This window comes from Pinus tabuliformis, chromosome 6 (genome assembly GCF_031772625.1).
Source record: "Pinus tabuliformis cultivar Carrire ecotype Pingquan chromosome 6, CPIR1, whole genome shotgun sequence".
Taxonomy (NCBI): domain Eukaryota; kingdom Viridiplantae; phylum Streptophyta; class Pinopsida; order Pinales; family Pinaceae; genus Pinus; species Pinus tabuliformis.
Genome location: NC_142292.1, coordinates 989,829,543 through 989,973,721, shown reverse-complemented (window position 1 = coordinate 989,973,721; position 144,179 = coordinate 989,829,543).

Genomic DNA, 144,179 nt, shown 5'->3' with positions numbered 1-144,179 from the left:
ATATGTAAAGTCTGGAACAAGGTTTTTATTGCCTTCAAGATGGTCTAGATCAAGACTTGTTGACAGCTGATTTCTAATTTCATGGAAGTTGTCTCTAATGAACTGACATGAATCAAAACAAAAAGGCAAAGATCCTTCACTTACTTCAAACTTTGCTGCACTTTCCTCGTCACTGTCATAGCTGATATGTGATGACTGAACATTGTATTCAAGCTGCTGAAAATGAACTTCCTCCTCCCACAAACTAGCTGCTGATTTGTCTGCAAGATTAGCTTCTGTTTGGAGAACATAATCATCATCATACTGATCAAAACGAGGCAAATCATCACTATAAAACACATCATCAAGCATGCAGGTCATATCAACAGATCTCTCTTCTTCACAATGATCTATAAAACAATCACTATGACAACTGGGATCATAAACAAAATGTTTTGGGTCAGCAACTTGTTCTTCTTCAATCAGCGAGCCATAAGTTTGAACATCATAATCATTCCTTGCGTTGATCTTGTCCATCATCTTTTCCACTGTACTTACCAAAATGTCAAGTTTCACCTCTAAAGATGTTGATTCGGCCGGATCTATGTTTTTCATCTCTTCTTCCTTCATTCTTGCCCTTCGGATCAACAAATGAGCCTCTACATCTACTGCATTGTTCTGCATCTCGTGAAGTGTTGCAATATTCTTTTCTCTCAGCTGAAACTCCATCTCTGGATAAAAGGCACCCGGATAGTGCAAGAGAGCAGATCTAGGAGAAGGTCTTATATCAACTGGCATCGAATAATAAACTTGATTAAATCTGGCCGAAAACTGTTGTACTGTCTCACCTGGCAGTCTTTTCAGCTGGTTATACTCTTCTACAATCAAGAGAAGGTTCTGTCCTATCATCCACCTGTCGAGAAAAACTTTGACAAACTGCTGGAAATCTGAAATGCTTGCATCAGGCAGGGCTTTGAACCAACTCTTCACTTTGGCTTGCAAAGAAAGAGCAAAAAGCCTAATACTAACATCTTCATCATCAACTTCAAAAAGATCTAGAAAATTCTCAAAATTCTGCACATGTTGCTCAGCGTTGACATTCTTACTTTCACCATCAAACATCGGCAAGTATAGATCATAGTTTTTGGGAAAAGCATGAAGAACAGAAGGTAAAACAAGAGGTTTATACCGATCTGGAATTTTACAAGGTATAGGGGTATGTACAGCAGGTATAGAATTAGTTTTGGTCACTTGAGGTTCATCAACTTGAAGATAGCCATCCCAAAATTCGGAAAAAGGATCTTGATCAAGCTCAAAGGCATGCAAATTTTTGGTATTCACAATCTTCAAAGGGAAAGAATCAACTGCGGGCCGAGGATCTCTTCTCAAATACAATATAATTTGCAAAGCCTTCTTGACATTCTTGGGAAAAGAGAAGAAATAATTTATGACAAAGAACAAAATGTCTTGGATGAAATTCCAACTTGAGTACCTGATCTGCCCATGTTGTCCTTTCATGTTTTTGCTGGTCGGGATCATCCTCCAGTGGAGTCTTTGGATCTGATCTCAAAACTGATTTAGAGTCGCCAAGTGAATGATTTCAGCCTTTCAAGTGTCTGATCGTTGTTCACCATCAACAATCAGATCTGAACTTGATACATGTACTGGGGTGAAGTGTCAATGAAGCGCTACGTTCACAAGCTCACGGAGATTGACTGAAGCAGCGTTTATCTACTAACGCTGATGTAAAACAAGAGCATTTTCGAAGGCTACCTGACGTAACTTCAGGCTCCGTCTAAGACTTATGAAATAACACGTCAATGAGCAAACGATCAGATGTTCTCCCCAGTATGGTCGCCAGTATGTTAGCGCTTGAAATTTCACCTCAGGCTGAGAAAGGTAAACCTCAAGGCTACATCAAACCATTTAGCCTCGTAGCTAGCCCTACGGGGCAGGAGAAGGCTCTCTCCGGTCAATCTCGGTAGATCTTCAATGGGATGAGATGACCAACAAGGTAACACTGATATTAGGCTAGTAAACTGATTAAAAAGGTTGATTTGGGGTTTTTGGTGGCAAATTGAGGAGCTGCAATTTCGGGTGCGGGGATTGAGCTCAGGTTTTGCAGGTGGGTCTTTGGGGCAAGGTAGGAGTTTGTGCTGATGCCTTTAGCTGAGATGGATGATCAAGGAAGAAAAAAGAGAAGCTAAAGAGGGCAAACAATGACTTTGAATCCTCTCTAGACAGTGGAAAACATAAACATTAAACAAATTTGAAAGCTGAGCATGGCAAGCATGAATTCAAACTTTATCACTTCATTTGTTTAATAAGCTGCAGTAAATAAAGAGATGGAACACATAAACACACTTACAATTACAATAAGAGAACACACCATCAACACAAGAGTCCACAAGAATCCCAATGATGTCTGCAAAACCCTGGTCTTCCTTTTCCTCAAATTGCAAAGATACAAGTAAAATATACAATAGGAGCTTCTCCCTCAAGAGTCCAACCATGAAAATGAGCATGAAAGTACATAATATAGATGATCTAACCTCTTCCCCACCTCTAGGGGTCGAGCTCACCATCCTAGGAGCTGTTTGAACAACTCCTAAACTAAGCACTACAAAATAGGCAGTCAAAACCACTTGCCTCTAAAAACTTGGAAACCAGTTCATACAGTCAATTTTTACTCTTTTACATGAGGAAAACTTCTAGAAGAGTAAAACAATAGTAAAAGTATCTAAAAAGTGCCACAAGTACAATCAAAAGGACCACCATCGACCTCAGCAAGTCAAACTGGAGCTGAACTGTAAATTCTGGGCTGAACTGGTCAAATCTGGCAAAAATTTCCCAAGGGGTCGCGCACATCCAGCTGAAGGGGTCGTGCACTTTGAAGCCCTGTTTGGAGGCCTTTCTGGTGTTAGAATGAGGTGAAGGATAGCTCGTTGGAAAGGTATCTGAGTCTACTTTCCAACCCAACTAGAATTTTTGGATTTGGAGGTCATTTTCCCAGTCAAAAGTCAATTCTCCCAAGACTACTTCTGCAGCTCAAAAAAGGGGCAGAAAGTCAAAATTTAGCTGTATTTTGACCTTTTGGAGACTCAAAACACCATGAAAACTCAAGATAATCCATAGGCATGTGTAACTTTGCATGAAAAATCCATCAATGCTGAGTTTTCACAAAACGGAGCTACGAGGACAAAGGGCCTCACCGGGGGTGAGACCCCTTGAGAAGCCAAAACCTGTAAATTTCCCAAAAATGCCAAAAATGAGCCAAAACTTCCAAAATTTTTTGTGCTTGGTGCTGTGATGAGGCTAATGAGTGTCATGATGGGTGAGAGAAGCCTTAGCCAAGAGGCGGAGTGGGTTGGCCTTCTTCTTCCTCCCAAGAGCCTCGGTCAACCTTATTTGGACTATTTTCAACTTTGCTTTACAAACATGCATCCTTGCCCAATAACCTATGATGACCGTCCTTTCCACCCTTATGAGGCCTCCTCTGTACCTCAACCTCTGTAGATGACGAATGGTCATCACTTTGCTCATAAGTTTCGGTTTCTGACATGGTTTAGGAGCAAAGTGGACAAATTGAACTACTGCCTCTGCCTGCAAAAGCACTGAACTCTATGCTGTTTCTAGTGGAAAAAACATGAGGGGAATGTTAGGGGAGGGAATTTCTTAACAAGGAATGGGAATATATGAAAATAATAGGGAATTTCAAGGGAAACTTTACAAATTGTCATGCAAATAGGAACACATTTTAACATTGGGAAATCATTTGCAAAGAACATCTCATATGGGACAAAAACATGTATGATAGTGAACATGGAAGGGGCATACATGTATCAATAGAGACATAGGGAAACCATATACAAAATTGCTGATATATTCACCAATATTTGCCACTGTTTTCACATGAATCTTTTCTTTGTTTTTTACATGTATATGGTAGAGGGGAATTAGGGTTTGGTAGAGGGGAATTAGGGTTTCACTTTGTTTTGTTTTTTATACCTTGGGAGAGGGATAGGGTTTGTAGTTTTAGTGATTTAAGGATGGGAAGGGGATCATTTATAAAATCATGGGAAAGGAAATGTGTATATGAGTGTGGGCAAAAGGAATGGGAAAGGAAATCAACCAAGGGAAAAAACAACTTGAAACATCATAAACCCTAACACCAATTCGGCATGAACATTGCAGCCATATCAATCCATTCATTTGTCAATTTTGAGGATGAAATCATAGCATGAAGACTTGTATCCATCACCAATATCAAAAACCATGCATTAAGAGGCTACCTCGACCGATTGAGAAGATTTGAAGGGAGATGAAGAAGTTTGTTTGAATTTTGATTGCAAACAGCTGAACGGGTCGCGCAGGCTCCCCAACGGGTCGCGCACCGCCCAACGGGTCGCGCCCGTTGAAATTTTGAACTGCTGGAGTGCCCTGGACGGGTCGCGCACCACCCAACAGGTCGCGCACCTGGCTCAACGGGTCAAATTTTGCAGGAGGCTTTTGGAGGCCTTCCCGGTGTCGGAATTGGGCGCAGGATGGCTCGTTGGAAAGGTCTTTGAGTCTACTTTCCAACCCAAGTATAAGTTTTCAATTTGGAGTTGATTTGACCTGTCAAAAATTAAATCTCCCAAGACTGGTCAAAAAGTGCCAAATGAGGCTGGCTGAAAGAAGAGTGCTGTTGCAGTCAACTTTTGAATGCCTTCCTCAACCCAAAATTGAGCTCATGATAGCTCATTGGAAATATATTTGTGTCTAGTTATCATTTTACCCATCAAGCAAATCATTTGGCCAACCCAGCTAGGAGAAAACTTGATTTTCCCAAGGTCACTTTAGAAGTGTCTTTGATTCTCCTGAGGCAACGGTATTCTTGACATTTCTCTCAAACAATGACACCTGTGCAAAAAGTGAAGGATTTTTTTCTTCCTTGGCATGTTGTGGACAAAAATCTCTCTCAGTTTTCCAAAATTCATCTTTGATTGCTCTGGAACATCATTTGAGTGCGACTTGTCCCGATGTGTGAAACAAGGAATTTTGTCGAAATGAAGCGAAATGAAGGGGATAGGGGGCTTCTAAATTCTTGGGGAAATTTGTGGGAGTGAGGAGGGATGTTAGGAAGCAGGGGAAAGTGGAATCTCAGATATTGAGTGAGGGGAAGGGGTCCAAAAGGGCAAAACACAGGCCCAACCTAGAAAATTGCCAGGTTGTAGCTAGAAACTAGGGTTTCTGGAAAAATGAGGAATTTGGCGGATCTAAGGGATGGGAAGTGTTTTATAAGGTACTTTAAGGATAGGGGAAGGTGTATGAACATCAGGATATGAGTTTTTCTGATTATTTAGCCGCCCAAGAGAAATTGCCTTCAAAACCCTAGGAGAGGGAAATGACCTTGCCTAGGCACAACTGAAGCATGAATAAGTTGTAAAAAGACTCATTAGACACTGAAATGATAATGAAAACCCTCTGAATGATGATAGGCTCAGCTGAATGATGACATGGACTGACATGTGGGCAAAGCCTAGACCTAATGCCTAGTGACCAAATTTTGCTTGAAGACTCACTGAAATGACAAAATTTGACCTTGACACTCTGAGACCACTTTGTAAGAGCACATTTGATCACTGGAGGGAGGCTGGAAAGACTGACACTAACAGGAGGAACTAGCAGGAGGTCAAACAGTGGGGTGCTGCTTCATGTGTTCAACCAGTTAATTGATGATTCACTCATAAATAGCTCATGCATATAAGATATGAGAGTTACCCAATTGATATTGGAGTTCAAGGGTAGTGTACTATCAGTTGTATAATCATCCAAATTATATGGGTGGTGCATGCAGTCAAAGGAAGGCCTATGAGTATTGCACAATCCATATTGAGGAACTTACCTAATTAATAGCGGGCTAATTCCCAAGGAAATAGGGACTTTGGAAAGCCAAAATTTGGTTAAGTATTGGCCTGGGCTTGTTTAGGAAGTTGTGAGACAGATAGAAATAGTGCAGAGGTTTCTCGGGCTTGAGCGAAGCATTGTAATATTCTCATATTTTCTGACTAATGCAATATACAAATAGCAAGGGTTCTTAGCTGTGTCTTTCCCCAATAAATAATTATGTAATGTTTCGATTGAATTCTTTCTCTTGTATTCTCCGTGATTTCACAATCATTTAGTTGTTTCCACTGATGAGTAGAGTAGATTCAAGTCTATTGTTTTAGTAAATTACAATTAGCAGTTTGAATCTACAAGGAATTTCTACATGTATGTTTATCTATTTTCTGAAGCCTAGGTAGTAGGATATGTTTCTTTTTCCTCATCATTATATTAAGTGCGAAGGGCATTATGGTTCAATTTTCATCTAGCATATCCATCTCCTTATGCTGTTTTTTGGCCATGAATTAAATCTCCCATATTTTCTACATAAAAGCTTGGCCAAAATGGCCAAGGCTTACCAAGCCCAACAAAAGAACCTTGATAGGTCCTTATTTCACTATGGCTTCATTCGTATTTCAATCAAGCATTACCTAGTTAAGTGTGAGGATGAATGGAATTTGTTTCTTCTGTGAGATGAGTTTCAAAAACTGCAGGTTCTGAAAAAATAGAGATTCTTTAGTTAAAGTTTCGCTTAATCCTTCGATTGTTGACCCCATGTTGTCTGATTCTCATAGTGAGGATAATCCTCAAGGGTCATTACATGCAGAATGAGTAGATGACTCTGATGGTAATGAGTTGGTAAAACCTGAGGTTACACCAATCAGTGCTACTCGGAGTATGGAAAAAAATGTTAAATTCTAACATGAGGAATTAAAACTAGAATTCAAAGAAAAACATGAGTCAAAACGCTCGCCTTGCAACCCTCAATCCATACCTGCAAAGTAAGAACTAGTTAGTTATCCAAAGCGTAATTTACTATCTAACGTTAAAGTGAAAAAAATGGAAAGAAATATTTCTAGAGATCAGCAAAATAGACCCACTCGAGCCTTCACCGAAGAAGACTAAACCTCAGTCTGAAGACTATTCTAACCATGGTAAACTTGAGCCCGATGATACTAGTAACACATAGAAGACTCCAAAAATCCATTATATTTCTCACCCTGCTTGACCTTTATTGTCATCAACAATTCTTAGTCACAGTGCCTCGCTTGAATCGTCGTATCAACCATTTGTTATAGAAAATGAACAACTCAAAGCCCTAAACTAGTTAAGAGAAATTCAAAATAAAGATAAACCTAATGAAACTGAAGCTAAAATTAAATCCATAGATACTCATGATTATTAAATCTTCAAACCCGAAGGTTACTATTTCTCCATATTTGAATCCTACTTAATTTGGCTTGTGTTTGTTTAAGTTTTAGAAGATATCTTTAGGTATGTTTTGGTTTGATTTTCGTTTACTAAATTTGAAACAACTGCTACAAAATCTTGATTCTGTAGCAATCTATGGTTTATTATTTTCATAATTCATTAATCCTATTTTCTTTGTTGGTTGACAGGTTGTTCAGTGATATCCATTTCAACAAAGTTGTTGCTATGGATGTATTTCGACTATGCATAGATCACTTGTCAGTTATATTATGTTATTTATTTCTATCAATTAGGGTATGACCAACTAGTCAAATAGACAATATGATGCAATTTTGTAAAAAATGTATATGTGTATTTTCCAAATTTAGTTTTGAACAAGAAATAGGCCCTCAAGCCTGTATATAAACTCTGGAATCTAAACAAGGAGGGGGGGTGGGGTTGGAGAAAGAAAATGTTGCTTAATTTTGTGACTATGGAATACCATTAATTTTGATCATAAGTTTATGGAATTCATTAAATTCAATTGCATATACTTATACTTTTTATATCTTCCATCGTCATTTCCATTGTCTTCTTCATCTTGTGTAATTTGACGTCTCAACGTTCAGAAGATAGAAGGTTGTTGTTCTGTGATTTGATTCCATAAAAAGCTAACAATGTTTATTGCATTTGTTTTTTTATTTACATTAATTCAATTTGTATGTGTTCACATTCGACGAGTACTGCTCTCTAGTGACTTGTGTCTTGAGATCGATAGTTGATCTCGACATTGATCTGATCTAAATTGTCGTGATTTTGTTTGAGAGATTTAGGTTGAGAAATGTCATTTTTTGTATATGATTTGAATTAATGTTTATGTTATAAAAATTTCTTATATGTATCATGACTTTGGTTATTGGTTTGATTCATAAATGAATGATTGAAAAATTGTTTAGTTCACAAATATTGTTGCAGTTACCCTTTATGTATACATCGGTTAGGAAAATAAGAACTAGAATGCATTAGTTTGTTTTTCTGCATTTATTCTTGATGCTAATTAAAAAAAACAAACGTAGTTTGATCTGTGCTCATTCATTTAAAAGGATAAGGAACTTGCATTTATGTCGTTACCAGCCTTTTATTTATTGACATTGAGAATTAGTTTTAATTTTATTTTATAAACAAATGAGAATACCATAACTTAATGTAGTTGGTTCAAATGATGGACTATAATTATCTCTACAAAAATATTATGAAATAAAATTTGATTTTAATTTATAATTACATATATAAATTAAAATTAGATTTTATTTCATAATATGTTTGTAGAGATAATTATCCATACTTTGAACCAACTACTTTAAATTCTAGTCTTCTCATTTGTTGTATTATAGTTTTGATATTGCTTCTACAAAATTCATTGTAGTTTTTTTACTAAAAATAATTTGATTTATTATTATATATTAGATTCATTATATGGATTATATTAGTTAACCTGTAGATTGCATTTTATGATTTATTAAGCAATAGTTTTAGATATATTAATAATAGTTTAGATTTTACATAGATAGTATATATTAGAATTAGTTTTCCCTTGGTTTTGTTCTTTGTAAGAGGAGGAATCCAAAGGCTAATGGAGCCTTAAAACCCATCGAGAGTGACCACACCAAACAACTAGGGCTATTTAAATATTTCTATTCTAGGTCACTTCTCCCTGGTTGACTAATATCATAACACCCTTGTCAACAAAATGGTGCTAGGAAGGAATACTTGACTTTAAATGCCAAAGGGAAACCATAAGACTCAAACCATTAGGTTCCCCATTACACAAGAAGTCACACAAACCCTCCACCTGCTGAGACTTCTTCTAGTTTTTAGCCTCAACCTGAATAGACAAACAATGATCCCATGACTCCAACACAATCATATATCTGACATGAGATTGCAAAGTTATTCAAAGATCTCGCGAACTTATTACCAGAACCCAGGAGAAATTGGAACCAATTAGGTCTCTCGAAATAATATTATCTCAACACCTAGTTACTCCTTTGGATCTTCAATTACAATATCCCATAGTACTGGATCCCTATGTGGACATCCCTTGGACTACCACTACCTTCAATGATAGATTGCACGATATCTTGGCCAGTAGGATCATTTATCTTAATCAATCTATATCTGAGTTACCCATTAGTGAATCTAGCCAAACTAACCTTTCTGGAGGTTCCGGTTCTCCTCCTTCCCCACTTATCTTGCTATCTTTCCTAGTGAATAATAATCTTATAAGTCATCAGAATCTGAGGGATCTCCAAGAATGGCTAACAACCAAGGTAACCCTAGAAATAACCAAGGTAACGAACAAAACAATCATGCATCTTCATGGCTTGATCAAGATGTTGTTGTCATTCCTAGCATACAACATCTTTTGCCCAAAAACCCTCATAGATTTTTCCCCAAATTTGACCTTGATTCTAAGCAGCTAGTCGAGAACCATATTAAAGCCTTTATGTTGGATATTAGACAAAAAAATTGTTTTACATGAAGACATAATTTGTAGGTTGTTCCCTTATACATTTGAGTTGAAGGCTACTACTTGGTACTTCACTCGGCCCCCACAAAGTATTATTTCATGGGCATATTTTCAAACCGCATTTTTAGAGAAATTTGGAGATGATAAACCCCGAGAGGTTTTAGTTACAGAATTATCAAACATGAAAATGGAAATAAAAAAAAAGGTAAAAAATTTTAATGTAAGATTCATTTCATTTAAAAATAGATCCCCCTTAAATCTATACCTACATAGAATTTGATCATTCCCTACTATGTAAAATCCTTGCCTACCAAAATTTTCATGTGGGTGAAGAGAGATTAGAAAACTAATTTACAAGTAACTTTTAAGGAAGCCTTATCCATAGAAAAAGATATCCTTAGCTTAAAACCCAATTACAATAAAAAAAGTTCCACGACCTCTTTTTCTAAAGAAAAAGGAAATATCAAAACAACCCTCCAAAAATAAAGAATCATCTTGTTTTGATCTGGAAAGTCTACAAAAGGCTCTTAGCTAACTGTCAAATCTGGAAAAAGGTTTAGCAAAAAGTACTTCAAATAGAGCAAATTTAAAAAATCCTTATAGGAAACCATTTCACAACAAACCTTTGCCACCAAATGAAGGCCTTACTAGTAAAGGTCTCTTAGATACTATACAGGTAATTATTTATTATTCTATCTATGATGAAAATGATGCATAAGGGGTTGAAATCATTATTGAAGAAGATAATGTTCAGCGACCACCTACTATAGGCCATTGTTCAGACATGTTGTTTGAAGAATATTTTAATCTAATTGTTACCAACCAACACCAATACAATACACATAGTGAAAGTTTGGCAGAAAACAAGATTATCTTCTTGTTGATAAAGCAAAGAACACCAAAAAACAACCACCAAATGTTCATAAAAATGATGTTATAAACATAGAATACAATCTAATTGAGGACTTGATAAAACATAAAGATAACATTTCATTGTTTGAGCTGCTGAAAATACCCTTAATATAGCAGAAAGTTTAGCAACATTTTTCTGAAAAAAAATTGCTAAAAATAAATTTGTTACAAATGGAAATATAGCTAGTTTTGAAAAACCTTTAACTGATCATGCAAAAATTTTAAAACATCCATAAGAAAATCCTACTACACAGAAGAGAGAAACACTTCCATTCTTTCTTACTTATGATATATTTAACCACAACGTTCATAATTGCATGATAGATTCGAGGGCCTCCTCGAATGTCATGCCTCTTTTTGTATGCAAGAAACTCAATGCCCAAATGCAACCTTCTATAGAAAAAAATGTAAACTTCATAGAACGAATGTAAAAGTAGTATGGGAGCTTACTAATGTACTTATTAGACTCTCTTTAGATCATAAAGTTAACCAAACCATTGACATCATTATTGCAGACCTTTCCAAAGCATACAATGTATTCCTAAGCTGGGACTGGATGCTACATCTAATGGGACACATGGATACATACTTAACTCATTTATGGCTACACTGGAAAGGGGAACCCAACAAAATTAGAGTCAATAGAGAAAAATGTATGAGGAATGTTGTTACTACCATTGATGGTTCGAACGAACCAAGCATGTTTAATGACTCTTTTAATATTGATTTGTTCTTTGGAAACTTTGCGGCTGATATCTCTCCTTTTGATGACAATGAGTAGCAATCTAAATTTTTGAGTCTTACTAATTTAGTAACAATAGACAAAAAATTTCTTAAAGACTAATCAATTATCGTAAATGTGAACTTTTGTCTTTATATTTTGATGGAACAAAATCAGAAGAAGGTGCAGGTGCGGGTTGCCTCCTCTTAGATGCTATAGGTAATAAAGTTTTTATTGCTTCTAAATTAGATTTTGAGTGCACTGACAATGTCAGAAGTATGAGGCACTCATACAAGGACTTAAGAAGGCTCTAGACCTCACAATTAAGTGCTTAAAAGTTTAAGGTGATTATGAAGTAATCATTAAGTAGATAAACGTTGACATTATGACACAAGTTTGGCACTATGACACAGATGTTGTCCTTGATGGCAACTCACTCAGATGACAGATCTCAGTTCAGGCTCTCAGAATGAAGGAAACAGATATATACGTAGGTTCCCTTTCACCGAGGCACGTATACATGTGGGTTAGATGACCAAAAGGTGCGTATACGTATACATGCACTTTCACGCAAGAAAAAGCGCGTACAAGTTGGAAAATTTGGTTTTGGTCCGTGGCATTTTGTCTGAAGTGTTGATCCCAGGTATTTGGTCCAAGGTATTGCTTCTAAGTGGTTTTGGACCATGGTATTGAGTAAGGCCTAAGACTATAAAAGGAGGAGGAGATCGTTAGGCAAAGGCACTTAAGTATTGAATATCTAATGAAGAGAAATATCTAGACTACTGGTCATTGAGTTATGGTACATAGCTGGATCTGAATCAAGGAGGAACCTGAGCGCTTGAAGAAGGATAAGTTCTATTGATGGGTCAAGATATTTAGGCTTGATGAGAAGTATCTTTGTGTGGTTTTGATCTTTTATTGGCGCATGTCGTAATCTGTAAATCTGATGATCTGGGTATAACTAATGCTTGAATAGTTGTAAAGGTTAAATCATCTTTTACATATCTGTACGCAAGTTCAGTATAGCAAAGGCGCGTATACACGCTGGTTCATCATTCCAAAACAGCATATACGCAGGTTGGCCTTGGGAAGAATGCGTATGCACGCAGGTTTGTCACATTGAAGTAGTGTACATCTCATAGAATATGCTTTAGCTACTTCTGTTTTGCTACTGTAGTATTTTGGGTTCTGGCTTGGGTTCTGGTTACTAGTACAGTATTCTGGTTACAGCTTTCAAAGAAGAGATTGGTTGATTCAGTTTGGTTGGTACAAGGAGATTGGTGGATGCAGATGTTTGATTGATGTTATTGATGGATCTAGTATGAAAATTTATGAAACGTGGTCCCTAGAAGAAAAGTGAAGGTTGTAGCCTTCTGTAGGTCAACACCTACGTACTAGTAAACACATTAGCTAGTACAAGAGCTAAGGGGGTTGAGGCTTCCTTCTAGGAGAAACTGGAGAACGAGAGAAGGTTGTAGCCTTCTGTAGATAGAAGCCTGTGTACTGGTATAAGACTGCACCAGTACATAAACATTGTAAAAGAAAGTTTCTTATTAAAAGAAGATAGAGACGAATTGCACCAGGTGGTTTTCACCCACATTGGGTTTCCACCTTATATCTTGTGTTCTTATGTGTGATTGTCTGCTCTATTTTTACTGTACCTGGTTACTATTTATATGGTTCTGATGCACAGATTAATAATCAACATTTGAAGAATTAACTAAATTATAAGTCTGCAGGGTATACGCTAGTTTCCTTAACTACAGTTGCATATATACGCAGGTTTCACTAACTGAAGTAGCGTAACAAATCTGATTGTGAAATGAAAAATAATTGACTTGCTAATACTGATTCACCTCCCTCTCATTATTATTTCCAACAATTGGAATCAGAGCAGGTCCTTCAGAAGAAGCTTGATCGCTTGAAGGAAGATCCATCATCATGAGTAACCAACAAAAAGAAGGATCTATCAGACCTCCAATCTTTGATGGGAGCAACTTCGTCTATTGGAAGTTAAGAACCACAACATATCTTCAGTCTGAAGGAACAGATGTCTGGGAGATCGTAGAAGGAGGATATACCTTTCCCTCAGCTATTCCTACAGATGCAGTAGGTAAAAAGCAATATGAAACCAATGCTAAGGCTGTCAATATATTATTGGGGAGTCTATCACAATCAGAATTTGTCAAAGTTATGTAACTCAAATCCGCCAAGGAAATATGGGACAAGCTTGTTCTAAGCTATGAAGGAGATTCTCAGGTAAAATGTGCAAAACTATAAATTCTCAGAATACAATATGAAACTCTGAAAATGCACAATGATGAAAGTATAGCTAATTACTTCTTACGAGTAGATGAGATTGTTAGTTGCATGAAGAATTTGGGTGAAGAGATAAAAGAAGTTACTTTAGTTGAAAAGATTTTAAGATCCTTGTCTACTAAGTTGAATCAAAAGTGTCTGCCATAGAAGAAAAGCAGGATCTTCAGACTATTTCTATGACACAGCTGCACAGAATATTAACTGCTTTCGAAATGAGAAAAGGAGGCCCATCAGATATGAGAGACGCTGCATTCAAAGCTACAGGAAGAGAATAATCACGGCATATTTCAGAAGGAGAGGAAGAAGTAAACTTCGTCAAAAACCTTCAACGGGGTTCCGAAATATTCAGAGGTAAACTACCTTTCAAATGTTTTGCTTGTGGAAGAGTCGGTCATTATGCTGCCAAATGTACTCATAAAGACAAGTTTGATAAAGGTAAAGAACCAGCAAAATGGAATAGAAAACAAAGTGTAAGTAAGAAAAGTTACTATACGCATGAAGATAGCGACGGTCTATCAAATAGTGATGAAGATGAAAATAGTGATAACTATTGACTTCTGATGGATTTTGAAGATGATGATTTCTTGGATGCTTTAGATGAAGATGGTCTTTATGAAGAAATTTCTAAACTTAAAGTTTGTTTAGAAGAAAAGAATATGATTATAGATACTCTGACATTACAACTTGCTGAAAGGGAAAAACACAATGAAAAATTAGAATGTGAAATTGTGGGTCTAAGAAAAGATATTGAGAAAACAAAAGCTTTCAATCTCATATTTGTGAAAGGATCAAAAACTTTAGATGAAATTATCAAAGGACAATGTTCTCCTCAGATAAAAACAGGTCTTGGATATACTGAAGAAGCATCTCAAGCACCAAAGCCGTCAATCTCCAAAAGCTATCTTGATGCAACAAAGAAAAGTGAACAGTTCAACAATCATTAGCAAAGGCATAAAGCAGATCACCAGGTAAATCGGGTCCAACCTACTTCAAGGATGAAAAAAAGCTACAACCAACCTTAGGTAAATCATACTCAATTTGCTTCAAGAATGAATGCCAATGGAAACTACAATCACCAGGTCAGTAGAGTCGATAATTGCAGGAATTTCTTTAATGGCCAATGTTTCTCATGTCATAAATTTGGACACAATGCTGCTCAATGTGTTTCTTACAAGACCATCATGAAAAGAGAAGCACGAAATCAAAGGAATGTGACTGGGATCATGAAAAGGACCTACAATAACTTCTCTGCTCTTGACAATGAAATAGAATGATCTATCTGTAACAACTTTGGTCATGAAGAATCTGAATGCAGGAGTAATTTTTGGCAAACATCTCAGAAGGAGCAGATTTCATTTGGTCCCAAAACATGGAAAAGAAAGAACCGCAAACAGAAAGATGTGGTATAGCTCTATATGCTGAAGGACAAGAAAATCAATGGTACATCGACAGTGGATGTTCGAAACAAATGACAGGTGATAAAGAAAAACTTCAATCCTATAATGCCTTAGAGAAAGAAAAGAAGGTCTCATTTGGCAATGACACTCCTACTGTCATAAAAGGTAAAGGCTTTGTTCTCTTAAAAGAAAAGGTTAAAGTTGGAAATTTTATGTATGTTGATGTCTAAAGCATAACCTTTTGAGTGTAAGTAAAATGTGTGATCAAGGAAATGAAGTAGTATTTCGATCAAATGGATGTGTTGTTCATTAGCTTGATACAGGTGAAACCGTGATCAAAGGTATAAGAACTCCAAATAACTTATACATACTCAAGGGAGGACAACAAAAATGCTATATAAGCAAAAATGATGAACATTGGCTATGGTACAGAAGATTGGGGCATTTAAGCTTCCCTCAAATAAGGAAAGCATGCAAATATCAAGTTGTTCATGATCTTCCTGATATCTACATTGTAGATAATACAATATGCAAATCATGTCAATTTGGTAAGCAAACCAGGGCACATTTCCCTGAAAAGGAAGGATCAACTAGTAAGCCTCTTGAACTTGTTCATACTGATTTATGTGGTCCTTCAAGAAAAAAGTCACCTCGTGGAGAAGAGTACTTTATATTCTTCATTGATGATTTTTCCAGAATGTGTTGGATAGGACTTCTGAAGCATAAAGATGAAGCATCTAAAAAATTCAATCCTTCAAAGCTTTGGTTGAGAATGAATTAGATTGTAAAATCAAATGTCTCAGATTTGATCGAGGAGGGGAATTTACCTCAGATGAATTCTTTGACTTTTGTGAAGAACATGGAATAAGAAGGGAATTATCCACTGCAAGGACTCCTTAGCAAAATGGAGTGGTAGAAAGAATGAAGAGAACGGTTCAACAAATGGCTTGTGCTATGCTAGATGAATTTGGAACTCCTGCAACCTTCTGGGGTGAAGCTGCATTCATTTTTTTCACTATCCTCAACAAAACAAACGTTTGGGTAAACAACACTCAAACTCCTCATGAACTTTGGTATGGTAAGACTCCTACTGTAAAATATTTCAAAAATTTTGGAAGCAAATGTTATATCAAAAGGACTGATGAAAAACTTGGCAAGTGTGAACCTAGAGCAGATGAAGGCATTCTCCTTGGCTACTCTTCCCGAAGTAAAGGATATAAGTGCTATAATAAAAGACTTGGGAAAATTGTTGAAAGCATTGATGTTGTGGTTGATGAAGTAGGCAAAAATCCAAAGCAGGTAAAAACCGAAGAGCATGAAGAAGATGAGGACTATCCTGAAGAAGAAACCAATGAAGCACTAGAAGAACAAAGAATAGAAGAAGAAAAGACTCCATCCAGGTACGTTCAGAAGAATCATCCAGAGACTCAAATTTTGGGGCAGAAAGAGGCAGGTGTGCAGACAAGAAGAACTATTACAGAAGCTTCAAGCTATCTAGCATTGCTTTCCTCCATCGAACCATAAAATGTACATGAAGCATGCAAAGATGAATGTTGGGTCAAGGCCATGAATGAAGAGCTTGAGCAAATTGAAAAGAATAATACTTGGGAATTAGTTCCTAGACCTCATGATAAGAATATCATTGGAACCAAATGGATATTCAAAAACAAGTTGAATGAGAATGGAGAAGTTATTAGAAACAAGGCTAGACTTGTTTGTAAAGGATATGCTCAACAAGAAGGTATAAATTTTGAAGAAACTTTTGCACCTGTTGCTAGACTTGAAGCCATAAGAATGTTTCTTGCTCTTTCTACCTTTCAAAACTTCAAAGTATATCAAATGGATGTAAAATTTGCCTTTCTTAATGGAGATTTAGAAGAAGAAGTATATATTGAGCAACCAGATGGATTCATCCTTGGAAATGATCCAAAACTTGTATGCAGACTCAGAAAAGCTCTCTATGGTCTAAAACAAGCTCCAAGGGCTTGGTATTATCGTCTTGACAAATACCTTCATCAACAAGGTTTTTCAAAAGGATCAATTGATAGAAATCTATATATGAAAATTGACAATGATAAATTGCTAATACTTATTGTATATGTTGATGATATTATTTTTGGTAGCAATGAAGAAGCCATGAGTCAAAACTTTTCCTTGGTAATGCAGAAAGAATTTGAAATGTCCCTGCTTGGTGAACTCACATATTTTCTTGCTTTACAAGTTCAACAACATAAAGATGGTATTTTTCTATCACAAACCAAGTATCTCAAGCAGATCTTGAAAAAATATAGCATGGAAGACTCTAAACCAGTATGTACCTCTATGGTAATAGGATGCAGCCTCAGCGCAAATGATGAATCAACAGCAGTACATCAACCAACCTACAGATCCATGATTGGTAGTCTACTCTATCTAATAGGTACCTGACTAGACATCATGCAAGCAGTAGGAATAGTTGGAAGATTTCAAGCAAATCCAAAGGAATCACACCTTCAGGCAGTCAAAAGGATCTTCAAATATCTTCAAGGAACTCAGAACTTTTGGTTATGGTATCCTAAGGATACAGATCTTACCCTTCATGCATATACAGATGCAAATTGGGCAGGAAACGTGGATGACAGAAAGAGCACTAGTGGTGTTGTATTCTATATGGGTTCCATATTAGTATCTTGGTTCAGCAAGAAACAAAGTTCAATTGCATTATCTACAGCTGAAGCAGAAAATGTGGCTGTTGCATCTCGCTTCACACAACTTCTTTGGATAATGCAAACTTTGCAAGACATTCAGATCACATGTACTTCACCCATCTCCATTCTATGTGATAATACAAGTGCAATCAGTATTTCAAAGAACCCAGTCATGCATTCAAAGACCAAGCACATACCTATCAAATATCATTTTCTCTGGGAACAAGTACTTGAAAAAAAGGTCAATTGGAGTATGTTCCATCCAAAGAACAAGTTGCTGATATATTCACCAAACAACTGCATAGAGAGACATTTGAATACCTCAGACAGGAGCTAGGAGTAGTTGATGCATCATCTTTCTATTGAAATTTGTCTGTTTTAGAAAAAAGTGGTTGTATGCGAGTTTCATGAAGCGTATCTGCGTACATACGCTGATTTCTATGGGTACAGTCATGCATTTTTTGGCTTGAAGAAAATAAGTGGGCCAGACTTAGGATGAACAAAGTCTGATATAGGTATGTCGGAGACCATCTGGCACAGGTTCAAGGGGAGCATATACTTCTAAATACATTGTTGGCATTATCTTAGAAGATGTTAGGTCCCTATAATACTAGTGATTACCCCATTACCATTGTAGGTGTATCCCTTATTAATATTGTTGTGTCTCTACTGACCCCATATTGTTATTACTGTGCCCCATAGAATCCCTCTATTGTTATTTTTGTGGTTTTATATTATTATTGATAGGTCGGCTGGGTTATATTGTGACTCCTTAGACTCCTATATATAGAAAGGAGGTTTTTTCATTTGAATCATCAAGGAATCATTCATTTGTGTAATGTAAAGGAGGTTTCCCCCTTGAAGAGCCTGAATTCGAAGGTGTTGATCTATCTTTTCTATCTTTTTGTGGGCTGGTTTCATAACATTTGGTATCAGAGCTTTGGATTCTAGGGTTTCGCTGCTCCAAACAGGTCATCGTGGAATTTTTGCTATAAATTTTGTTCTGTGACGTTTCAGAAGCTAAAAAAAAACCCATTTGAAACGAGATCACACTGAAGCTCAGGTCCGAATTTCAGAACTTTTTGCGCTATAGTTGCGGAGATATGATATGAGGAAGTTGGTCTTTTTGCAGACTCCTGAATTACATTCCAAACAGTTGACCTGGGAAAATCGTCATAACTTTCTCTCTGGGCATCAGATTGAAAATTAGTAAGAAGGTACAGAAAGAGGACAGATTTTAGTTTCTTGTATATGTTTTTCAGAGCCAAAGGTCGAAATAGGGACATGTGGCACGTCGTACAAGTTCGCTCTATTGAACTAGTCTATAATCAGGTCACTGTGGGAGATTTGGCATAACTCTTCTTTGGAGAATCCAATTGGGATCAGACTGGTGGCATTGGAAAGAGGACATAGAGGGCTACTACAGGTTGCAATTTCAGAACTGGATGATCTGAAATTACAGAGATACATTAGAGGCAATATCGAGCTCCTACAAAGTGAAAAAAAGTGTGTAGATTTTTTTAAATTTTTGCTTAAGCTTGGTTTGAAAAATTATTTTGAAGGAATTCAAAGGGCATAATAGAGCATTATTATCAGCAACTGATGCCCCGAGGAAAGAAAATGCAAACACCTAGTAAGCAACCTGAAAGCTCTAGCATGACTCATGAAGAAGAGGAAGAAACGCTACTTGACATATCAAAATTACAAGACCAAGTGCAACAAATTTCACTCTCACAAAAGATAACAGAAGCTAAGATAAATGGCGTGGAATCTAAGATAAAGGGTGTGGAAGCTAAGATTGACGATTTGAAGATAGATTTGAAGGCAGATTTGACAAATTTTCTACAAGAAATACTTACTAATGGTGAAAGGATAGTAAAGGAAACTCATGATGCGAACAAAAGAAATGTTAATCATGATTTCATAGACTCTAATGTTGGATTGAAGACCCACCATATTCCAAAAATCGATCTGAGGAATTTTGATGGCAAGGAACCCACGACATGGATATTACAGATGGAGCAATTTTTTGATCTCAATAATGTGCAAAACACACAAAAGGTACGTATTGCAACTTTATATTTGGAACCAAATCAGTTTGTATGGTATCAATGGCTTTGCTCTCGTAAACAAATTATCACTTGGGGAATTTTTATGGAAGAATTGACAGCACATTATGAGGATACAAAAAGCAACACTTTTTTTAGCCAATTGATAAGTCTCAAACAAAAGGGTTCAATAATGGAGCACATTGAGGAGTTCCAAAAATTGAACATAAGGGTAAAAAATATTCCAGAGGAGGATAGGATTGATGTGTTCATAGGGACTTTAAAGGATAATATCCAACATGATGTTCGCCTTTGGGAACCTGATTCATTAGAGAAGGCATTCAGGTTAGCAAGAAAAATGGAAAGAAAAATTATGGCAACCAGGAAGCATACCACTCACAACTATAAAGATGGAAGTGTTGTTGCCCCTAGTCTTCCACAACCTATAAGGTTGACACCACAACAATTGGAAGAAAAAAGATCAAAAGGGCTTTGTTATAGTTGTGATAGCAAATACACTAAAGGTCATAAGTGTGCTGAGAAGAAATTATTCTACATAGATTGTGAAGAGGAAGAAGAAAAGGAGCAAGAAAGGTCAAAAGAAGAGGATATACTCCAGGAACAAAGTCTAGATAAAGAAGAAATGAATCCGACCATATCTTGTAATGCATTGGCTGGAATTACCACTCCTCAAACCATCAAGATAGAAGGACAAATCAAGAAGAAAAAGGTAATAGTGTTGATTGATTCAGGAAGTACCCACAATTTTATTCATTGTAAGGTAGCAAAAGAATTGAATTGCTTCCTATATCTAGCACCAGAGTGTCAAGTGATGGTTGCAAATGGAGGAACAATAAATTGCTTTGGAAAGTGCCATAATATCAAGCTATCCATGGGAGAATATGTATTGACTAGCCCAATGCTTTCCATTCCAATGGGAGGTGCTGATGTTGTACTAGGAGTCCAATGGCTACAATCCTTGGGTACAATAGCTTTTAATTTTCAAGAACTTTTCATGAAATTTTATGCGAAAGTAAAGGAAGTTGAATTAAGGGGTATTGCAGGGAAACCGAGAATGATAATAAGCTCTAACAGTATGACAAAGCTTCTAAAAAAGGAACAAAGAGGTGTAATTGCACAATTATGTTCGCTAGATTTTTCCACATCGAAATCATCTATTTCTCCAGATCTCCAAAAAGTCTTGGACAATCATTCCAAGGTATTTGAGACTCCCAAAGGTCTCCCACCTATTCGTGATCATGATCATGCTATTCATCTGATTCCAGGAAGTGTTCCTCCAAACATCAGGCCGTATAGATATCCCTATGCCCAAAAGAGTGAAATTGAACGTATGGTTGCAGAAATGCTAGAGGCTGGTATAATTCAACCTAGTCAAAGTTCTTTCTCTGCTCTAGTAGTATTGGTGCACAAGAAGGATGGATCATGGCGCATGTGTCCAGATTATAGGGAGCTCAACAAGCTCACTATTAAAGATAAGTTTCCCATTCCTGTCATTGATGAATTACTAGATGAATTGCATGGATCAATTTACTTCACCAAGTTGGATCTTCGTTCAGGATATCATCAAATCAGAATGAAGATTGAAGACATTCCGAAAACATCATTTAGAACTCATGAGGGTCATTATGAATTTTTGGTCATGCCTTTTGGCCTTACCAATGCACCTTCTACATTTCAAGGTTTGATGAATTCCATTTTCAAACCCTTTCTTAGAAAATTTGTGTTAGTATTTTTTGATGATATACTAATCTACAGCAAGTCGTGGAAGGATCATGTTGAACATGTTGACAGGGTACTACAACTATTGGAGGAGAAACAATTATATGCAAAAAGATCCAAATGTTTCTTTGGAGTACAAGAGGTGGAATATCTGGGTCATATTGTATCTCATGAAGGAGTTAAGGTAGACCCTAGCAAAATTAAAGCCATTAAGGAATGGAAAATCCCCATATCCATAAAGCATCTGCGAGGATTTCTCGGGTTGACAGGGTATTATCGCAAGTTTGTTAAGAATTATGGGAGAATAGCAGCACCTCTAACAACATTATTGAAGAAAGATGCATTTTCATGGACTCCAGAAGCAACAAAGGCCTTTGAACATCTTAAAGAGGCAATGTGCCAAGCACTAGTCTTAGCTACACCAGGCTTCACAAAAACCTTTATTGTGGAATGTGATGCTTCAGGAAATGGAATTGGTGCTGTTTTAATGCAAGATGAAAGACCCATTTCTTTTGAAAGTCGTCCAATCAAGGGAAAGTTTTTACACAAAGCTATTTATGAGAAAGAAATGTTGGCAATACTACATGCACTTAAGAAATGGCGACCCTACCTAATGGGAAGACACTTCAAGGTAAAAACGGATCATGATAGCCTTAAATACTTTTTAGAACAAAGATTATCATCTGAAGAGCAACAAAAGTGGGTCACAAAGATGTTGGGTTATGACTTTGAAATCATCTACAAAAAAGGGAAGCAAAATGTGGTGGCAGATGCACTCTCAAGGAAGGATGAGGATGTGGAAGCATTGTTGTGCGCCATTTCTATTATCCAACCAGATTGGATAAAAGAAGCAAGGGAGGAATGGAAGAATGATGAAGAAGTGTGGGCACTTATTCAAAAGTTACAACAAGATTCTAGTACATCTGATACATTTAGCTGGCAAAATGATTCGTTATGGTACAAAGATCGCTTATACCTCTATAAGAATTCCCAACTCAAACAAAATATTCTTATGGAATTGCACACTTCTCCCTTAGGAGGGCACTCAGGATTTTTAAAAACTTACCACAGGGTTAAGAAGGAATTTTTTTGGGATGGCCTTAAATCAAATATTCAAAAGTTTGTGGCAGAATGTTTAATTTTCCAACAAAATAAAGTTGAAACAATTAAGACCCGGGTCTATTACAACCTTTATCCATTCCAAGCCAACGTTGGGAGGAGGTTTCAATGGATTTTATCACAGGTTTACCCAAGTCTGAGGGAAAGAGTGTCATCATGGTGGTAGTTGACAGACTTACCAAGTATGCACACTTTTGTGCATTATCACATCCATTTAAAGCCAGTACAATTTCTACTGCATTTATGGAAACAATTCAAAAGCTACATGGAAACCCAAAGATTATTGTAAGTGACAGAGATCCCATTTTCACTGGAAATTTTTGGACAGAATTATTTTCTTGTCTTGGTACTCAGTTAGCTCATAGCTCATCTTATCATCCTCAATCTGATGGGAAAACTGAGATAGTAAACAAATGTTTTGAAGGATATCTTCGTTGCTTTGTATATGATAAACAGACACAATGGGTCAAATGGTTTCCTTTGGCTGAATGGTGGTATAACAGTTCCTTCCATATAGCAACAAAAATGACCCCATTTATGGCACTTTATGGATATCAGCCACCATCCATCACATCATATTTAAGAGAAATTTCTAAGGTTCAAGCAGTGGAAAATCACATCGAGCATCAACAACAAGTCCTCCAACTCTTAAAGGATAACCTCGTGTTGGTGCAGAATAGAATGAAACAACAGGTAGATCAACATCGCAGTGAAAGAAGTTTTGATGTAGGTGATTGGGTATTCCTACGGCTACAACCATATAAACAAATGTCCCTCAAGCAAGCTAAGAAGGATAATAAATTATCACCAAAGTATTATGGTCCGTACAAGGTGTTGCAAAAGATTGGTATGATAGCATACAAATTGGAGCTTCCTGCAGCTTCTCGAGTGCACCCAGTTTTCCATGTTTCATGTTTAAAGAAGGTTATAGGCGACAAGCTCCCAGTTCAAACAATATTGCCAGAACTTGATGAGGAAGGAAAAATTATATTGGAACCGGAAGCAGTCACAGAAACAAGAACTCGACAGCTACGAAATCGATCAATTTCAAAGTATCTCATCAAGTGGAAGAACTTATCCGCTGAAGATTCCACATGGGAGGATGAGAATTTTATACAGAAGCATCCAAAACTACTCAAGCGTTGAGGACAACACCTTTTTGAAGGAGAGGGGCATGTTAGGTCCCTATAATACTAGTGATTACCCCATTACCATTGTAGTTGTATCCCTTATTAATATTGTTGTGCCCCTATTGCCCTCATATTGTTATTACTGTGCCCCATAGAATCCCTCTATTGTTTTTGTGGCTTTATATTATTATTGATAGGTCGGTTGGGTTATATTGTGACTCATATATATAGAAAGGAGGTTTTTTCATTTGAATAATCAAGGAATCATTCATTTGTGTAATGTAAAGGAGGTTTCCCCCTCGAAGAGGCTGAATTCTAAAGCGTTGATCTATCTTTTCTATCTTTTTGTGAGCTAGTTTCATAATAGAAGATCTTGGTACAATTTCACAGTTGTTTTGATTCAGGTGGAACAGGTGCAGATGGAGATCATGGTTAATGGTGACTAACAGATGCTGCAGATGATAGTTGCTTATGACTATCATAATCTTGTTTTAGATATTTCGTCTCTATGTCATGAATATATTTTATTATCAGGTCATGCAATGGTCTATTTTGGTTTCCCCACTATGCCTGGGATGAATGATGTAATGTTCTTGTTTTGACATATATGAACTTTTGGTATATCCCCACTTGGTTGGGTGGATGAGACAATCTTGGTATATCCCCACTTGGTTGGGAGATGGATGTATGTATGAATATTTGGTCTTGTTCTTCTTGTAAGAACATCTTTTTGCAGATCTTGCTTACAGACAGGGGAAGCATGGACAACACTCTTTAGCAGATCAGAGAATTCAGCATGTACTCAGGGGGAGCATAACCCTTTGCCCTTGATGACAAAGGGGGAGAGTGACTTGGGGTTGCCATCAAGTCCAAAGGGGGAGATTGTTGGAATTATGACACAGGTTTGGCACTATGACATAGGTTTTGTCCTTGATGGCAACTCACTCAGATGATAGATCTTATTTCAGGCTCTCAGAATGAAGGAAACAGAGATATATGTAGGTTTCCTTTGGATGAGGTGCGTATACACGCAGGTTAGACAACCAAAAGGCACGTATACATATACACGCACTTTAACACAAGAAAAAGTGCGTACAAGTTGGAAAACTTGGTTTTGGTCCATGGTATTTTGACCCATGGTATTGGTCCAAGGTATTTTGTTCAAAGTGTTGACCCCAAGTATTTGGTCCAAGGTATTGCTTCTAAGTGGTTTTGGACCATGGTATTGAGTAAGGCCTAAGACTATAAAAGGAGGAGGAGATCATTAGGCAAAGGTGCTTAAGTATTGAATATCTAATGAAGAGCAAGATCTAGAGTATTGGTCATTGGGTTATGGTGCATAGCTGGATCTGAATCAAGGAGGAACCTGAGCGCTTGAAGAAGGATAAGTTCTATTGATGGGTTAAGATCTTTAGGCTTGATGAGAAGTACCTTTGTGTGGTTTTTATCTTTTATTGGTGCATGTCATAATTTGTAAATCTGATGATCTAGGTGTAGCTGATGTCTGAATATTTGTAAAGGTTAAATCATCTTTTACAGATCTGTACACAGGATCAGTATAACAAAGGCACGTATAAACGTTGGTTCAACATTCCAAAATAGCGTATACGTAGGTTGGCCTTGGGAAGAATGCGTATGAATGCAGGTTTGTCACATTGAAGTAGCATACATCTCATAGAATATGCTTTAGCTACTTCTATTTTGCTACTGCAGTATTTTGGGTTCTGGCTTGGGTTCTGGTTACTGGTACAATATTCTGGTTACAGCTTTCAGAGAAGAGATTGGTTGATTCAGTTTGGTTGGTACAAGGAGATTGGTTGATGCAGATGTTTGATTGATGTTATTGATGGATCCAGTCTGAAAATTTATGAAACATGGTCCCTAGAAGAAAAGAGAAGGTTGTAGCCTTCTGTAGGTCAGCACCTACGTACTAGTAAACACATCAACTAGTACAAGAGCTAAGGGGGTTGAGGCTCCCTTCCAGGAGAAACTGGAGAATGAGAGAAGGTTGTAGCCTTCTGCAGGTAGAAGCCTGCATACTAGAATAAGACTGCACCAGTACAGAAACATTGTAAAAAGAAGTTTCTTATTAAAAGAAGATAGAGACGAATTGCAACAGGTGGTTTTCACCCATATTGGGTTTCCACCTTATATCTTGTGTTCTTGTGTGTGATTATCTGCTCTATTTTTACTGTACCTAGTTACTGTTTATATGGTTATGATGCATAGATTAGTGATCAACATCTGAAGAATTAACTAAATTATAAGTTTGCAGGGTATATGCTAGTTTCCTTAACTACAGTTGCGTATATACGCAGGTTTCACTAACTGAAGTAGCGTATACAAATCTGATTGTGAAATGAAAAATAATTGACTTGCTAATATTGATTCACCCCCCTCTTAGTATTATTTCCAACAGTAAATAATGCCATACATTGCATTTTAGCTCACCTGAAAATTTATCAAATAGAGGTAGGAGATCTAATCTCAATTTTTTCTACATTAATATTGTTTCTATACCTAGATCTCTTAATTAGGAAGTTGATTTGGTAGAAAATGTAGCATCTAGATTAAATTTTACTAAGGGATTTGAGTATGATTCTTTTTTTGTTGAGTCGATGTTTATACCATCAATGCCTAAAAAAGTTACTAATTGATGTGTATTTAATCATGATCAATAGATACTTGTGTTCCTCCATTCAAAAGACAGTTTTCATGATACTTTGATCGACAAAATGACACATGAGGAGAACCTTTGTGACTTCTCTCAAATTCAAAAAATCAATGGTTAGTGCATAAATCAACTAATCTTGTAAACCCTATCCCTTGACATATTATTAGGCTTGAAATTTTTTATGCCTTGCAAGACAAATTTAAGAAGATTGTTAATTGTAAGACTAACAGTTCAACCATGTAGTACAAAGTCATAAATTTAGGAAATAAAGACAAACATCAAAATATAAATTTGGGGGTTAATTGTACCCTTCAATAAAAAAGAAATTTATTTGTTTATTCAAAGAGTATAAATACATATTTGCTTGGGAATGATGAGGATCTTAAAACATTTGATCCCAATACCATACAACATATTATTCCCATTAAACTTCACACCAAGCCTTTCCAACAAAAGTTGAGGAAAATACTTCCCAAGTTAGACCCAACTGTCAAGAGTGAATTGAACAAAATCTTAGTAGCCAAAATTATCTTCCTTGCCCATCATACCCAATGGGTTGTGAATTTAGTCCCAGTGAGAACTAAGTAGAAGAAATTTGTATCTGTGTTGACTTCATAAATCTGAATAAATCCTCCTACAAAGATAACAACCCAGTACCTCCCATGGAGAAAATCCTACAAGAGGTTTCAAGCTATGAGATGTTGTCCCTCTTGAACGATTTCTCAAGCTATAACCAATTTATGGTGGCTCCTTTTGATCAACTTAAAACAACCTTTAGAACTCCATGGGGAACATTTTCGTATAGAAATATGCACTTTGGACTAATTAATGATGGGGCAAATTTTCAATGGGAAATGGATATTTCCTTTCTAGGGTTGATTAACAAATCTGTATTCATTTACTTTGATGATGTCACCATTTATTTTAAACAAAGATCAGATCATATTTCCCATCTTAGAAATGTGTTTGAGCATTGTAGGAATTTTGGCATTTCATTTAACCCCAAAAACTCTATCTTTGTTGTTATAGAAGGAAATTTGTTAGGGTGTATCATGTCCAAAGAGGGTATAATGATTGACTCGAAAATAATGCAAAACATTGATAATTTACTACTTCCTAACTCCAAAAAGGCCATGTAGTCCTTCCTTGGTAAAATCAATTTTGTTAGATGATTCATCCCAAGCTTTTCCGAAATAGTTAATCCACTTCAAGATATTGTAAAAAAGAATGCTACCTATAAGTGGAAAAACTTGGAAAACATGTTTTTGGTACTATAAAACAGGCCATTTCTGAACCTCCTTCCCTGATGAACCCTAATTTTTCTAAGGATTTTATACTCTATACATTTGCTTTTGATTATGCCTACATTATTGTCCTTACAAAGAAAACAAAGCCTAACAGTGAAATTCCTATTGCATTCATGAGCTCTACTTTTAAGGGGGCTAAGCTAAATTACCTAACAATGGATGAACATGCCTTTATTGTCTTTAAGATAGTAAAGCATTTTAGATATTATTTGTTGAAATCTAAAACTAAGGTTATAGTTCCCTATACAACAGTAAGAAATTTACTTGTGCAGAAATAATTAGGTGAATAAAGGGCCCACTGGACAACAACTCTCGAAGAATATGACTTGGAGATTAAGTTTTCTCAAACAATGAAAGGTCAAGGTCTCTGTAAATTTGTTGTTGAGTCTGTAAACCTCCCCAATCGAGATCCTTGTTCTGACAATGAAATATCTATGCTACAAAATGAAGCTTTTTTTGTTCCATACTATCTTAATTATTGGTATTATGACTTTAGGCTTTATTTGCAAAATGGAACAACACCATCACATCTTGAGGCCAAAAAGAAAAGAGTGTTAAGTCTCAAGTATGCCCCTTAACATTTGATTAATAATGTTCTATTTCGAAAAAATTATGACAATGTATTGCTTCATTATCTAGTGATGAGCCCCATTAATATGTATTAAAAGTCCCATTTTTCTATCCTCTGGCCTATAATTTCTTCTTTTCTCACATTAATTAACATATTTTGGGGTTATAATGTGCTTAATAGGAAGACTAAAGGATGTATCTCATACTTCATGACCTAATGTGGTTAATGTGCAGGAAAATGGCACTTTTGAGTGAATTTACTATGCAGAGGCATGTTGGAGGCAGCTAGAGAGGATGTAGGAGGCTTGTCCCTTGCATTTACTCTCCTTCAACTCAACTTTATCCCTAAAATCAATCATCTACAACTCGAAGTCTACTAAAAGTCAATGCACTCAAGTAACTGAGAGGATCTAAGGGAGCTAGATCCAACTTTTTCGAGATTTTGGAGGGAAGCAGTCCTCTTTCCAAGGAGGCTACCTGTCAGTCATTTTTGTATAAACAAACAAGCTTAACGGCTCAATAGGATTCAAATTTTTGAGCAAGGGAAGAGCTACAAGAACTAAGAGCTTGAGACTGTCAGTTTCATTTTCCTTTGCATGATGTACTTGAATTTTATTTTATGTCATGAAAGGCTTGATGTTGTCTCACATCTTAGCTTGTTTCAGAGGGTTGAGTCCCCTTGGGTTAGGGCCCAACCTAGAGGCTCCAGCGTCTCTTTGTGTATCTTATTTATGCATTACTTTTAGTAGAAGCATCTCTTTCTTTCTTAGTACAAGTTTACTTGCAAAAATTATTGTTGCGGGTATCATTACCACCTCTCTTGGGGGAAGTGTGGTTGAAGGGTATGCAATAGCAAGCCAAAAAAATGTGCTTATATTCCTTTGCAGATTGTTAGACCTTAGGCCAATGCTCTTTAACATACTCTATTTTTTCATATTTAGGAGTTAAATTACATTCTTATTTAAGCTTTCATGGATGTATGTCATATGCATGCTGCAAGATAGATTGAATTTTTATGAAATAAAATTCAAATCATCCTTTTGTGTTATTTGGTTTCATAAAATTCAACTCATCCTTTCTTGTTTAGTTCATTTTGCTACAATTTGATCATTAGTTTGGCATTCTTTTCAAGTGAAAAAAGGGATTGTTTTTTGGTATGTAGGTACTACCAGTGGCTTGCAGGGTTGGCACACTCATCCTACATTCCTCTTGTCATCATCAACCTCTTCCTTTTCATCTCACATTTCCCTCAAAACTATGCTACCGAAACTATATTTCTAGGTCATTGAAGGACACCGTGTGCATTTGATTTTGTGCAATATGGGCCTCTAAGAGGTGCTAGGATTGGAAAAATACTCAACAACCTTCATATACCTTCATCTACCCTTTCCCACCTTTAAGATACATTTTCCACTCTAAGGATGCTCATGGATCCAATCCGGTAGCAAAACAGGGAAATCCTATAGCATTGTGTAGCAATCCTATAACGATCCTTTAACATCTTGTAGCACCATGTAAACTTGACTAGATTTACTCCAAAATATTGATTTTTTTCTCTTAGGCTTGAATAATGACCCCTAGGCGTTGAACCCATGATTGAGGAGGACTAATGACCACATTAAACTTGCCTTTTCTTCACTGCAACACAATTATGCAATCAGGGTTAGAGGACAAATTTCCAAATTTGAATAGTAATAATGATTTTCTTATGAAATGCACGTGTTACAATATCATTTAGCACTCTTGTAGACTTGATGCTCTTATATGTCCTTGGGAAGCCTTTTCCCATGTAGACGTGATCTTATACTAAAGAAAAGCAATATTTCAAATTCCATACACAACTCTACCCACATTAAATCGCGTACATATGTAGTTCCTATAACTCTATACCTGCATATACCTTTTAAAATATGAAAAAATAAAATAAAATGCTATTTTCGGGCGGGGTTCATAGGTTTTACCAAGAGTACACATACAGGAGCTCATAGCACAATTGAATTAACCAATTTTGAGTGGTATATATACACCCCTTGGGTAGGCCTAAAAGGCATAAGAAAAGGGTTATCGACATTATACCCATTTTTCTCTTAGATCAAGTTTGAATTTCTCATGCCTCTTACACTCCCAATATTTATGGAAACCTTGGTTTCCTTTGCATGGATGTTCATCATAGTTATAGCATCTCCTTGCACTTGTTAGAGAGATTGTCTTCATGGCTTGGGCTGGACAGATCCAAAGGAAGGCTTCATCGGTGCTTTGGCTTGGATCAGGTTGTACCTTTCCTATACCTATTGATGTTAATCAATAAATAATCTCATGTCTTGTTCCTGCTATGTTATTGCCTCATGAGTATTTATATGCTTATAAATGATGATCTAACATATCTTTTATGTATGCACATTGAATTATCTGTCATGTATATTCTCCTATGAATTGACTTGTAGGCATGCTCATTCTAGAGGAAGCAGAGGGTTTGGACCCTATGAGAACATCATCAAACATATTACCTCTAGATATGTTTCCAAAACCACATTTAGTAATTCACATGTTTTTCATACTTGCTTGAATGATCTTTGTTGATTATCTTGCTCTGCTCTGTTGAGGTCTTCAACCCTTACCTTGGGGAACTTTTCCCGCCAACAACATGGACTTTGTCACTAAAGCTAAGTTTCTTTGAACATGGTGATTAAAAGGGTGGTTTATTAATGAAAAATAGATTAGGTTGGCTTTATTGAGTTCATGTTCCTTTAGGATTTCGATTAGAAGCATTGATATTTCATAAGTTCATTTCCTTTTTCAAAGTAACTTTTCACCTTCTGCAATTAGACCAATGTTCACATTCTTGTAAGTAGCATAGAGTTTACATTCTGCAAGTAGATTAGTATTTCCATTTCTGCAAATAAAACAGTCTTTACAAGCTTACAACTAGGGTTAGCATTTATATTTGGATAAATAGCATTTTCATTGTTGCAAGTAGAATAATGTTTCCATTCTTGTAACTAGAATAGAACTCTCTCTTTTCATGCAATTTCATTCCTTGAGATAGCTGAAAAAGTGGTCTTTTTCTGCCTTAATCTGGTCCATTTCTTGAAAGTGGCATCAGTATAACTTAACCTAATATGCATATAGCATTGTCACCTCTTAATTTTGTATGAACCCCGAGTTGATAATTAAAGTTGGTAGCCTTGGGAGTCTCAACATTCTTGTTGTGATACTGAGGTTCATCATCTAGAACAAGGAGATTCCCATAAAGTTCTCCATGAACTCCATTCAATTCTTTCTACTAGTCACTTTGGCATAGACACCACTGTTCACAAAATATTAAGGGTGTTGATCAGTGGTTGTCATTGATGTCAACCCAAGCAGCACCAGGGGCTACCCTGACCTTGCATGGGAATTTTGACTTGACAACTTCCTCTATTATGAGGCAAATATATTCTAAATGGATTCTACTCATCAATATGTTTCTGTTGATATCGGCACGCCAAGTAATTCTTCACGGTTTGAGAGATATTCATGTTTAAAGTTAGTAACCCCAGTTAGTGGGCTAAAACCCTATGAGGTTGTGGCATGGCACTCATAATTGGTTGTGGCCATTGAATAGTCAATAATTAATAATAATAGGAAATTTCTCGTAAAATTCCTCCAACATTCACTTGTTGAGGACCCTCTCAACCCAAGACATTCATATAAATAATGACCCTCATATCCTCCTCTAGTAGGGATTTTGTGGCTTCAAACAGGTCAGCGTGGCATTTTTGCTATAATGTTTTTTCTGCAAAGATTCAGAAGCTTAAATTAAAAATCATTTGGTCCAAAATCTTGATGAACCTTGTGACCAAATTTCAGATCTTGGTTTGATATATTCTAGGAGATATGATTTGAGGAATTTAGGGTTTTTGCAGGGTCCTGAATTCCATGTCAAAAAGGTGACGTTGGGAAAATAGTCATAACTTTCTCTCTGAGCATTGGATTCAAATTTTGTAAATAGTCACAGAAAGAGGATAGACTTTAGTTTGTTGAGTAGTGTTTTCAGGACCAAAGGTCGCAACAGTCACACGTAGAACTTCGTACAATTCGCTCTACTGAACTAGTCTATAATCAGGTCATCGTGGGAGATTGGGAATAACTCTTTATTGAGGAATCCAATCTTGATCAGACCTATGGGGTTTGAAAGAGCACTCAGAGGGATACGACAGGATGAAATTTCATACCCTAGATATCTGAAATCACATAGATACAACAGATCCAATATTGAGCTCCTAGAAGGAAAGAAAAACCATGCATTCAAGGATCAATGCAGTAAGGACCACACATCAATAGTCAAGGGTAAGTCTCCTACATCAAGGTATGTATGATTAGTGTTTACATTTGAAATATGAGTATCATCTCTGTCATATGTTTTTTTAAGACAACATAAGTAAATACAGGGTCTCGTTTATATCTATATGTCTCTATATGTCATAGTTAGTTTTGATACTACATTTCGGATGTCTTATTCTTGATACTACACATTTGATGCTACATATTCTTGATGCTACACCAAGTTTGCTAAATCTATATGATGTTGTAAGTTCATGTTACTTGTCTTGTCATAGTTGATGGAATGGTCTCTGTTGTTGTAGTTAGAACTTGGTCCATCACAAGTCTAGGGTTCGTCATCAATTTCTATTGTATAGATCTTTAGGTCAGTTTTGGATATAGTCTTGCATAGAGTCCAGGCCTATATCAAGAGTGGGAATCTTTGTCTACTACTGCAACAAGTCAACAAAAAAAGTGACAAGCACACTTCAGGTACACATTGTAATTTTAATTTGTATTTATTCATTATTATGCACACATGTGTTTTGCAGGCATAGGTAACTTGAAGGGTATTTTGTTTTGTTTTGGGATTGGTTTCACCAAGAAAATTTTGCATGGAGGTAAAAGAAGATTCAAGTACAACTTCAAGCAAGAATTCAAGAGAAAAAGTATCAAATCAAAGGAAGAATTGCAGTGGGACATTCTTTGAAGACATGACAACCATCCATATATTGTGAATAAGTGTCAAGGCCAAGAGTCATCATTGTAAAGTTGTAAAAAAGTCATTTGTAAAAGTGTCATCATTGGAAGAGTCATTATTGTAAAAGAGTCAACCTGCATATAGTCGAAAAGGAATTATTGGGAGGTATAAGAGTCTCTGTTGGGATGATGTCATGGTTGGGTTGCAGGTCATAGTGTGTTGGGTGTTGGGTCAAAATCATTGTAAATCATATTTTATCATGGATCGTTGTCCCTGGTAAGGGAATCCACACTCTTGTCTCATTTTAGTCATTATAAGGTGGCAGGGAGGTGCTAGGTTGGTGCATGAATTCACCTACAGGTTGGGGCCCGTGAACACTTCAGGGTGGTAGGGTGCTGCTAGGGCGAATTGTGGCTCGCTAGGGTGTTGGGGCATCCATTCAGTTGATTACCGAAGAAACCAGGGCGTTGGGGCGTCCTTCTAGTGGGAGTTGGAGAAGAATGATTTTCTAGAATTCTAGAGAGTTGTTGCTTTCATTTCAGTTGGGGATGAAGATTAAATAATTTATTAAAAAAGTGTTCAATGGTTTTTGACCCAGAGTGGGTTTTCCACCTAAAGTTCTTGTGCCTACTGTGCTATTTTATTTACTATTATTACTACATAAACATTAATAATAATTGAAGATTAACCAATGCTCTGAAAAGATTTAAAAGTGATAATTGCTAAGGAATATTGATTCACCCCCCCTCTCAGTATTTCCAACAAAGGAATGGGTATTATTGTCCCACCTTGTTTAAGGATGTTCATGCCCTAGTATGAAAATGTGACCCTTTCCAAAAAACTGTTGGTAGGGTTAAAAACCAACTTTCACCCTTCAACCTATTATTGTTGAAGCCCCTTTCAATAGTGGGGCCTAGACATTGTTGGTTCCATGAACCCTCTATTCTCGCAAAACATAAATATATTTTGACAACTACAAATTATTTTATGAGATGGGTGGAGGTAGTATCTTTATGAGTAGTCAATGCCAAATATGTGATTGCATTTTTAGATACTAAAATTGTTTCTCACTTTGGAGTTTTAGAATCATTAGTGTTTGGCTATTCCTCTTATTTTTATTTTCAAGAATTGGATACTTATGCCTCTGGTAAAGGGATTAAAATTAAATACTCAGCAAAATAATACCCTCAGGGGAATGATATTTGATTCATCAAATAAAAATTTCATTAAAATCCTTAAAAGAATAGTTTCTGAGCATCATAAAATTTGGCATAATTCCCTTTTCAATGCATTATGGGCTGATTGGGTTACCCCTAAAGTTGCTACTGGGAATTCCCCAATTTTCTTTTTTTATGGCAGAGGATCCATCTTACCTCATAATATTTACCTCCCTTCTCTACAATTATCCCAACAAGTGCAGGAAGTCAAGTCCTCTTCCATGCAAAATATGATAGTTGCCTTGCTAAAATTGGAAGAAGAGAGAGAACAATCAAAACACAAATTGCATCAACACCAGGGGATTGTGAAACAATGGTTTGGTAGCAGGTCTTCTTTTGACCGAAATATTGAGGTAGGAGACTTGGTTCTAAAATGGGATAAGGCCCCTAAGGATAAATGGGAACATTCCAAGTTTCACAATTTATGGATAGTGTTAGCACTTCGTAGTTTCTCTAGGTTGAAAGGAGAAAACTCAGAGGTAACCACAAACCTCTTTTGGTTGATAGATTTGTCTTATTCAACTTGAGGAGGCTCCCTCATTAAGAAAACTCATAGATAAAACTTTTGAATATGATATTTGACAAAGACCAGTTCTGAAAATGTTTAATTTTTGGTATGGCAGTGTTAGAGGGTTCTAGGAAAAACTATTGATGTGATCATGACCTCCCTGGTCCAACATGTTGATGTATTTCCAACAAATTTCATGTATAGAGGCTCAATTAGTCAAACAACAAATTGTAGTATAGTGAATATGGGGTTATCAAGACATTCATAAAAAATAGTAGAATAGATAGCAATTCATTAAGAAAACACAAAATTGTCAAAGGTATACATATTCCATTTGCAAACTGAAATATTTGTTACAGCTAGACATGATCATATGAAATGAATTCAAGTGCAACAGTTCCATACACTTTCAAATCAGTTTAAGAAGATAAAACAATAGGATAGCATATAAACTAAGAATAAACTTTTTCTGAAACATCCATACCATAAGTATCTCTGTAGCTCCATTAGAATTTCTTCAACATTTAGGCAAATGCATTAATGCAAATCACAAGAATAAACTGCAATGGTTTTCTTGACAATAGTGAAACCAACAACAACATTTTCCATATCCATTAATCAACTTAAATAGACCATACATAAGATATCATAATGTCTAAATTCAATGCATTTGTGATCCAACAGAGGATTGATCCAAAAAATTAAAAGGAGGAAAACTGTTGTTTTTCAAAGTCCTTTTCCTCAAAACCAAAAACATAAAAGTGTTTTTATCTTTAAAACTAAACTTTTTCTAAAAAAGGAAACAATATTATCTTTGACAATGATCACGATGAAGTGAAAATAGAAAAAAGAACCAAGGTTGATTCCTGAGTGTGGAAAAAGTTGTGTAGCAGTTGCATAATGACCGATACTTTGTGATTTAGAAACTGGCGTGTGGAGGACTACCAAGGAGGTGAGTTGGCTGCCACATGTGCTCCATGTCAACCCCTTGAAAACATGACAGGTGGATTCCCTCCAGCATGCGTGTAATAGTGTGGGCATGGCCTGCACAACAGTTGTGCATTGACTGCGTAGAGCCTACATATCAAATTTTCAGCGGGCCATATTTCACAAACAATAATAACTATGTAAAAAATGAAGGAGGTTATTGTATATGATAGTTTTTTGAAGATAAAACTCTCTTTGTTTCTCTAAATTCTTTCCCAGCTTCCCAAAAAATACTCTGCAAAACAATGACTTAAAACAGAGTACTTGTGTTGTCTGAAAAATAGGCTTTGAATATGCAATCAAATATCCCGACCCGTGACACCTGGGAAAAATATAGAAGAGGTTATTATGGTCTAGTATGTTTTTAAGAAAACCCACTTTTTTTTTCCCAAAATTCTCCTCCATGTAGTTAGAAACCATTTTGCAAAATGGTGGCTAAAACATTCAATTTCAGAGGAAATTGCATTGTAGAGTGTAGAAGCCCTCCATGCCTAGCATGAGTGTAGGGAGTATGGAAAATGATTAGGTTGTATGGGATATGTGAGTGTAGGGAGTATGTGAAGTATGTTCACTTATCATGGAAATTATGCTAAAGGAATTTATTCCTAGGGTAAAACGAGACTTAAACTTAGGATAAAAGGGAATTTAGGCCTAAAATAGGAATAAAGGATAACATGAATATTTGGGGATAGGGAAATTTTGAAAGAATAAGGGGATGAGAAGGAGGGAATAAGGAGATGAGAATAGAGAGGAAATATTGGCATATTAATGACTATATTGCTTCATTCCTTTGATTGTAGACACATGAACAAGTAGACATCCTAACCAACTCTCAGTACCCTAACTTAACAGTTGTCATAACAACTCTCAATACTAAGACACCCCTTCCCATGGTTGGAATTTAATGATCAAAGTGATTACTAAGCTCAAAATGACTTTCTAGACTGTGCAAGGTCAAACTTATAACAATGATAATGTTTATGAATTCGACCTCCTCTAAGACAACAAACTAATATTTCGAAGACCTTCGAATAATAAATTAACCTACTCTATCATTGGCTCCATTAGGGATGGAAGCCTCCCTGTGAGGTGCCAAGAATGACACCGCAGACCAGAAGCCTATCCATTGGGCAACAGAAACAATGTACAAAGCTAATAAAAATACTAACAAGCTGGAAAAATTTATTGACTGAACTAACTGAAGATGACTAATGACTCACTGAACCTAATTAACTAATTGACTTAAATATGGCAACATATCACTGGAATCTCAGGGCCTTCTCCTCGGGCTTCAAACTCCGATGATAGCTGCCCACACCTACTATATCTCTTGCTTAACTAATCCACAAGTGACTTGATTCAAACAACCAGTGCAACCATGCAAGCACCTTATTGATTGGTTGAATTCTCTGCATGTGCTTTCTCCCAATTGAAAAAGGAAAACTAATGAATGACCACTCCCATAAAAACTCACAAACAATTTCAACTAAGATGAGATTAAAGAACATGAGTCCACTAGCTGACTTCAACAATTCTGCAAAAGGATCGTCATAGGAATGCACACTAAATTTTAGCTCCACTGGTAGATTGCAATTCTGTTATGATAAATCTTGATCTGCAACGTTACTTCCCTGCAACCTCAACTTATGTTTGTCCTGACAGGGCTGCAAATTTTTTCTGTGAGATTTGTAATGAATATGATGGAGCCGCTACATCATGTATAATGGTAGTGCCAAGATTTAGCCCTTCACGTACATTAACAAGAGTGTCATATCGGCCTTTAAAAAATTCTGAAAATTTCAAATCAAGAAGTGTATAATCATGAATAGATTTTGCACTATCCAAGGAATCTAAAACAATCTTCTCTTCATTATCCTCTTGTAAATGTGGAATGCTTCCAACATGAACTAGTTCACTACTTTCCTCTTGATCACATAACAACTGACAAACTGGTTGCAAATCTTCACCTATCTCAGGAGAAAGGACATGAACATCTACATCAAGTTCTTGATTGATTTCATCTTCAGCTAAAAGAGAAATTGTTGTCTGCTGTAAATATTCTTGAATGTGATGGAAACTAGTTTCAATTATTCCATCCCGATGAAAGGATAAATCAAACAAAGATTCTTCAATTTCACTATACATTAAATCCTGATCATAAATGTCAACTCCCATATGATGAATAAGATCATCAAACTTTCCACAAAATCTTTCTATAAACACTCTAGAAGGGTAATTTTTCTTATAATTTTTACAAAATTCTGCATAAAATCCTTAAGTGAACATAAAATAGCAGTAGTCAATCCTTCATACCATGATCTTGCGCTATTCTCAAAAGTAGCCATGAACATTTTCATTAGGAAATCCTCATGAAAATCAAACCAAATTCTACATATATGCATGTGGAATTTGATAAGATGTAAAGCAACATCATCACCATTATCATCTCTAAACTTTGGCAAATATGATTGCCAATCTATATAGGGCATGTGATTTGGAAATCTTGGAATATTAGATCTATCCATAGGAGCATACCTGCATTCCATTCTTTAACTCATATTGAAAATGTGGAGACATCAATGGAAGTCAAAAAGTTGGTTTTTGCTTGATTGGATTCACCAGGTGAATGGTTCAGCCTTCCTAATTCTGACTAATGTTCACCATCAATAGTGAAATCTAAAACTTTGAAAAAAAATAATCTTGGGGAAGATGAAACTATTCGGTCCCCGACATCGGTGCCAATATGTTAGCACTCCGTAGTTTTCTCTAGGATGAAAGGAGAAAACACAGAGGTAACCACAGACCTCCTTTGGTTGATAGATTGGTCTTCTTCGACCTGAGGGGGCTCCCGCACTGAGAACACTCAGAGATAAACCTTTTGAATATGATCTTTAACAGAAACCAATAGAAGAATAGATAACAGCTCAATACTGCAACTTAGATAAATGGCTATCAAGAAGAAAGCACCAAATTGTCAAAGGTATACATATTCCATTTGCAAACTGAAATATTTGGTACAACTAGACATGAACATATGAAATGAATTCAAGTGAAACTGTTCCATACACCTTCAAATCCGTTTAAGAATATAACACAACAGGATAACATATAAACTAAGAAGAAATGTTTTCCGAAACATCCATACCATAAGTATCTCTACAACTCCATTGTAATCTCTTCACATTCAGGCAAATGCATTAATATATATCACAAGAATAAATTGCAATGGTTTTCCTGACAATAGTGAAACCAACAACAACCTTTTCCATATCCATTAATCAACTTATATAGACCATACATGTGATATAATAATGTCTAAATTCAATGAATCTTTGATCCAACAGAGGGTCGATCCCAAAATTCAAAAGGAGGAAAATTGTTCTTTTTCAAAGTCCTTTTCTTCAAAAACAAAAACATAAAAGTGTTTTTATCTTTAACACTAAACTTTTTCTAAAAAGGAACAATATTGTCTTCGACAATGATCAACATGAAGTGAAAATAGAAAAAAGCACAAAGGTTAATTGCTGAGTGTGCAAAAGGTTGCTCAGCAACCGATACTTTGTTCTTTCGAAATTGGAATGTGGTGGACTACTAAGGAGGTGAGATGGCTGCCACACGTGCTCCATGTCAACCCCTTGAAAACCCAATAGGTGGCTTCCCTCCAGCATGTGTGTAATAGTGTGGGCATGGCCTAGGCAACAGTTGCGCAACGATTGCGTAGCAAATTTTCAGTGGGACATATCTCCCAAACAGTAATACCTGTGTAAAACATAAAAGAGGTTATTGTAGATGATAGTTTTGTGAAGATAAACCTCTATCAATTTCTCTAAATTCTTTCCCATCTTCCCATAAAATACTCCGCAAAACAATGACTTAAAACAGAGTATTTGTGTAGTCCGAAAAATAGGCTTTGAAAATGCAATCAAATTACCCGATCCGTAACACATGGGAAAAATATGGAAGAGGTTATTGTGCTCTGTTTTTTTCTTAAGAAAAATTCCTTTCCATTTTCCAAAATTCTCCTCCATGTGGTCAGAAACCATTCTGCAAAATGGTGACTAAAACAGTCAATTTTAGAGAAAATTGCATTGCAGAGTGAAGAAGCCTTCCATGCCTGGCATGAGTGTAGGGATTATGGGAAATGATTAGGGTGTAGGGGATATGTGAATTATGTTCACTTATCATGGAAATTATGCTAAATGAATTTATGCCTAGGGTAAGAGGGGACTTAAACTTATGATAAAAGGGAATTTAGGCCTAAAATAGGAATAAGGGATAACATGAATATTTGGGGATAGGGAAATTTTGAAAGAATAAGGGGATGAGAATAGAGGGAAAATATTGGGATATTAATTACTATATTGATTTAACACCATTCCTTTGACTATATACACATGACCAAGTAGACAACCTAACTAACTCTTAATACCCTGACTCAACAGTTGCCATAACAACTCTCAATACTTAGACACCCCTTCCCATGGTTGGACTTTAATGATCAAGGTGATGACCAGGCTCAAAATGACTTTCTAGCCAATACAAGGTCAAACTTATCACAATGATGATGTTTATGAATTTGACCCCCTACAAGATCAGAGTACAATGATAATTTTTCTTTAACAAGTTATTTAGAAAGTAAATATTGAAAATAAACACTAGTGCATGCTCAACATATTACAGATCAACAACTAAAAGAAACAAGAACAAACACACCACATGACACCATTATTTTTGGACCAATGTCCCTTGAAAAACCCAATGTGGGAAAACCGATGCAGCTATCCGAGGGTTTTCTTATTAAGCAATATTAGAGTACAATCTGGGTGTCGAAACTGGCCTACCCAACAGAGGATTTCCTTAGCAGCTATACCTTACAGTTTGAGAGAAATATCCTGGTTGAAACCTCGGAAAACCCTTTCGACAGCTCCTCAGCACAAAACTGCTCTGCAACCCCAGTGTCTACCTAAACTAGACTGCGTCAACCCATCTCCATCTCACGTTGGCCTTGCGTCAGCCTTTCTAGGCCCGCGTCAGCCCCAGGAGGCCCTGCATCATCTTTGGGAGCTTCTGTGTCAGCTGCGCTGGCCCCTCTGGTGCTCTATGCAGCACTTGGCTGCCTCTACATGGCCCTGCGTGAGCCCTTGCTGGCTCTGCGTCACCCTCCTTGGCTGTTGCATTGCTCTCCCAACACAATCTCCGCCTTCTCTGTTTCTTTGTACTCAATGCCCCTCAGCTGCTCTCTCGATCACTGATTCTATCTCTCTTAGCAAACCCTACTCTAGAGAAAAGAATGACTGATCATCTGTTGTACTCTCCAAGTGACCCTCAAGCCTCCTCTTATACTTTTCCTATTGACATCTCAATGGCTGAGATTAAGTCCCTAATCAACAACTAATATTAGATATGGCTTGATCCATGTTTTTTGGACCATTCTAACACAAATTCATATTAATACACAGTAATATTTTATTTTCCCTAAGTTTAGACTTAGGGACTCCATTAAAAATATTAATTATTTTAATATCTCCTGGTCTGTTTAGAATCTTTCCAAACCCTTTCAGGGTATTGGAGATCTCATGTGCCCCAATCTCTCCACAAAATTTTGTGGCTAGAGCACATCTAATGCTACCCCAAATAACCACTCCCTCTTAGAGAGGATTGTGCTCTAACAATACTCCTCACTGAGTATTACTTTGATCATCCAACATCAGTACCTGTGTTAATGCTAGGCCTTCCTCCCCAACATCCTCTGCACTATTGCCTCCTGTACTACTGCCCATGGTTCTGCCACTGCCACTATTGCATCTGTACGATAGCTCCCTCTGCATCAATGTTGTTGCTGGTCCTTCCTCCCAGCACTACATCTGCATTGCACCTCCTCTCATCATGTTGCATCGTGTTGCCCACTGTTGCACTTTAACTCAGTTACTGAGAAGTAAGTAACTGATCTCCCAACTGACCTCCTTGTTGGGTTAGAAACACCCACTAATGTTGAAGCTCCCTCTGTCGCTGACAAGTGCTCCCTCTCTGACCTCTGCGCTACTACAACAACTCTCCTGCATCTCGCACCGTTGCACACCTCTCTATGTCGTCCTACACTGGTGCAACACTCCTGTGCCTCTCACACTCCTGCAGCCTGCTAGCTCTGCGTTGTCTCGGGACTCTTGCATTGTAGCTCTCTCTGTCGCTCGATCCACATCCATCTCTACCCACTCAGCTAGTCCTTCTACTCCTTGTCGGGGCTCCCACAACAAGGTCTAATCCAAGAGGCTAGGTACCTCAAGGATCCTGCCCCTCATCGCCTATAATCTGCCTGACTACAACTTGATGTCTCCCCACTTCTTCTCAAGTGGTATGTGTGCACTCATGGCACAATCATTGTTTGTCAAAACTTCCTTCTCTGCCCGTGCTCACGCTGCCTTAGTCTTGGAAGACTCTCCCTTACTCTTCTTCCTTGGGTAGCGTGTCACATAATGACCCATCTCCCCACATTGGAAGCACTTGATCTTGGAGAGATCTTTCTTCTTCCGCTTCTCCTGCTTTCCCTCAGATGCTAGGGCCACATCCTCCTCCTCCTTCTTGACCTTGATCCCTTTATTGTTGCTACCTGTCTTCGACTGTTGTCTTATATCTTCCTGGTGAAGAGCTGCCCACATCTTGTTCCAAGGTAGGAGAGTCCCTCTGCCCAGGATACTCTAGAAAAACACTTCCCAATCTTCTGATACAACATTTATGGTTGTCCTCACCATAAGCTCTTGATTCGGTGTTGGTCCTATAGCAGTCAACTGGTCTCAGATCTCATTCAGTCCTCCGAGGAAGGTTCCAATCAATTGACCCTTCTTCATCTGATATGACCTCATATGGTTCTTAAGTAGCATTCTTCTCTGCACAGAAGTATGTTGGTACAAGTTCTTGAGAGCCTCCTACATCTCAACTTCCGTTTTCTTATCAGCTATATGTGGTACCACATGATCCTTGATCCCATCAAGGATAATGCACTTGGCCCTCGCCATCGCCTCTTCGTACTTATCATTATCATTTGGGTCGACTAGGATAGCTATCATCTTCAAGGCAAATTTATTGACATGATTCCTGTCAAGAACTAATAAGATTCTGACCTTCTAGACTGTGAAGTTTGATTCTCTGTCTAGTATATCCTGGTCCCTTACCCTGTGTAGTGCCATGACGCTCCTCTACTTCCCTCCTGGAAGTTCTCTGTTCGACTCCTCTGAGTCTCTACTTCCCTTTTGGAAGTTCTCTTCTGGAATCCCTCTGAGTCCCGATTTCCCTCCTGGAAATCCTTCTGCCGCTTGTCAAGATGCCCCCTATTCTGATCATCTTGTGTAAATGCACTGTTGATCCAGGTTCCTCGGCTAGAAACCATCGGTAACAAATCCTCTAGCCCTACTCTGTCAGGTATTGTTCAGATTACAGTACCTCACCAGCTCCACTTTGCAATATTTCTGCAGCCTTCTAAACTCCAGCAACTACCTCTTTGTGAACTGCGTCATCCCCTCTCTGCCTCACGCTGGCTCTGCATCACCCCATATGGGTCTACGTCAGCCTTCTGTCCCTCTACGTCAGCAATGCTAGCCTCTCTGAGGCTCTGCATAGCTCTCGGCTTCTTCTGCGTGGCTCTAGTTGGCTTTGCGTCACACTTCTTGGCTTCCGCGCTGCTAAAAACAACTTCTATCACCTCGGGACAACTTTTTTCTGTTGCTATTTCTCCACTCGGCTGATGTCTTTTAGTCCTGCTATGATCTGCAATCACGCTTTGATACCATGTTGAAGTTTCTAAGTTTACTTAGTTTAGAAACCCTTCATGCACTTTTTCTGATTTATTCCTACCTACTTGTTATTGTTCTCTAACAAGTTATTTACAAAGTAAATATTGAAAATAAACACCAGTGCATGCTCAACATATTACAGATTAGTAACTAAAAGAAACAAGAACAAACACACCACATGACACCATTATTTTTGGACCAATGTCCCTGGAAGAACCCAATGTGGGAAAACCGATGCAACTATCTTAGGGTTTTCTTATTAAGTAATATTAGAGTAAAATCTAGGTGCCGAAACTAGCCTACCCAACAGAGAATTTCCTTAGCAGCTATACCTCACAGTTTGAGAGAAATCTCCTAGCTAAAACCCCAAAAAACCCTTCCGGCAGCTCCTCAGAACAAAACTGCTCTGCAACCCCAGTGTCTTCCCAAACTGGACTACTTCAGCCCCTCTTTGTCTCACGCTGGCCCTGCATCAGAATTTCTAGGTCTGCTTGATCCCCAGGAGGCCCTACATCAACTTTGGGAGCCTCTGCATCAGCTGTGCTGGCCCCATTGGTGCTCTGCGCAGCACTTGGTTGCCTCTGTGTGGCCCTGCGTGAGCCCTTGTAGGCTTTGCATCACCATCCTTGGCTGTTGCGTTGCTCTCCTAGCACAATCTATGCCTTCTCTGTTTCTCTATACTCAATGTCCCTCAGCTACTCTCCCGATCACTGATTCTATCTCTCTTAGCAAACCCTGCTCTAGTGAATAGAAGAACTGATCATCTGGTGTACTCTCCAAGTGACCCTCAATCCTCCTCTTATACTTTTCCTGTTGACATCTCAACGACCGAGATTAAGTCCCTAATCAATAGCTAAGATTAGATCTGGCTTGATCCATGTCTTTTGGACCATTCTAACACAGATTCATATTAATACACATTAATATTTTATTTTCCCTAAGTTTAGAATTAGGGACTCCATTAAAAATATTAATTATTTTAATATCTCCTGATTTGTTTAGAATCTTCCCAAACCCTTTCTGGGTATTTGAGATCTCATATGCCCCAACCTCTCCCCCAAATTTCAGGGCTAGAGCACATCCGATGCTACTCAAAATCAACAGTAAGTGCCAACCAAGCCAAGAAATTGACCAGTTCCAACAAGAAGTATGTTTTATTATTTTTAAGAGAAATTCATCCTATAGAAGAGTCAGTAAGAGGAAAGGAATCCATGGAGGGGTGTACCAAGAAACATAAACAATAACTGGAAGAGTTGCTACAGGAATACATGGATGTGTTTTGAGAACCTAGAGGGTTACCACCTAAGAGGGAAGTGGAGCACGAGATCTTGCTATTGTTGGACTCCCCATTGCCAAACATTGGTCTATACATGAATTATGTTATAGAATCAAGTGAGGTGAAGAAACAATTGCACAAGTTGTAGTAACAAAGTGTCATTCGACAGAATACATACCATGTGGGTCACCCATCATCATTGTGCCAAAGGAGGATGGGACTTGGCGGATGTTTATAGATTACAATGCATTGAACAAAATCATGCTCAAGAATAGATACCCCTGCCCAAGATAGATGATCTGTTGGATCAGCTGCAGCAAGCCAAATACTTCACCAAGATGGACTTAAAGTATGGATATCACTAGGTTCGAGTCAAAGAAGAAGATACATGGAAGACCGCCTTAAAAACCAAGCAAGGTTTGTGTGAGTTGTTAGTCATGTCATTTGGCCTATGTAATGCATCAGCTACATTTATGAGATTAACGAATAATGTATTGCGCCCTTTTATAGATTCATTTGTTATTGTCTATTTGGTTGATATACTAGTATAGAGTGCTCCCTGGGAGGAGCAGATCTCTCATTTGATGTAGGTGCCGGAGATAATAAAGAAGTGCCAACTACTATCAAATCTCAAGAAGTGTGAGATTTCACGACAACCTTTGATGTATCTAGGGTATGTGATAGGTGCAAGAGAGCTAAAGATAAATCTTTCCAAGATGGAGGCCATCATGAAATGGTTGGTGCCTATTAATGTCTTTAAGGTTAGGAGTTTCATTGGGGTTACACACTACTTGAGTAAATTCATAGCCTCGTTTTCAGTTGTAGTAGCACTACTCCATGCCATAATAGAAAGTGGAAAGAGTTTATAGTGGGGAAAGGGTCAATAGAGGAATTTTGAGGAGTTAAAGAAGAATATCAATCAAGCACCAATTCTAGCATTACCAAAATTGCAACGTCCCTTTGAAGTGGAGAGAGATGTGAGTGGGTATGTTATGGGAGCAGTCTTGATGCAAGGAGGAAAACATGTATACTACTATTCTGAGGTATTTCATGAGGTAGTTCTTAACTAATCTACCTACAACAAGGAGCTCTATACCCAGGTGCAAGCTATGAAGAAGTGGAAGCACTATCTGATGGGAAAGGTGACAGTAATCCACACAGAACACCAACCAGTATAGTACTTACAAGGCTAGAGTAACCTACAATAGAATAGGTATTACAAGTGGATGGGGTTTCTACAACAATTTCATTTAGTGATCAAGTACAAGAAGGGAAACACAAAAAAGTTGGTCAACATTCTTTCAGGGCCACCCACATCAAATATCACAACTTTGGGAGATTTTATGCACATGAATCCATTTACCCATGATGCATATAGAGAAGCATATTCACAAGATGAGGACTCCAAGGACGTGTTTCAATAGTTGCAAAGTCAGAGTCATGTGCACGATGGCGAAAACACTATTGACTACCATCTCCAGGATGGGTTACTTTGTTGGATGGATAAGCTATGTGTTCCTAAAGGTGATAGATTGCAGCTGATCAGAGAGGCTCACACCTCCTAATTTGGATCAAAGAGGCTCACACCTCCTAAGTTGCGGGGTACTTTGGTGAAGGGAAGACCATAACCAACTTGCATAGGTATGTGTATTAGCCCAAGATGCAAGAACATGTCAATAGGTTTATAAGATGATGCATGTTTTGTTGTACTAACAAGCCTAGCAATAGGAAATATGGTCTATATCATCCCTTACATGTACCCAATCATGCTTGGGAAAGCATTTCCATGGAATTTGTGGGAGGTTTACCAACAACCTAGAAGGGACATGACTACTTGTTCATGGTAGTTGACAGGTTTAGCAATATGTGTGCTTTGATGCCTTGTAAAAATACCATCAATGGACAAGAAGTAGCAAAACTGTTCTTTGGGCAGTTCTGGGTGCACTTTGAGATACCAAGGAGCATCATTTAGACAAGGATACAATATTTCTCAGTGAATTTTGGACTACATTGAGGGAGAATATGGACACAAAATTGAAGAGATCTACAGCATTCCATCCCTAGGTAGATGGACAGACAAAAGTAGTCAACAAGACTTTGGTGCAACTTCTGAGGGGAAACAATGAGAAGCATCCAATGACCTAGTATGAAAATATGGTATACATACAACATTCTTACAATAGACCAATCCACACTTCTATAGGAGAGTCCCCTTTTGAAATCTGTTTTGGATATTTATCGCCTTCACTATTGGACATTACATATGGGTAACAAGGAGGGGTGAGGGAAGATATTAGAAGAGATGCCTTGAGGGCTGAAAATTTTATCGAAAATATTAGGCAAATCCATATACAGGTATAAGAGACATAGAAGGAGTCGCAGGAGAAATATAATGCCAGTCATGATCAACATGGAATAGAGAAATCGTTCAAGGTGGGAGACAAAATATGGCTATAGTTGAATAAGAAGAGGGTACAAGGGCCTGGTAAGAAAATCAAGGCTCTGAGGTATGGTCCCTTTGATATATTGGAAAAGGTGGGTGATAATTCCTATCGACTTGGTTTACCACCATATATGCACATTTACTTAGTTGTGAATGTAGAGAATTTGAAACTCTATGAGCCTTCCATGCTAGTTTAGGTAGAGGAATAAGTCCTACCTTCTGTGGAGGACTTGGCACTAGATTCTCTAGTAGAGTTGAAAGAAGATATAGTTTTATAGAAGAGGTCCAAAACCACAAGACAGGTGCAACATGACCTTTGGCAAATTGGGTTGAAATGAAAACTTCTAGGAAAAGCTAAATGGTACACTAGAGAGAAGGTGGAGGAAAATTTCCCCACCTTATTCAGTAGAATATTTTGGGGACCAAAATCCTCCCAAAATGGAGAGGTGTGATCCAAATTCGATCATTATATTTTTTTTCATCCATATCGATGCTTTCAGAGTGGAAAATGTTGAGGAACTAACTCACAGGACCATTTTTACTGGCAGGGCCTAGTTTGGAAAAACAGGGTCTGAAACATTCCGAGATCATTTTTATGCATCAAACGACATTTTTTGGGGGGTAAAACTTTTCCATTATCAAGTGCACCTTTCCATTCTATTCTACACATAAAGACCTTTCGAACGGTGCAAAAATTGTGTCAATCAGAGTTCGTATGTGAAATTTATGCAACTTAGAATTTGGCCTTCCTTTTTTCACCACCATAATTTGAGAGGATGCCACGTCAACCTCCATTATTCATGGAAAAGGGCTAGCCACATGATTATGATGTAAAATACTCTATAAGATTCTATATTTTAAATGTGGTTAAGAGTTGAAGTAGTCAAACCAAACCACTAGTAGGCTATTGGGTTGTGTTATAACTAGGCCACTAGGAGGAAAAGGGTTTCCATTCTTTTGAGTGCATTTGTTTCATAGTTGAGCAAAAATAGTTGAGAGGGATATGAGGTAGAGAAAATAGAGAGGATCTACGCACTATAGCAGCCCACGGGCCACAAGCCATACTTTTTTGTACTTGCAACCATATCTATAGATCGAGAAAGAGAGTGGAGTGATCTCATCTTCCAGGTGGGTTTTTCTCTTGAAAGGGTTTCCCAGAGAAAATATTATTTCATATGTTTGTATGATATTTTTATTTTCCATTCTCATTTTCTGCATATTTTTCATTCATATGCATGTACTATTAATAATAAATTTACAGATCTAGAAATCTAATAAAACTATAATGGAGTAGAATTTCATATTTTTATTATAATTCTATTAGATTTATTGTGACAAACTATCCAGTGGAATATCCATGGAAGTTTACTAATCAATTGATTACAGGGAGTTGAACAAAAAAACCGCTTAAAAATAGGCACTCCCTTCCTAGGATAGACTATTTATTAGATCAGTTGCAACAAGCGAAGTACTTCACCAAGTTGGACTTAAAAGTTTGGATATCACCGAGTTTGAGTCAAAGAAGAAGATACATAGAAAACTACCTTCAAAACCAACCAAGTTTTGTATAAGTGGTTACTAATGCCAATCGGCCTATTTAATGCACTAACTACATTTATGAGGTTAATGAATGATATATATAGCCCATTTATATATTCATTTGTTATTGTGTATTTGGATTATATACTAGTATACAATGCTACCTAGGAGGAGAACAACTCACATTTGATGTGGGTATTAAAGTGATTAAAGAAGCACTAACTACTAGAAAATATCAAGAAGTGTGAGTTTACATGACATTATTTGGTGTATATGGGGTATGTGATAGGTGGATGAGAGTTGAAGATAGATCCAATATGGAGGCCATCAAAAAATGGTTGGTGCCTACTAATATTTTTGAGGTTAGGAGTTTCATTGAGGCAACACAATACCTGAGGAATTTCATAAGCTCATTTTCAGAATTACAAGCACTACTCCATGCCATAAAATCAAATGGAAAGATTTTCCAGTGGGGAAAGGGTCAGAAGAGGCCCTTTGAGGCATTAAAGAAGAATCTTAGTCAAGAAGATTATGGCATTATCAAACTTGCAACATCCTTTCGAAGTGGAGATAGATGTGAGTGGGTATGTTATGGGAGCAGTATTGATGTAGGGATGAAGGCATTTATGCTACCTGTTGTCGCACATATTGCCTAAACACCACAACAACGCTCAGATTGGGGGTTGTCACCCTGATCCCCGATCTCTCCATTTAAGCCATCTCCCTATAGCAGGCTAAGGGGGGTAGACCCTATGGGATAAAGGACACCCAGCTGGGAATCAGCTGGTTTGGGAGACACAACGAGGCAATTGAAGACTTGGTTAAAGCTTAGCAAGACTTAAGATTTAATTAGATTTTAAATGATAAATACTAGTGCCTTGATTATCAACTGTTGCTTTATGAAGATGCGATCTATTTGCAATAAAAATCTTTAACAATTACTTGAAAAATGTCTATCATGTAATGACTATTAAGTAATCCAAGCAATGATGATAGATTTTCTATAGATGCACAATGCCCTAGCAATTAAATTTCAAGAGATGCAAATATTTAATCAACCACAAAATTTAAGAGCTAAGCAACTTAGATCCTAGAATTTAAATGATTATACTTAATGTCGGAAATCTAGGAAATTCACCACATTCAAATAGTTAATCCTCAAATATTGAAATTTAAGCACATTTAACTATAGTAAAAAGGAAATGTTGATACCATAAAATTTTTCTTTCAAATTTTAACCTTAGCACAAGAATTTTTTTTAAATTTGACAACGGAATTTATTTTAAATGTGTTAGGCTTAAGAATTATTATTATTATTATTATTAGGTAAATAAAATCAAAATCAAAATCGAAACTCTAAAATAAAATAAAAAACGAAATAAAGGTTATAAAACCTAACACATGAAAATATACAAAACAAAATGAAATCAAATGCATAAGGAAAACTTAACACAAAAATCGAAGTGCTAACCATATATCACAAATATAACGCTAAAAGAAAATCGAATTTGTTTTGTTGTCGTTCTGCAGGTTTGTGGAGGGGCTCAACAACGGTAGGAGAGAGAGGGAGGATAAAACTTGGTTTGTGACTGTGTGGAAGACGTGGAATGAACGTAACATGCAGGGATGGATAGCAACATATTGGTTTTGCAGGTGTGCTAATGAGGGACGGAGCAAGGAGCCACAATGCAGGTGGAATGGTACGATGTTGGTTCGACGAGTTGCTGATAGGTAATGAAAGAAGAGTTGGTGGGGCTCTATGGGAGAAAAACGTAGATTTGGAACTGCAGCAAAGGGAGCCACGAGGGATACTTAGAGGAGGAGTGATGAGAATGAGGGCAGATCAGATGGACCAGCGTGATGAGGGTTTCGATGTCTTCGAGTTTTCTTGTGCAGGTGGATGCAGAGGAGTAACGATGAAAGGGAGCCGTGATTTCCCTGTAGATGGATGCTGGGTAGTGAAGAGCTGCGTGAAGGATTTGGATATGCAAGCAGCAAAATGGAGGGACGCAGAGTTAGCACGTGAGGCGGCGATCTAGCGAGTTGATGAGTGCAAGAACAACGTATAAGGAATGGCAATGGCAGCGTTGAAGGTTGAGTGGAGCTGGCAGTAGATGAAGGAGGCTACGTAGGAAGAAAGGGGCAATAATGCAGTTGATGGTAGAAGGATGTGTTTAAAAAAAAAATCGAAAAATTTTCAGTAAAATGAAACCCTAGGCAGCAGCAGACAGGTGGCTCAGGAAACCCTTAAAACTCTCCAGAAATCTTAATAAAAATTTTAAATTGCCCTGCTTCAGATTTGCCTGATGAAAACCTGCAAAAATTCTCCATATTTGAGATAAATACCCCTGCAAGAGTTGATTTTAAGGCCAGATCTTACCCTCCAGGGCCTACATTTGGCTTCAAACAAGAACCCCCTTTAGATCCGCAGCCTGCAATGACAAGAACAAAATGACCAGAAATAATATATACAATGATGGAACTAGAAACCCCAAAAAAGGCTAAATAATTAAAGTAATCACAAGCTAAAGGCTCTAAGCAGCCAGATCTATCATTATGCCACACATATTTTAAAATTTTAAATTTAAGGTGAGGTTCTTTAGAAAAAAACCCTTCATGCATCGACAATAAAACTTCTAATGATAAGCCCGGGATTCAATCAAGTTGGGCTCTTCAGAAAATGAAAATCGGGAGTTTGCTGGTCCAACTGAAAACTTCCCCGAACGCCCGATGATCCCAAAATCAAGAAATTTCCTGCACAACTCAATTCAACCATTAACACAGAGAGAGAAAACGACAATAAAATTCAGATTTAATGAAGATACCTGCCATTATATTCAGAATTTAAATTACCATTCAAACCCTAGTGATCAAGCAAGATACCTATGCTTAAACCACTCTTTAAAAAAACTATCATCAATGGCTGAAAATGAATCTATGCATGAAAATAAAACATCTTACAACATTCCCATGAAGAGTAACACCAGCAGAGATTAACCCCAAAGTCTTTCTTTATTGCACATGAAAAATGATTACAAGAGAGCTTTCACTTAGGACACGACTCCAATATCAAATGATCTCAACTGAAAACTGACCTCCTATTTAAAGACAAATCTTCCAACGACTAATTCAAGTGATCCTTATCAAAGTGATCTCGACTGTTGATGAGGATCAAAATTTCTTTTAATCTTATCTGTCAAAATTTTAAATTACTGAGGAAATTCGAAATTATTAATTAAATGTATTTTAATTAATTCAAAAATTAAATTTTTGAACTAATTTCCTCAAAATTTTAACTTTGACTTAACCCTAGGGACCAAAGGCATAAAATTTAGAAAAATAATCATTTAACCTTAGTCCCTGGACCTTTTAAAATTTAATTTTTTAAAGGACCCTCGAATTTAACCTTTGGAAAATTTAAATTTCCCTAGGACCTAGGACTTATGAGGGGATAAATTATTTTTCTAACCCTCAAGACATTTTACATCATGATTTTTACATTTTTACATCTCAAGGGGGAAACCCATTTGATATAGAGCCTCATAGACTACCTAGTTCTGTGACACAAACATAATCTAGCAGATCAAGCATTTTGTAATAAAATAACCTAACCAAATAGTTAGGATTATTCCCAAATCACTTTTACATAGACTCAATCTAACACACTAGGACTCCCCTAAGATTCTGATGACAAAATCCATTCTGGCTTTGGGGTAAGGCTGAAGGAAAACTCTTCTAATCATGAATAGATGAGACAAAAAACCTTCTGGAATGTAGATCATCACCAGAAAATTAGGTTTACCTAGGCAATTACATACATGACACAGATCTGCTGAGATTATTTACAATTTACACATGTAGACTGGTTTGCAATATAACATGATCAAGCTGATGATGATAGTCGAACGACATGGACACATTGATCAAGCGCTATCCCTTTTGCGAAAAAAAGGGGGTGTACTGCTATGGGTCGTTGACACGTAGTGGTCAACATCTGGCTCTACTTGGGGACACGTTGCTGCATTGTAGGAATGTGAGAATCTAGAATCTGCATCCATGCAACACACAACAAAACATAAGTAGCGTCCATCCAAAAATCATTATATAACATTAAGCACAGGAAATATATAAGCTCTTCATTTATTAACTATCTAGTAACATGAAAACAGAAATGAAATGCTGAAAGGACAAGGAGTAGGGTTAGAAATACAATACAAAGGATGCCCCATGGCATCATATGTCATCTTCGAAGAATAGCTTGAGCATTTGGCCATTTGCAGGTAAGTCAAGTGGTTCGCCATCCAATCTGCTCAAGTGGAATGAGTTTGGTCCAACAATGTCCCGGATAATATATGGTCCCAGCCACAAACTATCAAATTTCTTGTGTTTTCCTAGTTTTTCATTCTTGCGATCCCAAAGGAGCACCATATATCCAAACTGTAAAGATCTAGACCGAGATGATTTAGCAAAGCTTTTATTAATGTTAGATTGACTTTTACATATATTATCAAAAGCTTTCCTTCGAGCTTCATCCAACTCCACAATTTGATCAATTCTATTTTTAACAACATCTTTATTAGTGGAAAAATGCTGAAGGAGTTTGATAAGATGGAAATTTCAGGTGCATAGGTAGGATTACATCCAAGCCATAAACTAATTCAAAGGGAATTTTACCAGTAGCTTTCTTTTTAGTAATCCTATCTGCCCATAAAGCATACTTGATTTTGTTATCCCAAGATATTTTATTATATCCTACTATCTTCTTGATAATGGTTATGAGATTTTTATTACTTGATTCAGCAAGACCATTACCCTGAGGATACTAATTTGATGAATGAGATAAGACAATGCCATAATTGAAACAAAAAGATGAAAATTCTGAAGAACTAAAGGCCTTGGCATTATCAGTAGTGATATTAGCAGGGACACCAAATCTAGTATTGATATTATTTTCAATGAAATCCATTATGACCTTTTCAATGGCATTCTTAGCAGGGATGGCTTCAACCCATTTAGTGAAATAATTGGTAGCAGTCAAAATCCATGAGTAGCCATTGCTAGAATTTTCATGAAACTTCCCAATGAAGTCCAGACCCCAATGCTGAAAAGGTGCCTCCACAACGACAGGTTGTAAGGGTAGGGCAGCAAGCTTCTGTTTCCTAGTGAATAGTTAGTAGACTTGACAACTTCTAACAAACTTATGCACATCAGAAAAAATCGAAGGCCAATAATAACCAACTCTCAGAATTTTGTGGGCAGTAGTTCTAGCAGCATAATGACCACCACAAAATCATGAATGAAACTCAGAAACTAACTTCTTGGACTCAATTTCATCAACATACCTAAGTACAATGCCCTTAGGATTTCTCCATCCAAGGCCATCCTTCATGAGGCAATACTTAGTGGCATTTAATCTAAGAACCCTTCTCTTATGAGCGACTAAATGGTTAGAACATGTAAGATTTATTAGGTAATAGACAATGTCCTTGTACCACTCGTGCTCTCCTAATCTTTGCAACTCAGGCGAAGATGAATCGTTAAGACAAATCAAACCAAGAGCTTTTTCATTACCTTCTGCCATCATTTGAGCCAAGCCTTGGCCTTTGACTAACTTGGTGGGTCTAATCTCTAAATCATATTCTTGTATTTTAGTAACCCACCTAGCACGAGTCCCTAAGAAATCAGTTTGAGTTAATATATCTTTAACCGCAGAATGTGCGACAAAAGAAATGATTTTGGAATAACCCACATAAGTATTGAAATGCTTAAGAGATTTGACTAAGGCATAGGCTTGCTTTTCCATGGTAATGTATTTTAATTCATAATTTTGAAGCGCTCTACTCATGAAAGCAATAGGTTGCTCGTGACCATCCTTATTTTTCTGTAATAAGACACCATCAATGGTATCTTCAGAAGGGAAAGAGAAAATCATGAAATCCTTAGAGTAATCAGGACTAACTAAAACAGGGGCTCTTGTAATAGCGCCTTTGATTTCATGAAAAGCCCTTTTGTCGTCTTCTTGCTAAACAAATTTTACATCTTTCTTCAGAAGACTTTGAATAGGCTTAGCTACTTCTACGTAATTTGGAATAAATCTTCTAAGAAAGTTTGTTTTCCAAGAAAAGACTGAAGGGATTTAAGATTATGGGGCAGAGGAATCTTTTGGATTGCCTCAACTATTTGAGGATCAATCTTGATTCCATATTTAGAAATGATGTGACCAACTAATTTCCCTTCAGTTACTCTAAAAACAGACTTAGCTGGATTTAAATAAATCTCGTACTCTCTACATCTATTAAAAACTTGCCTAAGATGGCTTATATGACTAATACCATCCTTAGAAAAAACAGTAAGATCATCTTGATAAATTTCGATAAATTTCCCAATTAAACCCTTGAAGGCATAATCCATAGCCCTTTGAAACATAGCCCCAACATTGGTTAATCCAAACGGCATTCTAATATATTCAAAAGTACCCCATGATGTGGTGAATGTAGTTTTGTGACGATCCTCCTTCTTAACCCATACTTGATTATATCCAGAAAAACCATCTAGCAATGACATCATTCCAGAACCAATTACTCTTTGCAACATAGTCTCCATGTTCGGCAAAGGGTAATTATCTTTCTTACATGCTAGATTAAGGTTTCGAAAATCGACACAAAGTCTTATTATACCATTCTTTTTCCTAACAATCACTAGGTTGGAACACCATGTTGAATGCCTCGTCTGAGCAATAATCCCTACTGCAAGCATCTTTGAAAGCTCCTTTTGAACTAGAGGGGCTAACTTAGGATTTATCTGCCTAAGCTTTTGACGAAAAGGTTTAGCATTTTCATCTTTCAAGGGGATAGTGTGTTCCATGATATCTTCGCTATAACCATTCAATTCATCATAAGAAAATGCTAAAACATCCCGATATTCACAAAGTAAATTAGTTAAGTTTTTTCTTTCTTCCACATTAGTACCCTTACCAATTTTAACAATCTTTGGATCCCTAAAAGTACCAATGTTTACCTTGACGTATTCGCCTAGATCCATTTTATTTTCCTCTCTCAACTTTGTGGCATCATGCCAATCAAAGTGCTGCTCTAAAGAAACCGCATTCCTAGGAGTAGGATTTATGATATCCTCATGATCATCAAATCCATCCTCCTTAGAATCTATCTGAAAATTTTCAAACTCATCCAAACTGTCAAGAAAACGGATCACCTGTTTCTCATCATCAAAAACTTGCCAATTCTCTGAGTTATCTGGAACAGAAGGTCTAAATATAACTTCCATTTTTATCTTATCCTTAATCAGCCCATCAGATAACTGCAAAGTAGAAGCAGCTACAACAAGCTCATCCGCCGAACTATTATGCTCTCTTGGGATTGCCTCAAGGTCAAGGGCATCAAAGTATTCCATAGTATCCCATACAGCATTTCGATAGTTCTTTAACCTTTGATTTTTGCATGTAACTTTTTTTTTAATTTGCATGATAATTAAGTCAGAATCCCCCTTGATGCTAAGCAACTTAACTCTTAAAGCCTTTGCCAACTCAAGACCCAACAACAAAGCTTCATATTCAGCAACGTTGTTGGTTGCTTCGAATTCCAATCGATAGGCAAACTTGAAAATATGACCAAGGGGAGATTTTAATACTATTTCTGCACCTTTACCATGCCTAGAATATGCGCCATCGAAATACATGTACCAAACTTTATCATTGAGATCCCTAATCTTTTTATCAACCTTATCATCGGGAAGAACTATGAAATTAGACATGATAACATGATTCCCAATGTTAGATTGTTCTTTAATTATCTCATTATGAGGTCTCTTAGGGTCTTCAACATGGAATCTTCTCTCGGGCTCTCTATTACGTCTCACAAATCCATCACCTCTAGAAGAAGGAATCATAGCATATGGCCAATTCATTTGAATACTCCCTCCTAAATCAGAGGCCCATTTTCTAGATAAAAGCATACCCCAAGCATCAGGCACATCAACAACAACAATGTCCATAACAATCATGATGTCCGGGTAAACTGATAAATGAACTTGTAAATCCTTGTTCAGACTGTGAACTTCAATCTTCTTAGAATCCATGGCACATATATTGTAGTAAAGCCTAGAAAATCTTAAATTAAGTTGTTCCATGACCGTCTTGGTCATGACACAAGCTGACGCACCAGAATCCAGCATGCAATTATTCAATTTATATCCATTGACCATCAAAGTAATAAAGAATGGCTGATGATCCTTGTTATCTGAATATAAACTTTGCAAATATATAGGAGCATCCTGATAATCAACCTCCGGGGCTTTCTGTTGAGAAACATTTACTTGAGGACCTTCAATAGCTTTTAGTAACTTAGCTCTTTGGGAAGGAATTTTCACAATCTCGGAGATAGGAAACTAGATTTTTGCATTATTAAACAAGCTTCCCAAATCAACATCTAATCCAGAGTTTGAACCTGGGTTAAAAATTCAAGGGGGAATTTCATTCCAGCTTTGATCTTTATCCCTTCTTTGATAAGTTGAATCCTTATCTTTAGAAATTTCCATGATTTTCTCTGGAGAAGGTTTTTCATCACATAATTTAACCATGATATCATCTTCATTCTCAAAATTATTTATACTAAAAGTTGATGCGGGACGCATAACATCTTGGCTGTTTCCCTTAACTTCCATCCAATCTTTCATAGACAAAGGAAACTCTTTACCCACCACATTTATTTGATTACCTACCCCAAACATTCCATTATCCAAAATTCTTCTAACAATGGAGCAAGTAGTCTCCTCATGAAGAGCATCCCAAGCCCGGCAGTAAGGCGGAGCATCATCAACCAAATTAGTATGTTCAAGCGGATTAGGTAGTCTCTGCTCACTAGATTGACCCTTCTTCTACCAATTATTATTCCGATTATTATTATTATTTCTAGGCTGGAAATTTTGTGTTTGAGTTCTTTCCATTTGGACCAACCTATTCTGCAAAGTTACTATTTCCTTATCATGGTTAGAGGTTAATTACGCTTGGTTAATCTCCATGCTTTCAATCTTTTGCAAAAATTTCTGAAAAAGGTCGTTATCAGGTTCTTGAACCTCTTTTCCTTTAGGTTCTTTCAATTTTGTTGAAGCCCTATCAAAACCTGGGATTTCAGACTTCCTAGATGTTGCCTTGTTTTTTTCAAGATCTACTGCTAAATCTTGACAATCCCTATAATCAGGAAGTTTAGCACATCTTAGCTTGTAAGAGGGCTCAGGGTTAAAGGCATCAATATAAAAGTCTCCAAGAGATTTGTCTGTAGGTTTATAATCCTGAGGTAATTCCTTAATAATATCATTAAACCTCTTGCTAAATTCTTCTACGGTCTCATTCTCTCTCTTTTTAATGATACTAATAGCTTTTACGAGATGTCTTCCTTCTCTCTTATCTCCATACTTTTCCTTAAAGGCATTAACAATTGATTGCAAAGAATCAAATGAATTTTGAGGCTTTTCTGTAAACCAATCTAAAGCATCCCTCTCCAGGGTAAGAACTAAAATGGTCATTTTTACGTCTTCATGATTAAAATCAGCAACCCTTGCATACTTACCAAGCCATGAACTAAAAGATTTCAGATGAGAGTTAGCACTAATTGCATTATTTCCCTAAAATATAGGAAACTTATCCATCCCATGCTTTGGAATATCATTGGGATAACCTTGAATATTAGAAAAATCACAAGGGGCGAATATGTCCATGATGTCATGCTCGACCGGGCTAGTAAAAAGCAAGCAGATATCAGAGAGGGCGTCTTGTCTGAGATTAACAAGAAGTGCACGTGAAGAGAGTTTGTGTAATCGTACTCTGAGATCCCTTTCAGGATCAGGAGCAGGATTAACCAAACCGCTTGGGTGTCTTCTAGTATACACTCTTGCAGAGGATAGATGAAGTGGAGTCGCCACCCGGACAAAAAGTGTAGCTCAAAAAAACTCCAAAGGAAGGGGCCAAGGACAAGAAACTTATCCTGGAAAAAGATTAAAGGATGGGAAGAAAGGAATGAGATGAATGTTGAGGAAACCAAGGACAGGAAAAACTCTATCCCCGGCAGCGACACTAAAAAATGTTGTCGCACAGATTGCCTAAACACCGCGACAACGCTTAGATCGGGGGCTGTCACCCTGATCCCTGATCTCTCCGTTTAAGTCGTCTCCCTATAGTAGGCTAAGGGGGGTAGCCCCTATGGGATGAAGGAGACCCAATTGGGAATCAGCCGATTCGGGAGACACAACGAGGCAATCAAAGACTTGGTTAAAGCTTAGCAAGACTTAAGATTTAATTAGATTTTAAATGATAAATACCAGTGCCTTGATTATCAACTGCTGCTTTAGGAAGATGTGATATATTTGCAATAAAAATCTTTAACAATTACTTGAAAAATTTCTATCATGTAATGAGCATTAAGTAATCTAAGCAATGACAATAGATTTTCTATAGATGCACAATGCCCTCGCAAGTAAATTTCAAGAGATGCAAATATTTAATCAACCACAAAATTTAAGAGCTAAGCAGCTTAGATCCTAGAATTTAAATGATTATACTTAATGTCGGAAATCTAGGAAATTCACCACATTCAAATAGTTAATCCTCAAATATTGAAATTTAAGAATATTTAACTATAGTAAAAAGGAAATGCTGATACCATAAAAATTTTCTTCCAAATTTTAACCTTAGCACAAGAATTTTTTTTAAATTTGACAACGAAATTTCTTTTAAATGTGCTAGGCTTAAGAATTACTATTATTATTACTTTTTTTAGGTAAATAAAACAAAATCAAAATAGAAACTCTAAAATAAAACAAAACTAAATAAAGGTTATAAAACCTAACACATGAATATATACAAAACAAAATGAAATCAAACGCATAAGGAAAAATTAACACAAAAATCGAAGTGCTAACCATATATCACAAATATAACCCTAAAATAAAATCGAATTCGTTTTGTTGTCTTCTGCAGGTTTGTGGAGGGGCTCGACGACGGCAGAGAGCGAGGGAGGATAGATCTTGGTTTGTGACTACGTGGAAGACGTGGAATGAAGGTAACATGCAGGGATGGATATCAGCAGATTCGTTTTGTAGGTGTGCTGATGGGGGACGGAGCAAGGAGCCACGATGGAGGTGGAATGGTGCGATGTCAGTTTGGCGAGTTGTTGACAGGTAGCGATAGAAGAGTTGGCAGGGTTCTATGGGAGTAAAACGCAGATTTGGAACTGCAACAAAGGGAGCTACGAGGGATACTTAGAGGAGGCGTGATGAGAATGAGGGCGGATCAATGGAGCAACGTGATAAGGGTTTCAATGTCTTTGAGTTTGCTTGTGCAGGTGGACGTAGAGGAGCAACGATGAAAGGGAGCCATGATTTCCTTGCAGATGGATGCTGGGCAGCGAAGAGCTACGTGAAGGATTTGGATATGCAGGCAGTAGAATGGAGGGACGCAGAGTTAGCACGTGAGGCTGCGATCTTGTGAGTTGATGAGTGCGAGAACAATGTATAAAGAATGGCAATGGCAGCGTTGAAGGCTACGTGGAGCTGGCAGTGGATGAAGGAGGCTACGTAGGCAGAAAGGGGCAACAATGCAGCTGAGGGTAGAAGGATGTGTTTTAAAAAAAATTGAAAATTTTTCAGTAAAATGAAACCCCAGGTAGCAGCAGACAGGTGGCCCTAGAAACCCTTAAAACTCTCTAGAAATCTTAATAAAAATTTTAAATTGCCCTGCTTCAGATTTGCCTGATGAAAACCTGCAAAAATTCCCCAGATCTGAAATAAATACCCCTGCAAGAGCTGATTCTGAGGCCAGATCTTACCATCCAAGGCCTAGATCTGGCTTTAAACAAGAATCCCCCTTCAGATCTGCAGCCTGCAATGGCAAAAATGAAACGACCAAAAATAATATATACAAGGATGGAACCAGAAACCCCAAAAAGGATAAATAATTACAATAATCACAAGCTAAAGGCTTTAAGCAACTAGATCTATCATTATGCCACACATATTTTAAAATTTTAAATTTAAGGTGAGGTGCTTCAAAAAAAACCCTTCATGCATCGACAATAAAACTTCTAATGATAAGCCCGGGATTCAATCACGTTTGGCTCTTCAGAAAATTCAAATCGGGAGTTGGCTAGTCCAACTGAAAACTTCCCCGAATGCCCGATGATCCCAAAATCAAGAAATTTCCTGCACAACTAGATTCAAACATTAACGCAGAGAGAGAAAACGAAAATAAAATTCAGATTTAATGAAGATACTTGCCATTATATTCAGAATTTAAATTACCATTCAAACCCTAGTGATCAAGCAAGATACCTATGCTTAAACCACTCTTTTAAAAAGATATCATCAATGGCTGAAAATGAATCTATGCATGAAAATAAAACATCTTACAACATTCCCATGAAGAGTAACACGAGCAGAGATTAACCCCAAAGTCTTTCTTTATTGCACATGAAAAATGATTACAAGAGAGCTTTCACTTAGCATATGACTCCAAGATCGAATGATCACAACTGAAAACTGGCCTCCTATTTAAAGACCAATCTTCCAACCGCTAGTTCAAGTGATCCTTGTCAAAGTGATCTCAACCGTTGATGAGGATCAATTTTTTTTTAATCTCATCCGTCAAAATTTGAAATTATTGAGGAAATTCGGAATTATCAATTAAATGTATTTTAATTAATTCAAAAATTAAATTTTGGAAATAATTTCCTCAAAATTTTGGCTTTGACTTAACCCTAGGGACCAAGGGCATAAAATTTAGAAAAATAATTAATTAACCTTAGTCCCTGGACCTTTTAAAATTTAATTTTTTAAAGGACTCTCAAATTTAGCCTTTGGAAAATTTAAATTTACCTAGGACCGAGGACTTATGAGGGGATAAATTATTTTTCTAACCCTCAAGACATTTTCAATCATGATTTTTACATTTTTACATCTTAAGGGGGAAAACCCATTTGATATAGACCCTAATAGACTACCCAGTTTTGTGACAAAAACATAATCTAGCAGATCAAGCAATTTTTTTTTTGTAAGTCAGATATCTATATATATATATATATATATATTATAGAACAAAATATGTTACAAAAAAGTCTGCCGAAGCAGAACGAAACCTTAGAAAGACCATTTTACCAGAGCTGACAGCAAGCCCTGAACTTTCAAAACCAGGATGCTCACCACGCAGGGCGGCCTATTCTTAAAGCTGTTACATATTGCCACGACACTATCAAAACTTGGACAAAAACAGAGTGACATAATGATCTAGCATAAGGTCGAAGCCTTGACAGGAGACAGAAGAAAAACAGAAGGAAAATACTAAGGAAAACTGCCAATTCGACTGACGGTATCCAAGCCCACGTCCAGAACATGCTTGTCAACTTTGGCCTGCATGGCTTGCATGGATTGGTATTCCTGTGCTTCCTTCATCTTGTTCTGCTGCATCAGGGGATCCGGGCTCAGAGTTTTCCGAAGAAGCCTGATGAGCAGAGTCAATTTCTTGTTGACAATTTCCACTACTTCATGCACTATGGTAATTCTTCGATCCAGCGATTCATGGATGTCATGTATTTTTTCTAATTGATCCTTCGATGGGAAGTTCCCCTTCCCAGATTGCTGCTTCCCTTCGTCCTTTGAGTCCAGGGCTCTCGCTAGGAGGGTTTTGATTCTCCAGCTCTCTGCTTTAGTCCAAACATATTGAGTGGCTCTTTTAGAAGGAGTGCCCGGGTCATGTAACCAGTCGACCTCCCCCGCAATGTTCTCCTCGGTTCGCTGCGTCTCTTCCTCTTTCACAGAAGCTTCCAGTTCCGCGATAGCAGATCAAGCAATTGTAATAAAATAACCTAACCAAATAGTTAGGATTATTCCCAAATCACTTTTACATAAACTCGATCTAACACACTAGGACTCCCCTAAGATTCTGATGACAAAATCCATTCCGGCTTTGGGGTAAGGTCGAAGGAAAACTCTGCCGATCATGGATCGGTGAGACGAAAAGCCTTCCAGAATGTAGATCCTCACCAGAAAATTAGGTTTACTTAGGCAATTACATACATGACACAGATCTGCTGAGATGATTTACAATTTACACATGCAGACTGGGTTTACAATATAACATGATCAGGCTGATGATGATAGCCGAACGACACGGACACATTGATCAAGCACTATCCCTTTTGCGAAAAAAGGGGGGTGTACTGCTATGGCTCATTGACACGTAGCGGTCAACACTACCATTCTAAGGTATTTCATGGGGCAATTCTTAACTACCCTACCTATGATAAGGACATCTATGCCCTAGTGCAATTCGTATGGAAGTGGAAGCACTATCTGATGGGAAAGGATACAGTGAGTCGCATAGATCACCAACCGCTATAGTACCTGTAGGCCCAGAGTAAGCTACAAAAAACCAAGCATTACAAGTGGATGGAGTAGTTTCATTAGTGATTAAGTACAACAAGGGAAACACAAACAAGCTGGAAAACATGCTTTCAAGGCCACCCACATCAAAGATCATAGCTTTGGGAACTCTGATGCACATGGATTCATTCACACATGATGCATAAAGAGAGGCATATTCAGAGGATGAGTACTTTAAGGAAGTATTTCAGCAGCTGTAGAGTCAGAGTCATGTGCAAAATGGTGACGATATCATTAACTACCATCTTCAAAATGGGCTACTCTACAAGTTGGATAAGCTATGTGTTTCTAAAGATAATCGATTGCAGTTGATTAGAGAGGCACACATCTCCAAGGTTGTAGGGCACTTTAGTGTAGGGAAGACAATGACCAACTTGCATAGTTATGTGTATAGGCCCAAGATGAAAGCACAACTAGTTAGGTTCACAAGAGGATGCATGCTTTGTTGTACTAGCAAGCCTAGCAATAGGAAACATGGTCTATATCATCCCTTACCTATAACCACTCATTCTTGGGAAAAAAATTCCATGGAATTTGTGGGAGGATACCAATAACCAAGAAGGGACATGACTACCTATTCATGGTAGTTAACAGGTTCAACAAGATGTGTGTTTTGATACCCTGTAAAAATACCATCAATGGGAAAGAAGCAACAAACTTGTTCTTTGGACAAGTCTAGGTACACTTTGGGATACAAAGGAGCATCATTTCAAACAAGGACTTGAGATTGTGCATTTTGGATTATATTGTGGGAGAATATGTACACCAAGTTGAATAGATCTACAACATTCCATCCAGATACATATGGGTAGACAAAAGTAGTCAACGGGATTTTGGTGCAACTTTTGAGGGGTTATAATCAGAAGCATCCAAAGACTTGAGATGACAGCCTAGTATATATATGACACTCAACAAAGCAGTATACACTTCTACTAGTAAGTCCCTATTTGAAACTTGTTTTGGATATTTTACACCTTCACCTTTGGATATTGCATATGGGTAGTAAGGAGTGAGGGAGGATCTTACAAGGGATGCCTTGAGGGCTAAAAAAATTGTAGAGAATATCATGCATATCCAAATACAAGTACAAGAGACATTACAAAATTCACAGGAAAAATATAAGGCCAAGCATGATCAGTATAGAACAAATAAATTTTTTAAGTTAGGAGACAAAGCATGGGTACAATTGAATAAGGACATGCTACAAGGTCCTGGTAATAAAATCAATGCTCTGTGGTATGGTCCCTTTAAGATACTGGATAATGTGGGTGATAATTCCTATCACCTCAGTCTACCACCATATATGCACATTTACTCAATTGTGGATGTAGAGAATCTGAAAACTCTATGAGCCTTCCATTCTAGATCAAGAAAAGGAATAGGTCCTACCTTTTGTGGAGGATTTGGCACCAGATGCTCAGGCAAAGTTGACAGATGATACAGTTTTGCAAAATAGGTCAAGAACTATGAGATAGGGGCAACATGACCTTTGGTAGATTGGGTTGAAAGGATAACTTCCAGGAAAATATAAATGGTACACCCGAGAGGTGGAGGAAATATTTCTTCACCTCATTTAGTAGAAGCTTTTGGGGATTAAAAGCTTCCCAAAATGGGTACACGTGATCCAGATTGGATCATTATAGTTTTTTTCATCCATCCCGATTCTTTCATAGTAGAAAAAGTGGAGGAATCAAACTCACATGACCATTTTTACCAGTGGGACCCAATTTGGCAAATTGGGGTATGGAATCTTCTGCAAGAATTTTGAGGCATCACATGATGTTTCTTTTGGGTAAAAAGTTTACACTTTAACACAACTTATTTTTTTCATATTCTACACATAGATACCTTTCCAATGGCGCAAGAATCACATCAATCATATGTAAAATTACACCACTTAGAAATTAACCTTCCTATTTTCACCACCATAATTTGAGGCAATTCCACGTCAGCCCCTATTATTCAATGAAAAAGGGCTAGCCATGTGATTATGATGAAGAATACTCTAGAAGAGTCCATATTGTAACTCTAGTTAAGAGTTGAGGTAGTCAAACCTAACTACTAGTACGTTATCAGGCTATGTTATAATCAGGCCATTAGAAGGAAAATGGGTTCCATTCTTTCGAGGGAATTTATTCCATAAGTGAGAAAAACCCCCAATAGGGCTAGGAGATAGAGCACACAATGAGGATTTGTGCTTCTAGTATCTCATGGGCCACAGACCATACTTCTTTGTACTCGCAACCATTTTCCGTTCAGAGAAAGAGAAAGAGAGCAAAGCAGCCTCACCTTCCAGTTGGGTTTTCTCTTGAAAGGGTTTCCCAAGTCATATCTTGTGTCAAATCATGGTTTGTGAGTTTTTATTTCAGTGTTCTCTATGTTTTGCATAATTTTTAATTTGCATGCATACATAATTAACAATAATTTACAGATCCATAAATCTAAAGAGAAATAAAACCATAATAGTGTAGATTTTAGATTTTTAAATATAGTTTTATCAGATTCGTTGGGACAAACTATCCAGTGGAATATCCACAATAGTATACAAATTATGAGGTTTGTTGTATAATTCATTATCTTGACTTTGGTTACTTCATGTTGATTCATAAATGATAAATATTCTAAGTAATATCTTAACTCAAAAATTAATGGAAGTTTTAGGTCTTGATGGTTAAAACCCCTCACAAAATACTTCCAAGGTCAACTTTAAAACTCCTCTAAAAAAAACTTAAAAAATTAGCTTCAAAATCATTGAAAGAAAGAAAAACTTTAAATAAAGAAAATTCAAATGTCCCAATCGGAGAGAAGCTAGCACAAGTAATCCTGGGAAAGACCTCCATTAATTGATGTTGTGACTACCCTCAAATGCAATTGTTATGCCCAAAATCTCAGCGCACACACGCACGCATACACACATATATATTATCCATTAAATTTTTAACCCAAAATTTATACATCAATCCAATATTTTATTGGACTATAAACTTAAAAAGACATTATTATTATTATCATCATATATTCAAGTTTCAATTACGCCTCATTATTATGAATGCAATAATTAATTTTCTTCATATTTACACACTCCAAACTTGAAGTTGTAATGTACTCTGCAAGATTTAAATTGCAATATATTGATATCTTACATTATGATATGTTGTTTTGCATATCTTTTGAGTAATTAATGTGTTGAAATCTAATGTTAGGTTATGATTTGTTTTTTTAGGTTTGAAAATGTAGTTATTATGGATAAGCTACTTTCATTGATCCCTTTTTGTATTGAAAGTCCATGGATAGATCATAAGTCTAATAACTTGTATATTAAAGTCACATGTTTCTTATCATTTCAATATGGTAAATATACATATTTTGTTTGTGTTTGAGATAGGAATTAAAATTAAAAATGTGGGTAGAAGAAAATTCAAAAATATCATGTCTATTATTAATGGGAAAATGTGTAATTCTTATCTTAGTTCGAGGGTTATAGATCACTTTTACTAGTATCAAGGTCAGGGATTATATAATACATTTATTAGTAAGAAGGTAGGGTATAAAGAAAAATGGATAATTTGATGACTTATCCTAATTATGAGATATTGTATGAATCTAGGTAGCGCAATGAACTGAGTGAGCATAGTGGGAGTGAGATCATTGGTGTTTATAATGTTTTTAATTAAAACTAACCAAATATGTATAATCAAATTATTTTTTATTATAATCAACAACATTCTATTTATTTAGTGAATATTTTATTTTTATTTAAAAAAAGACACATGTCAACTCTAGGTTGATCACAAAAAGAATTACACCATGCATACTTAAGTGGATCAAAGACCACCCCCATGTCCTGCAATTTTAAAATCTCAAAGGAGGATTGAATGGTGGAAAGCAAGGAGGCATTGTAAGAGGTCCAATTCCCACGACTGTCTATCGTGAATCCATGAGGCACCTTGAAGTAGTGGTCGATTGTGTGGTTGGACCCTGATAGAGGGTATTAAATGAACTCATGACACATACACACATAAGTGGATTACATCTCGCCTTTATGTCCTTCAATCTAAAAGTTGGGCTAGAGGGGTTAGATCTAATAGAGGAAATTGAGGAATTTTTCACCTTTGGGAAATGTTCAATTCCCATAAGGGACCAATCTAAAAACGATGTGGACAACCTTGAGGTAGTGTTGAATGTGTGGTTGCATCCAAGGAGACTATATAAAAATGGTGTTGTGACTCGTGCGCACATAAGTTGATCAAATCCCAGCCCCGTGCCATTTTGACAACCCTTGAGGTGGCAATAAGTGTATAGTTAAGTTCATATAAATTAAATGGTTGGTAAGATAAACATGTATTCACATTAACATCAAAACACTTCCTTCATTATACATCTCAAATTGATAAAAAATTAAAAATCATAAAAACTAATTAAATTATAGCTTTATTTTAAATTATTATTAATTGTCCTAAAAAAACCAAAATGTGTAAAAATTAAATATAATATAAAAAATATTATATGTTAATATTTCTAATATCCCCTCTATTATAACTAAATAATAAAAAAAACCCGTACAAATTAACATTTTTAAACATTATTATAACTAGCTAATAAAAAACCAATACAAATTAACATTTTTAAACATTATCTATCCCATTTGCTTTAAACCCACCCTACAAAAATAAATAACCAACTTGTTGTCACTTCGAACTCAACGCTAAAATGATTTTTCAATTTGTCGATATTAATAAATTGAAATTTTATCGACTATCTTCTTCCCCTTATTGTGTTTGGGGTGGCGGCCAGGAAACGAAAGCCAATTTATCCTCAAGTGTTTTTGGAGAGGGAATGCAGGTTTCAGGTAGAAAAGTTGCTGAAAGCCTGGATCCTTCCGAATTCATTCCATGCACACAAGCAATAGCAGTAGTCGCCGCACTTAAGGTTAAAAATAAAATGTCACAACTCGTGCCTTGGTGTTTCAGCGCCACAACATGTCCATAAGTGTCACTCATCAGCCGGTGAATGGCTTCAGGGGTCACATTTGGCGAGAGATTAGATACACGAATCATTCTAGTTGGTCTGAAGTCCAGGTAATTGAAGTTTAGCCTGTGATAGATATTGTACTCCACGTCTCTTGAAGCCCCGGGCTGGCAGTCCAGCAACCGAAATAGGCGATCACTGGCCTGTTTGCTATCCGGCCCAATGGAATTTTTCTTATCCGAGATCATCGTATGAGACCAGTGCCCGAATAAATAAAATTTCTGCACAAACCAATACTAACTCAATCTCTCAAATTAATGGGGCATCACTATTCTATATCAAATTTTGGGAATATCCTACAATCTAAAGCCGTTAGGGTAAAATCTACAATAAACATAAATTCAGCATTACATACAATCTACAATTTCCTTCTCATTGTAAAAAAAAAAAACCAAAAGAAGTTGAGTGCCATCAGATAAATTTACATTTAAAAAGTGGGCAGCTCTCCGTGCATGCATGTGTCTTTCCATTTCTACAAGACTATTCAATATACTGACTTGGCGATTATCACGCGTCTGTATCGCAAAAAACTTGATCTTCACAACATGGCCGTATAACGAGAAAATATTGTACACCATTTCCGGTGTCACGGTGGTGCTGGAGCTGGGATTGATGTAGTTAAGGTTTTTTACTAGTAAAACTGGGCTGCCTTCTTCTGCGTCACCTGCGTTAATAATTCCCTCCTGCTGCAGTCGAGAAACTAAACATTAAACCTTGTTCTGTGTCATATTATTAACTGGACAAATTTGCAGGCTTTCTCATTTCAATCCTGGAATATTTAAGAAATTTGAGAATATAAATGAAATAAAAAAATTACGGTGAAGAATTCAACTTTATATGTGATTTACAACAAAAAAGAATTTATTGTATGTCATAACAAAAAATTCATTGAATTACATTAGTGTTCAGGTGTGAAATAGGATTAGTGTTCATGTGTGAAATAGGATTGTTGAAAAGGCCAAAAAAAACTTGGGAATTATGTACATTTTTCATAGGAAAAATATTTCATTTCTAATGTGATGCTTTTAAAGACAATAGGGAAAGTTATGAAAATATATTAGCATAGGATTCTCCGCATTGTTTTCAAAAAAAAATTCTAGAAATGTTAACCCAACTCATCATCAATTTAAATAATAAAAAAATTGAATTGCAAAAAGCTAAAAGCAAAAACAAATTATCTATAATAATTATTAAAATATCATTTCATTTCATATTTCCAAAATATTTCAAAATCCATAATATCCATTATATTATTAATTTAACAAAATATTTATTATTTGAATCCTGAAATATTCAGGAGAAGAATAAAATAAAATAATTGACTCACTTCCCTTCTCTCCTGTTTATTTCATTAATATTTTCAGAATATTTCAAAATCCACAATCAAGATAAGATGGTGAAATTTATTATGATTCAATTAAAACAATTTACCTGTGGCTGTTGTTTGACGGTTTGCGGCCTACCGGCCTTCCAGCAGACATGAAGGTCATTTAAGCTACAATAGTCAATTGAATTCATCACAGACCGGACAATATTATCAACGAGAGAGTTCGCCATTACAACAGGATCCCATTCTTTATAAATGTAAGTAAGAAATTAAGCCTTACTCTGTCAAGTCTATGTCTAGTTGACAACCCAGCTCCTGCATATATTTTCCCTGCCATCAACCACACAAAATAATGTTACTAGCGTAATTCATCTGGTTCGAATGACGAACTAAAATGACTGGCCGATCAAATAGAAAGGAAAAATCGGCATTCATTGAATTCCTCAATCATGAAATACCAATGATTTCGAAGTTTCCAAAATGTGACCAAACAGAACCAGTGAAGGTAAAGAAATATATCACATTCAGAGAGGATCCATACATCGAGTTTGTTAAATGCTTGAAATGCATCCTCACTCTTGCTGTACTGAACCAAAAATTGAAGCACTTCATGTTTCTTATCTGCAGTCATTGTTTTTTCCCTTAATACCAGAATATATAAGTGCCCTGGAATGATTTAAATTTCACATCTTCAAGTTTTAAAAATAGGGATTTTTATTAAGGAGATCATCTCACCGAAGGGCTTCGGTCCTGTTATGGCGACCACCTCAACTTTACCGAAAGTCTCAAATATTCGTTGAATTGAACGTGCTGTAACACGCAGCTTCACGTCCGAGACATGAACTTTCAGAACTCTTCCTTTGGGCTTGAACTGATCATACAGACCAAAATATTAAAAAATGTTACCACTGTTTCACAAACCATTCTCAAAATATCAGAAAAGAATGAGGCCTCCAGACAAATCTTGAAAAGTCTAGTAAGCATAACCACAAAACCTGGCCAGATTGCTGGGAGGTATCAGTACACAATAAATGAAACAGAAAATTCTTCAGCTCCTTACGCTGGATTTGTGCCTCTGTAACTATCATTGTCACGATCCTTTCACTAAAATTTTCAATCAATCAAAGGTCATTTTCAAACAGTAATATCTTACAAGGACATTGATAAAGTGGTATCATATAATTTTTTAAAGAGGTTTTGAGGGTTTACGGCTGTAAATTGTTTTGGTTTTGATTGCTTTGAATGAAATTATCGGCACCATAGCGTTCCATCTCAACCAGAGCCTAAGAAACATTAAAAACCTCAGACTCATTCTGACCATAAATTATCTCTTAGACTTTAGTTCTTTAAAAATTGGGCGTTAACATACCTCGCGCTCAGTGGGTAGCCATATGTAGCTCGTCACATGACCATAATTCTCGCAATAATTTAAAAACCCCTCCTGCGCGTGACCCAGGAGAGTTTTAGTAAATTTCAGACAGATCAAGATCAAGATCAATAAATAATAATTTAATTAAATCGATCTTCCATACCTCCTGCAAATTCTCATAAATATTCCTAATTTGTAAAAGCTTAAAGTTCTCCGGATTTGCAGCCATCGTGAAATCGCTGGGCCAAAAGCGTCCCACTATGAATTTGGAATCTGTGCGTAGTGTACTTGGATTATCGCCATTTATATGATCATTCGCGAACAGTAATTTCGTTTCATAGCTCATTTGCACCCCTTTGAATCACATCATCCTGCGTCCCAATTAATTGATTGATTAAACTATAAAAATAAATCAATATGCAATCGTAACGATGGCGAGAGGTAATAACTTCATATGCATAGTTTTTAACCAAAAAGAATAAAGGGAATAGAAAAACTCCTTTACTCAATCCCCTGGTACTCTGTACCAAACCTTGCACCTTCCTGGTGTTATTCAATCATAGACTCAAGAGAAATGCAACCAACAAAGAATATTTTTCATACTATAAAATGGAAAGCTCGGTATGAATTTCTTCTCAAGGACCATTATCCAGGGCCATCCACCCTAAGAGAGGAGGTCGAAGTGTGAAGAGCTATCAGGTTTCAGGGTTCTCCTCGATCTCTGATCATCCAGTCTCATTGAAAAAGGAATTTGTAAGAGAAGAGGGTTCCAGTTAAAAATTGGGAGAAGCATGGGGAAGAAAGAAGAAAGACACGGTTCTATTTGAGGTGGAGTAAAACTTTGGGAGAAAGAACCAGCCGTAGAAGTGGTTTGCAGAGCAAAGAGGAGACAAGAATACTTGCAGCTAGATTGGACTTGAATTGCCCACAAACGACAAGGACCCATAATTCCAATGTTTGTAAATTAATGTAAGCCCAGAGGAGACGCAGACCGACAAGCGCCTGCAAGAGGAGGGGCTTGGCTTTGTTTTCTCTTTGTAAATATTGTAATTGGTTTAGCCTCAAGAGGCTGCATAAAGATGTATTTGAGAAAACTTTGGTGTTGTATTTGCTTCTTCTTTTTCGTTTCCATTTACAACACGATGGAAAACACTTTGGTGGTGTTTCTGCTTCTTGATCATGTTGTATGAGTTTCTAAATCATTTCCATTGTTTTGGGTCGGTATTGAGATTCACTGGTTTATTCTTGGTTTCTTTGAGTAGAAGTTTTATTTCTAACTGCATGTGTCAAGAAATGTTCTTGCTATATTCATAACTCTATTGAGAAAGACAACCGAGTAGATGTTGTTTTAAAGGACAACTTTAGTACTGCTGGATAGAGTTGTAGAGATAAAGAAGGAAGAGAGCATCTTCAACCAACTAATTAACGATTTGAGGATGATGTAGAGGAATTGAAAGTGCATAATGTGAAGTGAAAAGCAAGTTGTGACCAACTTTTGTATGTGTTGCTTGTAAAGGGCTTGTGAGCCTCTCTTCCTCAAGTAGAGAAGAATCCATTAGGGTTTGGAGATTGAAGAACAATTTTGAAATATGTGAATTGTGGAAGGTAATTCTTATAAACAAATTGTTGGGTAGAGTTGTCAAAAAAATGAGAAGAAAATTGAAATTGAAATTGAAAAAGAGAACATTGTGCATTGCAAGTGAGGAGATGATATTTAGAAGATATGCAAAGGTTTGGAGCACCAACAGAGGAAGGTCCTATGAGGAGGAGACCCTGGTTAAGGTAAGGAAGTTAGCTACTTGGGTGAATGCATGAAGATGGGTTATATTTTTGGGCCAAATGTGGTGATGAAATTTCAAGTTTTTCCTTTTTTTATCAAATTGAATCCGGCAAAATTCGTACAAGCACTATGAATTTTGATTTGGAGTAAAATGAAAAATTGTGGAGAATTATGTTGTTGTCCTAATGATATTCTTAGCAAAAATATTTAGTGTCATGTAATATGCCAATTTTCCATTAAATTAAATGTGTGTACTTGCAAATTTTCACACATGTTAAGAGGAATGTGTGTTTCCATGTAGCATAACTTAGTCCAAAATGTGTAATTTTAAAAATATAATAATGAGCTACACACATAGAGTTAAGTTTTTCATATTAAAAAATTATTTTTTTATGTAAAATTATATTTTTTGTTATTTTTTGAAGTTGGCTAAGTAATATTTCAATTTCATTTTGCAAACACATGTTCACTTAAGGTTTTTTTTAACTATTTAAATAAATTGAAAAACCAAGAGTACCCTTTTGAAGAGGATGGTAAAGGAAGATAGTGGTGTTTTTTGAAATTTTTTAGTTGTGTATATTTTATGACATTGATTTTTTATTCAACTTCTTTAAAATTGTTCAAAAAAAATTCGAACATTATGTTTAAAAGAAATTAGATGAAAAATATAATATGAATTCAAATATGTCAAATTCACATGTCATTGGATAGAGGATTCCTTCATGAATCCAACATGATCAACTCACATAAGCATAAATTTTTCCCTATGTCCGCTAGGGTACAAAATGGTGTTGCGGGAAAAGGCTCCATCGAGTGCTTAAAGTGTTTGATTATCGGAGCTCCAAGGGCGTAAGGCTGTCTGTGGTGAATAAAGCGGCTGTGTAGTTGCTGCCTGAGTGGTCGGCTTCAGAACCTGCGTGTGGAGACCAGCGGCTGTACCACTGTGTCAAGCGTGAAGAGCCAGAAGAGCGGCTGTGTAGTTGCTGCCTATGTGGTCGGCTTCAGAACCTGCGTGTGGAGACCAGAACGTTTCCTGTTTTCAGCCTGTCTGAGGTTTGCCAGAATCTGCGCTGTTTGCCAGAATTTGTCTGCGTGTTGGTGTTGGCTGCCAGAATTAAATCTTCTGCTCTGCGTGCCGCTGCCCAGGACCGCTGCCTCTATTCTGCGTGTTGGCTGCCAGAATTAAATCTTCTGCAAATCCGGGTATTTTTTAAAGAAATTTGTCTCAGAAAGTATCTTTTTTCAAAAAGATGTGAAAATAAAATTTGTGCAATTTGAAGATAATTCTGGAAATAAAAGGGGAGGTTTTTTTTATATAAATATTGGTGGAGAAGAAAGGGGAAAGGGTTCAGGAATTTTTTTGGCTGTTTTGAAACCAGAAAAACAAAAGGGTTTGCAAGAATGTTTTGAAACCAGAAAAACAAAAGGGTTTGCAAGAAAGAAAGAATTTGTAAATAATAAAAAAAAATTATTTATTTTTTAAGAAAAATATAAACCCTAGTTTAAAGGCTAAGGTTGTTTTTTAAGGAGAAAGTCTGAAACCCTAGGAAGGAGGAAAAATGGCCAAGATGTCAAATGCAAGATTCGAGGTGGAGAAATTCAAGATGTCAAATGCATTGGATGGGGTAACTAAGAAACCTACAACCATGACTACTTCAGACTGGGAGGACTTGGATGCCCGAGCTCTCAGTACCATCCAGTTATGTCTAGCGGATGAAGTTCTCTTCAACATCGTTGAAGAGACTACGGCGTCAGGTTTGTGGGAAAAACTTGAAAACCTTTATATGACAAAATTATTAACCAACAGAATTTATCTGAAACGACAGTTATACAGTCTTCAAATGAAAGAAGGTTCAAGCGTTGCAGAACATTTGAATGTTTTTAATACACTAATTTGTCAATTAACAGACATGGAAGTCAAAATACAGGAAGAAGATAAAGCCATAACCTTGCTGTGTTCTCTGCTTGAATCATGGGATCACTTCGTAACCTCAATCAGCTTCAGCTCTACTGATTCTTTGAAGTTTGAATCAGTCGTGGGAGCTCTTCTGTCTGAAGAAGTACGAAGGAAATCCAGCACTGATACAACTGCATCAGAAGCCATGGTCGCTAGAGGACGCTCAAAGGAAAGAGGAGACAAACCAAGGGGGTCTTCCAGATCGAAATCGAAGGGCAAGAAGTGTAAGTCAAAATGTTGGAACTGCGGTAAAGTTGGACACTTGAAGAAGGACTGTTGGAAACGGAAGGAATCCGAAAACCTGAAGAACGAAGCGAATCAGGCTGATTCAGGTATGGTAGACGAAGTTTTATCTGCTGAAGAATTGTGTGTGATAGATGAAACTTCACCTGAATGTAATGTCTCTCAGAGTTTTGATAGCTGGCTGTTAGACTCTGGTGCTTCGCATCATATGTGCCCACATAGAAATTGGTTTACTTCGTATGAAAATTTAAACGGTAGTTCCGTGTTTATGGGTAATAATATGTCATGTCAGACTGTTGGGATGGGAGATATCAAGATTAAGATGTATGATAACACAGTTAGAACATTAACTAGTGTTAGACATGTACCTGATTTGAAGAAAAAATTAATCTCTTTGGGAGTGTTGGATTCAGATGGTTATAAGTTTACAGGTCAGGATGGCGTCTTGAAAGTCTTCAAAGGTGCCCTTGTGATTATGAAGGCAGAAAAGGTCGGAAATATTTACAGGTTAAAAGGAAGTACTCAGGTCGGTGAAGCAGCGGTTGCGTCAGAAAAGGAAGAAGCAGGTACTCGTCTGTGGCATCAGCGTTTGGGTCATATGAGCGAGAAAGGTCTTCACATACTGATGAAACGTAAATCTCTTCCCGGTCTGAAATCCTTGAATTTAGATTTCTGTAAACATTGTGTGTATGGAAAACAGTGTAAACAGAGATTTAAAGTTGGCAATCATAATAGTAAAGATGTTTTAGACTACATTCATTCTGATCTGTGGGGGCCTTCCCCTGTTATGTCATATGGAGGTGCATTGTATTTTTTAACGTTCATTGATGATTACTCTTGTAGAGTTTGGGTCTATATGCTAAAAGGGAAAGCTGATGTATTCAATGTCTTTAAACAATTTAAAGTAATGGTAGAGAAAAGAACAGGCAAATCTATTAAATTTCTAAGAACTGACAATGGTGGTGAGTTCACTTCTGTTGAATTTGAACAATACTGTAAGGATGAGGGCATTTTTAGACACAAAACTGCTGTCTATACTCCTCAGCAAAATGGTGTTGCTGAGCGTATGAATCAGACTCTTATGGAAAGAGCCAGAAGCATGATCTCCAATGCTAACTTGCAAAAGGAGTTGTGGGCAGAAGCAGTATCTACTGCTTGTTATTTAGTTAACAGATCACCTTCAGTAGCAATTGATTGTAAAATTCCTGAAGAAGTTTGGACAGGTCAGTCTTGTGACTATTCTCATTTGAGAATATTTGGCTGTGATGCTTATTCTCTTATTCCGAAAAATCAACGTTCAAAATTAGATCCAAAGTCAAAATGTTATGTCTTTGTTGGGTATGACTATGCAGTGAAAGGATATAGGTTGTGGGATCCTACATTGCGGAAGATAGTCATTAGTAGAGATGTAACATTTGATGAATCCTCTTTGTTAAAATAAAATGTTGAAAGAATTGAACAGGAACAGGTATCGCCGAGTCAACGAGTTCAGTTGGAGGCTAGATCTTTCGGTGATAGTCGAAAGGAAGGAGAGACTTCTGGAGACAAAGGTGTTGAAGACACAAAGGAAGCCGTTGAAGCTTCTGAACCAGTGCAAGTTTCTAAACCAGTTCAGCAACCAGTCGCTCTGAGAAGGTCTACAAGGGAAAGGAAAACTCCCAAAACGTATGAAGATTCTGCTTCATCTGTTGCTTTGGTTACTGAAGATGAGGAACCTTCTTGTTATTAGGAAGTAGTAGATGATATAGATAGCGAGAAATGGAAAATGGCTATGGAAGAAGAAATGGATTCCTTAGCCAAGAACAATACCTGGGATCTTGTAGAGCTTCCTGAAGGGAGAAGTGTTGTTGGATGTAAATGGGTCTTGAAGCTGAAACGGAAAGTTGATGGTAGTATTGAAAGGTATAAGGCGCGACTAGTAGCGAAAGGGTATTCTCAGGTTGAAGGTATAGACTTTCATGAGATTTTTTCTCCAGTTGTAAAACTTGTTTCTATACGTACTGTGTTGGCACTAACTGCGTTGCTTAATCTTGATTTAGAACAGTTAGATGTTAAAACAGCTTTTCTACATGGTGATTTGAACGAAGAGATATATATGGAACAACCAGAAGGTTTTGTACGAGGTCGCAGCAGAAGATTAGTTTGCAAGCTCAAGAAATCATTGTATGGTCTGAGGCAGTCTCCCAGACAATGGTACAAGAAGTTTGATTCCTTCATGGTGATCCAGGACTTTATAAGAAGTGAGTATGATCATTGTGTGTACTTCAAAAGTTTCAATGACATGTTCATTATCTTAGCTTTGTATGTTGACGATATGCTTATTGCAAGCAAAAGCATGGAAGAGATCAACAGGTTAAAGGCTCAACTCTCTAGGACGTTTGATATGAAGGATCTTGGAGTAGTAAAACATATCTTGGGCATGGAGATACATAGAGACAGGAAAAATGGTAAGCTTTGGTTGTCACAGTAGAAGTACGTGGAGAAGGTACTTGAAAAGTTATCTATGAATAATGTGAAACCTGTTAATGTTCCTTTAGCTTCCCATTTTAAGCTTTCTTCGGTTTTGAGTCCTAGAGCTGATGAAGAAAAGCAGTATATGTCTCATGTACCATATGAAAACGCTATAGGCAACTTAATGTATGCGATGGTATCTACAAGACCTGACATTTCACATGCAGTTGGAGTTGTCAGCAGGTTCATGGCAAATCCATGTAAAGAACATTGGCAAGCAGTGAAATGGGTGCTTCGATATCTAAGAGGCACAAGTGACCATTGCATCGTCTTTAATGGTAGTGAAGGATCAGTTTGCGGATATGTAGATGCTGACTATGCAGGTGATTTGGACAAAAGAAGATCTACTACAGGTTATGTCTTTACTCTTGCAGGTGGAGCAATTAGTTGGATGTCAAAGCTTCAAGAAACAGTTGCGTTGTCCACTACCGAAGCTGAATATATAGCTGCTTCAGATGCGAGTAAAGAAGCAATCTGGTTAAAGGGTTTGCTCGATGAGATTGGAAGGATGCAAGCGAAAGTGAATGTACTTTGTGACAGTCAAAGCGCTATTCACTTGGCTACAAACCCTGCCTATCATAGCAGAACCAAGCACATTGATGTAAGGTATCATTTTCTGAGACATGTGATCGATGGCGGAAAAGTAGCTCTTAAAAAGGTCCATAGACGAGAAAATTGTGCAGACATATTCACAAATCCAGTTACAGTAGAGAAGCTGCGATGGTGTTTAGCTTCTCTTGGCTTGCAGGAAAAATGATGAATGGGAAAATTGTTGTCAAGGTAAGTGTTTAAATTTCAAATTCAAATAGCTGGATCTAGGGTTTTGTAAACACATTAGCAATGGTTAAGAGAGCTTGATCCAACCCTATATCAAAAAAATTGAATCCCATAATTTAGATTTTAGAATAAAAAAAATCTAAAATTTAAGTTTTTACTACATTTTAAAATTCCAAATTTTATTATAGTTTTTGTTATTATGTCAAGTAGAAACTTTATTAAATTTAATATTAATATTAAAAAAAATATATTATTAATAAATTAAATTATGAAATTTGATATTAATATAAAAAAATAATATTAATGTATTTTAATGTTAATATTAAATCTATTAAGATGAATGGAGCGATGGCGACGAGTTTTGGAGCTAGGGTTTCAGGAGGTTCCCTTTGCGTCGCCGTGAACACAACAGACCTGTTTCGCTATGGCTTTACCAGTCGGCAGGCTACGGGAGGCTTTGGAATTGACGGCCCCTTAGGATCCCGGTTCGGATCTGTAGCGGGAAATGTCTTCAGCGCATCAAAACTCAGGAAAAAACGACGGTATCGCTCTCCCTCTCACAGGGGGCAGGAAATTCTTCTCACGGCGGCAATAGAAGGTGTTTCAACCGAGATCGTATTGCAGAGAGGAAAAATTGTCTGCGATTTGGAAGGAGAGAGGTGTATACCGCTGCCGCTGCCTCTTTCCAGTGAGTCGTGGGTTGGATCGGCCGTCCCAGGGCGAATTTTAAAAGGGAAAGTTGTAGATCTAGATGAAACCCCTATTCCCTCAGCAGGGCAACAAATTTTCATTAAATCAACAGAAGGCAGACATTTGTGTCTGCAGATCTGGGAAAGCATGAGGGTTCTGGAGCTTAAACAAAAAATCCAGGACAAACTGGGAATCCCAGTTGCATTTCAAAGTTTAATATCTTCTGGGAAATGCATGCAGGAACATCACACCCTCCAGCACTACAGGATTGCAAAAGATTCAACTGTTATTCTCAATCTCAGGCTGCGAGGTGGATCAAAGGGATCTACATCAAAATCTACAGGATCCTACAGAGATGCAGCAAAGGGGACAGAAAATCAAAAGGGGAAAGAACATGCAAATGCAAATACCCCTCCAGGGCAGTATATCATAGATGAAGCACCAGAGAGTCCCTCCATCCTGTTGGACATCCCAGAGGTAAAGGGCATTTTCACAGATCTACAAACAAATGCAGTCATCTGCAGATTTAACGGCTTCTGGCCTAGATCGGATGCTTTGTACCAATGGATACACATGACATGGACAAAACACTGCCGGATCCATCTATGCTCGAAAGGATTCTTCATAGTAGTCTTTCGAGGTGAAGAAGAGAGGGATAAAGCTCTTACCGAAGGACCATGGTTCTGGGGCAGTGCGGGATTATTTGTCACCCCCTGGTTCCCGGAGTTTGATCCAAACACCATGGTGGTATCAAAAATGCCGGTATGGGTAAGGCTACACAATCTTCCGATGCATTTTTGGCACTTTTCATCCTTAGCAGTCATAGGAAATAATCTCGGAAGAATGTTAAAGATTGATACAGAGAGACATCTAAAAGGGATCTTTACCTTTGCTAGAATTTGCGTCGAGGTAGATCTCAGCCAGGGGTTACCAGAAAGCATCATCCTGAACTTCAACAATACTCAATGGAAACAATCTTTGGACTATGAGAACACAGCATTTAGATGCAGGGGATGTCAACAAACAGGTCATCTGTACAATGCATGCAAAAGCCACAACAAGAACAAGCCACAACAAAGGAAGCACAAAGGATGGCAGAACATAGACAATGTCATAAAGAAGAGAACCGAGGAAAAGAAAGTCCCCACAGTATCAGAAGATGCAGAAACAGAAGCAGAGGAGGACGATACAAACATAGAGGAGGCTGATCTAGAGACTCAAAAGGAAAATACAGCAGTCAACAAGGAGTTACAGCCAAATTCTTTCCAGGCAGAGACCCAGCAACAGATGACAAGCGTGGATCAAAGCATGGGAGGCATCAAACGGCAGCATCATTCAGATACATCAGATTCAGATAAAGAAATAGGAAAACAAAATGAAACAACCGAGTTAGTCATTGCCTCGACCGAGCCCATTGTGGGAGAGTGGCGCAAGGTTGAAAAGAAAAAGGGGCGAAAAACCTGAGAAGACAGGTTTTTTCCTTTTTTCGTTCTTTTTCTCTCCTCCTTCTTATTCTTTGTGCACGTTAGTTCACTAACGCTGCGAGCCCAGGTGGCAAAATATTGAATGCTTCATTGCATATGACAGTGTAACTTTTCATTAAATTTTTAATAAAAGGTTACCGTTTTTTCCTTGAAAAAAAAAATATTAAATCTATTAATTTTGAATTAATATAATATTATTAACTTTAATATAATATAAAATTTGTTATATTATAATATATGCTAGCACAACCGTATTAATAAATGTGGTTGATATACAAAAGAGTCATTAACACAAAAAGAGCCATTTTCAATTGGAAGACATGAAGCACTATTTATCTTTGATGGAGGTAGCTAGAACATTAATATTTTGGAAAATTTTAGATAATATTTGCATAGAAAATTATCATTTTCCCTCCAGATGAATGTACAACACACATTTTAAATCATGCATTTTAAATATGCATTATATAAAAAACTAAATTGTTATACAACATTAAAATAAATAAATAAATAAATATATATATATATATATATATATATATATATATATATATATATATATATATATATAATAATTTAATTGTCAAAGTATTTTAAAAATTTTGAGATATAGAGGAGAGAGAGTGGGAGAGAAGGGTAAGAGAGAGAGGGGGACACACAGATAGAGAGAGGGAGAAGAGGAGAGATTCTCCGAGAAAGAGAGGGAGCTCGAGAGATGGAGTTAGAGGAAAATATAGGGAAGAAATAAGTTCAAGACATATAGAGAGAGAAAGGTGGAGAGAAAGGGGGAGTGACAAGACAGAGATGGAGAGAGTGTGTGTATGCTTGGGGGTGAGATAAAAAGACAAAGAAGCATTGATGGAGAGAAGGGGGAGAGAGAATGAGAGAGGGAGGGAGATAGTCAACATAGTTGTAGGATGAAACTCAAGAGAGAGATATATATAAAGAGAGAGTGAGTGAGCGAGTGACGATGGGAGGAGACAGAGGGAGGTGGGAGAGAAAGGAATAGAGAGAGGACTTAAGAGGGAGGGAGAGAGAGAGAGAGGGAGGTACGAAGAAAGACAAAGGGAGAGAGAGAAAGTTGGAGAGAGGGAGAGAAGAGAGTGGGAGGGAAGAGAAGAGAATGGGAGGGAAGAGAGATAGAAGGGGAGAGAGAGAGATAGAGAGAGAGAGAGAGAGGGAGATATAGATAGATATGGAGAAACAATGTGTATGTTTGTGGGGTGATATAGAGAAATGAAGAGGGAGAGACAGATGGTGATAGAGATATCGATGGAAGGTGGGGAGAGGGAAGAAGATAGAGATAGAGGGAGGGAGGGAGAGATAGATAGATATGAAGAGAGAGAGCATGCGTGTCTAGGAGGGTGAGATAAAGAGACAAATAAAGAGAGATGGAGGAAGATATCAATATAGATGGAGGGGGGAGAGAGAGGGAAGAAAATTATTTGCACTAGATGCATTGATTTTAGTGTACAGATACTAATTTCTAATCCTATTTGATTTCTTGCATTAGACACATTGATTTCTATGTAGATGTTGATTTTTAATTATATTTCATTACTTCCATTAGATGCATTAATTTCATTAAAAAAAATAATTTCTAATCTTGTTTGATTGAGCTTGCATTAGATGCATTGATTTCAGTGTAGATGTTGATTCCTAATCCTATTTGATTGCTAGTTCTAGATGCAATGATTTAAGTGTGTAGATGTTGATTTCTAATCATATTTGATTACCTATGACATTAATTGCATCAATTTCAGTGTAGATATTGATTTCTAATCCTATTTGATTGATTGTATTAGGTGCATTGATTTTAGTGTGGATGTTGATTTCTCATCCTATTTGATCGCTTGCATCAGATGCATTGATTTCAGTGTAGATGTTGATTTTTTATTTGATGTAACTAGATGTATGGTGTACATTAATTTCAAGTTAATTAGTTTAACATTGTGCATTTATTTCAGTGTAAGCACAAAAAAATTATTGATGACATGCATTATGACTAAGATTTTGTAGATAACCTCAAATAAAATAAAATCGAATAAAACTTGTATTTGTAACTTTTACATCTCCACATATTTTAAAATTGAATATAACTTATTTCAATCATAAGGAATTGATTGAAATACTTGGATAACTACTTGTAAATTTAGGAAAGTTGATAACATTATATAAAATTATAGAAATGTTGTCATATATTGTTTTTTTACCTATATATTAAATTTCAATATGATTGACTTATATCATGTTATGACTAATCTCTTGTAGATAATCTCAAAATAAATCATGCTAAATAAAACTTATTTGTTGTTTACATGACATATTTTAAAATTGAATAAAACTCCTACTTTTTTTTAATTGAACCTTGAGATAAGAAATTGATTGAAATACTTAAAAAAATTATCCATGCAATGGTATATGGGTGGTTCACAAAAAATTTAATATATATATATATGTGTGTGTGTGTGTGTGTGTGTGTGTGTGTGTGTGTGTGTGTGTGTATATATGCATATATATTTTGAATTATAATGTCACACACACACACACACACACACACACACACACACACATATATATATATATATATATATATGTGGATGACATTATAATTCAAATAGTTTATTTTAAAAATTGAATTCTAATAACATGCACACTGCTTGCACTAAAAGACACTTTCTATAAGCCAATATGAAGCATGATTGAAATTATTTCCATGTTCAATATTAAATTGATACATGATATATTTTAGTTCATCTTAAGTATCAAAATGACTTGCATCATAACTTAAGATTGTATTTATTTTCTTAGTCTATGAAATTGGAAATCAAAATTGTTATATTTTACTAATAAAAGTTATAGTATATAGAAAAAATGTAAATTAGCAAAATAAAGTTTAACATATCCATAAACTTAAAAAAATTAATGAGCATCCATAAACAAGATTCATACAAATCCATAAACTGAAATCGTGAATACATGTATCAATAAACTATCCATATGGAAATGTATATAAATTACAAATATGACATAAACTGAAATAAACTAAAATAATAAGCATCCATAAACTAAAATCATGTCTGTGATGTACATCCATAAAATTTCCATGTATGAAAATATAAAAATTGTGTATCACATGTGAATGTGCCCTATGAAATGAGCCTGAAAATATACAAACTATGACACTCTAAGTACCACTAGAATTCCTATGTGAGTTATGTCGTGCAAAGTGTACATATGACAATACTACAATATAACACATTAAGATTCAAACAAATTAGATCATTGATTGTACAAAATAAACAATAGGTCAATAAATGATTTTGAACCACATTTTTACCTACATATACATGAATCTACTAACCTCAATCGAGTCCAAATGCAAGTCAGATAGGATGGGGGTCTAATGAATCTAGGTTTGGTGCTCCCCTGCCTGTGGCTCAATGATTAGGGCATGCATCGATGGACCCGCATCATCAGTGCCTCTAAACCCAACATCCTATTCATGTCTCCACATAACAACAACATCAATGACACTCTACATATGGGCATGTGTACAAAATGCCAAGGACAAATTATAATTAGTCTACAAATTAATTAGCATATATGTGTAACTTAAAAAAATAAAATGTTGAAATCTTAGGAATGATTTTTTTTACCTAAATTGTTGGTCCATGTAGTTGTACATAGTGACTCTCCACATTAGTGAACATATGAGGTGGTGGTGGAGGTGGAGGAGAATCCAAGGAAACATGCTCTGGTTGAGGATGGTTTGGCTGATCAATTGCCCCCTTGGATGACCCCCTCGGATGACTTCATAAACTCATCCATCTAGATGGGTTGTGTCTACATGTTATCATGAAATTATTAATATAAATGCAATATAATTCAAACTATAAATTAATATAAATAATTATGCATAATTTGAAAATAAGAGTCAAAAGTTTCATATATATATATATATATATATATCTATATATATATATATATATATATATATATATATATATATATATATGTATGTATGTATGTATATATGTATATATATATGTATATATATATGTATGTATATATGTACATACATATATATATATATATATATATATATATATATATATATATATATATATATATATATATATATATATATAAACCTGGTTTGTGTCACATAGGTTGTGCACCCTCCAAGTCTCACGAATGACATCACGATACATACATGCATATGTCAAAAGCTAATAAAAGTGTAAACTCGCGAGAAATGCATCATCATATAAGGGAAATGGTGGGTCACGAGGCAATGATGGTGGTCTCCTAATCTCCATCCAATGAAACACGCGCACTGGCCAATGATGTCCACATGTTGTCTACAATAGTCTCCCTGGTCTCACCACTGAGTTGCGATAACTCCTCTAGCTCTGTCGGTATTACCAGGCTCTGAGACGGTAGTGGAAATAATCTCAGAGGTGGTGGTACCTGCCCAGGGTCCCTATGAGCCCCATTGTGCTCATAGGTAAATCCCAAGTCGGGTCCATAATAACGAGATCTGGTATTAGTGTATTTTGGCCTCATATGTAACACGGACTCTACATATAAATGCTTGGAAAAATAAATGGTGACCTAGTTATGGTGGGGGAATTGGCCCCAAGCTCTAATGAATCTATCATACACAAAAGGGGATGCATCAACATTCCTAAAAAATTTCATTGGAGCTCTCAAATTACTTGTGGTCTATGCAAATGGCGTGTGTAGACCAAGGGTGGTGCATTTAATAAAAAAAATGGCTCGATTGAGGGTTTGTTTTTAATCCTTGATAGAGATACTTTTTTAGCACCCAAGGAGCTCGATCAAGCACTTAAAAGAGGCTCAATCAAGCAATTAAATGACTCAATTGAGCCATCAATTTTTCTACCTAAATGCGCCCTCTCTTGCCAAAAAGTGTAACCCAGCTCCATGCTTTCACCCACTTCGAATACAATTCAAGGAGCCATTTAAGAGGAAAAACCAAAGGATTTGGCTAAACAAAAGACTTTTAGCTAGGGAAAGACTTCAAAAGACTTCTATGGGGAATAAACGTCTTCTTGATGAATATGAGGTTATAATGACATTGTAGTGGACACTAATGTGAATGAATCCCTTGGACATAGCCCAAGGGAAATATAAGAAAACTTTATGGAAGAAAATCCTTGTGGAGGAATGGGTAAAGAGTTTCAATAGAGGATGTGAAATAACTCATAGATGTTGGATGAATGTTGTAAGCACAACAACATATTGAAGAAGTATCTTATGGAGAGGAGGTTAAATGCAATTTCTAAACAATGGAGATAATAGAAAATGAAGGAAAATGGGTCTTCAAGTGTTTGCCAACATGATTTTAAAGAAGATAATGATGTATTAGTCGTTAAATGTGCATTGGGTGATGGAGATTATTTAGAGGACATTCCCATGAGGGTAACTAATTTACTTTTTATAGTTCATACTTGTGAATGTGTTGTAGACAAAGAAATAAATATTGTTACTGCCATTGAAGGAGAAGAGAACATTCACATTGATATAATATTTGAAACAAACTCTAGAAAAGATGGTAGCAATGAAAGAACCACAAGAATGAAAGAGAACAATGTTTTTCTAATTGTAAAGGAATAACAATCCCTAAGAGAGATTACAAAATATGAAAATATTTCCAAGGAGGAGATATTGTTGATGTTTGTGAGAACAGGGAACAAGGTTAAAGAGGTTATTATTTTCAATTTTCAATTTGAAGGTATAGAGATCCATGTCCAATAAGAGCATGGAAATTAAAATAAGATCTATGTGAAAGATGGACACTAGGATGATATTGCTCCCATAGTAACCTCAAAAGATAAGGAAAATAAGACAAACTTAGGTGTTACAAATCATAGTGATGGAAGCTACAAAAGAGAAAGAGGAGGGTCCAAAATTAACTCTTCTTTTATTTGAAAACTTATTTGTTTATGGATGTGCAGGTGCAAATAACAACACTGAGATCGCAAGAGAAAAGAAGAAAGGACGCCATGATGCATTGCCAAGACTACTTAGTGGCATGAGTAAAGGAGAAATGGAAGATGATGGCAATGAGCTAAAATTAAAATTTGTTGATAAAAAGGTAGTTGAAGTAAATGAATAGCATTGTTATGATCCTTGTGCCTTAAAATGATAAGAAACCAATCATTACAGTCCACTTCGAGGGGGAAATCTCTTTTTACAAATAATTCAATGAACAAGACAATATTTGATGATCCTAAGTCTAGGTCTCCTTAGTACATATATAGGAGACAGAGGATACAATTATAATAAAATGGGACCATGAGGGGTTCTAGTCTACTTAACAATATAATAATAGAAATGTAATCACTCGACATCTAGGGCCCGATAAGGGGTTTTTGGGTTAACACGGGGCTTATATAGGGCTTACATGCCCCTCCCATTCAAAGAAGTTTTGCCCTCAACACTTGACTATGAGTGAGTGTTTCTACATGAAACATTCATCTTCCCTTGTCACTTCTTCCATTTGTAGGTTCTTCCATTTGACGAGGTACTCAGTAATTGCTCAATTTATTAGCTACTTAGTCCTTGCTTCCAAAATAGTTTTTAATTCTAGTATTATTTTCCCTTCTTCATTAATCTTTGGTAGAAGAGTTTGGATTTGGATCTTATCACTGATGACATTGTTTAAGCAAGAAACATGGAAGACATGATGTACACGTGAAGATGGATATAACTCCAATTTGTAGGCCTTACTTTCAATCATCTGTAACACCTTACAGAGGCCATAAAACCTTGGATATAATTTATTGTCCTTCTTTTGATGCTTGAAGGAAATTTGGTTATATGGTTGTGGTGTCACAAATACACAATCCCCCACTTCAAAGTCCATTTCATTGTGATGTTGATCGTCTTATCGTTTCATTCTATTTTGTGTCATAGCCAAGTTGTCCTTAAATAGTTTGAGACCCTCTTGTTGGTGTTCGATGAGGTCCTCTACTACTTGAGCTTTTATAATCCCTTTCAAGGGTGATGTGATGGATGGAGGATGATATCCATAAAGTTCTATAAATGGTGATATTTTTTATGAACTATGGAAGGATGTATTGTACCACCATTCTGCCAAGGGTAACCATTTGACAAATTTTATTTGTTTATTAGATGCAACACAATGTAGATATTCTTCTAAAAGTTTATTCACAATCTGAGTTTTCCCATCAAATTGAGGATGATAAGATGAGTTCTGAGCCAATTGAGTACCCAAACAAGAAAATAATTTAGTCCAAAATTTTCCAATGGAAATTGGATCTCTATTAATTGTGATAATATTTGGTATTCCATGTAGCTTTTGGACTATTTCCATGAATTCTTCTACCATAGTATTTGCTTTAATAGGATGAGAAAGAGATAAAAAGTGGGCATACTTTGTTATTCAATCTACCACTACCATAATGATACTCTTTCCTTCAAATTTGGATAAACCAGTAATAAAATTCACTGAAACTTGTTCCCAATGCTAACTTGGTATGGCTAATGGATAAAGCAACCCTGGAGTCTTGATGGTCTCTCCTTTATTTTTTTTGCATACAACACATTCAGACGCAAATTTTGGCACATATAATTTAATAACTTCTCTAAAAGCAACTCTCTTAATCTTGTGGTATGTCTTAAAGAACCCTAAATGACCTCTTATAGGAGAAGTGTGTAATTCCAATAATTCCTTCTGTTTGAGTTGATAATTCTTACATAAGTATTAGCAATCTTGATACCATAACTAGTAATTTTTCCATGTAAATTTTTCTATTGCATCATGATCCTCCTATACTTGTTGAATGATTATGCATATCTTCTCATCCTACTTCCATTATATCCTTGCTTCTTCCACCCAATCATATTGTGGAATGGAAATATTACATAGTAAACCATTTGTTTCTTCCTCTTTCTTTGATAATGCATCTACCACAATATTTTGCTTTCCCTTTTTGTAGATAATTTAAAAATTCATAACCCAACATATTTTGTGACCAATTTTTGTTGCTCTTATAAAGATAGCCTTTTCTCTAAGAAGTACTTCAGATTATCATGATATATTTTTACTTTGAAGTGTCTTCCTATTAGGTATGGATGTCATTTCTTAACTGCATTTAGTATGACCACAATTTCTTTTTCGTAGATGGGTATTAGTGGGTTCTTTCCTTTAAGTTCCCTAATTTCAAAGGTAAGGGGCATTCCTTCTTACATCAAAACTGCACCAATGCCATGGCCTGAGGAATCAAACTCGACAATGAATATTTTTTTGAAGTTAGGTGTTTCCAAGACGGGATTTGTACACATAACCTATTTAAGTTCTTCAAATGATTTGTTTACTTATTGTCTAAGAAGTTGTTTCCTTCTTTTAATTTTGTTAGAGGTGTTATTATTTGACCATCATTCTTAACAAATTTGTGGTAATATCCTGTCAATCTTAAGAATCCTTTGATTTTCTTCAAGGTATTAGGGATTGACCACTCCCTCATAGCTTTGATTTTGTTAAGATCCACCTTGACACCATTTTGTGATATAATATGACCCAAATATTGCATCTATTGAACCGCAAAGACACACTTGCAAAGCTTTGCACATATTTGTTTCTCTTTCAATAGTGTCAAGACCATGTCAACATGTTGTACATGCTCTTCCCAAGGTTTGTTGTAAATTGGTATGTCATCAAAAAATACTAGCACAAATTTTCCAAGGAAGGGTTTGAAAACATAACTCATCAAGCTTTGAAATGTTGGAGGTGCATTTGTATGTCCAAATGGAATAACCAAAAACTCATAATGACCTTCATGTGTTCTCAATGTTGTTTTGGGTATGTTTTCATGCCTCATTCTAATTGAATGATTTCCATAACACAGATCCAACTTAGTAAAGATAATTCCTACATGCAATTCATCTAACAATTCGTCAATGACAGGAATATGAAACTTATCCTTTATTGTCATTTTGTTGAGTTGTCTGTAGTATGGAAACATACACCACGAACCATCCTTTTTTATAACCATCACCGCTGGTGAAGAGAAAGCACTCTCGCTAGGCTAAATGATTTCCACCTCTAACTTTTCTTGAACTATATGCTCAAACTCACTATTTTGTGCATGTGGATATCTGTAAGGCCTAATTTTGCATAGTACACTTCCAAGTTGCAAATGAATAGCATGGTCACGATCTTGGATAAGTGGAATACCCTAAGGCATTATTCCAAATACCTTAACATGATTTTTGATAACTTTTTGAAGATCCATTGGAGAAGAGGATACATATGTTTGGACATCTAATGAAAGCAACTATGCAACTACACCTTGGTGTCCCTTTTTTAGAAATTTTGTCATGCTATTAGAGCTTATCACTTCACTAGTTTTCCCTTGGATACCTTTAATCTCAATTTCCTTTCCTTATAAGAAAAATATTATGAAAAGGTCTTGGAAATTAGGGGCCATTATTTCCAATGATCATAAACATTTGATCCCTAATACAACATTTGCACCAACCATTTGGATTGCAATCATGGACTAACTAATAAATAATTGCCCATATTTAGCTTAATATTTTTTTACTTCCCTACATAATTTAGTCTACCTCCATTTGCAATCATCATATGAAATTATAGTGTTGGATATACAAAGAAATTGAGAATTTTTGCCAATTTGTAATTAATGAAGTTATGAGTACTACTTGAATAAATTAATATTGTTACCATTTTCCTTTTGATATATCCTTCTATCTTGAGGTTTTGTGGAACACTGATGTCGTCTGATGCATGACAATAGATGTTGGAGTTGTTTCTTCTACCTCTAGATCTTGCAAAGTTTCCACTTCTTGATCTTCTTCATCTTCACAGTCTATGTATAATAATTTCTTCTCACTGCATTTATTCCCTTTATTATACTCTTTTTCGCAGTTGAAACATAGTCCCTTTTCTCTTCTTCATCCATTTGTTGAAGAGTCAACTTTGCGGGTTTAGAAAGGGATCTTGATTAGTGACCAATTTTCTAGTGGCCATAATTTTATTTTCAACTTTCCTTTCCAGAATAAAAATATGCTCTATATATTTAGGTTCAAAGAGAGGCATCTCATGTCGGATGCTTTCCTTTAAAGTACACATAAATAGGTCTAACAAGTTATCCTTTGAAATGTTCTTCACTAAGAGACTTAGCGTTTTGAATTGTTGCATATGATTTGTAACAAGATATATTTGTTAAAGATTTAACATTTGACTAAATAATGTTTTTCTCTTAATATCCTCATAATGTGTTATCAATTATTTTGTAAAAATGGACCAAGATATAACAAAACCATTTTCTCTTGCGCAAAGCCATTGATATCATACATGTTGGTTTTGTTCTAAAAACATGGATGCAATATTTAACTTTTGTAAGTATGTTAGTTGGTGTAGATCAAAGTATTGCTCCATTTGAAATTTCATGTTACAGGATCATTACCATCAAATTTCCTCATATCAATATTCAGAATGTAGCAATGCCTTGGTGTTGACTTGAAGCCCTGATGATGTGGATATTAGATTAAAAATTCACGATTATGGTTATGTGATTAAACATTTGTTCTTCCCAATTGTGATAGCATACTCCCCATTTGAGATTGATTCTCAACAACGTGCTTCTCCTTATTTTCATGATTTCCATGGATCTCCACATCCTTTCCATGATAATAATCATGGATTTTTTATTTCTTCCTTATTTTCATTCATCTTCATTTCTCTTCCTTCTATCTACATTTATGTTCTTTCCTTATTTTCATTCATCTTCATATCTCTTGTTTCTATCTTCTTTTCTATTCCTTCCTTATTTTCATTCATCTTCTTTTACATTTATTTTTTGTTCTTTTCTTGAGAACCTGAGAAATCCACCTTTTTCAACATACTACCATCCATTTCATTAAATTTATTTTCTAATTGAGATAACCTAGCTTTTAGGTTTTCACTTTCTTCATGGGTCAAGGATGGGCCTCCAATATATTTGATTGGTGTAGTAGTTTTATTTAGAGACATGTTGGAAAATTATAATAGCCCTCCTCTTTATTACAACCAAAAAAGGAGGGATATTCTAATGAACAGTTAGGTCACTAGTAAGTTCAGTACATTTTTGGCTTCTTCACACAAGAAAACTTGTATAGTGTGCCACGTGTATTGAAATATAATTATAGAACCTGCACTTGAGGTACGTCTATATGTCTCCTAAATCCCTTAAGATTTCATGGTCTAAAAATTTCCAAACAAGAATATATAGAAAAAATACCAAGCCGATTTGTTTTAAATTTTATTTCTTGATTGTTCACAAACCATAACTTCCATAGGGTATAAATCCCAAAGTATAGTGAAACAAATTATAAAAATGGAACTATATATTCCCAAATATGTCTCCTTAATATGTTCCAAGTTTCACTTTATGAATCCTTACAGGTAAGAATATATATATATATATATATATATATATATATATATATATATATATATATATATATATCGAGATCGAGAGAGAGAGAGAATGCCAAACTGACATTTTTGAGACTAAATTTTAGAGCATACATAAACCCTAACTTCCTTGGATCATATATCCAAAAAAATAGCAAACCAATATTTGTAAATTAGACAATATGTTTACCAAGATATATTCTGAACATGGTCTGAGTTTCATAGTTTGAAGCCTCACCAGCAAAAAAAATAAAATAAAATTGAATTGACATGTTTGAGACAAAATTTAAGATCCTTAAAAAATCCTAAATTTCTTGGACCATATCTCCAAAAATATTGTGAAGCAAGATCTGAAATATGAAAAAGAGATTTATTGGACTTTCTTCTCGATGTTCTCTAGATTTCACTTGCTGAAACTGTACCCAAAAAAAGTTATAGTGCAATTGCAACAATGGCCTGTTGAAGCAGAAAAACTCAAATATCAAGAGCTATGATACCAAATGTTATAATAATTGTGCCTTAAAAATGATAAGAAACCAACAATTATAGTGCACGTCGAGGGGGGGGGCTCCTTTTACAAATAATGCAATAATTAAGACAATATTTTATGATCTTAAGACATGGTCTCCTTAGTATATATATATAAGAGACAAAAGATATAATTATAATAAAATGGGACCATGAGAGGTTCTAGCCTACATAACAATATAATAATAGAAATTTAATCACTCAATATATAGGGCTTAATAAGGGATTTTTGGGTTAATATGGAGCTTATATAGGGTTTAACAACATGCATTCACTACACATTCAAAGAAGAAGATAATGAAGTAGAGAAAAAAGTGGTAGAAAGCATGCAGGAAGAGGATATTGTAGTTGACATGTAGGTGGTTTTGGCATTGCATACGCAGACACCTAAGGTCGAAGAAGAAATGGAGAACAAATTTGAAGTTCTAACCATTTAAGGTGACTTTGTCTTGCAGCCAAATGGAGAAGTGGAAGAAATACCAATGAAGGTACGAATTGAATAATTTCACCAATTCCTTTAACACCTCTTTTGTATTAACCAAAGGAAATAAGAACAAGATAAGTTGCAATGGTATTGACTAGTGAAGGGATTTCCACGAAAAGATGAATCCATGGAAGATTTTGTTAAATAGGCCAAAGTGTGTGATGAGTCCTAGTATTACAACAAGAATGTTGCAACTCCGAGGGCTACCAAATTTAATTTCTCAATCCATAGTTTGTACAAACTTAAGAGGTGACAATGTTGTACGCACAGTAAGCATGATTCTATCTAAGCTGCTATGAGGCAATAAATCAAACCAAGGTGTGAAAAGAGAATTTTGCAAACTAAAAGAAGGTAATTTACTGAATCTAACTTTTCAAGAAAGGAAATAATTGAAACATTTCTTGTCCTACTACATAAGAGAAACTTTGTTCTACGTGTAAGGAAATAAATTCTTGGAAAAGAAACCTTAATATGTTGCAAAACATAAATGACAGGAAAATAAACCTAATCTAGCTGCATGAAGTAAATACCATGAAATCAAACCTGAAATATTTCATTCAAATCAAAGACTATTCCACTTGCAGAAACCAACAAGTTCTCAAGGAAAATCAATGTAAATTGTTTCTATGTTATTGAATTTGTAACCAAAACAACTAACCCTAATTTCAGAAATAAAACTATTGTGATGAAAATAAGATTTCCAAAAGGTTTGTGATCTCCTCAAGCTTGTTTCCAAGGCCTAGAAGATGTTGTGGAAGGGTAAGAAGAAAATTTTAGGCTCAATAAGCAATTCTAGTCAATTTTTTATGGATTATGTGAGGTGCTATAGGATTGCTACAATATGCTACATGATGCCATGTATTGCTATAGGATTGCATTTGAAAGAATTATAAGGGATATAGAAGCAATATAAAGGTGGTGAAAGATGTTAGAATGTTGGTAAATAGTTTATAGGACCTTTTCAAGATTAGATCTTCTCAGTAGCCCATTTTGCACAAGGGGAAAGGTCAAACTAATGGTCTCATGTAGCCCTATAATGTGATTTTCGTGCACAGGCAGTTTAGAGTGATGAGTGGAAGTGGGGGGAAGGGTGTTGAGAGGGATGGTGTTGGTGGTGGAGAGATGATTCTATTCTACCATGAACCAATAGGTATTACCTACACACACAACTTTTATTCAATTAGAAAAAATACCATGATTAAAGGGTTGTTAACAACTAATTTTAGAAAACCATAAATGTATAGGAAAGAATGAGTTGAATTTAAACTATATCCTAACTATTGCATAGAAGAAAAAGAAAATATATTTTTTGTATGTTCACACATAATTTATGACCAAGACTCCCAAGGAAACTTACTCACTAACCTACAACAACAATACTTTTCTTGTAAATCAAACTTGCAGAGAATGAATGCAACTAGATCAAATGGATGCAAAGGAGCATATGATGGAAATGTATAGCAAAGAGCTTGAGTGCTTGGGTTAGGCCCTAACCCAAGGAAACTCAACTCTTGAAAACAAACTCAGGATGAAATAAAAAATATGCTTCTCATTGAAATAAAAATCTATTCAAATACATAACATGATAATATAAGTAGTAGGCTCTAGCTCTAATAATCACTATATTTCTCCAAAAAGTTGAATCCTATGGATTTGTTAAGCTCCTTTATTTATAAAAAAATTGGTGAGCGGGAAACCTCCTACGAGGGAGGGTTTCTTCTCTCCAAAACCCTTATAAAATTGGATCTAGTATCTTGAGATTCTTATAGTAATTAAGTGTAGTAACTTCCTAGTAGCCAGCCAAGTTGTAGGTGAGTTAATGTAGGGAATGAGCCTCCTACATTTCCTCTAGTTGGTCTCTAATGTACTCTTTCACAATAAATGCTCCTTGTCCTACACATTAAATATGTTAGGCTATAAGATATGACAAATATTCCTTAACCTTCCTAATGAGAACATTATAGCTAAAAAATATGTCATCAAGTGCAAAGGGAGAGGTAAAAATATGTTGAAGGATGACTAGATGAGCCTTCATTTGTAACTATTTAGGAGTCCCATCATACCCCCTACTGAAAGTGTTTCTCATCCTCTGAGCAACTTAGTCACTTAATTTCATCTCATTCATGGTTGTAGTGGCCTCCCTAACATCCTAAGGTACCTCAGATGCAATGCCCTCTTCATGGTGGAAACCTACATTCTTTTATATTTATTCACATGCTCTTTGTTTTGTTGCCTAATATCTTCTTTCATGTAGCCCCAATACCTAAGGAGTGTTGAATTTAAGCCCAACCTAATTTATTTTTAGCCTTTGAACTATTCTCTTGTATAAGGGTTTCCTATCCAACAAATTTCTTAGTCTTTTTGGAGAGGTATTCTTTTATTCTTAGGCTATATGGTATTCTTCTCCTTATAGGATGGTTCCAGTCTAGGATCTCCAGAAATCAGTCTATGATTGTTTGTGACAAGACAAGGTCCTTCCAATTATCCTCTAATCCATAATGGTTCATTTGCCTCCCTAGTCATGACCCTTTTGATCTCCTCAACCCTAGATTATGTATGGGTAAGCCAAGATTCCAATTCCATTAACTATACTTCTCTCATTATTGAGTTGGGATCCCAAAAGTTCATATCAGTGAGTATAAAATTATGCGTGTAAATCAACCATGATAGCTCTATCCTTAACATTGGCTTTTTGACAAAAATAAACAAACTTTTGGTAGTCTTGAAAAGGGAGATGGCCATGTTGGGATAATTTTTTTATCTATAATTGGGACCATTTTTCCTTTAGGAACAATGAATAAATTTTTGATGGATGCATGAACTTAATGGCATCCATGGCCAATCTTTCCATGATGGCAAGTTTCTCTTCTTTCTCCTGCACTTGGGTCCTTAGTATTCTATTTTATATTGCAGTTGTTCCCTTATATTAGCTTCTTTTAATCTCAAATCAATCATCTCCTCTCCCATTTTCTCCATTTTCTCCTCCATTATCCCTATATCTTCCACTCCTTTGGATTTTGTAATTTTAATTCACCTATGGGTCCTAGCCCTTTCTTTCTCGAGCTCAAATAAAAGTGGAACTACAAATTTGGAAGGGATTATTCGCCTTGATTCAATAAATTTATAGTAAGACCCAAGGCTAGGTTGAGGATATGGCTCTTGCAAGGTTGGATCTTACTCTTGTAACCCCTCAGCTCCTTCTTTTAGTTGTGTAGCACCTTCCTGCAACACTATTTTTCCTTCTTGTAGCATGGCAGATTCCTCTTGTAGCTTGAGGGTCTATTTAGTAGTCTTGGCCCCCTTGGTGCTTGGTTTATTTTGTGAGGTTTGGGTTTATTTTCCTTTGGCTTTAAGGGAGGTTATCTCTTTAGATTGTTTCTTATTTTTCTCTAATTCTCCCTCCTAGTGGCTAGTTGAACCCTCAATGGTGATGGGGGTTGTTGAGGATGACTAAGGCTTTCCTTTCTTAATTATGTTTCTCCTCCTCCTCTCAAAATACAGAGGGATTTTCCTTGGTCTCCTCACCTTGGGTTTGACTAGTGTACTTAAGGATGCCAGGGTGGAAACAACTTCTTCTTCAATATTCCCTTCTGAAACACTTCCCTTCTACTCATTTATTATCCTCTTCTGAGATCTGATATTTGGAGTTCCTTGTTCTCCTATTTGTGTCACAACAAGCTTAGTTGAGTCTTTCTTGGGTACTATTGTTTCAATAGGTACCTCTATTTCTTCTTCTTCCTTTAATTTATTTTCTAGTTTTTATTTTTCCACATCTTCTCTTGCTATAGGCTCTTCTTCTCCATATTCTTCTTCTTCTCCAGCTTCTTCTTTTGAAAATCCATTATTTGTTGTTGTTTCTCCAAGTTCTAATTGGGATTGTGCTTGTGTCTCAAGCAAAGCTTCCCTGTCCCATGTCATCAAAGTATGCCAATGGTATAGGTTTTTGAACACTCTTCAGAGCATCTATGACATGTATCCTTATGAGCCCATGGATATCCATATATTGATTTTTTCCTCCTCTTACTCTTTGGCTCATCTTTGCAATGGACTAGAAAAGAAAATTGGGAATTTTCAATCTATCCTAGATAGGTAAATTCATTTGGAACCTCAACTGGTAGAGCAACCTAAAGTGATAGGCATAAAAAACAATATGTCTCCCCTCACTAAATATGTATTTAAAAATATGTTATGCTATCTCATCCCATGGATAGGGTAGATTTTCTCTTCTAACCCCATTTTTATCTTCAATTGGTTGTTCTTCAGGGACGAAAAAGTTCTTCTTGGTTGTGATAGCCTTTGTTCTTTCTTCCTTGCTCCAACTTACTCTAAGGGAAGTGTAGTTACCATGTTGATGAAATCTTAATTCAAATGGATGATGAGCCCTCTTACAATGGTAATGGCCTCATTTTCTACATACGGTTGGATGCCTACAACAAACTCTTGAGTAATCTCATCATTGAATCCCTTGATCTTTCCAATGAACCCTAGGAATTGATGATTGGTAAAGAGGCATCTGACACCAGGATGTTGGTGAATTATTGATGAGTTTGTGGGATCTCTTTGGTTAAATTCACCCCATAGTTTTTAACACTGATTTACCAAAGTTGGCAAGGAAATTATCCCTCTCTACTATAAGTTTTGGAGATTTGTTTGCAACTAGGTTTTCTAAGACAGAGGTAAAAAGAGTAGTTTGTTTATAATGCTTGGAAGAGGGTAGATTTCATTCTCATCTCAAAAAAAGTTCATTTTTTTTTTCATGCTCAATTCAAAAGAAACATACACACTTTTATTTTCATTCCCAAACTTTTATAATAAAAAATATGCAGGATGCACTATTAAAAAATTGAAAAAAATTGCAGCCTTCTTGTCCACAGGTGGCAAGGAAAAGTATGTACTTACCCTTCCTTTGGATGTTCCTATTTGAATTATAGGGTCTAGGGGATGAAATTGCTCAAAATCGGGCTCTTATGCAGTTCCTTGGACTTTCCTATATCACTTGGAAATGATCTTATCACACAATGTCTCAATCTTGTAGCAGTCTATCTCAATCCTCTAGCAACACTTTCCATGCCTTGTAGCCTCTTCTATAGTGGTTTATAAATATGATAACATAGATAGCTTGACTTTCAGTAGTAATGGTGAGCCTCCTTTACTTTTAACATATATTTTTATGCCAAATTAGGCTTTGATCCAACTTAAGTTATTGGGGGTTGGGTGGTTGGCTCAACATGCTATATGAGTTGGCCCCACCTACCACATCTGCAAAACAACAATTAGCACATTGGCCCACCCCTTGCAGTCATCACTTCTTTATTTTGTCTTTTCCACATGTGTGATGGGAGAAGAAGACAACTCCAGTTAACTATTGGGGGTGGCCGAGATTGTTGAACCAACCTTAGCTTATAAAACCTTATCTCTCATGCATTCATAACATCTTTTAACCAAGATGTGCTCAAGGGGAAAGGTTAGGAATTCACATATATGTGTCTACCTAATTATTCTCATGATGATGTGTTGTGGTTAATGATTTGACCATTTGAAGCTTGCATGAGGTTGTTGAACATGGATGAGACTGTTTGAATTTCCTTTGAGGTTCAATTTGTTGTCTTCATTGCTCCATACATCGGATTAAATTTTTTAAGTGTCATTTGCTGATTAAAGTTTTATTATGTTGGTCCTTCAAGATATAGGTTCCATTGTGGATTAAATACTGCTATTGTTTTTTGAACAGGGATCTTGTAGTAGTCTGTAGGGGACCCTGTAGTTTCTCAGGACTAGTGCTAGAGTCTTCTAATAATTCATGGTGATTATATTTCTTGATCTAGTGCTTTGAATGTGGTCATGTAGGGTATGTGCAGGTTGCTACAAGACTGTGTGTCTTCTTGTAGTAGTCACACAAAACCTTAGAGGACCAAAATTTTCTCAAAGTGTTGTTTCAAAAAATACTGATAATTCATAAGGAAGTTGTTGATGGTGGTCAAAGAGCCTTTTGGTGATGGAAGACGTGGAGAAATGGATTAAGGATGATGCTTTTGATGGATAGAGATGGGAATAAAGGTGCAAAAAGTGTCAAATGGTGTGGTGGATGGATGGTAAGGTTGTTGTGGGCCCCCTCCCCTATTCTTGAGTGAAAAAAATCCAAAATACTCCTTTCTTTTATGTTTATCAGTATCTTGTAGTAGTTCTAGGATAATCCTTTAGAAATTCAGTACATTAACAGAATCAGGTGAGAAATACCATTTAATGATGTGGAAATCTTGGGGAAAGGAAATGGAGGGATGAAGTGGAAATGCATAGCTAATTGGAAGACTGGGAAAGTGAATTTGGATGTTGCTCCTTTGTCTACTAACCTTCATTGAATGTCACTAGAGCCCTGCAAAAATGTTAGAAAAATGATGTAAGGGCTCCCTTTCTCTTCCTTTTTGTTTTATTTTTTCTTGATACTTGTAGGTTGCCTCAAAGAAGGTTTTCAACCTATAGGATTGCCCTAAGTGCCTCAAAGGAGGTTTTCACCTGGGGATCTTTTTATTTATTTTTCATCATTTTGTTTTAGAATCTTTGACTTCCTCATGGAGGTTTTCAATCCAAGAACTTGCCTAAGGTGCCTCATGAAGGCTTTCACTTGGGGATTTTTATCTTTTTTCTTATCATTTTTCATTTTTTAATATATCTTTTGCTTCTTTACTTATCGTGGGTTGAATGGATTGGGGATTTTGAGGCTCCAAAACACATTCAACTCCCTGCTTATTGAATTGGTAAATTCCTCCTTTGGCAAAGGCTTCTTATAGAGCTTCAACCTTTTAATTTCTAGATGTTGTAACAACTACTTTAGCCCAATTCAATACTTCAATTAGCAATATTATCAATACCAATTAATCTTTCCAACCATCAATAGTAATTGAAGATAGAAAAATAAATGAAATGACAAAGGAGACAATCAACACACCAACAAGAGACACCATATTTGGTCAAAGACCAGGGAACATCTCACTATGGCGAAAACCATTTGAAAAACCTTCTTCTATAATATTTTCATAAAATGTTTAATAGAGATTACAATGAGCCCAATACAAAATCATCCAACAAAAATAACCCAACAACATTCAGAAATATGTTCCCAGCAACAACCCAGATCTAAGTCAACTTGACCTGATTTTGGTCAGCTGTTGTCAATTGTCAAATTTTAGCCTAAAATCCCAACCACACGGTGGATGAGTTTTACATGTGGTTGAGACCTTCCAAACACTCCCTTGAGACTGCTAGCTAGCGGTTGTGACCGAAAATTTCCTTTGATGAGCTTGCGGTTATGACCTAGAAACCTTATAACATGTGTGAGCTTCGACCCTGTATTTTTGGACCTGTGTAAACCTCTTTCATCAACCCAGCCACAGACCCATGCGAACCAATCAATGAAGAAGAGAGGAAGAATATGCTTGGTGATTTCCAAATGAGATTGAGGTCACTTGTATTTATAGGTTTCTAAGGGTGACCAATTTTCTCCTAGGGTTGACCTATCCAAATGTATATATGTAGCCTTTTCTTCATACGTACACTTTCCCTTGTACGAATTAGGTGCTTCAATATGTTGGAAATACTGGGGGGGGTGAATCAGTATTTCTTTTTCCCACTATTGTTTCACCAGTTAAAACATATATATTCAGAACACAAGATGAACAACAAGAATAAATGATTTTATTAATATAAACCGTGTAGTAAAATAGATACAATATATATATATATATATGGTTACAATCAGTTGCCAAGCTCCAACTTGGACTTTGGTGAGGCTCCAACCTCCAGAGCACCAACTCTATTTCACCAAGACACCAATCTTGGACTTAGGAGCACAAACTCCCCAAGGACTCCAATCCTTCTCACTTATGAGGCACCAGCCCCAAGGACTCCAATCCTTCTCACTTCTAAGGCACTAGCCCCAAGGACTCCAATCCTTCTCACTTATGAGGCAACAGCCTCAAGGACTCTGACCCAACCTTGTCAAGATTCATTTGATAGTAATGTTTTTCTCTCAGAACTCTTCTCTGTTGAGTTCTGTTTGTTTACAATTTGACTGTAGTCTCCATGCTACAGTATCAATGAAAACTAGTCTTCTTATGAATGAGTCTTTACAACTCTGCACACTGCCTGCACATAGTCTCCAATAGCCTTCATGCTCTCTGATAAATTCTTCACACAGGTCTAGTCAGCCTACTGTTAGCTGCACTAAGCTTTGTATAAAAAACAACTTCTTGTTCAAGCTTATGTTCTTTGTTGGCTACTTCTCCCCTTCGACTGTCTGCTGTCCTGTTGGCCCTTCGGCCCTCTTTCTGCTCTTCTGGATCCTCTAGCTGCCTTTGTCTCCTCCAGCTTATTTTCCACAACGCTCAACAGCCTTCAACAACATTCACCGCTGCTGCCTCTGCTATCTCACACTCTGGTTCTTCACCATACCAACAACCACAATAGTTCTGTTTTTTTACTGTTTTATACATTCCCATGCCTTCGTCCATTCATTTCCTCTTACATCACCTCTTAGACTTCCTCAATGCTCACTATCATTTCCTCTGTACTCGCTTGCTTCTTCAGCTTCACAGCTTTCGGTTTCCTCTGTCTATTCGTGCTCACAGGACATGTTGATTCAATGGCGAGGACCGAGTCATACGCAAAGGACACATATTTAGAAAACCGTAACAACACTCCTATTTTCTCATGATAGCAGACATACACAGGGATGGCATTATTTAACAGACCTGCCACGTCCTGATCATAATTGCCATTGACATTATTTCAGCCTCCTGAACTATCAGGAGCATTCTGTAGTGTATTTCTGCCTCTAAACGCTGCATAAGCCAAAAAATTCATTTACACAGGAAACACAGGCAAAATCGCTAAAGGGCGGACATCAATATTAATTCACCCGCAATATAAGTCGAGCCTAAAACATTGCCGATGCCCGATGGTCGATACACCACTACTCCGATGAACCGGATGCGATATGATATTAAGCCATAGTTAATATTCTCATCGGGTCTGCAACCTTATCGCAATCGGCGCTTGGGTGTGGCAAGGCTTCATAACATATGCGATTGTGACGGATACGATATGGTATTAAACCAAGTTGTGATGTTGCATCAGGTCCGCAACGTTCATCGCTATCAACAATCGCAAAGGGGCCGCTTACCACTGTATGACTTCACTCTGAATTCCCAATGTGATAATCGCTATCGGTGATCGCAGCATATCGACAGTCGCAGTTTCGGGTCCACTCTTGAAATCGCAATCAGAGGTTTCGGGTGGCAGGGCCTTTACCACTCCCAATACATAATCCCGCTCCGTTGTTTTAACTTTGTTTATATGCTCCGCTATTTATATATATATATTGCTCTGCTATATTAACTTTGTTTTTATGCTCCTCCACTTTTGCGCCTTACTCTTGACATTTTTGATAGCTCTACTCCTCCAATAGTCCTTCCTTTGGCATTGTTGCTCCGATAGCTGTTAATGCATATATAGATGGGTTTTGGCCTCCAATAGCTCCCGATAACTCTGTTTGCTTCCTCTGTGGCTCTGATGGCTCTATTTGCTATTAAATGCATCCATTGCTCCTCCGACGGCTCCTGATAGTGCAGTTGCACGCATACATGTGATTTCTGCTCCCGATAGTTGTTAAATGCATGTGTATAAGCTCTCTGATCGCTCTGTTTCTGTGTTTCTTCCGTTCGCTCTGTGTGCTCCTCTTCATTGGCATATATATTTGACATATACATATATATGGCTCCTCTAACTGTTTGTGTCCTCTGTTGCTCCGATAGCTCTATGTGCTACCTCCCACGGCTCTATTCTTCTTTGGCATATATATATATATATATATATATATATATATATATATATATATATATATATATATATATATATATATATATGGCTCCTCCTACAGCTCCTCTTAGTCCAATGTGGCTCCTCTCGCTTGGCAGTTTCTTTCAAAGACCTCCTTGCATATATGAACGCCTCTTTTGCTTTGATATCCTGCAATATGCTTTGATATGCATCCTTTGGTAACTCCTCTTGCTTATGGCTTGGCTATCCTGATGGCCTTGCTCCTATCTCTTCATGAATCTGCTCTGCATCCCCTTGGCTTCATGTCATCCTCTAGTATCTAGAATATTGCCATATTGACATCAATGACAACCTATGACAACAATCTCCCCCTTTGTTATTGATGGCAATATTCTTCTTCTCTGCCCCTTTGACATCAATGGCAAAGGAGTGCTCTAGGACTCCCCCTATCAAGTTGCTTGTGTTCTTCATGAATGGTAGATCTTCATGGGTCTGTGACTCCCCCTGTCATAGTGATCTTCTTCTTTTTACTCAAGATAGAAGGATTGATTTTTTATCATCAATTAACACATTATTCCCTCTTCATGTCTCAGAACTGCTTTATCATGGCTTCAACAATTCTTAAAGATGCTCTACTTTAATGCTTTCATTCAGATTGCAAACGGCCATACACCAAGTGTCCAAGTCCAAGCTTTTATACTTCAATCCATATTGTTGTCTCCACAGGTAACATTGAGAGGCCTTCATAGTCCGAATCAAGAAAAAATGTCCCTGAGATTGTCTTTCTTGCTATCTTTCTTCAGATCTGAGTTCCTTTGTGTCTTTGTGCTTCCCCTTAAGTTACTGCCATCTATTATTCAATCATCATTGCATTTGGACAAAAATGTGAGGGGTTGTTCCTTACTGTTGCTATATTTCTTAAGTGATCTATATCAGCTTAAGTTATGCTTGACTGCACAACATTCTCCTTCCTATGAGCCATCTTTTCCTTGTGTTCTTGTACATATCTCTGCAGATTCAGATATCCAATCTGTGATTGTCCTTTAAATTTATTCTGCTGATTTGCATCTTCAGGCAATGCTTCAGTTTTGTTATATGTTGTCAGCTGCTTTTACCTCAAACTCCATTCCAGATGTATTTTTTTGTTTGAAGAATGCCTCTATTAGTGTCCATAATTTATTTGTTCTCACATTAAATTCCTGAGTTAAGACATAAACTTTTGTGATAATAGCACCATGGTTGTTTGCCCTATTTCTTTAACAATAGTCCAAAGAATGGTTACAGGATCATATGCTTCAATGGAGTGCTCCTGAGAACATGATAGGCTCCCCCTAACTGTATGCATCATCTCCTCTTCGCAGAGTCTTCTTATAAAAATGCTTAGATTGTCAAAATTTAGGCCAATGACATACGCTGTTGGCTGAAGAACTCAAGGGACTTTCGGATTGTCTTAAAACTTTCTTCTTTTGCATGGTTCTAGCTTGTGTAAGAGCCCATGTTAAGTTACAATCACATGCCATATGACCAATGTTATGACACTTGAAGCATTCTACATTGTTCATGAATAAGAATTCATGATTTCTTCCTCCAAAATTGTTTCTTGGAGGTTGTCGGAGACTATAGCATCTATCTCTATGAGATGGTTGGGGACCATAACATCTATCTTTATGATATTCTTTACAGTCTTTTTCCATGTTGTTAACGCTCGAATCTGCCCCAGGTTGAGGAAGGCAAAACTCAAGGCAACATCAAACCACGCTCAGCCTCGTAGCTAGCCCTACGAGGACAGGAGAGGGTTCTCTCCGGGTCAATCTCGGAAAAATATAATCAATGAGGCTCGAGATGACTGAAATTGTAACTAATCTTAGGCTAGGTATTAAGTGCAGAGGTTTAAAGGTGATTTTTTGGGGTTTTTGTTGAATCAAAGGGAAAGGCAATTTTGGGTGCGGGGATGAGACACAGTTTCTGCAGAGGTCTGATTGGAGCAAGGTAGGCAATTGCTTGATGCCTTAAAAGCTAATGAGGTGAGTAGATCAGATAGGTGAGGAGCTAAGGAGAGCAAGGAAACCTCAAGAGTTCTCCTTAAACAGATGAAAACATAGGAGATCAAACAAACTTAAAGGCAGAGCATTACAGATTATGAATTCTACCTTAACACTTCATTTGTTCAATTGCAGAAGATGAGAGAAGGAAAATGTTACACATAACAAACTTACAAATACTGAAAGAAGCACACCATCAAGACATAAAGCCACATGAATTCCAAACAGTGCTGCAAAACCCTGGTCTTTCCTTTGCCAAAATGCTGAAGTAAAATGTACAATAAAGTCTCAAAGCCTCTTCCCCAAGAGTCCAACCCTGAAAATGACTAAGAAAATACATAATATAGGCAAGCTAACTCATTCCCTTGCCTCTAGGGGTCGAGCTCATCATCCTAAGAGCTGTTTCAACCAATTCTAAACAAAGCACTACAATCTAGGCAGTCAAAACAACTTGCCTTTATAAGGTAGGAAACTGATTCATTCATTTAATTTTCACTTTTTAGTGAATGAATCTTCTAGAACAAGTAATAAAGTGCCAAAATTACATCATGTTTCATTAATTACATCAATAAGAGTGAAAAAATCCATCACAAGTCAAAACTGGTCAAATTGACTTCGTTTCCTGAGCTGAAGATGAAAATTGTGCCAAAAAAAACCTTGATGCGTCGCGCGGCTGAGCCCTATGTGCTGTGCGCCTTTACACCTACTTTTGGGGCACTTCCCGGCATCCAAATTGAGCTCAGGTTGGCTTGTTGGAAAGCCCTAGATGTCTACTTTCCAACCTAAGTGAAAGTTTCCAATTTGGTGTCCATTTGCCCCTCCAAAAGTGAATTCTCCCAAGACTACTTCCTGTGTGTCCAAAAAGGGGCAGTGAGGTCATTTTTTGCATGTGTTTTGACCTTTTGGGGACCCAAACCTTGATGAAATTCCTTGGTAATATCTGAGCATGTATATTTCATCATGAAAAATCCAAAAATTCAAACCATTTTTGATTTGGACCTCCCAATCTTATGGGTCGCGCGCTGCGCGCTACGCGTTGAGCTAAAAAACCTGTTTTTTTAACCAAAAATTTCAAAATTGACAAAATTTTTCCCAAACTTGTTGAAATTTGGGTTGGGGGTCCCCAATCAAGTACCATGCTCAGCCAAAGAGGCTTCAGCCAAAATCCGAAGACGATCAATCTCCTTTTGTCTTTTTAGCTTCTTGACCGCTTTCTTCAATTTTGCCTTAAGACTCCTAATTCGCGCCTTGCAAACTAGGTTTCGGGCCTTGTAATGCATAGCCATGTGTTTTAATAATGCATTGTCTCTATTGGCCCTTTTCAGCCGCTCCTCCAAGTAGATTTTGACCCTTTCGAGATTAGCCTCTTGATCCTCATTTACCTGTTGCTCTAGAGAGGTGAACTCAATTTCTCTATGTTGGGCAGCTTGGCGATTCTCACGGATGTTCTGTAGCTCTATGATCACGTGCTGGTCCTCAAGATGTTTATTCCGCTACTCTAGATACCTGATATATTGGGTCTTCTCTGATTCTGAAGCTGTCTCATCATCATGAATAGTAACAAAACTTGATGGCTCACCTGAAGGCCTCTCCTCATGCTTGGGCTTCTTCCCATTATCCTGTACCTACGGTGCTGCTGTCGAAAGCGAGGCCCCTTCCACATGAGGTGGAGATAACACTCGCTGTGATGATGAAGTCAACGAGACCCCTTCCACCCCGGGTGGAGATAGTACTCGTCGTGTAGATGCAAATAAGGCCTTGTGGCCTCGATGGTATGTCACATATGGAGGAGCACTTGTATGCTCTGTCTCGGCAATGCCTGGCTGGTGTGAAGGTGCTCCCTCATCATGAACTATCTCGGGAGGTGGATGTAATGCTGCAAAGTAATCACGGGAGATGGAATCTTCCCAAGTAATGCCCTGCTGTGCCAACTGATGCATCACTATGATTTTGATCAACACATAATGATAGATGCTCTTATGCTGATGTACTGGGCTCTTCCTTTGTACTAAAGGCACCATCCTCTCTATGTTGCGGCACATGAAAACCGGAATGTTCATCATACGTACCCTTGTGAAATTCATCAACAAACGTACATGGTATGCATAGAGACGTGAGAATCTGCCCTCGCAACTGAAATATCGAATGATGAGTTTCATCAATGGTGCATACTCATCCCTTAGGAATCTGAAAGGAAAAACTGCACTCAAGTGTCTTATATACCCGGGCTTGATATATGGCTCATAGTAGAATCTGTCTAACTGCTGGTGTTTACTCTGATACCATGTAGAAATTTTGAATAATTTAACACATATTCAACAGAGATTATCCTGATCATACAATTTAAGCGGAACATGTATAATACATAATCTCCTCTACGTTGATCAAGAATATAGCAGCATCAATAACAATAAAACATCAAGAGCATTCACACATTAACATAGTATGTATCACGGGGAAAGCATCTTGCTAAAAACCCCACACTATCTGTATATTAATGATTGAGTCGTGTAACATTACACAGCATAATACTTCTCACAAGTATCTCCACCTCTGTTACACACAATACAGCTCAGATCTGATCTCCAAATCTCTTCCACTGCTTGCCTGCCTCCACTGCTCAATACCTGCTCAAGAACTGATGAGAATTGCTTCCCAAACTCGATTTTCACCTGCAAAATAGTCACTCACTCTTTGTGGACGTGAGAAAAGGCTAAAATGTGGGCCAAATACGTGAGCAAACTCATTGGCATACTCAATCCTTTGATTGTGCAAGATTTGGTGCACAACTATAGTCACAACTGATAGCAATCTGATTCTCTACCAGCTGTCCCTGTTGAACTGAACATGCACTGACATGCAACTGAGTTAACTGATGTATTCTTTAGTTGTATTATGAGTTAATAATTAGTTTAACAACTCATCATTAGTCTATCTGCAGTTAGACTAACTACAACCAGTTTAACTAAGTTAAACTGAACACAACTCCATCAACTGTACCTCCAGTCCACTAAACTCAACTCACTTGAGTTCTAACTGAAGTCATGCATGCAACAACTCAACTGACTCATAAGAAAAACGAATTTCCTTCTGATAGCTGCATGTGCCACTTCCGTAGCTCAAACTGAAGTGCTCCAAGAGAATAAGATTAAATTTATAGTCCAAATATTATTGTGAGATAATAATATTTGACTTTTCTATTTTTGACAGCCAGTCTAAAAATAGACTTGATCACTCACACTGTGATCACTCACACTTTCATCAAAAATAGAAGTCCATCTATTTTTCCCAACTTGATCAATCATCCATAAACATAGACATGATCCATATGTCTAAAAATAGACATAGTCTAAAAATAGACTTGCGCCAAAAATAGCCTGCGGGCCCACTTAGTGAAGGCGACTCTTTTCACTAAGCTCCATCATCTTGTTGCAATCTCAACACTCCCTCTCGACAAGATATGGATTATCAGCAACCCCTATCCTGCCTCGGTGGTACTCGAATTTGCTCCTGGTGAGAGCCTTCGTCAGAATATCAGCATCCTGATCCTCCGTTGGAATGTACGAAAGTAACATGATCCTCCGCTGCACACAATCTCTGATATGATGGTACCTGATGTCAATATGTTTAGATCTATCATGAAATACAGGATTAGCTGAGAGTTTAATGCAACTCTGGTTATCATAGTAAATCACAGTAGGATCCAAATGAGAACCGAACAAACCAACCAGGATCTTCCTCATCCATATAGCCTCGCATGCAGCCAAACTTGCTGCCATATACTCGGCCTCTGCTGAACTGAGTGCCACGGATCTCTACTTCCTGCTGTACCAAGAAACTGCTGTCGATCCGATACTGAAGACCCCTCCTGATGTGCTCTTTCTGTCTGTTAGGCTCCCTGCCCAATCTGCATCCGTGAAGCCACATAGCTTCACCTCATCCTCCTATCTGTACCACAAACCATATCCCGATGTGCCTCTCAAGTAGCGCAATACACGCTTTCCCGCCTTCCAGAAGAGCTTGGTAGGCTTAACCATAGCTTGTGAAAGCTGGTTAACTGCATAGCATATATCAGGTCATGTATTGACCAAATACATCAGCGACCCCACCAACTGTCGATAAACAATGGCATCCACTTCTTCTCCCGAAGTAGCATCCTCCTTCCTCCAACCTCCAGGAAGAGGAGTATCAACAGGTTTGCAGCCATGCATGTTGAACTTCTCCAGTATCTCCCGAGCATACTTGCCCTGAGAAACAAACAGTCCACCACTACGCTGCCATATTTCCAATCCTAGGAAATAGTGAAGGAGGCCCAAGTCCTTCATCTCAAACTCTGTAGCAAGATCCTTCTTGCATGACAGTATCAACAGCTCATCACCCGTTAGAATCAAATCATCAACATACAGTACAATGATAAGCAACTTACCCTCCACCACAATCTGGTATAGGTTCGGATCCGCCTCGCTCTTGGAGAATCCAAGTCCTGTGAAATAGCTGTCTATCCGTGTGTACCAAGCACGTGGTGCTTACTTCAACCCATACAACGCTCTCTTGAGCCTGCACACATGCGACTCGCTGCTGAAGACTTCAAAGCCTTCGGGTTGCTCAATGTACACCTCCTCCTCAATGACTCCGTTGAGGAACGCAGTCTTCACATCCATCTGATGAATGTGCCATCCCATCTGCGCTGAGAGAGCAAGAATCGTCCGTATGGAAGAATACCTTGCGACAGGTGCAAAGGTCTCCTCATAATCGATCCCCTCAATCTGTGAAAAGCCTCGGGCAACAAATCTTGCCTTGTACTTCTCCACACTCCCGTCAGCTGCCTGCTTAACTTTGTAGATCCATCTCGAACCCACCACTGATTTCCCTTCCGGTCTAGGAACAATCTCCCATGCACTGTTTCTGACAATAGAATCATACTCTTCCACCATGGCGTCTACCCATGTGGGATCCTCCACAGCTTCCTCGAAAGAGGATGGCTCAGTCACAACACACTTGCTCATAAGAGCCATGTATCCAGTGTACCGATTAGGTGACTGTCTCTGCCTGCGTTGGGCTGTAGGTGGTCCTACAACTTTCTCTGCATCTTGAGCCAGTCGCTCAGCTTCTGTCAAGCGCTTTCGCCCTCTGATGGTTGGCGCTGCATGAGTGGTCTCTTCCACTCCATGAACCTCGTCCTGTGGCTGATCCACGTCCTGAAGCTCATCCTTAGGAACTAATAGCTCCTCATCTGCATGCAAGTGTAGCTCCCTCTCAAGCGAACACTTCATGGCTTTCTCCTCCTGAAATTTTATATCCCGTCGCACAACAGTTTTACCACTGTCTGGCAAATACACACGATAGTTGTGGGGCGTATGAGTGTACCCCACAAATATCCCAACCTCTGCAGTCGGCTCCAACTTCTTTCTGGCATCCTTCGTCACATGCATGTAAACGTTAGCACCAAAAATCCTCAAATGAGAAAGATCAGGCTTCTTACCAGAATAAGCCTCCTCGGGTGTAATCATGCCAAGTATCCTATGAGGACAACGGTTCTGCACATAAACTGCTGTATTGCATGGTTCCGCCCACAAGTGAAGGGGTAGGCCCTGATCATGCAACATTGCCCGTGCAGCACCCACAATCGTTCTGTTCTTCCACTCAGCTACCCCGTTCTGCTGTGGGTTATGGGGAGCTATGAGCTCTCTACGAATCCCTTCTGCCTTGCAGAAATACTTGAACTCGTCCGAGATGTATTCACCACCATTATCGCTCCTAAGAGCCTTCACCTTCTTCCCCGACTCCTTCTCGACCAGTTCTTTGAATTCACAGAACTTTGAATATGTCTCGCTCTTCTTCTGCATGAAGAAGATCCAGCACTTACGAGAGAAATCATCAACAAAAATCACATAATACCTGTGTTTTGCTGTCGAAGCAACTGAGAAAGGTCCACACACGTCTGTGTGAATTCTCTCAAGGATCGTCGTGGCGCGACTATCCTTCTCGTGAAAGGTGGCTTTCACAAACTTCCCCAAAGTACACCCCTTGCACTTATCTGACTGCGCAAGTGTGCCTTTAGGAAGCCCTGTAGTGATCTGCTGCAGTATCTTCAAGGCTCCATGGTGAAGGTGACCCAATCTCCTGTGCCACAACTCGCCATCATCCCGGCTCACCAATCCTTCTGCCTTGCTTGCCATTGCTGCGCATCCATCTACATGCAACTGATAAAGGTTCCTCACTCGAACCCTTATCTTCCGGGTCTCACCAGTTGTCTTGCTGCGCAGGAAGGCCTTTCCCTCGCTGAAAACAACATCATACCCCTTGTCTTCTAACATCGCCACTGAGATGAGATTCTTCTTCAATCCTGGAACATGCATGACTTCCTTCAATACAAAGGGTTTACCAGACTCCCTCTCAAAGGAAATGGTACCGATACCGGTCGCACTGTATCTACCATCATCGCCCATCTCGATGTGCACTTCAAGATCTTTGTCCTCCAGATCAGAGAACAAATCTCTATCTCCCGTCATGTGAAAAGACGCACCACTGTCCAAGAACCAAACTGATCCCATCACACTTGAAACCAAGCATGCGATCAATGAAAAATCAAGCTCAAACTGAGAAGCTAAAGCCTCTCCCCCTACAGATCCAGCAGCTTGCTTGTTCTTCTTCTTCTGCGGACAATTTGTGGCATAGTGTCCATGCTGGTGACAGTGAAAACACTTTACCTTGGACATATCCTGCTTCTTGCCTTTCGCACCGGAATGAGAAGCTTTCCTGTTCTTCCCCTTCTTTGCTTTGGCAGCCAAAGCGCAATTCTCTTCATCAGATACCTTTGATAAAGATCCATTCTCACCTTTATTGTTACTGAGTTTATCCTTGAGCGCCAGGTCGCTCTTGCTTTGGAATAACATTTGCAATCCGTTGAAAGGCATTTCAACAACACTGCTGCAAATTCGATTTTCCACCAGCTCCAAACTCAACTGCTTCCGATCAAACCTCGCTTGATATCCTGTAAAAATCTCTTCTACAAATCAAGCTGCTCCGATACCATGTAGAAACCTTTTCTACAATTATCTAGCTTTGATACCATGTAGAAATTTTGAATAATTTAACACATATTCACAGAGATTATCCTGATCATACAATTATAAGCGGAACATGTATAATACATAATCTCCTCTACGTTGATCAAGAATATAGCAGCATCAATAACAATAAAACATCAAGATCATTCACACATTAACACAATATGTATCACGGGGAAAGCATATCGCTAAAAACCCCACACTATCTGTATATTAATGATTGAGTCATGTAACATTACACAGCATAATACTTCTCACAAGTATCTCCACCTCTGTTACACACAATACAGCTCAGATCTGATCTCCAAATCTCTTCCACTGCTTGCCTGCTTCCACTGCTCAATACCTGCTCAAGAACTGATGAGAATAGCTTCCCAAACTCGATTTTCACCTGCAAAATAGTCACTCACCCTTTGTGGACGTGAGCAAAGGCTAAAATGCAGGCCAAATACGTGAGCAAACTCATTGGCATACTCAATCCCTTGACTGTGCAAAATCTGGTGCACAACTATAGTCACAACTGATAGCAATCTGATTCTCTACCACCTGTCCTTGTTGAACTGAACATGCACTGACATGCAACTGAGTTAACTGATGTATTCTTTAGTTGTATTATGAGTTAATAATTAGTTTAACAACTCATCATTATTCTATCTGCAGTTAGACTAACTACAACCAGTTTAACTAAGTTAAACTGAACACAACTCCATCAACTGTACCTCCAGTCCACTAAACTCAACTCACTTGAGTTCTAACTGAAGTCATGCATGCAACAACTCAACTGACTCATAAGAAAAACGAATTTCCTTCTGACAGCTACATGTGCCACTTCCGTAGCTCAAACTGAAGTGCTCCAAGAGAATAAGATTAAGTTTATAGTCCAAATATTATTGTGAGATAATAATATTTGACTTTTCTATTTTTGACAGCCAGTCTAAAAATATACTTGATCACTCACACTGTGATCACTCACACTTTCATCAAAAATAGAAGTCCATCTATTTTTTCCCAACTTGATCAATCATCCATAAACATAGACATGATCCATATGTCTAAAAATAGACATAGTCTAAAAATAGACTTGCGCCAAAAATAGCCTGCGGGCCCACTTAGTGAAGGCGACTCTTTTCACTAAGCTCCATCATCTTGTTGCAATCTCAACACTCCCTCTCAACAAGATATGGATTATCAGCAACCCCTATCCTACCTCGGTGGTACTCGAATTTGCTCCTGGTGAGAGCCTTCGTCAGAATATCAGCATCCTGATCCTCCGTTGGGATGTACGAAAGTAACATGATCCTCCGCTGCACACAATATCTGATATGATGGTAGCTGATGTGCTTGGACCCGAAAAACCCGACCAAGATCATCCTCATCCACACAGATCTCTGCTTCCTACTGTACCAAGAAACTACTGTCGATCCGATACTGAAGACCCCTCCTGATGTGCTCTTTCTGTCCGTTGGGCTCCCTACCCACTCTGCATCCTCCTGCCTGTACCAAGATCCATATCCCAATGTGCCTCTCAAGTGGCTCAATACATGCTTGCCCGCCTTCCAGAAGAGCTTGGTAGGCTTAACCATAGCTTGTGAAAGCTGGTTAACTGCATAACATATATCAGGTCGTGTATTGACCAAATACATCAGCGACCCCACCAACTGTCGATAAACAGTGGCATCCACTTCTTCTCCTGAAGTGGCATCCTCCTTCCTCCAACCTCCAGGAAGAGGAGTATCAACAGGCTTGCAGCCATGCATGTTGAACTTCTCCAGTATCTCCCGAGCATACTTGCCCTGAGAAACAAACAGTCCACCACTGCGCTGCCATATTTCCAATCCTAGGAAATAGTGAAGGAGGCCCAAGTCCTTCATCTCAAACTCTGTAGCAAGATCCTTCTTGCATGACAGTATCAACAGCTCATCACCCGTTAGAATCAAATCATCAACATACAGTACAATGATAAGCAACTTACCCTCCACCACAATCTGGTATAGGTTCGGATCCACCTCGCTCTTGGAGAATCCAAGTCCTGTGAAATAATGTCTATCCGTGTGTACCAAGCACGTGGTGCTTGCTTCAACCCATACAGCGCTCTCTTGAGCCTGCACACATGCGACTCGCTGCTGAAGACTTCAAAGCCTTCGGGTTGCTCAATGTACACCTCCTCCTCAATGACTCCGTTGAGGAACGCAGTCTTCACATCCATCTGATGAATGTGCCATCCCATCTGCGCTGAGAGAGCAAGAATCGTCCGTATGGAAGAATACCTTGCGACAGGTGCAAAGGTCTCCTCATAATCAATCCCCTCAATCTGTGAAAAGCCTCAGGCAACAAATCTTGCCTTGTACTTCTCCACACTCCCGTCAGCTGCCTGCTTAACTTTGTAGATCCATCTCGAAACCACCACTGATTTCCCTTCCAGTCTAGGAACAATCTCCCATGCACTGTTTCTGACAATAGAATCATACTCTTCCACCATGGCGTCTACCCATGCGGGATCCTCCACAGCTTCCTCGAAAGAGGATGGCTCAGTCACAACACACTTGCTCATAAGAGCCATGTATCCAGTGTACCGATCAGGTGACTGTCTCTGCCTGCGTTGGGCTGTAGGTGGTCCTACAACTTTCTTTGCATCTTGAGCCAGTCGCTCAGCTTCTGTCAAGCGCTTTCGCCCTCTGATGGTTGGCGCTGCATGAGTGGTCTCTTCGACTCCATGAACCTCGTCCTGTGGCTGATCCACGTCCTGAAGCTCATCCTTAGGAACTAATAGCTCATCATCTGCATGCAAGTGTAGCTCCCTCTCAAGCGAACACTTCATGGCTTTCTCCTCCTGAAATTTTATATCCCGTCGCACAACAGTTTTACCACTGTCTGGAAAATACACACGATAGTTGTGGGGCGTATCAGTGTACCCCACAAATATCCCAACCTCTGCAGTCGGCTCCAACTTATTTCTGGCATCCTTCATCACATGCATGTAAACGTTAGCACCAAAAATCCTCAAATGAGAAAGATCAGGCTTCTTACCAGAATAAGTCTCCTCAGGTGTACTCATGCCAAGTATCCTATGAGGACAACGGTTCTGCACATAAACTGCTGTATTGCATGCTTCCGCCCACAAGTGAAGGGGTAGGCCCTGATCATGCAACATTGCCCGTGCAGCACCCACAATCGTTCTGTTCTTCCGCTCAGCTACCCCGTTCTGCTGTGGGTTATGGGGAGCTATGAGCTCTCTACGAATCCCTTTTGCCTTGCAGAAATCCTTGAACTCGTCCGAGATGTATTCACCACCATTATCGCTCCTAAGAGCCTTCACCTTCTTCCCCGACTCCTTCTCGACCTGTGCTTTGAATTCACAGAACTTTGAATATGTCTCACTCTTCTTCTGCATGAAGAAGATCCAGCACTTACGAGAGAAATCATCAACAAAAATCACATAATACCTGTGTTTTTCTGTTGAAGCAACTGAGAAAGGTCCACACACGTCTGTGTGAATTCTCTCAAGGATCGTCGTGGCGCGACTATCCTTCTCGTGAAAGGTGGATTTCACAAACTTCCCCAAAGTACACCCCTTGCACTGATCTGACTGCGCAAGTGTGCCTTTAGGAAGCCCTGTAGTGATCTGCTGCAGTATCTTCAAGGCTCCATGGTGAAGGTGACCCAATCTCCTGTGCCACAACTCACCATCATCCCGGCTCACCAATCCTTCTGCCTTGCCTGCCATTGCTGCGCATCCATCTACATGCAACTGATAAAGGTTCCTCACTCGAACCCCTATCTTCCGGGTCTCACCAGTTGTCTTGCTGCGCAGGAAGGCCTTTCCCTCGCTGAAAACAACATCATACCCCTTGTCTTCTAACATCGCCACTGAGATGAGATTCTTCTTCAATCCTGGAACATGCATGACTTCCTTCAATACAAAGGGTTTACCAGACTCCCTCTCAAAGGAAATGGTACCGATACCGGTCGCACTGTATCTACCATCATCGCCCATCTCGATGTGCACTCCAAGATCTTTGTCCTCCAGATCAGAGAAGAAATATCTATCTCCCGTCATGTGAAAAGACGCACCACTGTCCAGGAACCACACTGATCCCATCACACTTGAAACCAAGCATGCGATCAATGAAAAATCAAGCTCAAACTGAGAAGCTAAAGCCTCTCCCCCTGTAGATCCAACAGCTTGCTTGTTCTTCTTCTTCTGCGGACAATTTGTGGCATAGTGTCCATGCTGGTGACAGTGAAAACACTTCACTTTGGACATATCCTGCTTCTTGCCTTTCGCACCGGAATGAGAAGCTTTCTCGTTCTTCCCCTTCTTTTCTTTGGCAGCCAAAGCACAATTCTCTTCATCAGATACCTTTGATGAAGATCCATTCTCACCTTTATTGTTACTGAGTTTATCCTTGAGCACCAGTTCGCTCTTGCTTTGGAATAACATTTGCAATCCGTTGAAAGGCATTTCAACAACACTGCTGGAAATTCAATTTTCCACCAGCTCCAAACTCAACTGCTTCCGATCTAGAATTCGTGAGAACAAAATATTTCTCGTACAGAGATTGACTGTATGGGATTTTACCGGACATTTCACCTTCCAAAGGAAGGATGAATCCAGAGGCTACCTGGCCCGATTACAGACTCTGCCTGAAGAAATAGAATGTAAACACTTCCTGAATAGTAGATCTGATGATCAATCCTCGCTTGATATCCTGTAAAAATATCTTCTACAAATCAAGCTGCTCCGATACCATGTAGAAACTTTTTCTACAATTATCTAGCTCTGATACCATGTAGAAATTTTGAATAATATGACACATATTCACAGAGATTATCCTGATCATACAATTATAAGCGGAACATGTATAATACATAATCTCCTCTACGTTGATCATCAATTTACAGAAGCAGAAACATTCACAGGCGCACATAGAAGCATCAATCAAACTCAACTGACTCATAAGAAAAACGAATTTCCTTCTGACAGCTGCAAGTGCCACTTCCGTAGCTCAAACTGAAGTGCTCCAAGAGAATAAGATTAAGTTTATAGTCCAAATATTATTGTGAGATAATAATATTTGACTTTTCTATTTTTGATAGCCAGTCTAAAAATAGACTTGATCACTCACACTGTGATCACTCACACTTTCATCAAAAATAGAAGTCCATCTATTTTTTCCCAACTTGATCAATCATCCATAAACATAGACATGATCCATATGTCTAAAAATAGACATAGTCTAAAAATAGACTTGCGCCAAAAATAGCCTGCGGGCCCACTTAGTGAAGGCGACTCTTTTCACTAAGCTCCATCATCTTGTTGCAATCTCAACACTCCCTCTCGACAAGATATGGATTATCAGCAACCCCTATCCTGCCTCGGTGGTACTCGAATTTGCTCCTGGTGAGAGCCTTTGTCAGAATATCAGCATCCTGATCCTTCGTTGGAATGTACAAAAGTAACATGATCCTCCGCTGCACACAATCTCTGATATGATGGTACCTGATGTCAATATGTTTAGATCTATCATGAAATACAGGATTAGCCAAGAGTTTAATGCAACTCTAGTTATCACAGTAAATCACAGTAGGATCCAAATGAGAACCGAACAAACCAACCAGGATCTTCCTCATCCATATAGCCTCGCATGCAGCCAAACTTGCTGCCATATACTCGGCCTCCGCTGAACTGAGTGCCACAGATCTCTGCTTCCTGCTGTACCAAACTAGATGATTATCCTGACACATATTCAACAAGATGATTATCTTAAATTCTCGATCCATTTTTACAATTTCCATTAACACAGTATGTATCCCAGGGAAAGCATCTCGCTAAAAACCCCACACTATCTGTATATTAATGATTGATTCATGTAACATTACACAGCATAATACTTCTCACAAGTATCTCCACCTCTGTTACACACAATACAGCTCATATCTGATCTCCAAATCTCTTCCACTGCTTGCCTGCCTCCACTGCTCAATACCTGCTCAAGAACTGATGAGAATCGCTTCCCAAACTCGATTTTCACCTGCAAAATAGTCACTCACTCTTTGTGGACGTGAGTAAAGGCTAAAATGCGGGCCAAATACGTGAGAAAACTCATTGGCATACTCAATCCCTTGATTGTGCAAGATCTGGTGCACAACTATAGTCACAACTGATAGCAATCTGATTCTCTACCACCTGTCCCTGTTGAACTGAACATGCACTGACATGCAACTGAGTTAACTGATGTATTCTTTAGTTGTATTATGAGTTAATAATTAGTTTAACAACTCATCATTAGTCTATCTGCAGTTAGACTAACTACAACCAGTTTAACTAAGTTAAACTGAACACAACTCCATCAACTGTACCTCCAGTCCACTAAACTCAACTCACTTGAGTTCTAACTGAAGTCATGCATGCAACAACTCAACTGACTCATAAGAAAAACGAATTTCCTTCTGACAGCTGCATGTGCCACTTCCGTAGCTCAAATTGAAGTGCTCCAAGAGAATAAGATTAAGTTTATAGTCCAAATATTATTGTGAGATAATAATATTTGACTTTTCTATTTTTGACAGCCAGTCTAAAAATAGACTTGATCACTCACACTGTGATCACTCACACTTTCACCAAAAATAGAAGTCCATCTATTTTTCCCAACTTGATCAATCATCCATAAACATAGACATGATCCATATGTCTAAAATAGACATAGTCTAAAAATAGACTTGCGCCAAAAATAGCCTGCGGGCCCACTTAGTGAAGGCGACTCTTTTCACTAAGCTCCATCATCTTGTTGCAATCTCAACACTCCCTCTCGACAAGATATGGATTATCATCAACCCCTATCCTGCCTCGGTGGTACTCGAATTTGCTCCTAGTGAGAGCCTTCGTCAGAATATCAGCATCCTGATCCTCTGTTGGAATGTACGAAAGTAACATGATCCTCCGCTGCACACAATCTCTAATATGATGGTACCTGATGTGCTTGGACCCGAAAAACCCGACCAAGATCATCCTCATCCACACAGATCTATGCTTCCTGCTGTACCAAGAAACTACTGTCGATCTGATACTGAAGACCCCTCCTGATGTGCTCTTTCTGTCCATTGGGCTCCCTACCCACTCTGCATCCTCCTGCCTGTACCAAGATCCATATCCCGATGTGCCTCTCAAGTGGCTCAATACATGCTTGCCCGCCTTCCAGAAGAGCTTGGTAGGCTTAACCATAGCTTGTGAAAGCTGGTTAACTGCATAGCATATATCAGGTCGTGTATTGACCAAATACATCAGCGACCCCACCAACTGTCGATAAACAGTGGCATCCACTTCTTCTCCCGAAGTGGCATCCTCCTTCCTCCAACCTCCAGGAAGAGGAGTATCAACAGGCTTGCAGCCATGCATGTTGAACTTCTCCAGTATCTCCCGAGCATACTTGCCCTGAGAAACAAACAGTCCACCACTGCGCTGCCATATTTCCAATCCTAGGAAATAGTGAAGGAGGCCCAAATCCTTCATCTCAAACTCTGTAGCAAGATCCTTCTTGCATGACAGTATCAACAGCTCATCACCCGTTAGAATCAAATCATCAACATACAGTACAATGATAAGCAACTTACCCTCCACCACAATCTGGTATAGGTTCGGATCCGCCTCGCTCTTGGAGAATCCAAGTCCTGTGAAATAGTTGTCTATCCGTGTGTACCAAGCACGTGGTGCTTGCTTCAACCCATACATCGCTCTCTTGAGCCTACACACATGCGACTCGCTGCTGAAGACTTCAAAGCCTTCGGGTTGCTCAATGTACACCTCCTCCTCAATGACTCCGTTGAGGAACGCAGTCTTCACATCCATCTGATGAATGTGCCATCCCATCTGCGCTGAGAGAGCAAGAATCGTCCGTATGGAAGAATACCTTGCGACAGGTGCAAAGGTCTCCTCATAATCGATCCCCTCAATCTGTGAAAAGCCTCGGGCAACAAATCTTGCCTTGTACTTCTCCACACTCCCGTCAGCTACCTGCTTAACTTTGTAGATCCATCTCGAACCTACCACTGATTTCCCTTCCGGTCTAGGAACAATCTCCCATGCACCGTTTCTGACAATAGAATCATACTCTTCCACCATGGCGTCTACCCATGCGGGATCCTCCACAGCTTCCTCGAAAGAGGATGGCTCAGTCACAACACACTTGCTCATAAGAGCCATGTATCCAGTGTACCGATCAGGTGACTGTCTCTGCTTGCGTTGGGCTGTAGGTGGTCCTACAACTTTCTCTGCATCTTGAGCCAGTCGCTCAACTTCTGTCAAGCGCTTTCGCCCTCTGATGGTTGGCGCTGCATGAATGGTCTCTTCCACTCCATGAACCTCGTCCTGTGGCTGATCCACGTCCTGAAGCTCATCCTTAGGAACTAATAGCTCCTCATCTGCATGCAAGTGTAGCTCCCTCTCAAGCGAACACTTCATGGCTTTCTCCTCCTGAAATTTTATATCCCGTCGCACAACAGTTTTACCACTGTCTGGAAAATACACACGATAGTTGTGGGGCGTATCAGTGTACCCCACAAATATCCCAACCTCTGCAGTCGGCTCCAACTTCTTTCTGGAATCCTTCGTCAGATGCATGTAAACGTTAGCACCAAAAATCCTCAAATGAGAAAGATCAGGCTTCTTACCAGAATAAGCCTCCTCGGGTGTACTCATGCCAAGTATCCTATGAGGACAACGGTTCTGCACATAAATTGCTGTATTGCATGCTTCCGCCCACAAGTGAAGGGGTAGGCCCTGATCATGCAACATTGCCCGTGCAGCACCCACAATCGTTCTGTTCTTCCGCTCAGCTACCCCGTTCTGCTGTGGGTTATGGGGAGCTATGAGCTCTCTACGAATCCCTTCTGCCTTGCAGAAATCCTTGAACTCGTCCGAGATGTATTCACCACCATTATCGCTCCTAAGAGCCTTCACCTTCTTCCCCGACTCCTTCTCGACCAGTTCTTTGAATTCACAGAACTTTGAATATGTCTCGCTCTTCTTCTGCATGAAGAAGATCCAACACTTACGAGAGAAATCATCAACAAAAATCACATAATACCTGTGTTTTGCTGTCGAAGCAACTGAGAAAGGTCCACACACGTCTGTGTGAATTCTCTCAAGGATCGTCGTGGCGCGACTATCCTTCTCGTGAAAGGTGGCTTTCACAAACTTCCCCAAAGTACACCCCTTGCACTGATCTGATTGCGCAAGTGTTCCTTTAGGAAGCCCTGTAGTGATCTACTGCAGTATCTTCAAGGCTCCATGGTGAAGGTGACCCAATCTCCTGTGCCACAACTCGCCATCATCCCGGCTCACCAATCCTTCTGCCTTGCCTGCCATTGCTGCGCATCCATCTACATGCAACTGATAAAGGTTCCTCACTCGAACCCCTATCTTCCGGGTCTCACCAGTTGTCTTGCTGCGCAGGAATGCCTTTCCCCTGCTGAAAACAACATCATACCCCTTGTCTTCTAACATCGCCACTGAGATGAGATTCTTCTTCAATCCTGGAACATGCATGACTTCCTTCAATACAAAGGGTTTACCAGACTCCCTCTCAAAGGAAATGGTACCGATATCGGTCGCACTGTATCTACCATCATCGCCCATCTCGATGTGCACTCCAAGATCTTTGTCCTCCAGATCAGAGAACAAATCTCTATCTCCCGTCATGTGAAAATACGCACCACTGTCCAAGAACCACACTGATCCCATCACACTTGAAACCAAGCATGCGATTAATGAAAAATCAAGCTCAAACTGAGAAGCTAAAGCCTCTCCCCCTGCAGATCCAGCAGCTTGCTTGTTCTTCTTCTTCTGCGGACAATTTGTGGCATAGTGTCCATGCTGGTGACAGTGAAAACACTTCACTTTGGACATATCCTGCTTCTTGCCTTTCGCACCGGAATGAGAAGCTTTCTCGTTCTTCCCCTTCTTTGCTTTGGCAGCCAAAGCACAATTCTCTTCATCAGATACCTTTGATGAAGATCCATTCTCACCTTTATTGTTATTGAGTTTATCCTTGAGCGCCAGGTCGCTCTTGCTTTGGAATAACATTCGCAATCTGTTGAAAGACATTTCAACAACACTGTTGCAAATTCGAATTCCACCAGCAACCAACTCAACTGCTTCCGATCTAGAATTCGTGAGTAAACACTTCCTGAATAGTAGATCTGATGATCAACCCTCGCTTGATATCCTGTAAAAATCTCTTCTACAAATCAAGCTGCTCCGATACCATGTAGAATTTTTTTTTCTACAAATCATCTAGCTCTGATACCATGTAGAAATTTTGAATAATTTAACACATATTCAACAGAGATTATCTTGATCATACAATTTAAGCGGAACATGTCTAATACATAATCTCCTCTACGTTGATCAAGAATATAGCAGCATCAATAACAATAAAACATCAAGAGCATTCACACATTAACACAGTATGTATCCCGGGGAAAGCATCTCGCTAAAAACCCCACACTATCTGTATATTAATGATTGAGTCATGTAACATTACACAGCATAATACTTCTCACAAGTATCTCCACCTCTGTTACACACAATACAACTCAGATCTGATCTCCAAATCTCTTCCACTGCTTGCCTGCCTCCACTGCTCAATACCTGCTCAAGAACTGATGAGAATTGCTTCCCAAACTCGATTTTCACCTGCAAAATAGTCACTCACTCTTTGTGGATGTTAGAAAAGGCTAAAATGCGGGCCAAATACGTGAGCAAACTCATTGGCATACTCAATCCCTTGATTGTGCAAGATCTGGTGCACAACTATAGTCACAACTGATAGCAATCTGATTCTCTACCACCTGTCCCTGTTGAACTGAACATGCACTGACATGCAACTGAGTTAATTGATGTACTCTTTAGTTGTATTATGAGTTAATAATTAGTTTAACAACTCATCATTAGTCTATCTGCAGTTAGACTAACTACAACCAGTTTAACTAAGTTAAACTGAACACAACTCCATCAACTGTACCTCCAGTCCACTAAACTCAACTCACTTGAGTTCTAACTGAAGTCATGCATGCAACAACTCAACTGACTCATAAGAAAAACGAATTTCCTTCTGACAGCTACATGTGCCACTTCCGTAGCTCAAACTGAAGTGCTCCAAGAGAATAAGATTAAGTTTATAGTCCAAATATTATTGTGAGATAATAATATTTGACTTTTCTATTTTTGACAGCCAGTCTAAAAATAGACTTGATCACTCACACTGTGATCACTCACACTTTCACCAAAAATAGAAGTCCATCTATTTTTCCCAACTTGATCAATCATCCATAAACATAGACATGATCCATATGTCTAAAAATAGACATAGTCTAAAAATAGACTTGCGCCAAAAATAGCCTGCGGGCCCACTTAGTGAAGGCGACTCTTTTCACTAAGCTCCATCATCTTGTTGCAATCTCAACAGTAATCACGGGAGATGGAATCTTCCCAAGTAATGCCCTGCTGTGCCAACTGATGCATCACTATGATTTTGATCAACGCATAATGATAGATGCTCTTATGCTGATGTACTGGGCTCTTCCTTTGTACTAAAGGCACCATCCTCTCTATGTTGCGGCACATGAAAAACGGAATGTTCATCATACATACCCTTGTGAAATTCATCAACAAACGTACATGGTATGCATAGAGACGTGAGAATCTGCCCTCGCAACTGAAATATCGAATGATGAGTTTCATCAATGGTGCATACTCATCCCTTAGGAATCTGAAAGGAAAAACTGCACTCAAGTGTCTTATATACCCGGGCTTGATATATGGCTCATAGTAGAATCTGTCTAACTGCTGGTGTTTACTCCATTCCTCCCCTACATTTGGTATCCCAGTGGCCTGAGCAATAGTTTTGGGTGACAAGGTGAAATTCACTCCGGCAAGGTTTACATGACCATCCTGTAAATGCAGAACAAATAAACGGACTAGTTCCCGATGATGCTGGATTTGTGAGATCAACTCACAGTATTCAAAGCATGATTGATACCGAAAACAATCCATTGCAAGTGGACAAGCTTGCAATTGAGCCAAAGAAGTAGGCTCCTCCCTGACATGCTGACCACTTTTTCCACCTTTGTGATACCTCCTTGGCACATTTACCTCCAGTGTAGAATCACTATCATAATCCTGCTCATAAACTGACTCGGTCTCTGACATGTCTTTGAAAACAAGATAGCTGGAATATATATGCTGATGTATAAACTGTGTGTACAATTGCTTGTAAACTATTCTTTTGCTCTAAGAATGTTGTGACCAAGGGGACACAAATGCACAAGGGAATATTAGGACAGGGGAAGCATTAGGGAATTAGGAATTTGGAAATAAAAACAAGGGACTTAGAAAAGGGAAGGGAAATGATAAGGATAATGTGTTTTGTAATAGAGGTGAGGGACTAGGATTTTGAGGGATTATAGTGTAGGATGAAGGAGGGAATTAATGGGGAGAATAAGGGTGAATTTGGGAATGGGAAATAAAGGGAAAGGGAGAAATAATGACAACCTTGGTTACACTCTGTTTTTGAAACCCTTACAACAATTTTTACACTAAAACCCTACAGCAATTTCATTGACAAGGAGGGCTCTCCACTTGGATTTTAAAGGAAAACATATCATGAAACATTACATTTATCTTTCAAAAACCAAGCACAAGTGATAGATGTGAGCCTACCTGCAATTTTGTGCGGAGAGGAGGCGAGTTCATGCACTTCTAACCAAATTTCGGGCTTAAAACCCCAGTGCACCGCGCGCCTTACCCAACGCGTCGCGCGCCTCTGATGCGCCGCGCGCTTGTATTTTTGCGCTGCAATTTCTTGCCTGATACACCGTGCGCTCCTGATGCGTCGCGCGCCAAGTCCAACGTGTCGCGCGCCCTTGAAACTGCTCCAACTTCCTTACAAATTCACAATTTGTCTTTGGAACGATGCTCTTCACTCTTGGCATGCAAAATGAGTTGAAAATGTCATGAAATACCTTTATAAAGACTCCCTTTTGATTTTTGCTTGGTCCATGACCCATTTTGTAATGTTTTGTCGTTGACACTTTTTCAGGATTAATAGACTTCTGACCTTTTTGGTTTCCTCCTTAAATTTGATTAAAATGATGATTTTCTTTGCAATTTTTTGCAGGGATAGCTGTGATATGCTTTGGAAAAGGAGACCAAGGTTGTGCTTGGACATTTCAAGAACTGAAATTTTTGAAGATTTTTACAAAAATGAGATGACGACTTATCTTCAAAACAGAGTTTTGAAGGAAATTCCTAATTTATCTGTATAATGATAAAAATTATTGAAGTAACCATCTATCGAGGACATCCCTCTGGCCTGCTGGTCTTCTTAGATTTTGAAAAACAAGACTGACTCAAACCCAAGACCTAATGACCAAGAACCATTGTTATGACCCAAAAAATTGAAACAGGACTGTACATGACCTTTAAAGACTTGTTTTTATGAATAGACTTGAACCAGCAGTGCCAAGCACGAGGGGAATAAGTAACACAAACCATTCCATCAGAGTTATGGCATGCCTAACGAAATGCAATCAATCGAAACCGATGGGACACCTAAACATGAAATGCAAAAAAGAGCTTTGATCTCTGACGGAGGAATAACTAGACCGACTCTAACACATGTGACCAAAGTTTGAACAAGAATAACAATAACCAAAAAATGAACTTTGGTACCTGGGAGATGGAGGTTTCCTTGATGTACTTCTGAAGCCTTTCTGCCTTGAGATCCTTTGATGATAACCATTGCCTCTCACCTCTTTGACATCATCTACATTTCTTCTTGGAGCAGGATTTCTTCTCGGAATAGGATTTCTTCTATTGTGGCCTTGATTTTTCTCCTTACATTTGCTAGAATTGGGAGCATCACCATTTCTTTCTGGCTTATTCACATCTCTTTTGTTTAAATCATTTTCATTCTTGTTTGAGGATTCACCTACATACCCGAGACCTGATTTATCAGATGGACATCTATGATATCTGAGCATGTCATCCAAGGCTTGAGAGCTCTTCAAGATTTTGTTCATCCCTTCAACCTTTGTTCTAAGGAAGACAATCTCTTCTTCCAATCTTTCAGACTCACTATTCTTCTTTGCAAGTTGTTCCTCAATTTCTTCCCTGCTATGAGTAGCTTCAGCTGCTACTATTTTAAGGGAGATGATATTTGACTTCATTTTGAAGATTTCTTCATTCTTTGCTTGACTGCTCTCCATTTCCTTCTCAGCTCCTTGTGCTTGTTTCCTTGCTTCTTGTAGTTGAGATTTGAGAGAGGAGACCTCTATTTTGTACTGACCAATCTCTTCTTCAAGTTTGTTCAAGCTCTTGCGCCTTTGTTCAAGTTGACTTGACAAGGTATCTTCCTGCTTCTTTGCTTTATTAAGTTGATTTGTCATGGATATGACTTCTTCATGATGCTTTCTTTTGCTTTGATGATATTCCTTCTTAATCTTGGCAAGCTCTTCATCCCTTTCTTGTACTTGAAGCTTGATGAGGTCAACTTTCTTTCTTGTTTGATCTTGGTCACCAACTAGAGCTATCTTCTTAAGTGCCTCATTTTCCTTTTTCAAATTGTTAATCTCTTCCATGACAGTCATAAGTTGAGCAAGGAGTTCTTCTATAAAGTATTTTTCATTCTCTTCATCTTCTAGGTCTGCTTTAGCCTTGATGTCATCATTCTCATTTTCAGCTTCTATGATGGGTTCAAGATCTCCTTCTTGATTGATGGTCATGGTTAGTGCTCCTTTTGAGTGAAGGTCATGAAGTTTGTCCCATATATCCTTTGCTGATGAATATTTTCCTAGATTGTTCTTTACAGAATCAGGTAGCCCATTCAAGATTGCCTTCATTGCTTTTGCATTGTACTTCTTGGATTCTTCATCCATCCTGCTATCAGCAATCATTGATTTCCAGATTTCAATGCCTTGAGTCTGTAAGAAATTCCTCATTCTTGCTTCCCATATATTAAAGTTCCCATTGAGCCTTGGAGCCTCCTCAAATTGATTGTCTTCTATTTTAGTAGTAGAGGGAGACACATCCTTAGGAGGATTGGAGACTTTCTTCCTTGACTTTGCCATTTGTGTTCTAAGGTTCAACCTTCAAGCTGTTAGGCTTTGAATGAAGATACTGGCTCTAATACCAATTGTTGGAAATACTGAGAGGGGGGGGGGGAGGTGAATCAATATTTCTTTTTCCCACTATTGTTTCACCAGTTAAAACATATATATTCAGAACACAAGATGAACAACAAGAATAAATGCTTTTATTAATATAAACTGTGCAGTAAAATAGATACAATATATAGATGGTTGCAATCAGTTGCCAAGCTCCAACTTGGACTTTGGTGAGGCTCCAACCTCCAGAGCACCAACTCTATTTCGCCAAGACACCAATCTTGGACTTAGGAGCGCAAACTCCCCAAGGACTTCAATCCTTCCTACTTCTGAGGCATCAACCCCAAGGACTCCAATCCTTCTCACTTCTGAGGCACCAACCCCAAGGATTCCAATCCTTCTCACTTCTGAGCACTAGCCCCAAGGACTCCAATCCTTCTCACTTCTGAGGTGCCTACCTCAAGGACTCTGACCCAATCTTGTCAAGATTCATTTGATAGTAATGTTCTGCTCTCAGAACTCTTATCTGTTGAGTTCTATCTATTTATAGTTTCATTGTAGTCTCCAAGCTACAGTATCAATGACAACTAGTATTCTTATGAATGAGTCTTTACAACTCTGCACACTGCCCACACATAGTCTCCAATAGCCTTCATGCTCTCTGATAAAGTGTTCACACAACTCTAGTCATTCTATTGTTAGCTGCACTAAGCTTTGCATAAAGAACAACTTCTTGTTCAAGCTTATGTTATCTACTGGCTACTTCTCCCCTTCGACTGTCTACTGTCCTGTTGGCCCTTCGACCCTCTTTTTGCTCTGCTGGATCATCTAGTTGCCTCTGTCTCCTCCAGCTTATTTTCCACAACATTCAACAACCTTCAACAACATTCACCACTGCTGCTTCTGATATCTCACACTCTAGTTCTTCACCATACCAACAACCACAACAGTTCTTAGTTTTTATTGTTTTATACATTCCCATGCCTTCGTCCATTCGTTTATGCTTACACCACCTCTTAGAATTCCTCAATTCTCGCTGTCATTTCCTCTATGCTCACTTGCTTCTTCAGCTTCCTAGCTTTCGGTTTCCTCTATCTATTCGTGCTCAAAAGACACATTGATTCAATGGCGAGGACCGAGTCATACGCAGAGGACACATATTCAAAAAACTGTAATAGCACTCTTGTTTTCTCATGATAGCAGGCATACACAGGGATGGCATTATTTAACAAACCTGCCACGTCCTGATCGCAATCACCATCGACATTATTTTAGCCTCCTGAACTATCGGGAGCATTCTGTAGTGTATTTCTACCTATAAATGCCGCGTAAGCCAAAAAATTCATTTACACAGGAAACATAGGCAAAATGGCTAAAGGGCAGACTTCAATATTAATTCACCTGCAATATAAGTCGAGCCTAAAACATTGCCGATGATCGATGGCTGATACACCACTACTTCAATGAACCAGATGCGATATGATATTAAGCCATAGTTAATATTCTCGTCGGGTCCGCAACCTTATCGCAATCGGCACTTGGGTGTGGCAAGGCTTCATAACATATGCGATTGTGACGGATGCGATATGGTATTAGACCAAGTTGTGATGTCGCATCGGGTCCGCAACGTTCATCACTATCGGCGATTGCAAAGGGGCCGCTTACCATTGTATGACTTTGCTCTAAATTCCTGATGCGATAATCGCTATCGGCGATCGCAACATATCGGCAGTCGCAGTCGCAGCATATCGGCAGTCGCAGTTTCGGGTCCACTCTTGCAATCGCAATCGGAGGTTTCGGGTGGCAGGGCCTTTACCACTCCCGATACATAATCCCGCTCCGTTGTTTTAACTTTGTTTATATGCTCCACTGTTTATATATATATATTGCTCCGTTGTTTTAACTTTTCTTTTATGCTCCTCCACTTATGCGCCTTACTCTTGGCATATGTGATAGATCTACTCCTCAGATAGTCCTTCCTTTGGCATTGTTGCTCCGATAGCTGTTAATGCATATATAGATGGGTTTTGGCCTCTGATAGCTCCTGATAACTCTGTTTGCTTCCTCTGTGGCTCTGTTTGCTGTTAAATGCATCCATTGCTCCTCTGATGGCTCCCGATAGTGCAGTTGCATGCATACATGTGATTTCTACTCTTGATAGTTGTTAAATGCATGCGTATAAGCTCTCTGATCACTCTGTTTCTGTGTTTCCTCTGTTCGCTCTGTGTGCTCCTCTTCATTGGCATATATATTTGACATATACATTTATATGGCTCCTCCAGCTGTTTGCATCGTCTGTTGCTCTGATAGCTCTGTGTGCTGCCTCCCATGGCTCTATTCTTCTTTGGCATATATATATATATATATATATATATATATATATATATATAGATGTTATATATATGTGTGGCTCCTCTTGCTTTGATGTGCCTCCTTGCATATGTGAATGCCTCTCTTGCTTTGATATCCTGCAATACACTTTGATATGCCTCCTTTGGTAACTCCTCTTGCTTATGGCTTGGCTATCCTGATGACCTTGCTCCTGTCTCTTCATGAACCTGCTTTGCATCCCCTTGGCTTCATGTCATCCTCTAGTATCCAGAATATTTCCATATTGACATCAATGACAACCTAGGACAACACAATAGTAAAAAATTGGTCCTCTCGAAAGGAGGAATCTAGTCCCATGGTTGGAATTGGTGATTGAGCTGCCAAATTTAACACTCCCTCTCAAGTAGGGGGAAATTCCAACTACATCATGTTATATATATATGTATCCTGTTGTCATGTCCCATCTCTTCTCAACTCTATCTATTGAAACATTCTTGAATCTAAAGAAGAAGAATCATTGTGGAGCATTAACTACAACGCTCTATAATTTCAGAGGGAACATCTCAATTTGAAATAATATCAAGGAGCACAGGTCAACCTGAATCTACATGGGGGAGAAAAACATCTTCAACCCCATATCAAGAAATAGGTGATATAGGGGATCACATCTCAACCCATCTTATTTCCTTCCAATATTCCCATGTATGAACCTCAAGAGTCATGTGGTAAAACACTTGCATCATAATCTGAGCTTGGTTGAGATACCTGACTTACCAGAGGTAATGATAACATACCCCCAAGGCTCATCAACCCATTGGCTAGACGAGGAGAGACAATCCCAACAAGCCCAGCTTGTGGGTATGGTGCCAATTGGAGTATACTCTACAAAGACCAAGATAGGGGAGATACCTGACTGGTCAAAACGTACAAGGGTCACACACACCCTATGTGTGACAATAAGGGAGATACCCAACCTACTGCATGAGTAGGGATCACAGAAACTTATTTTCCAGAGTTCCCTCAACCCCAAGAGCCCTCAATGATCCATTACCACCTTGGGAGATCAACAAGGGGGAAGATATATGCTTAGTGTTCTTGATCAGTGATGCCCCTTATGAGGAGGGGTCACATTTGTCAGTCCAAGTTGCTCTCTGAAGTCAAAGAACTTCCCTTTTGGAATATCCTTGGTGAGAATATCTGAAATCTACTCATCTGATGATATATGATGGAGTCTAACAACTCCTATCTACACCATTTCTCGAATGTAATGATATTGAATCTCTATGTGCTTGGAAATGTCATGAAATACGAGATTCTCTACCAAATGGTTCCCACTCTTGTTATCGCAATATATCATTATAGTTCCTGGTACCTGCTTAAATAGATCTCCAAAGAGCTTCCTCAACTAAAATTCTTCGCAGCTAACCATGCTAGAAGTATTATACTCTGCCTCAATGGTAATCAATGCTACGGAATTATGCTTTCTTATCATCCAAGATATCATGGCGGATCCAAGTCTAAAACAACATCCAGACTTACTCTTCCTATTGACAACGTTTCATGCCCAATCAGCATTAGTGTATCCATGAAGTCGAACATCTCTGGAAGAATAGATTAGACCGAGTGTGATATTTCCATGATCTCAAAATGTGTTTAGAAATGATCAAATGTGCATGGAGAGGCTCAGTCATAAATTTACTCAATGTGTTCATTACATAGCATATGTCCATATGGGTGTTCACTAAGAACATAAGAGCCCTAATCAACTATCTATACTCAAATGGATTCACCAAATCATGTCCTGCAGCTTCTCCACATAACTTATTGAAGTTAATTTCCATTAGTGTGGGTAGGGACTTAAATTTTTTCATTCCAAATCTCTCCAATAGCTTCACGACATGTTTTCCTTATGAAAGGAAAATATCACCAGACCTTTGCCACACCTCAAGGCCTAAAAAGTAGTGCATGAGTCCAACGTCCTTCATCTCGAATTTAGAGTCTAACTACTTCTTACACTCGATCATTGGGGTCTCACTACCTATCAAGAATAGATCATCAACATACAAAACCAAAATCAACAACATATCTTGGACTCCCTTGAAGTAGAGGTTGGGATCGACATTTCTTCTTGTGAATCCCAACTTCACCAAATAACTATCAATGAGGGTATACCATTCTCCGGGGGTTGCTTAAAACCATACAATGCCTTCTTCAACCTATAAACATGTGTCCTTTGGCCCTCTTCTTAAAATCCCTATAGCTTCTCAAATTACATTTCTTCTTGTAACATACCATGGAGGAATGGTGTCTTCATGTCCATCTGATGAAGGGTCCATCCTTGAATTGCACAATAGAAACTATCGAATGACTGGATATATATCGATCCATAGGTGTAAATATATTGTCATAATATTGTCCCTCTTTCTTGGAGAATCCTTGGGCCATGAACCTTGCCTTGTATTTCTCAATGCTACCATAAACTACTTGTTTGGATTTGAATAGCCACTTTGATGTCACCAAGTATTTCCCTTTCGGTCTTGGCACAACATTTCATACGTCATTCTTCATAATTGATACATATTCTTTGGCCATATCATCCTTCCAAACTTGTTCTTTCTAGACTTATTCAAAGGTGGAAGGTTCGACTTGAATCATAGTGCTCATGGTTGCAACATATCCTTGGTACCTGCATACCTTCTTCCTTTCTCTAAATCATATTTAGATGGGAACTCGTCTCTCATCATCCTGTAATGTGTCACGGATTCAAAGTGCCATATTCCTAGCAGGAGGATCACTTGGAGGAAGATCTAAGGGATCCACGGGCTCCATGAGACCATCAACAATGTTTGTCTTAGATTTAGGCATGGAAGGACCATCTAAAATATCCATTTCATCATCCCTCTTCTCAGGAGGAGGAGGAAGAGGAAGGTCCCTTGATTTCCCAAAGGTAACATCTTCATTGAATCTTACATCCCTTCTAATTTTAACCTTCCTTTGACTAAGAATATATATCCTAAATGCTTTAGAATCTTCACTATATCCAACAAACACGCATTCTCTTCCTGTAGCTTCTAGCTTGTTTCTTTTATCCTTTGGCACATGAAAATATATGGGGCAGCCAAAGATACATAGGTGGCTAACATTATGCTTGACACATGTGAACACTTCTTCAAGGGTCTTATTATCGAATGCTTGATGAGGCACCCTGTTTTAAACATATACAACATCATTCGTTGCTTCTCCCCAAAGGAACTTTGACAACTTTTGATCATGGAGCATGGCACGAGTGGCTTCTACTATAGACCTATTCTTCCTTTCAGCTACTCCATTTAGTTCGGCAATATATGGCACAATTGTATCTTTCTTGATACCTGTTGATGCCCCGAAATTCGTTGCAACAACATCGAGGAAACCACCCGGTCCGGAACTTAGTGCAGCTCCTTTTCCGTTTGGAATAGTGGCTCCGACTGGGGACAATGGGACCAGTTTCCCAAATATTATAAGTAAACGGGATGGATGAATGATTTACGATATAAGGTGAGAATAAATAAATAACTAAACTACAAGAAAAATATAATAACTATAAGCTAATCGCGGGACTTATCGATTCATAGAATGCAGCGTTTGATAGTCTGTGCTTAATTGGCAGGCATATAGATGACACTAACAATAAGCATAGATGTTTAAATCATTTAAGATTTCTCTGCATAATTAGTTATGCAGAGCGATAATAGCAAATTACTGCACTCAGTCATTTATATCATTGTTACACGCATGAGTAAGAGAGATAACAAATCATAAAACATTCAATAGTGATATGAAATAATGACTTGCTGTTATATTGCATACATGTATTCAACGATAGCAAAAGTAATAACACAGCAATTCATATAATAGAAAAGAGGACAGATACAGATAATAGTACCATGCAAGCTGTTTGATCAATCCAATATATTAATCGCTATGTCGCGGTCCTTCCTTCAAACCAGAAAGCATTCCAAGCAAACGACAATAGTGCACAATTGACTTAAAACAGCCTTCCAAGTAAAATTAAGAACCAGTGGCCGAGTTTCAAAAAGAATATAGACTGAAGCACAATAGTGCAAACTTCAGCCTTTAAGTCTTTTACAAAATTTTACGACCCTTTCCAAAACAATGAAAGGGTCTATAAATACTATGCTAATCTAAATATCTAAATATCTAAAACTGAAAAACTACTAAATCGGCATTAACAAATATCATCTTGCATTTTGGTGATTCGGCAGTCGGCGGCGATGCTTCAGTCAGAGGTCTCTTTGCCTTTACTCCTTCGCTGACATATCGCCAGCATTGGCTCTACTTCTGGTGGAGTATTGAGGCGTGAAGTCAGCTGTGCATCGTATGTGGCATCTTGAATGTCGGAAATTAGGTATCGGAGGGCATCTATTAGGCAGTTAAGAGCCGACCTTTGAGAATGTGGTTTAATCAGAAAGAGCCAGTATGCGTCGGCGGTCAAGGTATTTACTCCAGCAATTAACCGCCCTTGTTTCTCCAGATCAGGGTAATTCCTGTGCTCCAACATGTTTGCTGTTGTTATGTTTCCAGGTGTGCATTGGGAGATCATGTTTGCCAGATACAATGTATCATTGACTAGATTGATCATGTTGCTGGCAATCATTTTGCATCTCGAGGCTGCCCTTTCCGCCTTCATTACCTGTGTGTTCCATTCCATGAAGAGTATGTCCTTGTATGTTACACAGATTCGGGACAAATTTGCCGCTTGCCCTTCTGGAGTGTCTTGCCATTCAATATACTCTGTTATATCATCTTCAGCCTGATCCAACTTATTCCTGGCTTTCTCTATTTGCTCACATACTGCTGTAGATGTTTCACAAAGTGATTCAGCGTCAACAAGTTGTTGGCACAAGAGCCTGATTTGAGATATCAATGCGCTGTTTATTCGAGTTGCCTCTGTTCTGAAATCATCAATACTCTGGGCGCTCTTAATACCTTCGAGCTGTGCTGATAGCTGAATTATTTGCTCGTCTTTAGCTTTCATCATCAGCTCATTCGATGCCTTTAACTGAGATAATGCCTCTGACAATTCTTTTGCTTTTTGAATGTCAGATTGGTCTATCCTCAGTTTTTCGATTTGCTGGGTTAACAAATGATTCTCTTGTTGTTGGGCCAGCAATTGTTCTTCTACCTGCGCTGCCTTATTCTTTGCCTCAATTACTTCTGCTTGCAATGCATATATTTCATTATCTTTAGTCTTCAAAAGAAGACTTATTTCTGAGGCTTTGTCGATAGTTGCCGCTGAATAAGCTCCCGCAAATTGCGATAGCTTTGTCAGATCTTCAGAGGGATCTGATTCTCCCTTCCAGACCACATTGCCCGTGACTGTTTGCTCAGGTGAAATAGAAGGTTGATCAAGCCTTCGTCTTTTCCTAGAGCGCCTTACAACGGCTCTACGCTTTGGGTTGTAGAAAATGTCTAGAGGAGGGATTTCCTCTACCTGAAGATCGATTTGATCGGATGGGTCTTGAGTAATTACCTCAACATTCTGTACCATGGGTGGGCCGCTGGTTCCTTCTAGAACCGGAGAAGAAGTAGTATCGGGAGCTTTATTTGTTTTAGAGGCGTCTGAGTCTTTGGAGGCTTCCTTACCACTTATAATGGAATCGAATTGGTTCCATTCTTTAATCAATTCAGGATCAGTAGAGATTTGCTCACTTTGTTCTGTGTGAGCTTTACTCTGTTCTTTCTCTCGTTCAATCCTCTGTTGTTCCTCGAATGCCTTCCGCTGTTGCTCCTCTTGTGCTCTTTGCTGCTGTTCCTCCAATTCCCTTTTCTGCCTATCTTCCAGTTCTTTCTTTGCTTTCTCTTCTTCTTCTCTTTTCCTCTGTTCTTCTAACTCCTTTTGCTTTCTTTGCTCTTGATCCTTTTGTGCCTTTTGCTGCCTTTCTATCTGCTCCCTTTGATGCTTTTCTGCTTGCAGCTTGTTTTGCCTTTCCTCCTATTGTCTATCATACTCTTTAGTTGTAACAGGAGATAGGTGTATTTGCTGCTGACCAGACTCGCTTGAGGAAGATGTTGGGGTTGTGGATAATAAATCTAGAGGCAAAGTTTGCAACCTTTGCTTTCTAAGTTTATTAAATTCAGTTAACTCCACATCTTCATATCTCAGTGAAGCAAGTTGTCTGACTTGGCTTATTGAATCGGCACTCATGAACAGGTCGTCAAACTGATCCTCCTGATGGACAACCTTTGACAGCTTGGCCTGTTCCAAGGCAATAAAAGCAGTCTTTTTTGGATCATAGAGTCTGTTTGGAATAGAAGCCAGGGATATCAATTGGAGTTTTGCTGCTTCCTTTTCTGCATGCTTGTAATTCAGCAGCGTATAAACTCCAATTCTTAAAGGAAAAGAGGGCCATCCTCTCTTCTTCTCCTCTTTGAGAGTTTGTGTGACACCCTCAGACATGATCTGATAGGAGATTTCCCGGGCTAACAATTTATCTGGGATGTACAGGGGGAGAACATGTGGCCTAGCCTTGCTTCCAAAAACTCTAATATAAGTAAAATGTTCTTCGCCGAACCAATGGGCTACGGCTGGTAGGTCAAAAGAAGCTTCATAGGAAATTCTAGGGATAGGTCTGTCAAAAATAGAATAGTGAACGGGAACCATAAAACCATTGCAAATTTGATACAGATGGTCTTTGTGGGAGGGTTTCCACAATTTCCGATGGTACAAGTGAATGGGTGTTGGGTCATGGGTTGTCCATCTCCAACCAAGGACAGGAAACTCAGAATTAAAACAAAGGGTATCCATAATGTAGGCAGAGTAATAGAAGGGTGGGATTTTTCTCTCAGTGACTCTGGTTTTGGCCCTAAACTCACGAATAGCTATGACCAACTTATCAGACAGAATAGTGGCCCAATCCATGATTATACTATTTACGGCCGCTTCCATTAAGGGGACCATATCAATATGGATATTAGCAGAGTCATGAAATCCTCGCAATCTACACATCATAATTCCAGCATAGCAATAAGGTGAAGCCAAAGAAGCATTGGAGTACTTACCCGACATATCATGCTTGTGTTTAGCTGGATTCTGCCTCCAATCTCGGAGAGGTTCGGATGGTGATTCATTCTCTTTCGCGAATTTCTCCAAAAAGGCTCTATTATAAACTTGCTCAGGTTTGGGCAAATGATACATCCGTCTCAAGTCGTCAGGCTTGAAGGAACCGAAAATCCTTCCATCCTTAGTATGGAAGGTTCTATCAGTGAGAGTAATTTCTTCAATTGCCCAACGTACCACATCAGTATAAGGCAAGACTTGTTCTCTGGCTGCTATTCTGTGCAGAAAGGAGTCAGCCAAATCTTTAAGAGTTGCCTCAGACTTTCTTAGTTCATCCACACTAGCCTCCGTTACTGTCTTTTCTGGTTGTTCTGCTTCTAGCAAATTGTATGTACCTTGCCATGTAGTGCCAGGAAGACCAGTGCATGTAGTATCTGAGATTAAGCCTTTCTTTGAAACTATAGCAGCTTGGCCTGAGACAGGTGTCGCAGTAGAACCTGCCACCTTCTTGAACTTCTTTCCCATCATATTTAGACTTCTCTCGTTGGTTGAATTCTACACAAATGCAAGAGAAATCGTAACAAGGAAATAACAATGACGATCCATAACGGGATAGATATATTATTTGAAGCATGGTGAGATTATTTCTAAAAGTGGCTGCGGATCTAATGATTTGAGAAGGCACCGCAGATGCAATGATGGTGATTTTACAGCCTGCAGCTCCATAAATGACCATTACTTAAGTTATTAAACCGAATGACCCTTTTAAGCGTGCAATAGATTTCTTCAAAGGTCTAATCGTAATTGTTCGTTAATTCGAAGGGGCAAAGCTTTAAATACGCATGCATTACCTTATCCCTTTACTTAACGGCATTTTGAAATTTGTGCTTTTGTCAAATCGGATTTAAATATAACTTTAAAGCTTTGAAATAATCACCTTTTAGGAATTCAGGTCATCATTAAGAGTCATCGCATCGCATCGGGGGTGTGAGTGACATTATCATTTGGGAAAGAACTTGGCGAATGCCGATTGCGACATTGCATTATATTTAGCGTGCGAACATAATCCCTAAATGTATATCAATTGATTTACCGACTACCGATAGCGATATTACATCGCATCGGGAAAAGATCTGAACGTCTTATGAAAATGCGTGGGATTCTGCCGACTGCCGATAGCGATATCGCATCGGGTCGAGGCTTAAAAGACTTTTCATAAGAGGCAGCGCCGATATTTGATCACCGATATCGTGTCGCATCGGGGAAAAGACGTGTGCTTTTTCTGTGTGGTGTATTGGCTATCGCCGATGGCCGATAGCGATATCGCATCGGAAAGAACCAAGGTAACAAGTAATCTTGCGATTGCTTTTTCGGACTTAACCAAAATTTGCTTATTATTTGTTCAAAAAGGCTTTTATTCACAAATTCATTTGATTATCATTCCTTTTTCGAACAAATTCATTAATGCCAATCAAAATTTTAAAAGGGACCCATTTCATATGTTAATTGTTTGTAATAAAAATGTTATGAAATGGGGGGTTGTTGTAGGGCACAACAATTGGCGATTCGCTGGTAGAACCAGTTATCTCTGGACTAATAAATATACTTACACATTTTCAAATAGAATCTTTATAAAGAAAGGAAACTTCTAATATAACTAGATGTCTATTGATTCTGAATAAAACAGGTTTCTTCATTTGACTTCCTCTTTTTATAAAGAAAATAAATGCACTTTAAGTTTTAAAACAAGTCTTCATTGGCTCATAAAGGTAAAATAGAAAACTTTTCCATATCATCTTTCTAAAATAAACTCCTCTGTCATAGGTAGAGCCTCTGCTGCCAGCAGACATCCATAGTCTCGGCAGGGTTACCTTTTAACCATGTTGTTGTCCATTGTTCCATTCACTTAAGAGTGTGACTAAACAGAATGAATTCAAAAGATATTTTTGTATTTTTTGAACTTCACTTTCTTCTTTGCTTAAGATAAAAGCCATTGTCCTGGTTTGGTGGCGAGATAATGACAATGCCATTCACGGGTAGTAATCAAACTGAACAAGCTGGCTCGTGATGAGACCCCTTGTCTTGAAATTTCAAGCCATTACCCTGTTTGATATGCAGTTTTGGTAATGTCAGTTAAATTATTTTCCTATGAACATGGTAAGCAGGCTTGTAATAAGACCTCTTATCTTTAATCTTTTATATTTTAGAATTACACTCTGAGTAATCATAAACTTTTGGTGAATGGGATGAACAACTATCTTCTTAAGAGTAAATGGATGACAGGTTAAGAGTTAAAGATGCTGAAGATGGATTAGCTCCTATTTTAATATAAATAGCCTTTAGAGACTTATTTTAAAAACCCAAGATGACTCATAGAACTTGGTTCAGAGTGAAGTTTACAAAAGTTAGACTGTGATGTTCAGAATAAAAAGATATCTAATTTCCTAGAAATGATCTCTCTTGGTTTAAGACGCTATTATCCAAAAGTAAATATTAATAGTGCGGTGGCGAGACAACTTTTAATTACAGCGCAAGGTCAATGGAAGATGTCCCACATCCTTATTTCTACAAATCCTACAAACTATATAAAACTATCAAACTACAAAGAGAAGGGGTTACCTCCTCAATTAAAGAATTTCTTCAAAATTAGACCATTGACAGGGAGAGAATCCCTCACGCCTGATAGATTTTGCAGTATAAAAGTGGAATGGCCTACTTTTTCACAGATCTGAAATGGTCCGAGCCACAGTTTTTGAAATTTGGAATGTTTACCTTTGTCTTCATGGGCTTTGTCCCATTTCAGGACTAGATCTCCGACTTGGAATTGTTTAGGACTAGATGAGGCTAGATCAAAAGCTGCTTTAATGACTTGCTGATGTTTTGCGTGTGTAACCTTGGCTTTTTCCCTTTCTTCTTCAAGTTTGAGAATTTGATCATATCTAAACTGGATAGAGGAAGAAGGGGTTTCGTCAATAAATTGCACTAGGGCTAGAGATGGAAGAAGAAGATTGGTTGGTACGATTGCTTCTTTTCCGTAGACAAGATTAAACGGAGAGGTCCCTATGGAAGCTTTCTGTGTTATCCTATCCGCCCATAATGCAAATACCAAGGATTTATGCCAATTCTTATGATTCTCTTCGATTGTTCGCTTAATGATTTTGATTAGGTTTTTATTAGTTGATTCTGCTAGGCCATTACCCTGAGGATAGTAATTAGCGGAATACTTTAATTTAAACCCTCTTTTGATAGCGAAATCAATCATTGCATTGCCTGAGAAATAAGAAGCATTATCAAAGAGAAGAGCGTTTGGAACACCAAACCTGGTAATGATGAACTGATCTATAAATTCAATAATCGCCTTAGAGTTTGTTGTCTTTAACGGAACTGCTTCTACCCACTTTGTAAAGTAATCAGTTGCTGTAAGAATATATTTGTGCTGCTTGGAAGAAGATGGATTAATTTCTCCAATGATGTCCAATCCCCATTGTTCAAAAGGCTGTTCAATGTTGATTGGTTGTAAAGGGAAAGCTGGTTTTTGTTGCCTTCCACTGGCAGTTTGGCATTTAAGACATTTCCTTACATATTCGTGAGCGTCCTTAAACAAAGTAGGCCAATAGTATCCAGCATGAATGATTTTATGAGCTGTTGTATCAGCTCCGAAATGTCCTCCTGCTGGTCCGTCATGTAGCTCCTGCAAAACCTTTTGAGCTTCAGGTTTCTCAAGGCACCTTAATAGGACAGAATCATAATTTCTTTTGAAGAGCACGTCATTAACAATAGAAAAACTCTTAGCTTTCAGTCTAATGGCCCTTTTGTTCTTGTAAGACAAATTGGTAGGTGCATAACCATTCTTTAAATAAAAGATCAGATCTGCATATTGAGATTCAGAATCGGGAATACTTAGCTGATTAACTTCTTGGGTTTGCTCTGTATCACTTGATTCCGGAATGTTTGATGCTCCTGCTAATATCCTGCAAAAACCTTGACCTTTTACAAACTTTGCTGGCTTTATTTCAAGGTCATATTCTTGGAGAGCTGCGACCCAATTTGCCCTTTTTTCGCCCAATTCTTTTTGAATTAATAGTTGCCTAACTGCTGAGAAAGGAACTATCACTTTAGTATGGGTTTTTAAAAGAAAAGGTCGATAATGTTTGACTGCTTTAAAGACAGCAAATGCTTGTTTGTCAATATCGGAATAGTTCAATTCAGCGCCTTGAAATTTTGAACTAAAGAACGAGATGGGCGCTTCCAAATTGTCATCATTCAACTGGGTGAGCACTGCTGCGTAAGATAAGTCGGATGCAATAGTATATAATGTAAAATGATTAGAAAGATTTGGAGTATTCAGAGCTGGGACATTGATTATGGATTGCTTAATGTCATTAAAAGCTTTCTTTTCTTCTAATCCCCATCTGAAGGTTGAATTCTTTTTAATCATCGTTTGTAGTGGTAGTACAATCTGTGAAAAATCTGGAACAAATCGTTTAACGAAATTAATTTGACCTAGAAACGACTGCATCGATTTTTTGTTGTGTGGAAAAGGAATCTCAGAAATCTCCTTAATTCGATCAAGATCTACATAAATGCCATCCTTAGATACAATAAACCCTAAAAGCTTACCCTGGTTAAGAGCAAAGAAAGACTTTTTCGGGTTAAGAGAGATACCATATGTTTTGCATCGTTGAAAAATCTGATTTAAATCATGCAAGTGATTATATCTCTTCTTAGAATATACAGTAATATCATCGAGGTAGACGACTACTGTTCGATTAATTAACCCTCTAAAGGCTGTATCCATAGCTCTTTGGAATGTCGCTCCTGCATTTATGAGTCCAAAAGGCATCTTTTGATATGCGTAAGTCCCCCATTTTGTTCTGAATGTAGTTTTTAGTTGGTCATCAGGATGAACTAGCGCTTGATTATATCCTGAGAAACCATCGAGAAAAGACATCAATTCAGACCCTGCTACCGATTGGAGGATTTGCTCCATGGTAGGCAGTGGGAAATTATCTTTCAAGCTTGCCTTATTCAAGTTTCTGAAATCAATACAGATTCGGATGTCGCCGTTTTTCTTCCTGACTGGTACCATATTAGAGACCCAGTTTGAGTGTCGGACAGGGAAGATAATCTTAGCTTTTAAGAGCTTATTAAGTTCCGACTTTATCTGGCTCTCCAAATTAGGATGTATTTTTCTTAACTTCTGCTGGATAGGTTTTTGATCGGGAAGCATAGGAATAGTGTGTTGTATGATAGATGTATCGTATGTCTTGAGGTCGTCATACTTCCAAGCAAAAACTTGTTTGTTTTTCCTTAAGAGTTTGATGAATGCTTCCTTTTCTTCTATAGAAAGTCCTAATCCTAAGTTGATATTTTGAGGAGCTTGATCTGTTCCCAAATTAATCGATTCAAACCTAAGAGTAGAGCTTTGGAGTTTTGCATTAATTACAGGTTTGAACCTATCTTTAATGTCATAGGATTTTTCAGAGGTTAAGAATTGCAAGATGTCATTGTCATGGTTGAAAACCCTCCAGTTGGTGATGTTATCGGGAACTGAAGGTCTAAAGATTAATTCTATAGAAAATCTATCAAGGCTATAGTCTTCAGAAGGAAGAAGTTTGGAGGCTACATTGGCTAGTAAATCAGCTGCTGAGTTTTGTGATCTTGGAATTGAAGAAATGTTGAATGCTGAGAAATGTGAAGTAAGATCTTGCACTAGCGATTGATAATGCTTAAGGTGGCTTGAAAGGCAATGAATTGCATTTCTTACCTGCTTAACAATAATCTCACTATCGCCGAATACCTTAATATATTGGACTTTAAGGTCAATTGCCTTATATAATCCTTGCACTAGAGCTTCGTATTCGGCCGTGTTATTGGTGCATTCAAATTCTAATCTACAGGAAAGCATTGTCTTTTCGCCTTGCGGACTAACCAAGATGCAACCTGCTCCTGAGCCCTCGCTGGACTTAGAGCCATCAAAATACAAAGACCAAAATAAAGGAGAATTAACAAAAATATTTACATCCTTTTGATTTTCGTTGAAGCATTTGGATAAATTGGTTTGTGAAAAATTTTCTACTTGAGATGTACAATGGTTAACTGAAAAAGGGGAAGATTGGGCAACAAAGTTGCCAAAGAATGATTCTGAGGAATAATTTCCCAAAATGTTGTTGTTGAAGGCCACAGGCTGGTTTTCTTGTTCGAAATCGGTTACTGTGTGAGTCATGTGTTTCTCACGGTCGATCCTTATTTGATTTGGCTTACCCTTGTAAGGGAGCCACATATGTGACCAATCCGTGGAAATGTATCCATGAAGTTTCTCAGACCAATCCCTGCTCAAAATTAAGCCGTAGAATTCAGGTATGTCAGCTATCAAAATATCTATTCTCTGTACTATTCTGGGATCAGCAGACAACCTAATAGTCACGGAATTAATTTCTCCTATAACCTGTACTTTGGTTCTGTCTAACTGTACAATATGAATCGCGGACTTCTGGGGTTCTATGTTCAGTTTAGAACAAACTGAAGCTGGCATAATATTAGATGAAGCCCCTGAATCAATTAAACAGTTATGCAGATTTCGATTATAGATTTCATAGGTGAGCAAGAAAGGTGGGGTATGAGAATTGGATCTATCTCCGATTAGAACCGAATCGGTAGCTTTGACCATATCTGGAGGGGGTTGTCCTGAATCATTAGCAGCTTTTGAACTGGGAAGAGGAGAAGAGGGGACAGCGTTAAATTCTCTTAGGAGCAATTTCTGCTGATGTTTTAATTTACCTAGTTCAAACATGGTTATGTTTGCCTTGGTCTTTTTCATATCATCGACAATATTATACTCCATGGAGTCAGATATCACTAGTGTCTTAGATGTTGAAGGAGAATTAGAAATTGGAGGCTGGTTTTGAGGGGCTGCTACCGGAGACTTCTTCGGGAGAACTTTTTCTTTTGGTGTGGCAGCACCTGCACTCCTCTTTTTTGTAGTTGTTTGAGTAGGTTCAGAAGCGATTTTACTTCTTGTAGTAACAGGAAAAGCTTCTTCTTGATTCTCGGTGTCAGAATTTGGGAGTATGAAATCCCACATGCCGTGGCACTCAACTACTTCTTCTTCATCATCCGTTTGAGAGGTTGATTCCTCTTCTTCTTCTTCCTGTTCAGAGTCTGCATTAGATATAACATTGGGTGGCTTTGTTTCAGTTTTCTTGAAAGTTCTAAATGGTCTTTTGTTTGAAGTTTCGGCCACCTGTTTTTTAATCTCAACCATTTCATTAGACAATGTTTTAAGGACCTTTTGTAAACCTTCCATGTCGTATGGGTCCTTTGGGGTCTTTTTCTTAGAATCTTCTTTAAATGAAACTTTTTTAGTTTTTCTATCCTCCAAGGCTGCTTTCTTCTCTAGAGCATTAATTCGTTT